Here is a 144,179-nt window from a genome sequence, read left to right on the forward strand (position 1 = left end):
CTCCCCGGACATGAGCCGAATGAGAGAGCGGGAGAGATCCGTGTCGCTGGAGAGAGAACAGCGCTCCAGCTCCGAGGAGAGAGAGTCCGGGGAGATCTAGAGGAATTGATTCAGATACTTTACATACTGTAGCTACCGATCCCTGCTCCGCCTCGTAGCCGGCAGTCGCCCACACTGATCTGTCAATAACCGGATGCGCGTTTCATCCGGTTACTCATACATCAGTAGAAAGCTCCGCGGCTACAGAGAGGAAGCCAGTCACAGATTGTGTGCGCATGTGTGTGTGAGAGTGTGTGTTTGTGTGAGAGAGACCAGCATCATTATTTTGAGATACAGATGACGCCTCCGACAGCAAGCGTTACACTCTTTGATCTAGTTGATCCAAACTAGTCAGCAAACCAAAAGAACATTTGACAGAAGTGTTGTAGAGGGGAAAGAGCGCGTTTAGAAGTAGTTTATTTTTTATGTTGCAAAAAAGAGGTGGTTGAAGGAAAGCCTGCAGGAATTTAAAAACGCCACCGAAGACTTTTCCATCCTTTTAAACTGGTTCTTGTTTTCCTTTTTTAACAATTAAAGCTCCTTAAATGATTTTGATGTGGATATTATTTTCTCCTGTTTTTTCCTCTGATTTCATTTGATATGAATATAAATGCAGAGCTGAACTGAGCAGTAAACCTGGATTATAATGTGATTTATTTTTTTTTATTTACTTCACAAAAACCAAACCAGTTTTTTCCACACGTAACTGCAGACGTTCGTAGCTCAGCTTACATGATTTCTCATGGTACCACGATGTGTGCGAGTTTCTCTTTTCCCCCTTTTTCTCACTCTTTCGTTTTGCTGTGTTAAGAGGTTGTCTTGAAACTTCATCTTGCCTTGTCATTATGCTAAGAAAAAAATAAATCTCTTGCTTTCATTGTTTAAAGTGTTTCAGGCCTTTTGTGTCACTGAAAGCTCATTTGAACTGATTTTCCGCTTCTGTTTAAATGTGAGGAATGCTTAGTTTGCATTTCTGCAGTGTTTACAATGAAACAAAAGTAGTAGAGCATCATAAATATAAAATATTTGCTCTTAAAAATTTTAATTTCATTGCTTTATTGACATCCAATATGTAATTTGACATTACTGACTCTAAATACATGAGGTTACACAAAACCTAAAGGGATAGTTCACGCAAAAATTACAATTCTGTAATTAGTTACTCACCATCAAACCTGGAAGACCTTCATTCATCTTCGTTCATCTTTCTGGCCATCCACAGACAGCAACTACCACGTTCAAGGCCCAGAAAGGTAGTAAAGACATTGTTAAAATAGTCCATGTGACATTAGTGGTTCAACCATAATTGTGACCCTGGACCACAAAATCAGTCTTACATTGCACGGGTATATTTGTAGCAATAGCCAAAAATACATTGGATGGGTCAAATTTATCAATTTTTCTTTCATGCCAAATATCATTAGGATATTAAGTAAAGATCATGTTCCATGAAGATATTTGGTAAATTTCCCACCGTAAATATGTCAAAACTTAATTTTTGATTAGTAATATGCATTGCTAAGAACTTCATTTGGACAACTTTAAAAGCAATTTTCTCAGTATTTTGATTTTTTTGCACCATCAGATTCCAGGTTTGCAAATAGTTGTATCTCTACCAAATATTGTCCTTTTCTAACAAACCATACATCAATGGAAAGTTTATTTAATCAGCATTCAGATGTATAAATCTCAATTTTTAGAAATTTACACTTATGACTGGTTTTGTGGTCCAGGGTCACAATTTTATAAAGCTATGAAAATACTTTTTGTGCTCACAAAACAACGCCTTTATTCAACAATTCTTATTAATTTGTCTTCCGAAGATGAACGATAGTCTTACTGGTTTGGAATAACATGAGGGTGAGTAATAATTGACAGAATTTTCATCTTTTGGTTGAACTAAGGGTTAGATCTGATAGAAATCGCTTTTTAATTGCAGGTTACCTTATTTACAGTATCTGATATGGCTGCTAACTTCTATCAAAGAAAGCTAACTTTGAGGCTAATGTCATATTATTAATATATAAACAAGTGATACGGACCTAGCGGGAAAAAAATAAATAAATATTGATGTAAATATTTTTTCACTTTAATAAAACCCGTGTTTTTGTCGACCTTTTAGGATAAATGTTGCAAGGAAAAAAATCAAACAAAAAAAAAAAAGACTGAATATGATTGTGAGGCGGTTTCTGTACGCGGGAGGGCAGCAGTGCGCTCACTATGGCGGGGTCGCGCTGTGTGACGTAACGTGCGTCATCTTTGAAAATAAGCGGGAGGAGGAAGCTTTGAGGGAATAACGAGTTTTCGCTGCTTTTCTCGATAAAACATACAAACAAATAATTAAAACGCAACTCATTTCTGATATATCTCTTCATGGCGCTCCTGACACCGTACAGTAAGGTCCCGGAGCTCAACACTGCTACTGTACTCGTGAGTAAAGCGCGTCAGCTCATATCAGCCTAACAAAACAATACAAAAGTAGTTTAATGTTTTTATGTTTATCTTAATAGTTGGTCGAAAATGAGGAGGAGCTGCAGTCCAAACTAGCCAACGCCATAGTCCAATATGAAAAAGATTTCAACGTCAACGTGTGAGTGTCAAAATATGTTTATTACATATACACTACCTGTCAAAAGTTTTTGAACAGTAATTTTTTTGAACACATTTTTTTAAGAAGCCTCTTCTGCTCACCAAGCCTGCATTTATTTGATCCAAAGTACAGCAAAACAGTAAAACTGCGAAATATTTTGTACTAAGTACTAACTCTTTTCTATCTGAATATATTTTACAACGTAATTTATACCTGTGAGGCTGAATTTTTTGTATCATCACTCCAGTCACGTGATCCTTCAGAATTATTCTAGTTGCTGCTCAAAAACGTTTGTTATTATGTTAAAAACAGCTGAGTAGAATTTTTTTCAGGTTTCTTTGATGAATAGAAAGTTCAGAACAGCGTTTATCTGAAATAGAAGTTGTTTGTAACATCACAAATGTCTTTATCATCACTTTTGATCAATTTAAAGCATCCTTGCTAAAAAAGTATTCATTTGTTTAATTTCTTCCCCCCAAGTTTTTGAATGGTATATTGTATAAGGTTACAAAAGCTTTTTATTTCAGATAAATACTGATCTTTGGATCTTTCTATTCATCAAAGAATCCTAAAAAAATGGCCTCAGCTGTTTTAAATATTGATGATGATAATAATAAATGTTTCTTGAACTAAATCAGCATATCGGAATGATTTCTGAAGGATCATGTGACACTGAAGACTGGAGTAATGATGCTAAAAATTCAGCTTTGATCACAGAAATAAATTACAATTTAAAATATCTTCAAATAGAAAGCAGTTATTTTAAACTGTAAAAATTATTTCATAATGTTGTTTTTGCTGTATTTTGGATCAAATAAATGCAGGCTTGGTGAGCAGAAACTTCTTTTTTAAAAAAAAGACTATTGACTGGTAGTGTATGGTTTGTCTGTTTGTTGTTTATTATTATAAATAATAATAACAACAGTTATTAATCAGAACTATTTTTTATGTTTAAATCAGGTTGTATAGGACTATAATTATTATATGAAAGATATGATTATGAAACAACTGTATTTCGTGTATAAGTGTGTATAAACGTTCCTGATGTCTTTCAGACGACTGGCCAGAAAACTCCCTCTGCCCGTTGAGAACAAGGAAACCCGTCCTCGTATTGATTTAATAGTGTTTATAGTGAATCTGCTGTCAGAGCGCAGGTAAACTGATATCTTTGATCTCATTGGCTATGAGTGCACAGACTCCCATTCATTCTTTCTCTCTCTCTCTCTCAGTCTGCAGTCAGTGGAAAGCTCTCTCGCTCATCTGCACTCAGACTGCTTCTTGGGGAAAGTGTGTTTCCTGGTCACCGATGGTGAGCGAGAGCTTTACTCAACAATTATAAATGTGCAAACACTTATTTTTGTCTAATTAGTTTTTCACCAAAAAAAAAAAAAAAAGAATAGTACTTGTGGGAAATGCGTTTAAAGTCGCATACGCTTGCAAAAGTTGAAACGGGTTGCCTTTCAATTACTTTTTTTTTTTATTTGCTAATGATAAAACACAATTCAATGTTTTAATTAGTTTTCACATGAGTCTGATTTTGGCAAGAATTTTTATAAAATAAATAAGAAATAAAATGATTTGTATTACATTTGGTTTGACCTTGAGATGGACATTTTGGACATGGACAGCTCTGCTCAACAGAGCTGCATTTGTTTGATCAAAAATACACAAAAAATTTTGATATAGTTTTATAATTTAGAAGAACTGTTTTCTTTCACTTCATATATTTGTTAAAATCATGATACAGTTTTATTTTCAGGATTTATTGATGAATAGACAGTTCAAAAGAACCTTGTTTATTTAAAATAGAAACTTTCATAACGTTATAAATGTCTTTATAGTCGCTTTTGAGCAATTTAACACATCCTTGCTGAATAAAAGCAGTAAGATTCGTGGAAAATAAACCTTACTGACCCCAGACATTTTACCTGCTTTCTGAATGATCGTTCTGTCAATGATTGTCAGAAGTATTTGTGGGGTCAGTGTGTTTTACGTGTGTGTCTGCAGCTCGCTGCGGCTCTCACACTCAGGAGCGTTTGGTCAGCGTAAGAAAACTCGCTGCCTCACATCAGTGTCCCGTCATCTGCGCTGAGCACAGGGTAAACGCACGCACACTCACTGTGAGTTCACACACGGTCACATCAGGCAGACGTGTGTTACGGCACATTACTCTCTGTCTTTCAGACGGCAGATGGCGTGAACGCAGCAGCCGTGCGCCTCCTCAACATTCTGAAGGTGACCGCGGGAATGTCGCCCATAGCAACCACCGCCCTCTACCTGTCCTCTCTGACCCGCTGCTCGGTGACCTCTGACCTTGAAGAGGACTAACCTCCAATAAGATCAGTTAGGGACTCCATTAAGACTCGCTTCATTACTTTGAATTTCCACACAGGAAACACAAGTTGCAGATAGTCACACTGGACCGCAGATTAGTTCAGGTGGGTCCGACTGTTATTTTAACGGGAGTGTCTGTGAATTTTACCTTCCCATGGAACTTTATTAGCTGCTTTGTGTTTTTACGGCTGTCTGTCACATATGTTCAACTCTTGTACTGAATTAGTAAAACATCCAAACAGCAGGGGGAGCCGTTGGGCAGCGAATGAATTGCTCATAACATATTCCCCAAATAATGATCCCTCTACAGTATTTATAAATAAAAGAATTGAATTTTTAACCAGATGACTAATTTTATCTGCTATTGATGAATGAATGCTGTTTTGACATATACCTACTGACATATTTTTTGCACACGCACACATTTTATTATTATTTTGTCTTACTGTTTTTATTTTTCCCATGTTGTTATTTCATAGTTTTAATCACTGTATTATTATTCTAAAATAATACAACGTACTGAGTAAATAATTAAAATTATTTATAGTTTTTAAAATATATTTAATTATAATTATACAATTATTTAATATATATTTAAATAGGATTTTGACTTATTTACAATAGTTAACCTGTAAATCAATATTGTTCTTGCCCTGTAATCCAATAATTATTTTAGCAAAATGCTTCTATGGATAGGGATGTCTTGCAGAATTATTCCTGATGTTTTTACAGCTAAAAAAAGTTAAACAATACGTCTATTTGTTATACTATTTTATAGTTTTAGAAATAGTTTTAATTATAATTGTAAAATAATACTAAAGAATGAGTAAATATGATTACATACATTTAATAATTCAAAATAATTAAGGTATTAATTATAATTATAAAATTATTTAATATATATTTAAATAATGTTTTGACTTATTTATAATAATTATGTTAACAAAAATACTTCTATGGATAGGGATGTATTACAGCATTATTCCTGATCCTGATGTTTTTACAGCTAAAAAAGTTAAACAATACAGTTATATATGTGTGTGTTAGTGTGTGTACTTTATATATTTATTGATTTATATTGTTTACATATATTTGCTACAATACTAGTAAAAAATTTGGATGACCTTGGTGTTTTTTTTTTTGTTTTTTTTTTCTTTTTTTTTTTACTATTATTTTGTTTTATTTTTATTTATTTTTTCATGTTGTGTTATTTCATAGTTTTAATGACTTCATTTTTCTAAAATAATACTAAAGAATGAGTAAATTTGTGGAAAGTTGTGAAATTTGGCACACTGATAGAGGACAGTCCCATCATTGACCACAGCAAATTCGGAGTCTCTAACTCAAACTCTTTAGCGCCACCACCTGTCCAAATTTTCAATAATTTTATGCTAATAACTTTTGAACCATAAGCCTCTGAATCCTTGGCTCATGCCGAGTCGAATGAAGTCCAAAATTCAAAAATTGTAAGGTTTCGTTTTTTTTCTAGAAATTTTTGTTCTTAAAACCTACTTTTTCGAACTCGTCCTAGACGGTTTGTCTGATTTTCACCAAAATTGGCTCAGATCATCTTCAGACCATGCTGGCAAAAAGTTATGGAATTCAAGTTGATTAGTCAAACCGTTTTCAAATAACGCGCTATTGATTTCTACGAAAAGCACGCAAAAATGGTTGTAAGGCTATATCTCTGAAACGGTTTGGCATATTGAGGCCAAACTCGGTGTGTGTCATAACTAGTATGACTTGAGGCTACCTGCAGTGTTTCGGCACAGTGCCACCTAGTGGTCAGGAGATATGAAAAATGGGTATTTTTGCTTATAACTTCTGAATAGTTAAGCCAAAAATCATGAAACCGGTCTCTTTAGATTTGGTGCATCATGCCGAGTCAAACCACATCCAATTTTCCCATGTCAGCCAATTTGGCTGTCGGCCATATTGAATTTTGTCCAAAAATGCTATATTTTACAAACGCATTGACGTATTGTTACGAAACTCGGCATGTGTCTTCGGCACCATGCCCTGACAGTACTCAAAAAGTTTGGGGGCAGCGCCACCTTGTGGTCAAAAGTTATAAAGAAATTTACAAAAATGCTAATAACATCTGCTTACATTAGCCTATTATAATGAAACTGATCTCAATAGATTCGCTGGGTCAAGCCGAGAACATGATACCCATTATGCCAATATTGGCCGAACATCCTGTCCGCCATTTTGATTAATGTTGAAAACCTACTTTTTCGAACTCCTCCTAGACCGTTTGTCCGATTTCCATCAAATTTGACTCATCTTCATCATCTTCAGACCATGCTGACAAAAAGTTATGGATTTCGTGTCGATATATGAAACCGTTTTCGTTTAGCGCATCAACAAATTTGCTGGAAAGATGCCAAACTACATCTGAGGCTGTATCTCTGCAAAGCTTTGACATATTGACACCAAATTTTATATGTGCCATTGTCACATCACACTGACCACGCCACATCAATTTGGTAACAGCGCCACCTATTGGTCAGAAGTAATACACCATTCATTAAACATTAATAATGAAATTTTCAAAAATGCTAATAACTTCTGATTGCATTAGCCTATTGTAATAAAACTGGTGTCAAAATATTCCTTGGGTCATGCCGACAACATGCATACCAAATATACCACACTTCGCTGAACTTTCTTTTCCGCCCTTTTGATTAATGTACAAAACCTACTTTTTCGAACTCCTTCTAGACCGCTTGTCCAATTTTCACTAAATTTGGCTCAAATCATCTTCAGAAGGTGCTGACTCAAAGTTATGGATTTCGTGTCGATAGACAAAACCGTTTTCGTACAGCGTCACTACACATTTGAGGCATAATGGCAAAATGACTCTAAGGCTGTATCTCCGGAAATATTTGACATAATGACACCAAACTTTGTGTGTGTCATTTTCATTTCACACAGAACACATCACATCAATTTGAAAACAGCACCACCTATTGGTCAAAAGTGATAAGCCATTAAATTGTATTACTACTATCATCCTAAAATGACTTTAGTTACTCATTGTTACAGTCGGTCTGTTGCTCCTTGCCATGCTTAGCTCCTCATTCTGCCTCTGTTGTGCTTGGCCCTGCAATTGCTACTTGCAGCTATATTTCCTGATGTTTTTACAGCTAAAAAAGTTAAACAATACAGATATACATGTGTGTTAGTGTGTGTACTTTGTTTTTATTGATTTATATTGTTTACATATATTTGCTACAATACTAGTAAAAAGTTTGGATGACTTTTTCTTTTTTGTTATTATTATTATTTTTTTTGTTTTGTTTTTTCCATGTTGTGTTATTTCGTAGTTTTAATGACTTAATTATTCTAAAATAATACTAAAGAATGAGTAAATATTTAATATATTTAATTATAATTATAAAATTATTTAATATATGTTTAAATAAAATTTTGACTTATTTACAATAGTGAACCTTTGCCTTTACCTTGTTCTTTTTACGGCAAAAACGTTAAACAGTAACTAAATGTGCATCTGTTCCAGTGTTATTTTAGATACTATTGTAGTTTTTATTAATAGTTGCACATATGAGAAACTATTCGGACCACAAGACTTTATTTAGATTTTTTTTTTTTTTTTTTTTTTTGCACCCTCGGATTCCAGATTTTCATATAGCTGTATCTCGGCCTTAACAAATATCATATATCAATGAAAGCTTATTTATTCAGCTTTCAGATTAAGTATAAATCTCAATTTCAGAATATTGACCCTTCTGACTGGTTTTGTGGTCCATGGTTACATATATCTCTCTTCTGTTTTCATCTTAATTTAGTCTGAAGCTTTAGTAATTTTGTTGTGTTTAAGTCATTTTTATTTGTTTGTCTTTTTGTGTATCTCGTTTTTTATTTATTTTTTTTAGTTATTTTAAAATGTTAAGTTAAAATAAGTTTGTACCATTTTTTTTATATTTAAAAAAATATTATATTTCAGTTCATGTTTATTTAATTTCAAGTAACAAAAATGGTTTTAGTTACCTGTAATAACCTTGTTCTCATATGAATAAGGGCGTTTGGTGCACTACAGTAACCTCATCCCAGAATTCTCTGTATTCCCCCAGACTCTTTTGCGTTTCTATGACAACCTCACCTGTTGCAAACCAATCCTATCGGTAACTCGAGTCCTGAATAATGGACGTTCTTTGCGAAGAAATGACAAAAAGGCTTTCTGGCGTCTTACCTGTGCTACAGTCTCTCTCTATCTCTCTCTCTCATTCACCCAACCTTTCCGTTGGCTCCCTCGTGACTGACCTCATTCAACAATCTCCTCGCTGACCACTTCACACACGGGGTCACAGTCCAGATATCCTCTCACCCCACTGACACACAGAGTGCTTCGACTGTCACGAAGAGGCCATCGCAGTCTAATTTTAGCGTCTTTCTATTGTTCTTGTAATAGACACTTTTAATGCCGTCCATGCATTGGACTATGGTATTTACAACCTTTAGGAAAAATATTCCATATTTGCCTTTGACTTTAAGTCAGTAAAGTACCAAATTATAGCTCTGCTAAACTCATGAGGTTACACACAGAACGAGCAGACTGAGACACTGCTTTAGTTCATTCTCAGTGGCTTTGTGTGATATTGTTCCATGATCTGCTCTGCTGGCGTCTATTAGAGTCCTTCACAAACACATCTACAGTTCAGCCGTCCCTCCAGAGACCTGCCTTTGTCCCACTCAACATTCTGTTACTGAATAATGCAGTGAGTGTGTGTGTGTGTGTTCACATGCTGAGAGACTGGCAGAGCAGACTGCGTTTCTCCTAGCACGTACTACTTTCACGTACATTCCTGCCCTTATTTATGGGCAGGTAAAGTGCATCTTGCTAAATCAAGCATCACTGCTGGTATTGCTCACTGATCTGAACAAGTCCCTAACTGTAAGTGTTAAACACTTACAAGTAAAATCTTGTGTCTTGATGAGGAAAGATGTGCTATTATTTTGATCAAAACAACAGATATTGTGATAAGCGTTGGGTCAACTGAGTTCGAGGTGTTTGTTAATGTCAATAAGGTTTATCAGTTAACATGAACTAAGAATGAGCAATACTTCTGCAGCATTTATTAATCTTAATGTTAATTTCAGCATTTACTAATGCATTTTTAAAATCACAAGTTGTGTTTGTTAACATTAGTTAATGCACACTGAGCTAACATGAACTAACGATGAATGACTGTATTTTTAACTAAGATTAACAAAGATGAATAAATAGTATAATAAATGTATTGTTCATTTATGTTAGTTCATACATTAACTAATGTTACCAAATGACACCTTATTGTAAAGTGGTACCATGTGTTTTTATCCTATGTTGTTACTTTTTCTTTATCCTTTAAGTTGCACATGACGTGGATTAGCCTGTACTCTGAATAATTCCTGCATCCAAAATGTCAGAGTCTAAATTCACTTGATACTCTGAGCACCTGGTAACTGCAAAGCAGCACCCAAAAACCCATGCAGAAAATGCATAGTAATGTGTTAAAAACCACACCAAAAATTTAAGCAGTAACATAGCAGCATGTTAAATGCCACTCAGAACACCTAGAAACCATGTAGAAACATTAAAGAATCATATCACAAGTTGATATGATTCTTTAGGGTCTTAATGAAAAGTCTCTAATATACTTTGGTTAAAAATTCTCAATGGTTGTGCAAAAAAAAAAAACCTTTTACCTTGCCAAAATCAGCTCTGCAAAAATGATCTCATTCTGGTTGAGGCTGCTTTAAATGCAAATGAGCTCTGCTCGCCCCGCCCCTCTCTTCTCTCTGTGGAGTGACGAGCTGCTCGGAGAGATTGTTTACTTTAGCCGCATTTAATGCATTTAGCCGCTAAACTTGCTAACTAGCACATTATTAGGAAAGGCGATCGCAAAGATTCATAAAAAAAAAAAAACTTATACTCACTTCTGCTGTAAGTAAAGCTGGATCATGAATGATTCGCATAAACATAGACGGATATATGTAGATCGGGAGGCGCATTCCCTTCACAAACAAACGTAATTACTGCATCTTCAGCGGCTCAGATGTCGGGAGTAAATGACGACCACTATGTTCATTATTACATCCAGCAACACAACACCTCAATCGCTCAGTCAGAGATATACTTGTCTAACTTACATCCCTGCTCCGGCATGAAACAAAGAGGGTGGACTGTTACAGCTGATCTGAGGTAAAATGCTCATGTCAATCAACTATCATGGGAGCGGCCTCTGTGAGTGTGACGCCATAACGACAGGCATCAGAAAATGGCTTAATTTGAAATAGGGGATATTATTTTTACAGATTAATTAAAACCACTGCATGGATTTTTATCATTATAGGGTAGATTTGTACATGCACATTAATGTTTAAACAACATGTAGAAGTGAACTTAGCATCCGATGACCCCTTTAAAACCCACACAGAACACTTTAGGAACAGTATAGCAAACTCTAGCATCCATATACCAACATGTTTAAAAATCGCTTAGAACACCTGACAAATGCATACAAATGCCAACTCTAGCAACCATGTAGAAACCACTAGGAACACCTGGCAACTCCATAGCAATGCCCTACCAACCAGAAAATTCTCAGAACACTTTAGGAACAGTATAGCAACACCCTAGCAACCAAAAAACTCGAACAACCATGTTGGAATGTTAAAAACCACTTGAAACACCTGGCAACTGCATAGAAATGCCCTAGCAACCAGCAATCTCTAGCAACCATGTAGAAACATTTAAAAAAAAAAAACAAAAAAAAAAACGCCACAAACACTTTAGGAACAGTATAGCAAAGCTCTAGCAACCATATACCAACATGTTAAAAAGCACTTGGAACACCTAGCAACTGCATATAAATGCCCTAGCAACAAGCAAGCTCTAACCATGTAGAAACATGTTAAAAACAATTTGGAACACATGGGAGCTGCATAGAAACGCCTTAGCAACCAACAAACTTTAGCAACCATATAGAACCGTGTTAAAAACCACTCAGAACACAGGGCAACTAAAAACAAGCAAATGTTAATAACCATGTGGAAACGTGTTAAAAACAAGGTTCCCACGGGTCCTTGAAATCCTTGAAAGTTTGTGAATCTGAAAAAAAAATTTCAAGTCCCTGGAAAGTTTTTGAAAATACAGGTCCTTGAAAGTGCTTGAATTCATTTTGTGCAGGACATTTTCTGGAAAAAATTCCATGTTATTCCCTCCAGTCTGCTAATGTGTTATTTGGACACTTCGTGGCCTACATACTAGCTTGCTTGACTGTTTTCTTGATCCCACTCCTGCTGAATTTCGAGCCATTACCACCTGTTCACGCAGTCATTCTAATATTGAATATAATTTCATATCACTATCGTATGCGGAGTATGAGCGGCTATTTGAGATCACTCTGTATAAAGGGTGCACATCTTACTAGATCAGATGTGAGCACATCATCTGCTGAGCAGCAAGTGCTGCAGCATGATTTATCAGTCATCTCCCCTTACTCTTGTCTTGATCCATGATCATTTAAATCTGATTCCTGCAGCTTGTGTTGAATGCAGGGTTGCCAAATCTGCTTTTTTCTCATGGAAACTGTTGTGAAGGGTTGACTTTTTTTTTTTTTTTTCTTTTTTTTTTTCCCTCTCATGGGTTAAATGTTTGAAATATTGCATACATTACATTTGACTGAAATGCTTGTATTAAAACATTTTGCATTCTACCTGTAATAAAACTGCAAGATGTTACATTTTATGATGGCCACTGGTAGGAAGCCTTTTAGCTGTGTTTATGATCAATCTGCACAAGGGTGACCGTAAAATAGGGGTATGACGAGACACTTATTCCATGAGACGAGATGAGACACAAGACTGGGTTCACGAGAACGAGACGAGATTTTTAAACTTTTTTTACTCAAACTTTATGAACTTAAACTTCCATTTTAATGAATTGTATGTAGTAATAAACAACATTTAAACAAGAGCTTCACGATTGTGGATAAATTGAGAGTCCCAGTTGTTTTTAATAAATTGGAGACCATGATTCTCTCACAATTCAGGAGAAAAAAGATTAGAAAACTAAACAAAATAATGCAATTTACTAGTGGTTCTGACAAACTGTTCATTCTTTAAGTCTTTTAAAAACACGTATTAATTTAAACAAAATAAAAAAACAAAAACATTCAATGAAGGAGTCAGTGTCTCACTTCTTTAAAGGGGTCATCGGATGCTAAGCTCACTTTTTCATGTTTGAACATTAATGTGTGTTGGCAGTGTATGTACAAATCTACCCTATAATGATGACAAACCATGCAGTGGTTTTTAATTAATCTGTAAAAATAATATCCCCTTTTTCAAATCAAGCCGTTCTCAGATGCCTGTCATTGTAGCGTCACACTCACAGAGGCCGCTCCCAAAATAGTTGATTGACATGAGCGTTTTACCTCAGATCAGCTGTAACAGTCCACCCTCTATGTTTCGATGCTGGAGCAGGGATATAAGTTTGACAAGAATATCTCCGATTGAGCGTGTTTGTGAAGGCCTCCCGATCTACATACATCGGTCTATGTTCACGCAAATCATTCGTGATCCAGCTTCACTTACAGCAGAAGTGAGTATAAGGGTTTTTTTTATGAATCTTTGCGATCGCCTTTCCTAATAATGTGCTAGTTAGCAAGTTTATCGGCTAAACACGGCTCTCCACAGAGAGAAGAGAGGGGCGGGGCGAGCAGAGCTCATTAACATTTAAAGCAGCCTCGACCAGAATGAGCTCACTTTGGCAGGGTAAAAAGGGTGTTGTTTTACACAACCATTGAGAATTTTTAACCAAAATATATTACAGACTTTTCCTTAAGACACTAAAGAATCATATCAACTTGTGGAAAATGGGCATCCGATGACCCCTTTAAGACTTGTTTAACCATTGAAATCTCCTGAATGAATGATTCAATGACATGCTTTTTTTAAACGGGCAGTTGTTGCCACCTCCTGGCGGAAGAGGATAAAAGTTACAATACATACAAGTGTTAAGATACTTTAGTTTTGATCGCTACTGTAGACAATAAGTGTTTATACCCAAACTTTAAACTTTTAAACTTTCTGTAACACAGAAATAATGATTATAATGTGGTTAAAAAGACTGTTTGTGTTGCTCTTTCTGCGTTCACATTTACCCCGACCCTCTGATTCATTAACATGGGCAGTGACAAAACGTGTTTCTCACGCTCCACTGACACTCGCGATGTGAAACAGTCCTGATAGGCATAGCTAAATCATTGTCATTCAGGAATAAGATTGCGTGGGTGTTTGAATTGAGATCTCGATATTTTAAGGATTAATCATGCAGCTCTGGTGTAAACACGGCACAATGTTTTGGGAGGATATGATCACGAGATCTCGCGAGATACATCCCTCCTGTAAAATATACATTTTAGGTATGGAAATTAAATATTTTGAGTTTTGATTTGGGATGTGGTCATTGCACTGCTTTGGTGGCCAGGTGCAGAGCCAAATATTCTTCAGTTTTATGCAAAACAGAGACACGACAAGTAGAATATCAGATCTCTCTCATATGGCCAAAAATGCAAATGCATTTTTTTTGCATAGCTGTGTTTGACACATGAAAACTGTAACAATGTATCTTACAAGGTAACACAAGGTAACACGATGTAACCTTGTTCTCACTTAAAATGTGTCCCCACATTAAGTCCCTGAATTTGAGGTTATTGGACCTGGAAAGTCCTTGAAAGGTCCCTGAATTTGAAGTTAACCAAGGTGTGGGAAACCTGTAAAAAAACACCTGGAACACATGGTAGCTGCATAGAAACGCCTTAGCAACCAGCAAACTCTAGCAACGTTGTAGAAACGTGTTAAAAACCACTTGGAACAACTGGCAACTGCATAGAAACGCCCTGGCAACCAGAAAACACTAGCTACCATATAGCAGCATGTTAAAAACCACTTGGAACACCTAACTGCATAGAAACGTTGTAGCAACCACACTGTAAAAAATTGCACTGTAAAATAACAGTAATTTACTGGCAGCTGTGGTTGCCAGCATTATACTGTTATTTCACAGCTCTCTACCGTTAATTTACAGCTCTTCATTTTTACAGTATGTTACCGTTATTATACCATGTGGTAACTCATTTTATTTTGGAAACCGATTGCTTCAAACTATTTGAGTTTTAAAAAAACTATTGTTTATATGGTGTTAGTACAGTGAACTTATTTAATTTGAGTTCACTAAGAAGAAATATTTCTTAATATAAACCCACAAACACTTAGTGTAATAAAGAAGCAATCGACTTTTACTCAAATCTTTATAGATTGTCATTAACTAACAATAGCACAGATTTGTGTAATAAAGTGCTTAGTAAAGAGATTATCACTATATCAGCAATTCCACAATTACTGTCTTTAAATAAAGCAGCAAAACATCAGTGTTTGTGGCTCATCATTGCCTGAAGCACAAGCTCTACTCTCCAGCACAATGGTGACCCACAAAACTAAATTAAACTGACAGATCTCTCTTGTACAAAAACACATCAGTTAGGCACAATCAAATATTTACTCTCCCTACCAGTTAATGACTTTGCATAATTGTTTTTCTATGAACACTCACTAATATTTTAGTGAAAATAACTTGATTTGCTTGGTAAATCTGACTGTTATGTTTTACAGTATATTACTGTTTTTTCTTGAATTAACAGTAATCTACTGGCAGCTCGGTTGCCAGCATGTTACTGTTTTTCTACAGTGTGTTGCCGTAAATTAATTACAGTTTATTACTGTTAAATTACATTTCATGCTGTTTTTTTTTTCATCGTACATCTTTAACCCTTTAAAACCCACAGCAAAATCCTCAGTTTTAAATGAACACTTATAATGTGTCAACACTACAGAGTGTTTGAGTAATACTGAATTAGTGCTGAAGTTAATGAGATAATTATATGATTGATCACGTTCTGATTGAGCATTAGTGATGAACACCAGCTGTTAACAAACAAAATCACTGAATGAAAGAATAACACAAGAACAACTGACTTCAGCCACAGCCTTAGATGACATCAACTGAAATAAAAGAAGACATTAAATCTCTCAAGATCTGATTAAACTCCTAAAACAGCATTACCAGCTTCAGTTATTACCACACTGACTTTATTTCTGTCAGACGTCTACAGAAGAGAGTTGCAGAGGTTTAGATTTTTTCTTTTTTTTTTTCTTTTACTACCACGGTGGAGATCAGTGTTTACTTTAGTTGGGCTGTTGAACCTTAACATTTTAAGGTTAATTTTAGTTTAGTTGTTGTATTTGTGTATGTTTACAACATGCTTGTTATGAGAAAAAAAATGAATGTCTACAAAGAAATCTAGAATTGTTTATGGTTTAATAATAACACAGGTTGTATCCAGTGTCTTTTCTTTTATTAAATATTGATATGAAATTAAAAACAAAAAAAGAACTGAGTATGCAGATGTAAAAAAGACCTTTTTTTTTTTTTTTTTTTTTTGAAAAAACCAAAAGCATAATTTAGATACACACATCAAGAATCATCGTATGAATCTCAACAATGGTGAGAACAAGTCATAGGTGAGGTTTTGTAGTGTGCTGATACCCAGCATGCATTGCAGCATGAAGCTTTCGATTGCCACCATTGTTGAGATTCATATGCTGATTCTTCATGTCTCTATTTGAGTATAAATGCTACAGTAGTTTTAAATTTTAACTATTAAATCCTTCTTTTCTGGTTGCTACATTATCAAAAGATCTCATGCTGTAACACACCTGGTGGAAAAAAAAACAACAACAAATAAACACATACTCAAAAACAGACTCTTAATGAGTCTCACAAGACTCAAAACCAGCTCAGTTGATGACATTCATGCCCAACTAGACATAGCTGACATCAGCTGACCAGCATTGCTGTAACTAATGCATTATAAAAACCCAGTTACAGCAAATATATGTATGTTTTAATGTCAAGAGTCAGGAGCCCAATTAAAGCAAACACTGATCTCCACAATGGTATCGTCAAACAAAACAATAAAACATCACCATCTAAACATCTCTTCATTCTCAATAAGATCTTCTATAGACATCTGACAGAAATAAAATCAGTCTGGTTAGAAATGCATGAAGTTGGTAAAGCTGTGTGTTGAGTTGTTTAAATGTTCAGTTGATTTCATCTAAGGCTGTGGCTGAAGTCAGTTCTATAGTTCTTGTGTTTGTCTTGTTTCTCTTTCAATCAGTGATTCTGCTCATTAACAGCAGCTGTTCGGCAGTGTCTGAAGTCACTCATTAGTTTTCATTATCTCTGTAAGGTGGACTATATTAGTAAACTCATGTAGGGAATAGTGAATGAGGGTGTAGAGTTTGATTTTAAACAGTCTCTGAGTGTCGATTTTGAACGCTGTTAATTCACCATACATAGCAGCAGGCTACTTTTTCGAAAATGACAAATAATACCCAGAATGCACAGTTTTAATGGAAAACATCATGTTACTGTCAAAATTTGGCCGTTTTTTTACAGCAATTTTTAACAGTGCATGTAGAAGCATGTTAAAAAAACACTCAGAACAGTTTAGGAACAGCAACTCCCTAGCAACCATGTAGAACCACCCAGAACACTTTAGGAACAGCATAGCAATGCCCTAGCAACCAGCAAACTCTAGCAACCATGTAGAAACATGTTAAAAAAAAAACACCCAGAACGCTTTAGGAACAGCACAGCAACACACTAGCAACCAGAAACCTCTGGTAACCATGTACCATCTTGGATGACAAGGGGTGAGTACATTATATGTGAATCTTTGTTTTGGAAGTGGACTTCTCCTTTAAAGCAACACTCTAGAACCATTCAAAAGACATAGCAACCAAAGAGCCATGTCTTAAAAACCACTAAGAAAACTGGCAACTTCTTATCAATGCCATAGCAACAACTCATAAAATAAATACACAACAATGTGCTAAAAAAAAGCAGCCAGAACACCTTCAAACTGCATAGCAATTCTCTGGAAACCAGAATCAATGTCGTGTTCTGACAGTGAGATTTGCATGATCAACCACCACTCTATAAAAAAGTTTTGCAGCTCACATTACATGTATATACATTTCAGGGTTTCTGTGTACGTGATCATCTTCACGTGTGATGTGATAATCATCAGTTGCTTGCGTTACAATGACACAAGCCTCCTTCTGACCTGATTGTGAGTTTGAATGGTATGTATGTGTGTGTGTTTGTGTGTTTCAGACACTCTCTCTGGAGAGCTCCAGATATCTCAGCCTTCCTGCCCGGCCTCTTCCTCTCACAGTAGATAATACAGGATGACACTGAGCTTCCTTAGAAACAAACACTCAAACACACACACTTTGAATCAGTCAGGAGATGGTAAGAAAGTGCTCAGAAACCAGATGCTCGCTTTCAGCAGAGCTGCAGAACAATGCTGGTATTGAGGAGGAGAACGGCATCAAACCACCGCTTACAAACGCGCTGATTCTAGAGCTCAGAGGGAAACTCTCAATGCTCATAAGTTGCTCTTTTGTTGCTTAGGAGACTTTCATTTGACTATCAACTTTCTCAGATTTTGTCAATAGAATTTCTATTGAAAGAAAAAAAAAATGAGTACAAAAACGTTTTTTATTTTATTTGCCACAGAACTGCAAATATGATCATGCTCATGCAAGAGACCCTCTTACAATTTTAAAAGCTGCTATACACTGCCAGTCAAAAGTTTTTGAACAGTAGGTTTTTTAATGTTTTTTAAAGAAGTCACTTCTGCTCACCAGGCCTGCAAGTACAGCTAAAACAGTAAAATTGTGAAATATGTTTATTATTTAAAATAACTGTTTTCTATTTTAATATTTTTAAAAATGTCATTTATTCCTGTGATTTCAAAGCTGAATTTTAAGCAGCATTATTCCAGTCACATAAGCCTTCAGAAATCATTGTAATAATCTGATTTGCCGTTCCAAAAATTGTTGAAAACAGCTGAGTAGAATTGTTTCAGGTTTCTTTGATGAATAGAAAGTTCAGAAGAACAGCATTTATCTGAAATAGAAATCTTTTGTAACATTGTAAATGTCTTTATCATCACTTTTGATCTATTTAAAGCATCCTTGCTAAATAAAAGTATTAATTTCTCAAAAAAAAAAAAACCATAAATAGTAAAAATATTTCAAATACTGTTTTTGCTGTACTTTGGAGCAAATAAATGCAGGCTTGGTGAGCAGAAGAGACTTTAAAAACATAAAAAATTCAAATCGACTAGGTTTGAATTTCTTGCAAATTGCTGTGGCAATTTATGTCAGTTTAAGCCAAGATTTAAGCAAAGATTTTTTAAAAAGGGGGATTAAAACTATTATTAGTTAATGTTAACTACTGTCTGGCATAGTGTTTATGTATATGCTAACATTTTTGTCTCACCAGGGGAGACAAAAATGAATTGAATTGACTAAGAAATCAAATACACTGCAATAATTAATCAATAATTTGTAATCTATACTTTTTTTTTTTTTTTTTTTTTTTTTGCATATCATTTTCTAATGACAATTTTATAATTGGGTTATATACTGCCAAACTTTTTCCATTTTCATACAGTATGGAATAAGGAAACTATATGTCAATTAGCACTGCATCATTCATACGCTTTATTAATGTATTGTGTTTATTGTCTTATTGTTTTATCAGTTCATTGTGCTTTTTTGTCCAGCTTTGATACAGCGATGAATGCCTTTGTCCATATTAGGGGTTTTCAGGCATGTCATAAGTTCTGTGCGGGAGGTTACTTCTCTTTCAGTGCGAGAACTTCTTTATCTTATGTTCATAAAATAAAATGCTGCAGTGACAAACTTCCTATCCATCGACGAACGTGCCCGAGAGAGTCATTGAAAAACTACAAAAAAGTAAAACTTCTTTACTGTAGCATTACTTTCCACGAGTAGTAAGGAGTGATCACACACTGGCTGCTCATTAATGTGTAAAAGCTAGACGGAGCGCGACCGCAATCCTGTGAAAGGCGGTTCAAGGTTTCCATGAATTTGTGCTTGTAGTATTTAATGTGCATATATGAAGAGTTCCAGTGCAAAAGCCTCTAAAAGTCATCTTGGATAAAATGAGATAACAATACTGAGTGAATGCTCTTCACACATAGTATATTTTCAAGTACTTTCACTTCAAATGGGCTAAGGTTAAATACCAGCCTAAACCCACTCAAAAGTACTGCTATGTACATAGAAACCTATACATCTTAGCCAGAAAGAAATGCTAATTTTAAAGAAAAACGTCAGACGTACTTATGGCTTTTGCATCTGAATTCTTCATATTTTGAAAGCATTGAATCGCTATAGAAATCGCGATTCATTCGATTCTTAGCGTTTTAAATCAATTACTGTCCGAAATCAAAGATTCACGTTTTAAAAATCCATGTTTTATGATCGATGCATATGCACAGTCAGGGTTTGTAATGAATGCATGGAGAAAACGAGTGAATCACTACACCCCTATTAAAAATCTTACTGTTCAAAAACTTTTGACTGTATATTTTCCCGAATAAAAACCCAATGTATGCAAGAAAAAAAAAATATAATATGAATACGTATAAAGTATTATTTGGCATAAATTATTAAATGTATTAATTTCTCATTATTTGTTTAATTTCTAATCTTATTCTTATTATTTATTCTTATTATTGCTGCTTTCTAGGAGAAACTAGAATTCAAACAGATGCACTTAATGTGTCAGTTATCTCGTGCGTGTGTGTGATATCATGTGGAGCTTTCGGATATGAGGTCAGGTCTCCAAACACTCGACTACGTGACAACTAAAGAGAGGCAGAGAGAGATAGAGTCAGACAGGGGAGAGAGAGAGAAGCTGGCACAGACTCCAAAGCGCATGAAAGTGACAGTTGTCACGTCTGTTGTGACAAGGAGACAAACTTGTCCGGAGAACTTTACACATGCACATGACATGTCTCCGTTAACGCAACTGTAAAGTAAAAGCAAATGGCCGTTGCTGTGCAGGAAGCCTCTGTGGCTTCAGTCACGTCCACAAACGTCCTGGAATGAGATTTGCGAGGGACGGAATAGCGCGAGTGACCGTGACCGCGGGCGCGTGCGTGTGCGTTTGCGCACAGCTGCAGATCAACCCGCAGTTTTCTGAGGATAAAGATTTCTGAGAAATACCGGTCAACAGAAGAACATAAACAAGAGGTCGAGGTTTAGCAAAGAGTAAGGGTCACAATGTCATAAATAAAGCTCATTCCAGACCCAGATCAGGCCAAATGACTTTAGCATGTGATTACAGAGCAGCTTAGAATAAGCAGCTGTCAAACGGACCGTATAAACACATGCAGGCGTTACCCTTGAGATTATTATAAACCACAAAATAGCCCAACCGCACTCTCAGACTGCAGCTATAATCCAGCTAATAATTCGGCACTTGACCTTTTTGTGATTAAAAAATCCCCAGTTAAGATTTGTTGCTTTTTGTTTTTTTATACTTCCCTGTTTTTTCAAAAACAGAGATTTACCCCTGGTTTCACAGACAAGGCTTAAGCCTAGTCTTAGACTAAAATGTAAGTCTGAACTGTTTCAGCTAAAACGAACTTGGACTGATCTTAAACTATATCAGTGCCTTTGTGTTGTCTCAAGATGCACAGCAGAATTGTTTTCTTTTCTAAGCACGTTTATAAAACGTTTATAAATGTTCTGATAGAATTAGGATCTAATCCTGGCTTAGTCTTTGATTTAAATATTTAAATCAAATTCTATTTTCATTTTAATTCTAGTCCTATTATTTTTATAGAAATAATGTGAAACATTCACTTATGAGGTGATTTTGTAACTTATGTGACTCAAAAACATTTAACAACTCACATTTTATATGTATTGTCTGTTTTTTTTTTATATAATATTCATTAGTGAACGACAAAGGAGAACTTTTTTTAATGTATGAATGACAAAGACACACGATTCAGTTTTTCAGCAGGTAAAAGTGATGTTTATTAATAAAAGTTGCTTTTCAGCAGCCAAGCAAATGATTCATAATGCAGGTTAATAATAGAAAGACAAAGCAAGTGTAGAACAAATATCTATGGCCTTTCAAAATAAACGAGGCGTCATTGGAATTAAACCAATTTTAATTTCAATCTTCATTTTCTCCCAAATTAATCAGGATTTCATTCATGTGCAATCACTCAAGCGCAATTGAGATGAAGTTTAGTCCTAATCTGTGGCTCCTCCTGAGACCCTAACGCGCCTACGATCACTGTTTTGACATCACCAGATCAGCTGACAATATAACCTGACGTGATTGGCTCTGCTGAAGGCACATTTACCTTAATCGGGTTAGACGCTATTTTGAATCTAACGCGGCTAAAAACGAGGCTGTGAAGGCCTAAAGCTCCTAGATCACGTGATTCCCACGACTCACAACTTTCAACAACTGTTTATGGAGTTTAAATGTTTTGTTACAATCAGTATGCTGTCAAACAACAGTACAATCCATCGACCGCGCTTGTACGTCCAGCCTCGTTTTCACTCCTGTCAAAATCAAACCTGACCCTGCCCTGACTAAGACCTACAAACACAGTTGTATAGGTATTTGGGGTTTAGACGTGATTTGTTCTTTGTGGATAGTTTTAATCGTATTAGCTGCACAGTAACTTCTATTCACTAATGGCATTAACAAGACAAGCGCTTTTTCTATGATCCCGCTGAGTTCGTGACGTTCAGCGTGTCGTTTAACCGGCGAATCCAAACTCCTTGTAGTAACGGTCGATGTCGCCAATGACGATGTCCATGATTTTCCTCAGTGCGGCCTGACCGGCCGCGTCCAGACCAGCTTTCTCCGCCATCACCTTCACCAGCACCTCAGTGATCAGCTGTAGGCAGACACAGACACCACACACTGTTTACTGGGAAAGTCCGAGCGTTTCTAAGAATACGTGAAGTCTGACAGCGTGCAAATGGAAGGAAGAAGGCGATTTCAACACTCAGTTTCAAAGCCTAATGAGTTTCCTCCACTGGCAAATGTTTAGGGCAGCATGGATTTTATCCAAAACTGATGTGTGCTGTGTATTTTTAGTGTCATGTTGCTAGCTTGGAAACTTGCTAATCTCAGCAGTGAAAACTGATATTTTAATTGCAGTACTATATATATATATATATATATATATATATAAAACGATTTAACACTTTTTTCATTTTTTATGTTGTATTTTATGTATTTCCCTTCCCAAAGTATTAATTTAAAATGTTTTGCTTCTTCTATATATATATTATATATATATATATATATATATATATATATATATATATATATATTAATTTTTCTGAAAGTTCAATTTTGTCTTTTTTTTTTTTTTGCAAACACATTCTCAAAATATTCTCCTGCAAAATTTTATTTTGTCAAAATTGTTAGCAACAAACATTTTTACTTTTAAGTTAAATTTTCATTTTTTACTCTTAATTTTTTTTTTATTATGTATATATGTTTTATCATATATTCTATTTATATTAAAAAAATATTCAAAAACAGTCACTTATGAGATAAGTTATAGTAAAACAATTTAAATTTTTAGTTTTTTGGTTAAATTTTTTTCTCTTTTTTTGCAACAAAATATGCACTTTGTATGTATGCATAGGTTTTAATGATTTAATACTTTTTATTATTTTATGTGTTTCCCTTTCTCAAAATATTCTGCAAAATATAATTTTATTATGTCAAAATTGTTTGCAACAAATACAGCTTTTACTTTTAAGTTAAATTTAATTCAAATTTTCTACTCTTCATCCATTTTATATATAGAGTGAGAGAGAGATATGCTGTATCATATATTTATTTAAAAAAATATTAAAATAAAAGATACACAGTCACTTATGGGATGAGTTATAATATAGTAAAAAAACAATATTATTATTTTATTTTTTTTAGTTTAATTTGTATCTTTTATTTTGCACTTAAAAGTGCAAAATAAAAGATACAAATCTTTTATTTTATATATATATATATATATATAATTTGGGGGGGTCTCTTTTTTGTAACGAAATATACCCTTAAAAATGTCTGGTATTATATATATATATATATATATATATATATATCGTTTTAAATTTTCTTAATGTAATTTATTACTTATATATTCTAATCTAATTATACATGTTTTGTTATTTATTTATAAATAATTTGCACGGCGTTCAAAGTCAGTCACTTGAGTCAGTTCACTAGATTTTGAAAGAAAAGCCAGAAATGAAGGTCAGAAAGTTACCCTGAAGTTGTTGAGGGCGATCTTGTGCGTGTTGGCGTGTGTGTTGGCCAGCGGTTTGAGGATGGTAGCGTGATCTCCTCTGGCCTTCAGCAGCTCACCCAGCTTCTTCAGCACGGTGGCGCCATGGGCCGCCACTGCTGCGTTTCCAGCCAGATCAGACTGAGCGATGCCTGCGAACTTGGGGAAGAGCTTCTGAGTGTCCGGATACTCCTTAAACAAACTGAAGAGAGAGAAAACATCAGTCGGACCTCAGCAGACCGCATGCACGTTAATCACGATCGAGGCGGGAACTGACCGGGTCAGAACTTCCCCTCCATTACCCGTGTAGTCGGCCTCGATGGCTCCCCAGTATTTCAAAACCTGGTCATGCTCGGCCATCGTCTGCATGAGAAGACAGACCAGAAAAAAACACACCTGTCATAAGCAACAAGCCAAAATACTCCAGTGAGCATTTCAGGCGTTTGGAATTGCATTTGCATCATTAAACAAGGCGTTTATGAGCGTCAGTAGGTGCTGGTCAGATTAGCATCACATGGGGTTCACTTCACTCATGACTGGTATTAAGACACTTGCAGCTTTAAAGCTACTTTAAAACTATATGCATTAAACAGATGCTACTCATATGACCAACTTATGTCAGACATGAGAGCTTTTTGACTTATATATGTTTTTATATGAATGAGTGACCTCTACATTTGACCTCTACAGAACTCATATCTGTTATACATTAACCAGATTGTCTCTTCGTCTCGTCCAGATTATTTTTAGTCAGCATTCATGTTTGTTTGCATTTTGCTTGAATGGTTGTTTGCATTAGGTGTAATCAAAACAACATAGCATCTATTGTAATTATAAATATGCTTTCAACTGAAAGCCTGCAGTGATATTCACTAAAGTGCAGCGTGTTGCATGAGGCAACTCGAGTATTTTCAGTTGCAAGCTCCAGTGAACTGGAACACTTGAGTGACCTTGAGGACTTCCAGTTTCACTTAACGCTCCGTAGGTCCTGTTGAGCGCTGTGTTACAGCCACGCAATCCACTGCTGATATACAGGCTAATAAATGAGCCTTTCAGCTCAAGTTTATTTTACCTTGAACTTTTTTTTTCCCCTCTTTTCCCCCTTTTTTTTTTTTTTTTTTTTTACTAGTTTTCACTTTCTTTCAACAAATTCTGTCATGAACTATAATTTTATTTTTTAGCATTTTAACTTTTTTATTTAAACTAATCATGATTTCACATTTAAGTTTCATTTGAACTTTTTAAATTTACTAGTTTAACCTCCTCAAAATAATTTTGCACGATTTTGACTTTTTGTGCGTTTTTATTTCATTGCACTTTTTTCTTTTGTTAAGAAATAAATACTTTTCACTTTCTCAACAAATTCTGCCATTAACTTGAATTTATTTTTTTATCATTTTAACTCTTTTTTTGTAACTAATTACGTGCTAATTTTAACTAATTTGTGCATTTTTTTTCTTTCATTGCGTTTTTTCTTTGTTAAAAAAAATAACTAAATATGTTATTACTTTTGAGTTTAATTGTAAAGTTTTATTTATTATTTTACCTTGTCTTAATGAATTTTAAAAAAAAAAAAAAACTAGATGTAACTTTAATTTATTTACATTTTAACTTTTTAATTTAAAGTTTTAATTTAATATTTCACACGGTCTCAATGATTTTGTATGAATTTTGAATTCTTTTTAAATTTCACTCAAATTTCAAGTTTAACTTTAACATTACAAATGTACTAGTTTATCCTTCTCAAACTAATTCTACTACAAAAGATTTTGTTTTGTTTTAATGAAATCATATATGCATCATTTTTGTTGCTACTTCAAACATTTAAAGTATTAAAATAATCTCTAAGAATGACAGGTGAAGTCTGCCAGCAATAATTTGCATCTTAACTTTTGCACGAAGCATTAGAAAGTCCCGTCGAGCTCCTTACCGATATCGGTGTCCTTTCTGAAGAGTGTGTGACTGGCTTGGAAAACTCCCCAAATGAGATCAGATCATCACTTTTTCCCAACTTTCGCCTTTTATACAGCGTCCATGTGATGTCACTGCCCCTCATCTGTCAATCAAACTGTCCCTCTCCTTGTCTTGAAATGTTAACCCCACCCCTCCATTTGCCCCTCCACCACACACACACACACACACACACACACACACACACACACACACAGAGCGGCTCTGCGACAGAAGCCAGATTCCATCGCTGTATTATTCCACAACAGTTGCATTGCTGCACAGCACACATATGTTCACCTGTGCAACTATTTTCACTTCAAAAGTCATTTTGGAAACATGCCAGACGTTGGTTTTCCCAATACCATTCACACCCACTGTGAGTTCATGTAGTGGAAAAACAGATGATAAGTGTCTGAGTGTGATTTGGGGTGAATGGATGATCGTTCAAGACTTTATAGGAGTATTTGGCTCCGGGAAACAAAACAATGACCAACACGTGCGCAAACAAACACAGGAAAACAGCGATTAACCTCAGGCCACATGCTTTTTACATATGAAATATGAACAATAAAGCAGTAAAAGCAACACAGCCCTGTCATTGACCATATCTGTCCGTGCACTCATTGTCTGTCTGCTGCAGTCACCAGACAGGTGTATTAATAGCATTTGTGGGGTTGTGTGCATGTGTGTATTTGGATAAGGGAAAGCCATTCCCTTCCATTCGCATTGGTTCAAAGACAGGTCAAGATCAGGGTCCACTGCCAGACTACCAAAACCTGGCAGAAACGAGAAGCTAAACACATTGGTGCTAATTTTAGACACTTTTATGAGACAAAGGTTGTTAGCTCTTTTAAACAGTTGTGGTTAAATCACCAAGAGAAGGAAAAAGGAAGAATACGTGCTCTGCCGTGAGACAGTCTTTGTCAACTCTCTGACCTTTTACAGTTAATGTTAAAGTTAATGATGACAGACAGACAGTCAGTTAGACAGATGCGCTCAGTGATCCTGGACAGAGTGTTGTTTTTTGACTTGATTATAGCGCCATCTAGAGGAACAAAACTGCTAACATGCTTAAGTTTGCACATTCTGTGTTGCCCCTACAAGAATAAAACCAGTCATAAGTAGCACAGGTATATTTGTAGCAAGAGCCAAAATTGTATGGGTCAAAATTATCTATTTTTCTTTTATGCCAAAATCATGTAAAGATCATGTTCCATAAAGATACTTTGTAAATTTACTACTGTAAATATATCAAAACTTAATTTTTGATTAGTAATATGCATTGCTAAGAACTACATTTAGATAAGTAAAAAAAATATATATATATATTCTGTTGCGTTAGAAAGCTTAGTAGGCATGTAGATCCAGTGTTGATCAACTAAAAGAACTAAAAGAGTCAGCTAAAACAGTAACATATTGTTTGTTAAACACCTTTTACTCTTCAGTTTTACTTTCAGTTTATTATAAGCGTCCAAGCACAAAATAAAACAAGGTCAACATATATATTGTGGACATTTTATACATTTGTAACAGTTTGATCTCCAGTGCAAACCTAAAATTAGAATTCTTATCAGACTCACCAGGAATCATAAGCAAGAAACCAGAGAGAAAAGACAAAACATTCTGAAAAACATTAAGCAAATGAATAAAATGACACACATATGTAAGTCTGAACTGTAGGGTTTCAGGCAAACACATATTGATCATTTGCATAATTTAGTAACATCAGCATATCAATCAAACTTGATTTGACACATCTTTACAATGTTTCCTATCCGTTGTCAAATCTGATGTCCATCTGAGTGTTGTCCCCCTTAAAATTATCATTACAAGCTACTCTGTCTATTGTAAATAATATAATGGACATAATCTTAAAACTACTGTTTAAGTAGTAAAACAGTATAAATGCAAAAAAGGCGTTTTAAGTTCAGAAATGTTCTGAGTCCCCCCTCCTTTGCCTTACAGTTGTTTGGTCCACTGCCTGCTTTCCCCAATAGACCGATACACACAGGAGTCCGGTGGGAGAGAGGAAAGTTCTAAGGCTGTTTTATTCACTTTAAACAATAGATTAAGTGATCCTATCTCTTTAATACAGATGATGCTGGATCATTAATAAATTAGGAGACGTCCTCAGTCCCAGACGAAACCTAAAATACTATGTGGTGGACGCAAAATAATTTAATAATTATAATATGACCGCGTATAATATGACCTATGAACAGAACTCTATTTAAATACTACATTTAAACACGGTCTGCATGCTACGTACACATGCTGTGTACACATATTTTACAAGTACAGTTTTGACTATCTGTGTCCCCTTCAGAAAATTTTTGTTTATTGTCCCCCCCCTAATGTTAGATGAAATTTACGCCCTTAAATCATGAATTCACTGAGCTTCACTGTCGTCTGTTTTCACAGGATCTCTTCATATTCTAGTAAAGAAGTGAACATACTCATCACTAATAAGATCTGATGTTAAAGTGCTCCTATTATGCCTTTTCAAATATGACCTTTCATGCAGCGTCATGTAGCTGTGTGTGAACATAAACTATCTGCAAAGTTGTGAAGCCGACAAAGTTATTGTCTATAAAAAAAAGAGTCGGCTCACAATCGCCTGAACGAGTCGTCAGGAATTCGAATCTTTTTTCTTTACGTCACAAAGTAACACATTTGCATAATGTCCGCCCACGTTCTGTGTCGTGAACAACTTGCCCGCAAACAGTAAAATTTCCATGTGGTTTAAGTCATGTCGAGAAGACGCTGTATCCTATGCTGTAAGAGTAAATTTGTTTTATATTCACTTCCAAAAGATGAATCTAGAAAGATTGTATTTCCTAGCGATCGTTCAAAATACGTAGTTGTGTATGTTATGTTGTGTAACAACCCTGCACATGTCTTGCTAACTTGCTAACTCATGCCTCTGTAGTTCTGTTGTTCAGCTGTTCGCTTACATAAGCAAATTTCGAGCACTTTCCACGGTAGACCGTGCTAACTTGTCGATCAGCCACTTCAGCCGTTTCATCGTCAGACTCCGGCTCGAATTGGTATGGTAAAATCAATGCCATCTTTTCCATGTATTGACAAATATCCAGGGCTGTCAATCAGTAATGTCAATTGGCGTGTCATTTTCTGTACACGGTAAACCAATCATAAAGGACTGCACCAACTGACCAATCACAGCAGTGAGGGCTCACGGAAAGGAGGGGTTTAGAGAGACCGATTCGAGCTTTGCATGAATCGTTTACGAATCATTTAGAAATGAGCAGTTTAGGGAAGGTTACTTTGGAAATGTAATAGGTTACAGATTACAAGTTACTTGATTTAAAATGTAATAAGTAGTGTAACTTTTCAATTACTTTATTAAAGTAATGTAACTTAATATTTTTAATTACTTTTTGATTACTTTTCTAAATTTATAATATTTTCAACTGTTAATCATTTTGAAACATTTAAACCAGGCAGAGTTAAACTTACAGTAGCACTCAACACTGATTACTGTCAGACTTTCAAAATCCTTTATCACTTGAATTAGGATTGTAATAAGTAAGGGATAATATACATCTTTTGTAATAACGACTGGCTGAATGTACATTATCTCACCTATTACACAGCTGCTTGATAGATTATTTAGATGTTTCATGTCAAAATTATTAGACACGAAACACTGATCTGAGTTGAAATATTTGAACACAAAGCTTTTATGAAGAAATCAGTTGCTTGCAAACGGCAAGTTCAAACTAGACATTTTAGGGACACAGTGCAGTCATACCAGTTTTCTTACACAACATTTCACCACATAAATAATTAAGTAGTAGTACTAGTTTGTTAGTTATTTTAAAATCCATTACAGTGTACAAAAAAAAAAAAATTATGCCTTTTATTGTGATAGGACAGTAGAGAGACGACAGGAAAGAGCTGGGAGGAGAGAGGGGAGAGGATTGGCAAAGGACGTCGAGACGGGAATCGAACTCGGGTCACCGTGAGTGCAGTTGCGCTATATGTCATAACATAAATAACATCATAAGAAATAGTTTAATAGCTATGATACTGGGTTTGAAATCAAATGTTTGCATAGTTATGACAGAAAACACTAGCATCTAACAATGCCTTGGAAAAAGCCCAAATGCATAAACCCAAATAGGAAATAAAACAGTTATCGAATAAGTATGTGTCCTATTCTGTGTCCTAAACTCCTGAAACATTGGTGTCTCATTTTAAAGCTGTCAATGCAATTTATGAAAGAAGTCAATTAAATCTGTAAGTGGGGGTGGGTGTGTGAAAAAAATCAGATGTAATCCCCCTTGTAATCACTGCCATTTTTCAAAAGTAACTGTAATTTAATTACATATTTTTTCTCAGTAACTGTAACTAATTACAATTACATTTATTTTGTAATTAAATTACATCATTCCGTTACATGTAACTAGTTACTCCCCAACACTGGAAATGAGGTAAAATTAAATCTATTTTTTGAAGAAAACTAAAGTGTTTTTTGACCTTGCATACAATAAAGGAGACTCATAAAACAATATTAGCAACCTTTAAAATGGCATAATGGAGCACTTTAAACATCCACATGATAAACAGCAAAAGAAGAGGAACAGCTCAGAATCTCCCTCCACTATTTTTTACATTTTTTTTTTACATTCGTGAGGGCAATTAACATAATAAGCTTATTATAATAATAACCATGCTGTGTTGTCTATAATGTGAAATGCTTCAATTTACCCAAATACTTTAATCAATATTTTAAACTATTGTCAATAACAATAGACTGGTTAAAATTGTATCTAAATTATACAAAAAAAAAATACAGGAGTTCACCGGGGTGCAATATTATGACAAAAACCATTATTGTAGATTATTGCTCTTTATATTGTAATAATGATTTTTAATATCATTATAGAAAACAATATAACTTAAAACGTTTTTGTTTAATTTCGTTTTGGGCACATCACATTCTGGCTTCACGTCAAACAAGTCAAACGTGAAAAACATGTTACGATAAGGGAATTCGCGAGCGTACGCCCTTAATAAAAGCTCCTGTGTTTTTAGCGCTGACTAATCTAAGCGCCCCTGATTGGCCAATGCATTCCTAAGCTCAACAGAAACAAATTTGATTGGTTTAAGGCTCAAAGCTGCTGGAATCTAAATTTAATTCCACAAATCAGGGGTGGACTGGGATGAAATTTCAGGCTGGGAAATCTCACACTCATCCAGGCCATCCCACACACCCACAATAAATTTTTAAAACACGGACAACAGTATTTTTTGTATTGCCATCATCATCCAAAAAAGTTTAAACTCCTAGGCAGGGGCCGCGCAACATAATTAAAGGTTATCTCTTGAACTTCCAATTTCCTTTTAGTCTCTTCATTTTCACATCTCTCTGTCTCCCATGTGTGTGTTTGCTTTTTTCACTAATTTTTTTGTACCTGTCAGTTTTTCATCAACACATCTCCACCTTGTTGCAAAACAACCACCTCATTGTAAAGTATTAAATTAGGACCATGTGTTATTGTTTTAACTTGCCTAAATGTTCAATTTAATAGAATAATAGATACATCTTGAATACATCTTTATAGAAAGACAACACATAATTACGGTATTAATAGTCTTATGGTAAAAGTATAGTAACCATGTTTTTTTGGCAGATTGATTACCATTTGAGTTTTACTACAAATACCATGGTGAAACTACATAGTGTAGCAAAACCATTGTTCATTTTTATTTATAGTGAAACCACGGTTAATTTTCGTAGGAGTCGTGTTGTTGTTTGTCTTAGCTCCCTCTAAACCTGTTTTAAAATGATGAAAAATGTACTACTGAATACGTTGTTCTGCTAATTTATGCTGTCTAAACAATGAAAAAAAGTGTGGAAGCTGCTAAATCATATAGAAGGACTTAGTAAGCAGGAAAGGGTGCAATATTTTGACAAACTAAAATAAACAGGTGGTAAAGATACATAGGAGCAGTATTAATTGAGATATCAGCCTAATATTTCATCAAATGTGCTGCCAGTAAAGCAAAGTTGGTATCTGCTTATGGGAAAACAGTCTTCTGTAAAAACTGGTGTTCATTACGTTAGGCTACCACATGACAGATATGTTACCTTTTCCCATCAAAGAGATCCAGATTTTGGAAGCAGGATTGAGGATTGAAGGATTGAAGCAGTAGAGATGGACACATCTGGAAGACTTGAGATTTCTCACGCAAAACCTCCATAAAACATCTGATCTATACACTGTAAAAAAAAATGATTCTGAATTTTAGTCAGGTGGACAAGTGTCAGCTTGCAGTGTCTCACTACACAATAGGACAAGTTGTAACAACCCCAAATTAAATAGAAATTGAAAACTTACAATAACATGTTCATACAAAACACAGATTCTATCAACTTTCTGTGTAATGCACATGTGCCAAATACTCTACGTCATCTGTTTTTGACAGATGCAGATAATTAATGATTAATAGGTTAATGATTGATCACAATTTTTAAGCAACCATTACGTTTTTAACTTTAGATTTTCTTTGGTTACCGTGACCTTGAAACAGCCGGACAAGTCAAGTGCATAAATCGTCAGTGATGATTATGTTTTAGCATAATTGTTATTTGATCTTGTTTAGAGTTTGATCTTTGAGTTGTATTTTCTTTATTGCAAATATAATTCAGGGGTGCCGAACGAGGCTTTTGAAGCAGTGAGGCTTTTACAGCAAACTGCGTTGATGCTTCGAAGCTTTTGATACAGTTCTCTACCCCACCATCTGGTGGTCAATAAACATTCTTACACAAAATGTGTCATTTAGATGTTTTCTTCATTGGGGTGTCATTGTAAAGATTATTTGTGAATTTTATAAGCATATATGTCATTAGCAAGGTGGCGTGTGTGTGCAGCGATAGAGTTTCCAAAATGTCTTGTATTTTGCACAATTTGCTATTTTAATTCTTGTCCAATTCTTTTTTATATAGAAACAATGCAAAGCATTCACTTCTAAGGTGATTTTGTCACTTATTTTGTAATAGTTCAGTTAATTTCCCAACCCTTTCTCAAAAATTTTTTATCATTTTTACTTTTTTTGTAATTAAACAAATCTGCAATTAAAGATTTATTGTTGCTTTTAAGTTTTATTCTAATTATTAACATTGTTAGATTTTTTGGTAACACTTTCCCTCTTTTGGCAAGACTTCCATCTTTTTTAATAACATATTTTAAAATAGATTTAAAATAGAAAATATTTTAAGTTCTATTTTAATTCTAGTCCTAACTTCTTTATAAAAAACTGATGCAGAACATTCACTTATGAGGTGATTTTGTCACTTATGTGGTAATAGTTCAGTTAGTTTTCCAACCCTTTCTCAAAAACACTGTTTAAATTGTGTAATTTAGTCTTTTTTATATAATGTTCAGTAGTGAATGACAAAGACACACAGTTTAGTTTTTCAGCAGGTAAAAGCGACATTTATTAATCAGAGCTGCTTTACAGAAGCGAAGCAAATGATTCATAATGCAGGTTAATAATAGTAAGACAAATAAAGTGTTGAGAAACAAATATCTGTGGCCTTTTATAATAAGAGAATTGGAATTAAACCAATTTAAATTTTTCATTTTCTCCCAAATTAATCTGGATTTGATTCATGTGCAATCACTCAAGTGCAACTGAGATGAAGTTTAGTCCTAATCTGAGGCTCCTCCTGAGACCCTAAGGGTCTACGGTCACTGTTATGACATCACCAGATCAGCTGACATTCTAAACCTGACGTGATTGGCTCTGCTCATTCCAAGGCACAATTTTTGAATCTAACACAGCTAAAACGAGGCTGTGAAGGACTGTAAACATCCTAGAATTTTCAGAGGTGTTTATGGAGTTTTATCTACTTGAAATTTTGTTGTGATGTCAAACAACAGTACAATCCATCAAACAGCCTCATTTTCATTCCTGTCAAAATCAGATCTACAAACACAGTTGTATAGGTATTTGGGTTTTAGACATGATTTGTTCTTTGTGGATAGTTTCAATCGTATTAGTTGCACAGTAACTTCTATTCACTAATGGCCTTAACAAGACAAGCGCTTTTCTATGATTCACTGAGCTTGTGACGTTCGGCGTGCACTGTAAAAAAAATAAACATAAAAAAAAAACAGTGAAATGCATGGCAGCACAGGGTGCCAAACACTTACCATTAATGGAAATAATGGTTAAAGAGCAAAAAAAAAAAAAAAAAAAAAAAAAAAAAAAAAAAGGCCACTGACTGGCAGAAGCAGCTATTGAACAAACACTGTAAAATTAAGGTCAAATATCCTAAATTTTCAAAAATGTTTTTTTTTTCTTTCTTTCTTTCTTTTTACTTTGCAGGTATTTTCTGGATTATCATGAAATATTCTCTATGAAATTTAACAAAAAAAAAAAGGCAGTTAATCACTAGCTAGCAACAGCACACATGCAAAAACTAACAATCACTGCATCAACAACTCCACAGTTACAGCCTCTAAATAAAATGACATGCAGCATAACATCAACATTTTTTTTTTTTTTCTCCTGGACTAAAGCACACGCTCTACTCTTCAGCACAATGGTGACCCACAAAACTCAGACAACAGAAACCCTTTAAATCCCAAAAGAACATGAAACACTAACAGCTCTCTCTAGATCACAGCATCTTCACTTAATACAAACCAGTCTGACATACAAAATGTCTTATTAATGAATTAACTGAGATTTAGATGTTGGTGTTTAATTGAAATTAATAAAGTTTGTAATCACCATTGTGGAAATAAACATTTGCTTTAGTTGAGCTTTTCACCCTTGAGATTTTAATATTTTTGTTTTTTCTATTTCTAGTTGTTGTAATTGTGGGTTTTAGACAAAAGTATGTAGAGTCACAGACATCAAGAGTCTGCATATGAATCTCAACAATGGTGACAATCAACTAAATATTCATATTAGCCCTGAACATCAAAAAACAAGCTTTTTGTTGATTGTCACCATTGTTGAGATTCATGTGCTCCATTTGAGATGCATAAAAACACATTAATAAAAAAAAAAAAAATAGTAATAATCTTTGACTATCACAACATTGCTGTAAAAATACAATACTAAAAGCTAACATATCCAACAGTAATGCAAGTGGCCGATAATGAGTCAGGCCACTATATGATGATTTAATAATCATCAATTAACAACCAGATTCATCTGACCAGGTTTTCTCAGCTTTTACTTTTTTCCAGTGTGACGTTTAGCCAGTGAATCCGAGCCTCTTGTATTAATCGTCGATGTTGGCGATGATATCCACCATGACTCTCTCGAACGCTCTGAGCTTATATCGTGGATGCCCTTTCTCTGTCATCACCTCCACCAGCACGGCAATGAACAGCTGTAGAAAGACACAGACACCACAGACAGTTTACTTGGAAACTCAGACTGTTTCTAAGAATATGTGAAGTCTGTCAGAGTGCAAATGGAAGGAAGAGGGCGATTTCAACAATCTGCTTCAAAGCCTCATGAGTTTCCTCCACTGGCAAAAGTTTAAGGCAGCATGGATTTTATCCAAACTGATGTGTGCTGTGTATTTTTAGTGTGGGTTTCTAGCTTGTTAAAATGTTAATGGCTAATGTCAAAGGTGAAAACTGATATTTTAGTTACTACTATTATTTTATTATATATAACTTTGACATACATTTTTTATATAACTTTTAGAATCAAATAGTCCTCCATATATATATAAACATTTTTTTTTAATGATTTCATAATTTTTGTCATGTATTTTATTAGATTATTTGTCATATTTCCCTGATATATGCTAAAACATTTAATAAAATATAAAAATAAAAATATATATATATATATATATATATATATTTTAGTTTGAAGTTACATTCTTTTACTCCATTTTTATATTATATATTTTTTATCATACATATTTATATTTAATAAAAATTATTATTTTATTATTTAAATATATAATATACAGCAGTCACAATTAATCACGTATGATATAATGTAATAAAACAATTTTATTTTTATATTTTTTGAAAGTTTAATTTAGTCTGTTTTTGCAACAAAGTATACACTTAAAAATTAAGATATTATATAAATAGTTAATATGGTTAATATGGTCTTGAATTTTCTAGCACATTACACTTCATTTTGGTATATATATTATATATATACACATATACATTATATATATATATATATATATATATATATATATATATATATAGTTTTCACTCTTTGTTATATTGCAGCCATTTGCTTAAACCATTCATTTAAAGTTCATTTAAAAAAAAATATTTTTTTTTTTTCTCATTAATGTACACACAACACCCTATATTGACAGAAAAACACAGAATTGTTGACATTTTTGCAGATTTATTAAAAAAGAAAAACTGAAATATCATGAGTATATGAGTCTTTTTGGGAAAGATGCAACAAGTTTTTCACACCTGGATTTGGGGATCCTCTGCCATTCCTCCTTGCAGATCTGTGCCTTGCCACAATTCTGTCTCTGAGCTCTTCAGGCAGATCTTTTGACCTCATGATTCTCATTTGCTCTGACATGCACTGTGAGCTGTAAGGTCTTATATAGACAGGTGTTTGGCTTTCCTAATTAAGTCCAATCAGTATAATCAAACACAGCTGGACTCAAATGAAGGTGTAGAGCCATCTCAAGGATGATCAGAAGAAATGGACAGCACCTGAGCTAAATATATGAGTGTCACAGCAAAGGGTCTGAATACTTAGGACCATGTGATATTTCAGTTTTTCTTTTTTAACAAATCTGCAAAACTGTAAACAATTCTGTGTTTTTCTGTCAATATGGGGTGCTGTGTGTACATTAATGAGGAAAAAAATGAACTTAAATGATTTTAGCAAATGGCTGCAATATAACAAAGAGTAAAAAATTTAAGGGGGTCTGAATACTTTCCGTACCCACTGTGTATGTGTATATATATATATATATATATATATATATAGTACAATCTAATGATAAACTGTAAATATTCTTATTATTCAGGTATAAATAATGTGCAACGTTCAAAATCAGTCACTTGAGGCACTAGTTAGGATGCTGTCTAGACAGTCTATGTAGTCGATTTACAGGTTTGAAGGCAAAACTGAAGGTCAGATTCTGACTGAAAGTCTCCCGCGTTACCTTGAGGATCTTGACGGCGCAGGGGTGCCTGCCGAGCAGTTCGATGAGGGCTGTGGCATTTTTAGCGCCTCTCAGCAGCCGGCCCAGCTCCTTCAGCACGGCAGCGCCGTGAGCCGACACCTTCCCGTTTCCTTCCAGATCATACTCAGGGATGCCCACTAAATTTGGGAAGTGCATCTGAGTATTCTGATGTTTCTTAAACAAACTAAAGAGAGAGAAAACATGAGGAAGACCTCAGGAGATCACATTCACCTTAATCACAATGTCGGGAACTGACCGGGCCAGGACTTTCCCTCCGTAACCTGCGTAGTCGAGCTCAACGGCTTCCCAGCATTCCAGAGCTATATAACAATCAGACATCATCTGCGTGAGAAGACAAACCAGACAAAAACACACCTGTCATAAATAACAAGGCAAAAATTGTGTGAACATTTCAGACGTTTGGAATTGCATCTGCAACACTAAACAAGGTGTTTATGTGCATGTTTCAGTCAGATTAGAGTCACACTATATGCATTGAACAAACGCTACTCATATGATTAACTTATGTCAGCCTAATTATGTGCATTATTTATTGTGCTCTTGTGTGCATCCACTAAACAAAAAGTAGCATTGGGATTTGACCTCTACAGAACTCGTGTGTTATACATTAACAAGATGAGTACAGTTGCTCCCATAATGTCTCTTAAAGGGGTCATCGGATGCCCATTTTCCACAAGTTGATATGATTCTTTAGGGTCTTAATGAAAAGTCTCTAATATACTTTGATTAAAAATTCTCAGTGGTTTTGTAAAACAACACCCTTTTTACCTTGCCAAAATCAGCTCTGCAAAAATCATCTCATTCTAAGGGGTTGTTCCTTTAAATGCAAATGAGCTCTGCTCACCCCGCCCCTCTCTACTTTCTGTGGAAAGACGGTCTTGTTTACATTAGCCGCATTTAGCCACGTTTAGCCGCTAAACTTCCTAACTACCACGTTATAAGGAAAGGCGATCACAAAGATTCATAAAAAAAAACGCTTATACTCACTTCTGCTGTAAGTAAAGCTGGATCATGAATGATTCGCACGAACACAGACGGATATATGTAGATCAGGAGGCGCATTCCATTCACAAACAAATGTAATCTACTGCATCTTCAGCGGCTCAGATGTCGGAGGAAATGACGACCACTATGTTCATTATTACATCCAGCAACACAACACCTCAATCGCTCAAGCAGAGATATTTTTGTCTAATTTACATCCCTGTTCTGGCATCAAAACATGGAAAGTTACTGAACTGTGACAGCTGGTCTGAGGCAGAGCCGTATAGAGAGAGAGCTGCGACAACTCCATTGACTCCAATGGACCAGTTTTTTACAGCAATGGCGGATCGTGGAGGCGCGCAATAGTTCCCGGAAGTTAGCGCTAATACTATCAGCGCCATAGAGATGCAGCAGAAGAGACCGCTGTGATCCACTTTTACAAGGTAAGACATTTATAGGACAAAACTGTATATTATCAGAGCAGCTAATTAATTTACCTTATGTATTAAAACAGATTATTATTAGATTATTCCTCACTAAATTAGTAGATTTATGGGGTATTATTCATTCTCTTAATGCAGTTTCAGTCATCGTTGTGTAATTGAGGCTTTTAAACGTGATTTTTGCTGGTGGAAAGTTAAATATTAGAATTAAATTTGTTGCAAAGGATGCTGATGGACCTAAGTGAGAATGAAAAAGAGGCAGGCAATTTTCATTTGAGAATCATACTAGGCTAAATTACCAGAAATATATTAAATACCACTACTGTATACAGTTGAAGTCAAAAGCTTACATACACCTTGCAGATACTGCAAAATGTTAATTAAAATAATTATCAAAATAAATATGTTTAAACATTGTTTATTTAGTACTGACCTGAATAAGATATTTCACATAAAAGATGTTGTTTACATATAGTCCATAAGAGAAAATAATAGTATTAAACTTCACATACACTTGATTCTTAATACTGTGTTAATACTGGTAAATTAATAAAAATTTTGCAGATTCTGGAAGCTGTATGTAAACTTTTGACTTCAACTGTAATAAACGTAATCACAGTAAACCTGTACTTTATTACTGTGTTTTATATTTATTGTACTTTTGTACTTCTTATCTACTGTAGAAGCACTGTGTGTGGAGGAGCAGTGATGCCACAGGACTGATATGTGATAGAGCATCACTTTACCATTTCTCCTGTTTTTCTCCTTCTCTATTTTGCTCTCAGAACAAGAACCACCTGAAGACTCCCTGTAATGAGAACACCTCTGAAGAGATGACACCAAGCCTTGAGAGGACTTCAGATGACGCCAGCTCCAAATAAACACACAAAACTACCAAATTTTCCTTGTATTATAATCAACATGATCAAATCATGTGATCATTGCTTTAATGTATGAATTGTTTCTGCTGAATACATGATGTTAACTAACTGCATGATTTGTATAGCCTAATTATAGAACATTTCTGCCATATGAACATTACTTTGACAGTTACACCTGTTAACAGAACTCTTATTTGTAACGTAGAAACATTAATTTTCTGCTTTTTTGAAACACTGTGTATAATAAAAAGTGCTATACAAATAAATGTGAATAAAATAAAACTGGATGCATCTTTTTTCTCCTCTCCATGTCAGTAGGAAAACCATACATTCATTCTGCTTTCTGTGAGTGACTGGATCATTCCCATGTAGCACAGGAAACTACAAGGACAACATGCTTTTCTGTTTATTATAAATGAATAAATCAGTTGCTGTAAATATGTGTACTTAATATATGATTAAATGTGTAAAAACAATGTTTTAAGTTGTATGTAGATATTAATAATTATGGGGTGAACAAAAATCAAAAACATTAAACAAGATGAATTTCCCTTAATTTAATTTTATAATTCACTTGTTTGGTATTAAGACAACATACCAACAAGACAATACCATTGCAAATGCAGTCTTTAACCAAAGTTACTTCAGCCTAAAATATGTTAACAAGGGACAGTTGACCACATTAATCCTCAAATATTAGCGTATTTTATATTTTAAATACAACACTGATATAACTACATATACATACTACATATACATGTTGATGTATTTTATAAATGATGTAAATACATTCTTTTATTTTCTACTAATTAACCAAAATCGCAGTTCTGCCTCTCCAACTCCATGTATTCCAATTGCCCATTATGAACTTCCTGGAACTATTTGAAGTCTACACGAATCACGTGACGATCGAGCGTTTTGAACTTCCGTTGTCGCAAATCTCTCTCTATACGGCTCTGGTCTGAGGTAAGACGCTCATGTCAATCAACTATTGTGGGAGCGGCCTCTGTGGGTGTGACGGCACAACGACAGGCATCTGAGAACAGCTCGATTTGAAAAGGGATATTATTTTTACAGATTAATTAAAAACCACTGCATGGATTTTTATCATTATAGGGTAGATTTGTACATACACTGCCAACACACATTAATGTTCAAACAACATGAAAAAGGGAACTTAGCATCCGATGAACCCTTTAAAATAGATTACTTTCAGTCAACAGTCACGTTTGTTTGCATTTTGCTTGGCTGATTGATTGCATTAAATAAAATAATGTAGCATCTATCTTAATTACTAATACACTGCACCCTCGAGTATTTTCAGTCACAAGCTCCAGTGATCTGGAACGCTTGAGTGACCTTGAGGACTTCCAGTTTCACTTAAAGGGGGAAGTCCACTTCCAGAACAACAATTTACAAATAATTTACTCACCCCCTTGTCATCCAAGATGTTCATGTATTTCTGTCTTCAGTCGTAAAGAAATTATGGTTTTTGAGGAAAGCATTTCAGGATTTTTCTCAATATAATGGACTTCACTGGTGCCCCAATTTTGAACTTCCAAAATCCAGTTTAAATGCGGCTTCAAAGGACTCTAAACAATCCCAGCCGAGGAAGAAGGGTCTTATCTAGCGAAACAATTGGTCATTTATTTTGAAAAATTAAAATTTGCATACTTTTTAAGCACAAAAGCTTGTGTAGCACAGGCTCTGGGATGCGCGTTCTTGAACGATTTGTTCAAAATGAACGAATCATTCAAAATGAATGAATAGTTCAAAATGAACAAATCTTTAATGTGACTCTGAAGAACGAGTCGTCTCGGGGGAGTGATTCGTTCAGTCGCGCATGCGCAACATCCTATTAGGTTCTGTACTGGAATTAATTCACCTGTTTTGGGTTTTTCGAGTCGTTCGTTCATCTTATGGGGCTGTCACGTAATGAACGAACGACTCAAACCCGAAAACTTGTCAGATAAGAGGTGAGGTGAGCGAATCATAGACTGAAGACCCAGGTAAACAATGAATTAAATCTTTTCTGTCTCTTATAGCATTATAGTTTTGTCTTGTTTGTAGTGTGATCAACGTTTGTGTAAGCAGTAGATGTGTTAGGGAAGTAACACATAACATTTTAATTATATTTTGCTAAAATGAACGAAATGACTCGAAAAAAGATTTGTTAATTTTCCTGAACGAGACTCAAAGGTCAGAGCTCGTAAAATGATCCGAACTTCCCATCACTACTATGAATCACATCTAAGTTCATCGTCTGTGTACTCCGGCTCAAAAAGGTAGAGAATGTCGAAAAAAAATCCATCTTATTTTCTCCTACAACTTCAAAATCGTCCGACATCGTTGTACCTTTTTGTTTGTAAACAGCGTTTGACTTGCACTTTCTTAGTCTTTGCGCGTTCGCTTTGTAAACACTGGGTCTGTAGTTTCGACTACGTTCTGTGTGACATTTCGACGTGATTCAATAGTACATAGCGCATTGTGAACGCGCATCCCAGAGCCTGTGCTACACGAGCTTTTGTGCTTAAAAAGTATACAAATTTTTATTTTCCGAAAAAAAATGACAGATCGTTTCGCTACATAAGACCCTTCTTCCTCGGCTGGGATTGTTTAGAGCCTTTGAAGCCGCATTTAAACTACATTTTGGAAGTTCAAAATCGGGGGCACAATTGAAGTCCATTATATGGAGAAAAATCCTGAAATGTTTTCCTCAAAAACCATAATTTCTTTATGACTGAAGACAGAAATACATGAACATCTCGGATGACAAGGGGGTGAGTAAATTATCTGTGAATTGTTGTTCTGGAAGTGGCGTTCTCCTTTAACGCTCCATAGGTCCCGTCAAGCGCAACACAGTCTACTGTTGATTTACACGCTAATAAATAAGCCTTTCAGCCCAAGTTTATTTTACCTTGAAATTTTTCTTCAAAATAAAGCTTTTTGGCATATGTTTTCCCTTTCATTTAGGTATTTTCTCTGTGGAAAAAAAAAAACTGAATTAAAATTTTACCACACACACACACATACATATTGTGTAATCTATCTTCTATAATCTGAGTAAATTGCATCTCTGAGTATAGCATCTTATAAGAGAAGAAAATAACAGAGGAGCAGAGGGACACACATTTTAAGTGCAATCTACTACTATTGTCCTTAACATCCATAAAGAAAATTAAGTAAATTTGACATAATCATATATCATTTTACTTACAGAATTAAGTAAAATCTGCTTACCTAAGCTAAGTAAATTTAACAAAGAAAACAAGTAACTTGGTCAGTAAATAATTTTTATTTAGTCAAAGCTGTCAAGTGACAGTACTTTTATTTTACTTGACACAGCAGCTAAATAAATCTTGCTTCTGCAGTGCATGACTTCGAAACATCTAAGTAAATTTCATAATAGATATAATGTAGACACCATATCTACATAGTCATTGAGGCAGTGCTCACTCGAACACAGAGACTTCAAAACTTGGCACAAAATACACAGTGAAGGTAGTGTCATGGTACTCGACAAATGCACATCCACAAGTGACGCAGTAGTCGAAAATGTGGAATATAAAGTAGTTTATTTTGTTTTCTTTGAGCAAAAAAGTATTCTCGTAGCTTCCTAAAATTACAGTTGAACCACTGATGTCACATGGATTACTTTGACAAATTAATGACAGAACTTTCATTTTTGGGTGAACTGTCCCTTTATTGATTCAAAGAAGGAGAGAAATGTTTTTTAATGAAGCTATGGACCTGTAAATATCTGAAAAAAAATTAGACTGAGGGATCTCAAAGTCTGTTCTTAGCTGTTGGAATGAAATAAATGTACCATCTTTGAAAAGGTCCTTAACACAGTTAATTCCGTTTCTGGACCACAACTGAAATGCTGAATCTATAAAAGAAGCAATGCTTGTTTACTACTGAAGTGAAGTCTTAACTGTAAGGGCTTTTGGTATAGAGGAATCTGGATTAGACAGGAAGAGGAGGAGATTGTCTGCATAAAGCAGTAACTTATGCTCATGTCCCTCCCTGAGTATTCTGGGCAAGCCATCTGTATTCCTCAGCAAAATTGTAAGAGGCTCGATGGCAATATCAAAAAGCAGGGGGGACAGAGGGCAACCCTGCTTTGTCCCCCTTGAGAGTGGAAAACACCTAGAAGTTATGTTATTTGTTTGAATGAAGGCTTGGGGCCTAGTACATAGAATTTTGATCCAAGAACAGAACACGGGGCCAAAAGTGTTGAGAGTAGATAAACATATTCAGTTCTATCAAATGCTTTGTGGGCATCTAAAGATATTAAAATCTCTGGATTAATATTATTTTTTGGTGAGTAAATAACATTAAATAAGCGATGAAGATTGTAAGACAACTGCCTCCCAGCAATAAAACCGGTTTGATCCGGATGAATTACCTTTCTCATGACTGGCTCAATTCTGACTGCCAGCACAGAAACTCAGCACACACATCAGTATTAATGATAGTTAGACACTGGCAAAAGCTCATAAATGGGCGTGGAGGAGGCGCTCTATAGCGCCACCTTTTGTCAAAAGTTGGGGGGTTAATCTTAGCTACAGACACCAAACTTGGTATGTATATTGTTCTCATCAAGCCGGACAACTTTCTAATTTACATATCCATAATCTTTAAAAGGCAGCATCCAAACACTTCAAAACTTTTTACATACATACAACTAGTCATTCTGAAAAATAAATGCTTAATTCCATCGATATAAAATAGTCTACAAAAAATAGAATATTAAAAAACTGATCTGATCTCACTCTAACTCTCTCAGTCTAGCTCTGTGGGGGGATGGGCTTTTGCTCTTAAGTGTGTGTGTTGACTTTGTGCCTGGGTGGTTATGTGTGTGTGTGTGTGAGAGAGAGAGACAGAGAGACAGAGTGCATTATCCTAACTCTTAACGTTTTACATATGAAAAACAAGTCATTCTTAGGAAATATGTTTATCATGTTTTCAGAGACTACAAAAACATTTAAAATATCACACATGTAAACTAGCAGATGAAGACTATTATACAAAGGATGAACACAAGATGACCTCATAGGATAAGGAATCTTTTTCCGCTCATTCTCAGTCTGTCAGAATGATTTAAAGGGGTCATCGGATGCTAAGTTCACTTTTACATGTTGTTTGAACATTAATGTGTGTTGGCAGTGTATGTACAAATCTACCATATAATGATAAAAATCCATGCAGTGGTTTTTAATTAATCTGTAAAAATAATATCCCCTTTTTCAAATCGAGCCGTTCTCAGATGCCTGTCGGTGTGACGTCACACCCACAGAGGCCGCTCCCACAATAGTTGATTGACATGAGCGTCTTACCTCAGACCAGCTGTCACAGTCCAGTAACTTTCCATGTTTTGATGCCAGAGCAGGGATGTAAGTTAGACAAGAATATCTCCGATTGAGCGATTGAGGTGTTGTGTTGCTGGACGTAATAATGAACATAGTGGTCGTCATTTACTCCAGACATCTGAGCCACTGAAGATGCAGTAGATTACATTTGTTTGTGAATGGAATGGCCTCCTGATCTACATATATCCGTCTGTGTTCGTGCAAATCATACATGATCCAGCTTCACTTACAGCAGAAGTGAGTATAAGCGTTTTTTATGAATCTTTGCGATCGCCTTTCCTTATAACGTGGTAGTTAGGAAGTTTATTGGCTAAACGCGGCTAATGTAAACAAGACCGTCTTTCCACAGAGAGAAGAGAGGGGCGGGGTGAGCAGAGCTCATTTGCATTTAAAGGAACAACCCCTTAAATTTTTGATAACCCCATGTTTGATAAGAGTCCTGACCTGAACACATTTACATGCCAATATTCAGTTATAGTCATAGCGCCACCTACTGTCAACGGGAAGTGAATGGTTAACACTATGATTATGATTAAATCCATGAAACAGGAAGTTGTTGTAATTCATGCAAACAATGTCCAATCTGCATCAATCTTCACATGTTTGATAAGAGTCCTGGCCTGAAGATATCTACATGCCCATATTCGGTTATAGTCATAGCGCCACCTGCTGGCAACTGAAAGTGACATCTTTAACACTGTGATGGACTATTAAAAGCACAACAAAATATGCCATTTTGTTCTAAGCATGCTAGAAACACTTACTAAGTGCTAACGCATGCTATTAATACCATAAAAGAGGAATTAGTTGTAACTCATGCATACAGTGTCCAATCTGCTCCAAACTTCACTTGTTCGATAAGAGTCCTGACCTGAACACATGTAAAGGCCAATATTCTGTTACAGTCATAGCGCCACCTACTGGCAACAGTAAATTACTTGTTTTACACTAACCCAAACATGCATTGTCTGATCTGCCCCAAACTTCACATATATGGTAAGAGTCCTGACCTGAAGACACCTAAAGGCCAATATTCAGATATAATCATAGCGCCACTTGTTGGCAGCAGGATATGTCATGTCTTACACTAACTCAGGCATTCCACGTTTAATCTGCACCAAACTTCATATGTTTGATTAAAGTGCTGACCTGTACACATCTACATGCCAATATTCAGTTATAGGCATAGCGCCACCAGCTGGCAGCTGGAAGTTTGGCACATATAAATGACTTTGACATATTCCTCCTATATTTACTATATTGAAAGCATATGACCCACCGTTTGCTGTTTTCCTAAAGCAACCGGTCGGCGGTGAGCCCGGGTGTGAGGGCCCTTTCATCGCTGCTTGCAGCTTTAATTTTATTTATAATTTCTGTAATCTGCTTTGATTTCTTTTTATTTGCACTTGCTTGATAATAAATAATTTGTCCCCTCACATACGCTTTCAGGGTATCAGAGTTCATTTGATTGAGCAACGGCCTTTTCTTCAATTTTTGAAATCAAGTCCTCTTTCAGCGAATTGAAGAACCATGCTGTTGTCACTCCCGGAAACCGTTTCTTTCTTTGAAGCCGCATGCAGTTCGGAGCTAGTGTTAGCATGATGGCTAATAGCAGATTCTACCTCTCTGCGGTTGCTCAGGCTCTTGTTTATCTGGCTTCAAAGCTAAACTTTGTTAGACAACAGGACACCGACTGTTAAGCACTTAATATCCAATAAAGGCAGCTTTATTGCAATAATGCATATAAATAAGAACTAAATTTTAAGTTCCTTGTGAGGAGCTCAGAAACTCTTCGTCTTTACTTGGCGCCACTCCAACCGGAAGTCTGATATACTAATATTAAAACTTCAATGGATTTTACATATTTAGAGAGCTCTTGTCCTACCTTGCTTCACTGTAACCTGCAGGATTCACGTATTAAAATGAGAGCTGATCAGGCTGGTCGGTGGGAAACAACTTGTCTCAAAGATGTTGACTCTTCCTGTCACTCTGTATTTGTCTCTGTGAGTGGATGATGCTCCTCCTCCAGTCACACAACACTAATGTAGATTCTACATAAACACACACCATATAGACTTCTTGATGAACACACAAGCACCTCATTTTTAAGACACAGTGTTGAGATAAAATAAAAAAAACTGACAGATGAATTCAAACACCAGTGTTGGGAAGGTTACTTTGGAAATGTACTCTATTTAAAATGAAATAAGTAGTGTAACTTTTCAATTACACAACATTTCACTACATAAAAAAATATAAATACTTACAGTACTAGTTTGTTAGTTATCTTTTAATCCATTACAGTGTACAAAACAAAATGGCAACAGCTGCGTTTGTTTGAAACAATAAAGTGAGTTCACAATACCAGGATGACAGAATTACAAAATTGTACACATATCACTGAATTGAGTTTTAATACTTTATTATCTAACCAAACGCAAAGCTTCCACCAAGAAAAACTATCAAGCTAATAGTGCCAACTTAAGTTGGCCAGATGTGTCTGTGTTATTAGCTTTTACCAGTTGTTATCGGGGAATAACATACCTTGGAATGTCACGACTGACCAGTCAGAATCAAGCACTCCACAGAGCCGTGTAGTTATTTAATTTAAAGCACAGCCACCACAAATTCAGACTTAACACCTCTTATTTACTTTGAGATCATTCTGAGGTTAAATACAGATTTGAAATCACAACAAGAAATAGTTTAATGCAAACATTTGATTTCAAACCCAGTATCATAGCTATTAAACTATTTCTTGTTATGATGTTATTTATGTTATGATCTTGTTATGACATATAGCACAACTGAGCTCACGGTGACCCAAGTTCGATTCCCGTCTTGAGGTCCTTTGCCGATCCCGCTCCCCTCTCTCCTCCCAGCTCTTTCCTGTCATCTCTCTACTGTCCTATCACAATAAAAGGCATAAAAAGGCCAAAAATATAAGTAAAAAGAAATTAAAGTCTGAATTTGTGATGGCTGTGCTTTAAATTAAATTATTACACAGCTCAGACTCTTTCGGGGCAACTTAAGTCAGTGCTATATGCTTGATAATTTGTCTTGGAGGAAGCTTTGTGTTTGGTTAGCTAATAAAATATTAAAGCTTAATTCAATATTATGTGTACAATTTCTTAATTCTGTTATCCTGGTATCATGGGCTTGCTCTATTGTTTCATACAAACGCAGCTGCTGCCATTTTTTTTTTTTTTTTTTTGTACATTGTAATGGATTATAAAATAACTAACAAACTAGTACTAATACCTAATTATTTATGTGGTGAAATGTTGTGTAAGAAAAGTGGTATGAGTGCACTGTATCCCTAAAATGTCTAATTTTAAGTGATTTCTTCATGTTGCGTTCAAATATTTTAACTCAGATCAGTGTTTCGTGTCTAATAATTTTGAGACGAAACATCTAAATAATCTATCAAGCAGCTGTGTAATAAGTGAGATAATGTACATTCAGCCAGTTGTTATCACAAAATAAAGATGTATGCTATCGCTTACTTATTATAATCTAATTCAAGTGATGAAGGATTGTGAAAGTCTGACAGTAATCAGTGTTGAGTGCTACGGTACGGTTAACTCTGCCTGGATTAAATGTTTCAAAATGATTAACAGTTGAAAATATTACAAATTTAGAAAAGTAATCAAAAAGTAATTAAAAGTAATAAATTACATTACTTTTATAAAGTAATTGAAAAGTTACACTACTTATTATATTTTAAATCAAGTAACTTGTAATCTGTAACCTACTCTGTAAAAAACAATGTAATTTTACGGAAAATAACTGATTTTTTCAGGTTGTTTTAAAATAAAAAATTTGGTTGTTATTTTAAGTATTATGGCATTAATGACAAATTACAGTAATTCACATTTTTTATACAAAAAAACTTGTATTTTTATACAGTATGTTTTCTGTTTTCTTAAATTACAAACAAATAATGTAAAATTACAAAAAAAATCTGTAATTAATACAATAACAAATCCGTTAGATGATGAAACGGTCAAATGACTGGCAGTAAAGTAAAATCTCCTTTTTTAAATAAGCTGACAAACACTGTTATTTTACAGCTATTTCCTGAATTTAATGATCAAGCACCCTGACTGTAAAACAAAAGGGAAAAAAACGGTCAAATGACTGGCAGCACAGGGTGCCAAACAAAAACCTTCAAATTAAAGTCAAATGTCTTTATATAAATAAGTTAACAACACTGTTAATTTACAGCCATTTCCTAAATTATTACAAACAAACACCTTCACTGTGAAATTAACTCATTAACTAATTAATTAATTACTTAAACTTCACATAACTGACAGCAACAGAACATGAAACACTAACAGATCCCTCTAGATCTCAGCATCTAGTCTGACTTTATTTTTTCATACAAAACTTCTTATTGAGAATTAACAGATATTTATATGTTAATGTTTTTATTGAAAATAAAGTTTGTAATCACCATTGTGGAGATAAACATTTGCTTTAGTTGGGCTCTTGACCCTTAACTTTATAAATTCTGGTTTTCTCTGGTTGCTATAACTATGTGTCTTTAAGGCACGTTTGTTGGAGCAAAAACGGATCGAGTAGAACTGGTCAAGTAAAGCTGGTTGTTCATGATTATCATCTTATTGATCATAGTAATCTAACTCACTGAGCACATTGAGAATGCTCTTGTTGAATATGGTGGCTGTAAGTCTTGTGATTTTGAAAGCGGTTTTATGATATGACAAACTTTTTAGTTTTTATACATTTTTAAGTGTTATAAATGGGGGCTTTTTGACACACAAACATCAAGAATTAACACATGCATCTCAACAATGGTGACAATCAACAAAAAGCTTGTTTTGTGATGATCAGGGCTAATATGAATATTTTGTCAATTGTCACCATTGTTGAGATTCATATCCAGATTTTTGATGTCTGTGACTCTACATATTCTTGTCTAAATGATTTTCTCAAAAACACTTTCAAAGTAGTAGCACAAGATTGTATAATTACAACAAGAAGCTAGTTAACATGCTCAGATATTTGTTTTCTGCTGAGGTCAGTGAATCAAGCCTATATGTGATGACAAGCTCATGCATAGTACATTACCAACTTTGTCTCATCAAGTACTATCTTGCTGGTTTTTCTGTAACAAATGTGCTTTAGAAATGCACAGTTACAGCAACCAGGAAAAAAAAAGAAAAGGTATTTAAGAAAATCAAGAGCACAACTAAACCGAATGTTTATCTACACAACGGTGACTTCAAACTTTATTAATTTCAATTAAACACCAACATCTAAACCTCAGTTAATTCTCAATAAGAAGTTTTGTATGAAAGAAACAAAGTCTGATTTTAGTGGGTTACCATTGTGCTGAAGAGTAGAGCGGGAGCTTTAGTCCAGGAGAGGACAACAAAGTATTGATGTTGTGCTGTGTGTCATTTTATTTAAAGGCTGTGACTGTGTAGTTGTTAATTGTAGTGATTAACTGGAAAAAAAACTTAGTTTCACAGAGAATGTTTCATGATGATAATCCAGACAGTATCTATAAAATAATTTTAAAAAAGTTTAAGAAAATTTAGGATATTTGACCTTAATTTTATTGTTTTTTTTTTTGGAAGCTGCTTCTGCCAGTCATTGACAGTTTTTTTAAAAAACGGTCTTTAACCATTATTTCCATTAATGGTAAATGTTTGGCACCCTGTGCTGCCATGCATTTCACTGTTTTTTTAAGTTTAAATTTTTTAGTGTATTACATTTCCAAAGTAACCTTCCCAACACTGTCTGTACATGTCTATTCGTAAATTCCTGTTTATAGAAAATAGCAACCTGTACATTATGTTCATATCTATCTGCAAATTCCTGATTACAGTTAATATCAACTTGTATATATTGTTAATCTATTTGTAAATCTCTGATTATAGTTACTAGCAACCTGTATATTAAGCTCACAGTATATCCATCTGTAAATATTACCCATAGTTTCTCCCTAAACATATCCACAAAAAAAATTGTGTGGAAGCTGCTAAATCAGAAGGACTTAGTAAGCAGCAAAGGGTGCAATATTTTGACAAACTAAAATAAACAGGTGGTAAAGGTACATAGGAGCAGTATTAATTGAGATATTAGCCTAATATTTCACCAAATGTGCTGCCAAAACTGCTGTTCATTACCTTATGCTACCACATGACAGATATGTTACCTTTTCCCATCAAAGAGATCCAGATTTTGGAAGCAGGATTGAGGATTGAAGCAGTAGAGATGGACACATCTGGAAGACTTGAGATTTCTCATGCAAAACCTCCATAAAACATCTGAGTTTGATCTTTGAGTTGTATTTTTTTTATTGCAAATATAATTCAGAGATGCCGAACGAGGCTTTTGAAGCAGTGAGGCCTTTACAGCAAACTGCGTTGATGCTTTGAAGCTTTTGATACAGTTCTCTACCCCACCATCTGGTGGTCAATAAACATTCTTACACAAAATGTGTCATTTAGATGTTTTGTTCATTGGGGTGTCATTGTAAAGATTATTTGTGAATTTTATAAGCATATATGTCATTAGCAAGGTGTGCAGCGATAGAGTTTCCAAAATGTCTTGTATTTTGCACAATTTGCTATTTTAATTCTTGTCCAATTCTTTTTTATATAGAAATAATGAAAAGCATTCACTTCTAAGGTTATTTTGTCACTTATTTTGTAATAGTTCAGTTAATTCCCCAACCCTTTCTCAAAAAACATTTGGTCATTTTTACTTTTTTTGTAATTAAACAAATCTGCAATTAAAGATTTATTGTTGCTTTTAAGTTTTGTTCTAATTATTAACATTGTTAGATTTTTTGGTAACACTTTCCCTCTTTTGGCAAGACTTCCATCTTTTTTAATAACGTATTTTAAAATAGATTTGAATCAAATATTTTAAATTCTATTTTAATTCTAGTCCTAACTTTTTGATATAAAACTGATGCAGAACATTCACTTATGAGGTGATTTTGTCACTTATGTGGTAATAGTTCAGTTAGTTTTCCAACCATTTCTCAAAAACACTTGTTACATTTTTTAATTTAGTCTTTTTATATAATGTTCAGTAGTGAATGACAAAGGTCAACATTTTTTTAATGTATGAATGACAAAGACACACAGTTTAGTTTTTCAGCAGGTACAAGCGACATTTATTAATCAGAGCTGCTTTACAGAAGCGAAGCAAATGATTCATAATGCAGGTTAATAACAGTAAGACAAATAAAGTCTTAAGAAACAAATATATGGCCTTTCATAATAAAAGAGGTGTCATTGGAATTAAACCAATTTTAATTTCAATTTTCATGTTCTCGCAAATTAATCAGGATTTTATTCATGTGCAATCACTCAAGTGCAATTCAGATGAAGTTTAGTTAGTTTAGTTCCAAGAACTTTCAGAGGTGTTTATGGAGTTTTATCTAATTTAAGTTTGGTTGTGCTGTCAAACAACAGTACAATCCATCAAACAGCCTCGTTTTCATTCCCGTCAAAATCAAACCTGACCCTGCCCTGACTAAGACCTACAAACACAGTTGTATAGGTATTTGGGTTTTACACATGATTTGTTCTTTGTGGATAGTTTTTAATTGTATTAGTTGCACAGTAACTTCTATTCACTAATGGCATTAAAAAGACAAGTGCTTTTCTATGATTCATTGAGTTTGTGATGTTCAGCGTGTACTGTAAAAAAAAAATAAACTTAAAAAAACAGTGAAATGCATGGCAGCACAGGGTGCCAAATACTTACCATTAATGGAAATAAAGGTTAAAGAGCATTTTTTTTAATAAATGGTCAATGACTGGCAGAAGCAGCTATGGAACAAACTGTAAAATTAAGGTCAAATATCCTAAATTTTCTTAAATGTTTTTTTTTTCTTTCTTTTTAAAAATAGTTACTTTATAAGTATTTTCTGGATTATCATGAAACATTCTCTATGAAATTTATTATTTTTTGCAGTTAACTATGGGGTTCCATTTGTGCCAAAAAAAGAGGCGACTGCTTTGTGCTTTGTACTACACGTGTCTTTGTCTACAGTTATTGCCTAATTATTCAGGTAAATCAGTATATATTGACGTGCATGTTGTCTGTTGACGTTGTCTTAATCTGTCGTCCTGTCGTCTTTTTCTCTGTTTTTTTTACTGTTGTCCTAACTGTCATTGTGTTCTGTTGACCTGTTCTGTCGTCCTTACTGTCGTCTTGTTCTGTCGTCCTAACTGATGTCTTGTTCTGTCGTCCTGTTCTGTCATCCTAACTGTCGTCTTGTTCTGTCGTCCTAACTGATGTCTTGTTCTGTTGTCTTGTTCTGTCATCCTAACTGTCGTCTTGCTCTGTCGTCCTGTTCTGTCGTCCTAACTGATGTCTTGTTCTGTCGTCTTGTTCTGTCGTCCTAACTGATGTCTTGTTCTGTCATCTTGTTCTGTCATCCTAACTGTCGTCTTGTTCTGTCGTCCTAACTGATGTCTTGTTCTGTCATCTTGTTCTGTCATCCTAACTGTCGTCTTGTTCTGTCGTCCTAACTGATGTCTTGTTCTGTCATCTTGTTCTGTCATCCTAACTGTCGTCTTGTTCTGTCGTCCTAACTGATGTCTTGTTCTGTTGTCTTGTTCTGTCATCCTAACTGTCGTCTTGCTCTGTCGTCCTGTTCTGTCGTCCTTACTGATGTCTTGTTCTGTCGTCCTAACTGATGTCTTGTTCTGTCGTCTTGTTCTGTCGTCCTAACTGATGTCTTGTTCTGTCATCTTGTTCTGTCATCCTAACTGTCATCTTGTTCTGTCATCTTGTTCTGTCATCCTAACTGTCGTCCTGTTTTGTCGTCCTAACTGTTGTCCTGTTCTGTCGTCCTGTTCTGTCATCCTTACTGTCGTCTTGTTCTGTCGTCCTAACTGATGTCTTGTTCTGTCGTCTTGTTCTGTCATCCTAACTGATGTCTTGTTCTGTTGTCTTGTTCTGTCATCCTGTCGTCTTGCTCTGTCGTCCTGTTCTGTCGTCCTAACTGATGTCTTGTTCTGTCGTCTTGTTCTGTCGTCCTAACTGATGTCTTGTTCTGTCATCTTGTTCTGTCATCCTAACTGTCGTCTTGTTCTGTCGTCCTAACTGATGTCTTGTTCTGTCATCTTGTTCTGTCATCCTAACTGTCGTCTTGTTCTGTCGTCCTAACTGATGTCTTGTTCTGTTGTCTTGTTCTGTCATCCTAACTGTCGTCTTGCTCTGTCGTCCTGTTCTGTCGTCCTAACTGATGTCTTGTTCTGTCGTCCTAACTGATGTCTTGTTCTGTCGTCTTGTTCTGTCGTCCTAACTGATGTCTTGTTCTGTCATCTTGTTCTGTCATCCTAACTGTTGTCCTGTTCTGTCGTCCTGTTCTGTCGTCCTAACTGTCGTCCTGTTCTGTCGTCCTAACTGATGTCTTGTTCTGTCGTCCTGTTCTGTCATCCTAACTGTCGTCTTGTTCTGTCGTCCTAACTGATGTCTTGTTCTGTCATCTTGTTCTGTCATCCTAACTGTCATCCTGTTTTGTCGTCCTAACTGTTGTCCTGTTCTGTCGTCCTGTTCTGTCGTTCTAACTGTCGTCCTGTTCTGTCGTCCTAACTGATGTCTTGTTCTGTCGTCCTGTTCTGTCATCCTAACTGTCGTCTTGTTCTGTCGTCCTAACTGATGTCTTGTTCTGTCATCTTGTTCTGTCATCCTAACTGTCGTCCTGTTTTGTCGTCCTAACTGTTGTCCTGTTCTGTCGTCCTGTTCTGTCGTCCTAACTGTCGTCTTGTTCTGTTGTCCTTACTGTCGTCTTGTTCTGTCGTCCTGTTCTGTCATGCTTACTGTCGTCCTGTTCTGTCATCCTTACTGTCGTCCTTACTGTCGTCTTGTTCTGTCGTCTTATTCTGTCATGCTTACTGCCGTCCTGTTCTGTCATCCTAACTGTCGTCCTGTTCACCGCGGAACACCAGCCACCATCTGGATTTGCTGCACATCTATTAGTGGAATTAAGGTACGGAGACAAGAAGCGGCCAAAAAGCTGACGAACATCTATATTTCAGCGGTTAAAAGTTAAATGTGCTAGAAAACAGGGGAAAAGTATTTACAAAACATATATATGTTTTTTTCATTATAGAAGATACAATTATATTACTTTCGAATACATTATACTGTAAAGTTTTCTGAAAAAATAAAGTTTGTAAAAATTCTAACACTGAATGTTTGCTCCTTTTTTTCTACAAGCATTATTAAAATTTCTTATTAATAGTTACCATGAACATTTCAATAAATTCTTTTTCTGAGCAACCATGTCTCTAGCTGTGTTCACGATGAAATGTGCAGCAAATAGATGTGCAGCAGATGGCGGCTGGTGTCCCGCGGTGAACAGGACGACAGTTAGGACAACAGTAAAATACAGAGAAAAAGACGACAGGACGACAGATTGAGATGACGTCAACATATACTGATTTACCTGATTAATTAGGCAATATCTGTAGACAAAGACAAATGTGTAGTACAAAGCACTCGCCTCATTTTTGGCACAAACGAAACCCCATAGTTAACCACTAGCTACCAACAGCACACGTGCAAAAACTAATTATTTTAACGATCACTGCACCAACAACTCTACAATTACAGTTAAATAAAAAGACATGCAGCATAACATTAGCATTTAATTTTCTTTCTTTTTTTTTTTTTTTCTCCTGGACTAACGCACACGCTCTACTCTTCAGCACAATGGTAACCCACAAAACAGACAACACAAATCCTTTAAATCCCAAAAGAACATAAAAAAACTCACAGATCTGTCTAGATCTCAGCATCTTCACTTAATACAAACCGGTCTAACTTTGTTTCTTTCATACAAAACATCTTATTGAGAATTAACTGAGGTTTAGATGTTGATATTTAATTGAAATTAATAAAGTTTGAAGTCACCATTGTGGAGATAAGCATTTGCTTTAGTTGGGCTCTTGACCCTTGAGGTTTAAAAATTTCCCCAGTTGTTGTAACTGTCTGTTTTAGACAAGAGTATGCATATGAAACTCAACAATGATGATAAACAACTAAATATTCATATTGGTTCTGATTATCACAAAACAAGCATTTTGTTGATTGTCACCATTGTTGAGATTCATGTGCTCCATTCAAGATGCATAAAACATATGTTTAAATAAAAACAATAGTAATAATCTTTGACTATCACAACACTGCTGTAAAAATACAACACTAAAAGCTAACATATCCAGCACTAATACTCATTATATTTTCAGTGAGTCAAGCTACTGTATGATGATTAAATAATCATCAATTAATAATCAGATTCAGAATTCTCAATAAGACGTTTTGTATAAAAGAAATAAAGTCAGACTGGATGCTGAGATCTAGAGAGATCTGTTAGATCTGTGTTTCATGTTCTGTTGCTGTCAGTCACGTGATGTTTAATTAATTAGTTAATGAGTTAATTTTACAGTGAAGGTAATTTAGGAAATGCCTGTAAATTATGTCTCGTTATCTTATATATATAAAGAGATTTGACTTTAATTTTAAGGTTTTTGTTTGGCACCCTGTGCTGCCAGTCATTTGACCGCTGACCGTTTTTTTTTTTCCCTTTTGTTTTACAGTCAGGGTGCTTGATCATTAATTTCAGGAAATACCTGTAAAATAACAGTGTTTGTCATCTTATTTAAATAAGGAGATTTTACTTTAGTGCCAGTCATTTGACCGTTTTATCATCTAACAGATTTATTATTGTATTAATTACATGGGTTTTTTTTTTTGTAATTTTACATACATTTGTTTGTAATTTAAGAAAACAAAAAACATACTGTATAAACATACAGCAGTTCTTCTGTATAAAATATGTGAATTACTGTAATTTGTCATTAATGTCATAATACTTAAAATAACAACCAAGTAGTTAATTTAAAGATAAATTTACTGAGTTTTGACTGCAATTTAAAATAAAAGAAAACAACCTGAAAAAAAAAATAATAATAATAAAATCACAGTTATTTATCATACTTTTTTTTTTACAGTGTGACGTTTAGCCGGTGAATTCAAGCTTCTTGTATTATTTGTTGATGTCGGCGATGATATCCTCCATGACTCTCTCGAACGCTCTGAGCACAGGCTCCTGAATTTGTTTCTCCATCACCTTCAACATCATGTCAACGATCAGCTGTAGACAGACACAGACAACACAGACAGTTTACTTGGAAACTCAGACTGTTTCTAAGAATATGTGAAGTCTGACAGCATGCAAATGGAAGGAAGAGGGCGATTTCAACAATCTGCTTCAAAGCCTAATGAGTTTTCTCCACTGGCAACAGTTTAGGGCAGCATGGATTTTATCCAAAACTGATGTGTGCTGTGTATTTTTAGTGTGTGTTGCTAGCCTGTTAAAATGTTAATGGCTAATGTCAAAGATGAAAACTCATATTTTATATCTTATATTTTATACACACACACACACACACACTTTTTTGAACGATTTCATGAAATATATAATTTTTGTCATGTATTTTATTTTATTATTTGTCCTATTTCCCTGATATATGCTAAAACATTTAATAAAATATAAAAATAAAGGAATTTAAAAAAGATTATATATAATATATATGTATATCTGTTTTAGTTTGAAGTTACATTTTCTTTTTTTACTCTTTTACTCCATTTTTATATTATATATTTTTTATCATACATATTTACATTTAATAAAAATATTAGTTTATTACTTAAATATATAATATACAGCATTCGAAATCAGTCACTTATGAGGTGAGTAATAGTAAAAGTATTTTGTCTTTTTTGCAACAAAAAATATGGTTATATATATATATATTTATATATATAGTTGCGAATTAGCTCAAAGGGGAAATGTATATATAAATAATTACAATTAATTATGATTATTTATATCAGCTACCAGTAGTAACTGTAGCAGGAATAAATTTCTATCAACTAATATGATCGTCCAGCGAACATTCAGTATAATTTCATATCAACAAGAAATTATATTTTCTTGGCCACAGCAAATAAATTTCTCAAAGTACTATTGCATTAGAGCATGTAACTTGAATCGGATTTGTAAAGGGACATTAATTTTGCAAGGCAGAATCCGAAGAGTGATGAACTCCAAAGATGTTCTGACTCGATGGTGACTGGGAGTTTCTTCCCAAAAAGTGAAGAAGAACCAAGAGCTGAGAGAGAGAGAGACCCTGCTGAAGTCCTGTGGTCTTTGGGGAATGAAAAGACAAGGCTGCAAGGCCTGGCGCAAGCTTATAAGGAAGTCCCAAAGAGTTCTAGCTCATCTTCTTAGGTTCTAAAAGAACCACTGACTGACTGAGACAAGTCACTCATGTGGGACGAGTGAAGAAACTAAAAAGAAAACACACAGAAGAAGCGAGGAATGTCTGTTTGGGGACATTTCCATGAGGATGAATTCCAGGGTTGAGTGAAAATGTCTGGCTCTTTGTGGTCGAGAGCCAGAGCTCTATATGTTGGGGCCCATTGGCCCCACCGGGCACGCCCTGTGCCGGCTCAGGCTCCCCGTGGGTTCCTCCACACGGGCAGCAATCTGAAGATTTTGCAGAAGAGAGTGAAAAAAGTGGGGGAAGAAGAGAAGGATGCATTTAAGGTTTTTGGAAGCTACACCTCCAGGAGGTCTGAGAACCAGTGGTAACTTTCACCTTTGGAGGGAAAGTTTACGACTCTTTGTCTGTGAGCATGGTATTTTGCAAATCTGGTCTTTTTTTTACTAGTCTTGAATTTTCTATCACATTACACTACATTTATTGTATTTGTATATAGTATAATCTATTTATAAACTGTAAATATTTGTATTTTTTATGTATAAATAATCAGAGGTGTATAGTCCAGGGGTCAGAAAGTAAAAGTCCTGCCATATATTTGTTCCACCCATGAACTGATGAAATGATTTCACCAGAGGTGGAACCAAGTCCTTCAGTTCAAGTCACAAGCAAGTCTCAAGTCAAATACCAAGTCCTCAAAGAGTTAAAGGTAATGAGATAATTAAGTGACTAATTAAATGATGATTGTGCATTAGTGATGAACACCTGCTGTTATTGAGAATTGCAGAGGATCAGATGTTGACGTTTTATTGGTTAAAATGATGCTACCATTATGGAGATCAGTGTTTGCTTTAGTTGGGCCCCTGACCCTTTTTATAATTTGAAGTAATTTGCTTCTAAGCAATTGCACTACTGTTTCACAGCAAGTGTTTGCACATTGCTGAATCAGAAGCTTTTGGTAGTAGATTAGTTATCGTGTTTTGCTTTTAAATCAAATGAGTGATCATCATGTAAGGTTGTTACAGTTTGAATAATTAGTCCTGGGAAGCTCAGCATTGAAGTAGTTAAAAATGAATACAAATTCTGCTGTATGTAAGGCACAAAGTATTTTACCTGCTGTTATATTTAGACACATGCAGACATCAAGAACCAGCATATGAATCACAATAATGGTGACTATCAACAAAATCTGTAATGCATGCTAGGTAACACCATAGTAAAAATGGCCATCATGCACTGCAGTACGAAGAATTATTGTCACCACTGTTGAGGATCATATGATAAGTGTTCATGTCTAAGAGCTTGAGCTGCTGCAAGTTTTCTCCCCAATATTTCAGCCTTATAGTGGCATTTGTTAAAAATCATTCTTCTTCAGTCCTCTAAAAGTTCAATGTTGGTCTATAAACCAAAAAGTAACTATTACATGCAAAAACATGCTACCTAAAAATGCTACCATAAAACAATATTGCAATTGTTTAAAAGTGAATTACTTTAAATCATAAAAAAGGGTCAGGAGCCCAACTAAAGCAAACACTGATCTCCATGATGGTAGCATCATCTTAACCAATAAAACATCAACATCTGATCCTCTGTAATTCTCAATAACAGCAGGTGTTCATCACTAATGCACAATCATCATTTAATTAGTCACTTAATTATCTCATTACCTTTAACTCTTTGAGGACTTGGTATTTGACTTGAGACTTGCTTGTGACTTGAACTGAAGGACTTGGTTCCACCTCTGGTGAAATCATTTCATCAGTTCATGGGTGGAACAAATATATGGCAGGACTATTACTTTCTGACCCCTGGACTTATACACCTCTGTAAATAATGTACAATGTTCAAAATCAGTCACTTGAGGCACTAGTTTAGTTAGGATGCTATGTCGCTTCACTAGGTTTTGAAACGGAAGCCAAAACTGACAGATTGTGAATGAAAGTCTCCCACATACCCTGAGGTTGTTGCCAGCGTTCTTGGGCGTTTCTCCCAGCAGTTTGATGAGGGCTTCTCGACCTTTTTTGCTCTCGACCAACTTTCCCAGCTCTTTTAGTACTTTCTTGCTGTAGGCCGTCACCCGCACACATTGCGGCACCACCTCATGAGGGATGTCAGCGGATTCCGGGAACTGATTACGAGTGTCTGGATTATTCTGAAACAAACTAAAGAGAGAGAAAACATCAAGCAGACCTCAGGAGATCAAATTTGCATTAATCACAATGAAGTCGGGAACTGACCAGGTCAGAACTACTCCTCCATCACACGCATTCTCGATTTCTCTCCAGCATTTCACAACCAAGTCACGATCAGCCGTCATCATCACTAAAGCACAATCATCATTTAATTAGTCACTTAATTATCTCATTAACTTTAACTCTTTAAGGACTTGGGATTTGACTCAAGACTTGCTTCCGACTTGAAAGGAATAACTTGGTCCCATCTCTGACCTCCTGGCTGAAAAACTTTGCTAATTAGCAAATGCAGGTGATTGGAACAAAATACTGGGAAGGACTTTTACTTTCTAAATGTGGACTTTCCACCTCTGTCACAAATAACGAGCCAAAATACTTGTGTGAGCATTTCAGGTGTTTGGAACTGCATCTGCAACATTAAACAAGGCATTCATTGAACAAATGCAGCTCATATGATTAACTTATGTCAGCCTACACTGTAAAAAATTTAATGTAAAATTTACAGTAACTTACTGGCAATTTTGGTTGCCAGTAAGACTGTAAATTTACAAGACTACTGTAAATCAATAATTACATCTGTGCTGTAAAAATTACAGCAACAATTTTAATTTAAATTTACAGCATAATTCTGTATTTCCTGATTACAGCAAATAACTGTATTTTTTACATTGCTGTGTTTTTTTTTTTTTTTTTTTACAGTAAACTACTTTATTTTTGTGTATTCTATATATGCAGTATATATTTTCCAGATTGCTGAATATTATTGACTGGCAATTTAAACAATTCATTAACTGCATAAGCTTTAAACAATATTTAACTGCATAAAGTGTTGTATAGTGTGAAACTTAGTGCACCTAATATTTAAAAAAAAATAATAATTTGACACATCTTAATTTTGAAAAACATATCAAATTTTATTTAACATATGACTCTCAAATTTGCATCAAAGAAATGTCATAGAGCAGTGCGTTTAGTATTATTTTGAATTCTAAAATAAATAGTTACTTGAAACGTATATTACCCTTAACTTTAAGTTTAAGTTTTACCAACATTGAGCCAAAGTTTTACTAACATCAAGTTAACCAACATGGTCATAATTAAATTGTTCCAAATACCACAATGACAGTGATGAATTTTCACAACATGGCAAAACAACAAGGTCCCAAGTGAGTCCAACAAAACCTATGATCAAAAAAGGAGAACAGTTTGGCTCCAGACACTGTCCCATCCCAGGATGCAAAGAGTGGCTAAAAAAATTGAAAAAGAACAAAGAGGAAAGTACATTAGATATTTTTACAAAACAATGATACGGTCAGATACAGGCAGAGTGATGACAGATACAGTCAAAGACAGAGAGAGTGATGATTGTTACAATTAGATACAGATAAACTGCCATTCAAATGTTTGGGAGATCAGTATGATTTTTGATGTTCTTTAAAAAATATACACATATATATATATATATATATATATATATATATATATGCTCATCAAGCCTGCATTTATCTAAACCAAATACAAGAAAAAAATGTAATATTTTCAAATATTATTACAATTTAAAATAAGTTTTCCTTTTTACTATACTTTAAAAAATAATTTATTTCTGTGACGCAAAACTGAATTTTCAGCATCATTACACCAGTTACATGATCTGTCAGAGATCATTCTCATTTATTTTCAATTGTCAGTGTTGTCAATGTCATTGTCAATGCTGTCAGTGTATGTTTTGGGGTCTGTGATACTTTTCAGGATTCTTTGATCCTGTTTAAAAGAACATCAGTTATTTAAAACAGAAATCTTATCTAACAATGTAAGTCTTTACTATCACTTTCAATGTAACACATACTTGTTGGATAAAATATATATATATATATATATATATATATATATATTTTTTTTAATCCATGAAAGAATCCTGAAAAAGTATCACAGGTTCTGAAAAAAAAAAATTAAGCAGTACAACTGTGTTAAGCAGTTTCTAAAATTGATGATAAATCAGCATATTACAATGATTTCTGAAGGATCATGTTACACTGGAGAAATGAGAAAACTAGAGTAATTAAAATTCTGAAAATTCAGAAATAAATTACATTTTAAAGTATATTAAAATAGAAATAATTATTTTAAATTGTAATAATATTCCACAACATTAAGTTTTTCTGTATTTTTGATCAATTAAATGCAGCCTTGATGAGCAGAAGAAACTTATTTCATAAGAAACATAAAAAAATCTTACTAATCCCAAACTTTTGAATGGCAGTGTAGATAATAAAATAATAGAATAAAAGGAAAAAGGGGATGTTGGTGTGTATGAACTTCTTACCTTTCAGAAATTCTGCTGAAAATCCTTCACTTTGCAAAAAAGAGTGGCAACTTGGGTTCACTTCAGCTGGTTTCTTCTGTGCCATTTGCCCAGTGGTTTTAGATGGAACTTTTCCTTTCGACGTCTTTGTTCCTTGTAAATAGCTACAAAACAGTCAGGAAACAGACAATATGTAATTCACATTAGTTTAAGCTTTTGAGATATCTGAATCATTCTCCCTTAAAAAATCATCCCATTCTGGAGTTGAGAAACATCTTCTAACATATCTACATGTAAAATGCAGTATTCAAATTCTTAAAATGCAACCATTACCTTTGAATGAACTCTAAATCACCGTCTGTCTCCTCCTGGTAAGGTTACTCCAGAGTGAATATATGCTGCGAAAAGGCCAGACAAAAAGATGGACTTAATTGACTCATTCTTTAAACCAAGGTTACCAAAAAGCATTACAATCAAACAATAAGAGAATTAGCAAGTTATTAAAAGTACTCGCACGTCTCGCTGCTTACGTTAACCGCTTTAACAGCACCGTTCAGAGTTTACGTGATATACACTGATCCTCCGTGAGCGGGATGACCGCGAGTTGTGAGCCTATAGTAACGTCACGCGTTTCGGCGCCCGTGTTAACAGATGACTGCCTGTGCAAATTTGATTTACATTATAAAATACTAACGAGAAAGTGTGCTGAACAACACGACGTTCCCGTGAATCACAACTGTTGTCAGTGAAGCATGTAATTCTTAACGTAGGAACCCAGAGACTTTCCTATAGCCTATAGGAACCTGTGAAATCCTCCCGCGACGGCGCTGCTTAAACCCGGTAGAAATCTCCCTCATGCCCCGCGGACGGAGGATTCGTTAATCTCCGGTTACCGCGAATGTAGACACCTTAATATACTACTGCAGTTACCAAACATGAAAAATAAAAACTGAAATGCGTCACTTACCACAGTTATGAATCGTTCTTCTTGCTGCTCCCGAATGTCGACCGTTGAAGAAAAGCCCGCCTCTGTCGATTTGAAATTTACAGCATTATGCTGTACTTTTAAGGCAAACCACCACGTGACCCCAGAGTTCTTTGCGGTTTACAGCAATATGCTTTATTATAAGAAATACAGCCCACTGCTGTAAAAATATTGCTGTAATTTTTACAGCAATCCGTTACAGTGTACACTGTAAAAAATTTAAACGTAAAAAAACAGTGAAATGCATGGCAGTACAGGGTGCCAAACATTTACCATTAATGGAAATAATGGTTAAAGACCATTTTTTAAAAAACTGTCAATGACTGGCAGAAGCAGCTTCCAAAGAAAAACAGTAAAATCAAGGTCAAATACCCTAAATTTTCTTAAACTTTTTTTTCTTTTTTAAAATTATTTTTAAATTGTATGATTATCTCTAGATATTGTCTACAATTATCATCAAAATGAAACATTCTCTGTCCTCTCCTGAAACTAAGTTTTTTGGTAACCCAGTTAACCACACAGTTAACTGGTGTTTAATTGAAATTAATAAAGTTTGAAGTCACCGTTGTGTAGATAAACATTCGGTTTAGTTGTGCTCTTGATTTTCTTAAATACCTTTTTTTTTTTTCCCTGGTTGCTGTAACTGTGCATTTCTAAAGCACATTTGTTACAGAACAGCCAGCAAGATAGTACTTGAGACAAAGTTGGTAATGTACTATGCATGAGCTTGTCATCACATATAGGCTTGATTCACTGACCTCAGCAGAAAGCAAATATCTGAGCATGTTAACTAGCTTCTTGTTGTAATTATACAATCTTGTGCTACTACTTTGAAAGTGTTTTTGAGAAAATCATTTAGACAAGAATATGTAGAGTCACAGACATCAAAAATCTGGATATGAATCTCAACAATGGTGACAATTGACAAAATATTCATATTAGCCCTGATCATCACAAAACAAGCTTTTTGTTGATTGTCACCATTGTTGAGATGCATGTGTTAATTCTTGATGTTTGTGTGTCAAAAAGCCCCCAATTATAACTCTTAAAAATGTATAAAAACTAAGAAGTTTCTCATATCATAAAACCGCTTTCAAAATCACAAGACTTACAGCCACCATATTCAACAAGAGCATTCTCAATGTGCTCAGTGAGTTACATTACTATGATCAATAAGATGATAATCATGAACAACCAGCTTTACTTGACCAGTTCTACTCGATCCATTTTTGCTCCAACAAACGTGCCTTAGAGACACATAGTTATAGCAACCAGAGAAAACCAAAATTTATAAAGTTAAGGGTCAAGAGCCCAACTAAAGCAAATGTTTATCTCCACAATGGTGATTACAAACTTTATTTTCAATAAAAACATTAACATATAAATATCTGTTAATTCTCAATAAGAAGTTTTGTATGAAAAAATAAAGTCAGACTAGATGCTGAGATCTAGAGGGATCTGTTAGTGTTTCATGTTCTGTTGCTGTCAGTTATGTGAAGTTTAAGTAATTAATTAATTAGTTAATGAGTTAATTTCACAGTGAAGGTGTTTGTTTGTAATAATTTAGGAAATGGCTGTAAGTTAACAGTGTTGTTAACTTATTTATATAAAGACATTTGACTTTAATTTGAAGGTTTTTGTTTGGCACCCTGTGCTGCCAGTCATTTGACCGTTTTTTAGTCTTTTGTTTTACAGTCAGGGTGCTTGATCATTAAATTCAGGAAATAGCTGTAAAATAACAGTGTTTGTCAGCTTATTTAAAAAAGGAGATTTTACTTTACTGCCAGTCATTTAACCGTTTCATCATCTAACGGATTTGTTATTGTATTAATTACAGATTTTTTTTGTAATTTTACATTATTTGTTTGTAATTTAAGAAAACAGAAAACATACTGTATAAAAATACAGCAGTTTTTTTGGTTAAAAAAATGTGAATTACTGTAATTTGTCATTAATGCCATAATACTTAAAATAACAGCCAAATTTTTAATTTAGAGATAGTTTTACAGAGTTTTGACTGTAATTCAAAATAAAAGAAAACCTGAAAAAATCACAGTTATTTTCCGTAAAATTACATTTTTTTTTACAGTGTATTTAAATGCATTATTTATTGTGCTCGGAAAAAATAGCACTAGGATTTGACCTCTACAGAACTCATGTGTGTTATACATTAACCAGATGAGTACAGTTGCTTCCATAACGTCTCTTAAAATAGATTACTTTCAGTCAACAGTAACGTTTGTTTGCATTTTGCTTGGCTGATTGATTGCATTAAATAAAATAATACAGCATCTATTGTAGTTACTAATATACTACAGACATGAGGGCCTGCAGTGATATTCACTAAAGTGCAGTTTGTTGCATGAGACGACTCGAGTATTTTCAGTCACAAGGTCCAGTGATCTGGAACACTTGAATGACCTTGAGGAATTCCAGTTTCACTTAACATTCTGTAGGTGTCATCAAGCACAACACAGCCCACTGTTCATTTACAAGCTAATAAATGAGCCTTTCAGCTCAAGTTTATTTTACCTTTTAAAAAAAAATCTTTAAAATGAAGCATCTAAACACAAAATAAATTCAATTTGAACTTTTTTCATGCATCGTGGTACCCAATGAACATGTATCCACAAGTGACGCAGTAGAGTTGAACATTTATTTTTGTTTTCTTTGAGCAAAAAATATTTTTATAGCTTTGTAAAATTACAGCTGAACCACAGACGTCACATGGATTACTTTGTTAATCTTTTTGGTACATTTCTGGGACTTAAATGTGATAGGACCCTTGCTGTATACGGTCATTCATCAAAAATATCTTAAATTGTGTTCCGAAGATGAAAGAAGGTCTTACAGGGTTGCAACAACACGAGGGTGAGGAATTAATGACAGAACTTTCATTTTTGGGTGAACTATCCCTTTAAAGGGTAAAATATAAAAAATAATTCAACAGACTTTTTTAAAATTTTGATATACTAATATTAAAACTTCAATGCATTTTACATATTTAGAGAGCTCTTGTCCTACCTTGCTTCACTGTAAACTGCAGGATTCACGTATTAAAATGAGAGCTGATCAGGCTGGACGGTGGGGAACAACTTTGTCTCAAAGATGTTGACTCTTTCTGTTTCTCTGTATTTGTCTCTGTGAGGGAATGATGCTCCTCCTCCAGTCACACAACACTAATGTAGATTCTACATAAACACACACCATATAGACTTCTTGATGAACACACGAACACCTCGTTTTTAGGACACACAGATTAATTCAAACATCAGTGATTATAATATGTAAGGAATAATAAACATCTTTATTTTATGATCAAGCTAATAGTGCCAACTTAAGTTGGCCGGATTAGCCTGAGTTATTAGCTTTTACCAGTTGTTATCAGGGAATGACACACTCAAAAAAATATTTCAGCCTAAACTTAAACTTTATGTAATTCAATTACATTGAAATTTCCATGCATTTAGATTACATAGTTTTAATTTAACCAAATCATTTAAACTTAATGTGATTCAAATGCATCAGTCTTACGTAAATGAATCAGGTAAAGTTGATGTAATATTTCCCAGTGTTAAACAAACCCTGCTCAGTGTTCATGTGTTTCCACACTACAGAGTATTCAAGTAGCATTGACACAGTGTTGGAGTTAAGGAGATCATTATGTCATGATTGACCAATAATGATCAACACCTGCTGTTTACAAGCAGAATCACCGAAGGAAAGAGAAACACAAGAATCAGCCACAGCCAAACATAAAATGAACTTAAATAAATTAACACATTAAATCTCTTATTAAACAACTCCACAAACAACATTACAGTTTGACTTGATTTCTGTCGTATATCCACAAATATTATTTCAGAACATCTAAACAGAGGTTTAAATGGTTTTATTTGTTTGTTTGTTTCAACTGACCTCACCATCATGGCGATCAGGGTTTACTTTAGCTGGACTCTTGACTTTTCAATTTTTTTTTTTTGGCTGCTGTAATTGTGTGTATGAAGCACATCTATTACAGCTAAATAAAAAAAGCCCCCCCCCAAAAAAAGAAGTCTGATTAGGTGTTTTTGGGTTTTTTTTGTTGTTTATTAAAATTTATCATCCAGTGTCATGATTCACTGATCTCATGCAGTAGTTAGTCTATTATTTTCATAATGTTTATAACATATGAACTATTATGGATGTTTATCTTATACACTAAACCTTGAAATCTCCAGTGGTCTTTTGACACACACAGACATCAAGAATCAGCATTTGAATCTCAACAATGGTGACATTCAACAGCTGCATGCTGGGTAGCAGCAGAGTACTACACTCAGCCATGACTCCCAGCATGCAGCTGTTGAATGTCACCATTGTTGAGATTCAAATGCTGGATTCTTGATGTCTGTGTGTGTCTAAGAAACACTGGAGGTCTTAAAGTAGTAATAATAATAGTTTGTACAACTACTGTAAACATCATGAAACTAACAACTAACCCACTGAATGATATCAGCAAATCAGGGTACTGGATGGTGATTATAGAACTGTGTAATAATTTAATTTAAAGCATAACCACCACAAATTCAGACTTGACACCTCTTATTTACTTTGAGATCTTTCTGAGGTTAAATACAGATTTGAAATCACAACACGAAATAGTTTAATAGCTATGATACTGGTTTTGAAATCAAATGTTTGCATAGTTATGACAGAAAACACTCGCATCCAACAATGCCTTGGAAAAAAACAATTGATCTTAAAAAATAAAGTATATGCATAAACCCAAATAGGAAATAAAACAGTTATCGAATAAGCATGTGTCCTATTCTGTGTCCTAAACTCCTGAAACATTGGCGTCTCATTTTAGAGCAGTCAATGCAATTTAAAAGAAGTCAATTAAATCTGTATGAAGGTGTGAAAAAAATTCAGATGTAACCCCCTTTGTGATCATTAACATTTTCAAAAGTAACTGTAATTTAATTACACATTTTTAAATTTCACATTTGTTTTGTAACAATGGTGTAATTCTGTTACATGTAACTAGTTACTCCCCAACACTGTTAAACACACACAAAGAGAACACATTTTCTAATAATTTTCTAATTTTCTAAAATACAACTAAAACTGAAAATGTGACAACTGCCGATGAACCCTTCACTTCTTTGTTTCATTATGCTGCTTCCTCTTTTACTTTACATTTTAGTGCTGCATTTGCAGAAGTTGTATGCAGTTCCTACTCACGGATCCTTATAATCCTTAAAAGTTTGTGAATCTGAAAAAAAAAACAAAAAAACATTTCAAGGCCCTGGAACATTTTTGAAAATAAACATACATAGATACAGGTCCATGAAAGTGCTTGAATGTATTTTGTGAAGAAGTTGTTTTCTGAAAAAATAAAAAAATGCATCTCATTCCTTCCGGTTGCGCTAATGTGTTATTTCACCAACACTTTGTGGCCTGTACATACAGATTGCTTGATTTATGTTAGTTATGCGCAAAGTATGCACATAAGGTACACTGTAAAAAACTGCACTGTAAAATAACATAATTTACTGGAAGCTGTGGTTGCCAGCATTATACTGTTATTTTATAGCTCTCTACCGTTAATTTACAGCTCTTCATTTTTACAGTATGTTACTGTTATTATACCATGTGGTAACTCATTTTATTTTGGAAACCGATTGCTTCAAACCATTTGAGTTTTAAAAAAAAACTATTGTTTATATGGTGTTAGTACAATGAATTTATTTAACTTGAGTCCACTAAAAAAAATATTTCTTAATATAAACCCACAAACACTTAAAGTGTAATAACGAAGCAATCAACTTTTATTCAAACCTTGGAGTAACTCATTCATTCTCTTTTTTTTCTCACTACAAGCATGTCGTAAACATACACAAATACAACAACAAAAACTAACCTTAAAATGTCAAGGTTCAACAGCCCAACTAAAGTAAACACTGATCTCCACCGTGGTAGTAAAAAAAAAAAAAAAAATCTAAACCTCTGCAACTCTCTTCTGTAGACGTCTGACAGAAATAAAGACAGTGTGGTAATAATTGAAGCTGGTAATGCTGTTTTAGGTCTTGAGAGATTTAATGTCTTCTTTTATTTCAGTTGATGTCATCTAAGGCTGTGGCTGAAGTCAGTTGTTCTTGTGTTATTCTAACAGCTGGTGTTCATCACTAATGCTCAATCAGAACGTGATCAATCATATAATTATCTCATTAACTTCAGCACTAATTCAGTATTACTCAAACACTCTGTAGTGTTGACACATTATAAGTGTTCATTTAAAACTGAGGATTTTGCTGTGGGTTTTAAAGGGTTAAAGATGTACGATGGAAAAAAAACCAGCATGAAATGTAATTTAACAGTAATAAACTGTAATTAATTTACGGCAACACACTGTAGAAAAACAGTAACATGCTGGCAACCGAGCTGCCAGTAGATTACTGTTAATTCAAGAAAAAACAGTAATATACTGTAAAACATAACAGACAGATTTACCAAGCAAATCAATTTATTTTCACTAAAATATTAGTGAATGTTCATAGAAAAACAATTATGCAAAGTCATTAACTGGTAGGGAGAGTAAATATTTGATTGTGCCTAACTGATGTGTTTTTGTACAAAAGAGATCTGTTAGTTTAATTTAGTTTTGTGGGTCACCATTGTGCTGGAGAGTAGAGCTTGTGCTTCAGGCAATGATGAGCCACAAACACTGATGTTTTGCTGCTTTGTTTAAAGACAGTAATTGTGGAATTGCTGATATAGTGACAATCTCTTTACTAAGCACTTTATTACACAAATTTGTGCTATTGTTAGTTAATGACAATCTATAAAGATTTGAGTAAAAGTCGATTGTTTCTTTATTACACTTTAAGTGTTTGTGGGTTTATATTAAGAAATATTTCTTCTTAGTGGACTCAAATTAAATAAGTTCTCTGTACTAACAACATATAAACAATACACTGTTAAAAATTGCTGTAAAAAAACGGCCAAATTTTGACAGTAACATGCTGTTTTCCATTAAAACTGTGCATTCTGGGTATTATTTGTCATTTTCGAAAAAGTGGCCTGCTGCTATGTATCGTGAATTAACAGCGTTCAAAATCGACACTCAGAGACTGTGTTTAAAATCAAACTCTACACCCTCATTCACTATTCCCTACATGAGTTTACTAATATAGTCCACCTTACAGAGATAATGAAAACTAATGAGTGACTTCAGATACTAATGAACAGCTGCTGTTAATGAGCAGAATCACTGATTGAAAGAGAAACAAGACAAACACAAGAACTATAGAACTGACTTCAGCCACAGCCTTAGATGAAATCAACTGAAAATTTAAACAACTCAACACACAGCTTTACCAACTTCATGCATTTCTAACCAGACTGATTTTATTTCTGTCAGATGTCTATAGAAGATCTTATTGAGAATGAACAGATGTTTAGATGATGATGTTTTATTGTTTTGTTTGACGATACCATTGTGGAGATCAGTGTTTGCTTTAATTGGGCTCCTGACTCTTGACATTCAAACATACAATATTTGTTGTAACTGGGTTTTTATGATGCATTAGTTACAGCAATGCTGGTCAGTTGATGTCAGCTATGTCAAGTTGGGCATGAATGTCATCTACTGAGCAGGTTCTGAGTCTTGTGAGACTCATTAAGAGTTTATTTTTGGGTGTGTGTTTATTTGTTGTTGCTTTTTTTTTTTTTTTTTTTCCACAAAGTGTGTTGCAGCATGAGATCTTTCAATAATGTGGGAACCAGAAAAGAAGGATTTAATAGTTAAAATTTAGAACTACCGTAGCATTTATACTCAAATAGAGACATGAAGAATCAGCATATGAATCTCAACAATGGTGACAATCGAAAGCTTCATGCAATGCATGCTGGGTATCAGCACACTACAAAACCTCACCCATGACTTGTTCTCACCATTGTTGAGATTCATACCATGATTCTTGATGTATCTAAAATTTACAGAACTTTTTTTTTTTTTTTTTAAATTAGTGGTGTTTTTATATCTGCATACCCAGTTTTTTTTTTTTTTTTTTTTCACATCAATATTCAATAAAAGAAAACACACTGGATAAAACCTGTGTTATTAACAAACCATAAACAACTCCAGATTTCGTTGCAGTCTTTAATATATATATATATATATATATATATACACATTTCTTTGTTATAACAAGCATGTTGTAAACATACATAATTACAACAACTAAACTAAAAAATTAACCTTAAAATGTCGAGGTTCAACAGCCCAACTAAAGTAAACACTGATCTCCACCGTGGTAGTGAAAAAAAAAAAAAAAACCTAACTCTCTTCTGTAGACGTCTGACAGAAATAAAGTCAGTGTGGTAATAATTGAAGCTGGTAATGCTGTTTTAGGAGTTTAATCAGATCTTGAGAGATTTAATGTCTTCTTTTATTTCAGTTGATGTCATCTAAGGCTGTGGCTGAAGTCAGTTGTTCTTGTGTTATTCTTTCATTCAGTGATTTTGTTTGTTAACAGCTGGTGTTCATCACTAATGCTCAATCAGAACGTGATCAATCATATAATTATCTCATTAACTTCAGCACTAATTCAGTATTACTCAAACACTCTGTAGTGTTGACACATTATAAGTGTTCATTTAAAACTGAGGATTTTGCTGTGGGTTTTAAAGGGTTAAATATGTATGATGGAAAAAAAAAAAACAGCATGAAATGTAATTTAACAGTAATAAACTGTAATTAATTTACGGCAACACACTGTAGAAAAACAGTAACTTGCTGGCAACCGAGCTGCCAGTAGATTACTGTTAATTCAAGAAAAAAAACAGTAATATACTGTAAAACACAACAGTCAGATTTACCGAGCAAATCGAGTTATTTTCACTAAAATATTAGTGAATGTTCATAGAAAAACAATTATGGAAAGTCATTAACTGGTAAGGAGAGTAAATATTTGATTGTGTCTAACTGATGTGTTTTTGTACAAGAGAGATCTGTCAGTTTAATTTAGTTTTGTGGGTCACCATTGTGCTGGAGAGTAGAGCTTGTGCTTCAGGCAATGATGAGCCACAAACACTGATGTTTTGCTGCTTTGTTTAAAGACAGTAATTGTGGAATTGCTGATATAGTGACAATCTCTTTACTAAGCACTTTATTACACAAATTTGTGCTTTTGTTAGTTAATGACAATCTATAAAGATTTGAGTAAAAGTCAATTGCTTCTTTATTACACTTTAAGTGTTTGTGAGTTTATATTAAGAAATATTGTTCTTAGTGGACTCAAATTAAATAAGTTCACTGTACTAACAACATATAAACAATAGTTTTTTTAAAACTCAAATGGTTTGAAGCAATCGGTTTCCAAAATAAAATGAGTTACCACATGGTATAATAACGGTAACATACTGTAAAAATGAAGAGCTGTAAATTAACGGTAGAGAGCTTTAAAATAACAGTATAATGCTGGCAACCACAGCTGCCAGTAAATTACTGTTATTTTACAGTGCAATTTTTTACAGTGTAGTTTTTTTAAAACTCAAATGGTTTGAAGCAATCGGTTTCCAAAATAAAATGAGTTACCACATGGTATAATAACGGTAACATACTGTAAAAATGAAGAGCTGTAAATTAACGGTAGAGAGCTATAAAATAACAGTATAATGCTGGCAACCACAGCTGCCAGTAGATTACTGTTATTTTACAGTGCAATTTTTTACAGTGTAGACACCGCACAGCAACACCTTAGCAATCACCCCAAGTACTCTAGCAACCATATAGCAACACCACAGCAACCAACCCAGACAGCAACATAGTGTTGGCCCAGATCCGGCCCAAACTTGGCCCGTGTGAAAACTATGATGTGGGCCAGATCTGGGCTGATACTGCTTGCAGTCTGAGAGGTAGCCAGGCAACTAACATTAAAACTACTTTAAACTAGTTAAAACTGGAAAAACTTCAAACTTCAGGCTTTTAAAACTACTTTAAGTTTGTCTATGTACCTTACTATCTAGTTTGCTTATTATTGCTGCAGAAAATGGTCAGTTACTGTCATGTTTTGAGCTGTACTAATCGGTCAGTCCTGGAAAAACATCTGGAGTACTATAGACCGCCAAAAGTTATAACAATTCAAGGAGAAGTGTGCAAAAATCCACTTCCCAAGTCTCACCCACAAAAAAAAGTCATGCCACTGCAAACAGCAAATATAAAAAACAGAAGTAAGGACAAAGACCGTGGTGAGACAAGATGTCTTAAGACCAAAACTATGCCCTCTTCCGCAATGAAACTATTGGTGAGAACTGCATCTCAACTCTGAAGAAAGAAAACTACTGACCACACTCTCTTGTGGTGTGATACAAAGCTGTCACTGGGGTAGAACATTTTCAACAGAACGAATTTGTACCATATTTAAAAGCACCCCAGTGACACCTTTTCTTTTTTTTTTTTAGAGTATATGTCACAATGTCATATTTTTAGGCCCTGGAACAGAATTCAAGACACAATTATTAAAGATAATTTAGACACACTCTGCCTGTTTATATGACTAACCTTAAACTTGAGTAATTGATGATGTTATTTGGTCCCACAGACTGTTGTTATTAAGTGTTCTTGGTTAATTATTATTGATGTTGTAATAGTCATCCAGTGGCCTGACATGCTGATATCATTCAATGGTTTACCTGTAAGTTTCATGATATTTACAGTAGTTCTATGAACTGTTACTATTATTACTTTAAGATCTCTAGTATTACTTAGACACACACAGACATCAAGAATAAGCATATGAATCTCAACAATGGTGACATTCAACAGCTGCATGCTGGGAGTCATGGGTGAGTTTTATAATCTGCTGTTACCCAGCATGAAGCTGTTGAATGTCACCATTGTTGAGATTCAAATGCTGATTCTTGATGTCTGTATGTGTCAAACTGATGCTGTAGATTTCAAGGTTTAGTGTATAAGATAAACATCCATAATAGCTCATACACCTGTTGTAGACATTATGAATATAATAGACTAACCACTGCATGAGATCAGTGCATCATGACACTGGATGATAATGATTTAACAAGCAATAAAAACTAACCAAGAATCAGACTTCTTTTTGGCTTTTTTATTTTGCTGTAATAAATGTGCTTCATACACATAACTACAGCAGCCAAAAAAAAAAAAAAAAAAAAAAAAAAAAGACCAAAAGTCAAGAGTCCAACTAAAGTAAACCCTGATCGCCATGATGGTGAGGTCAATTGAAACTTTAAAAAAAAAAAATAAAAAAAAAAAATATCTAAACCTCTGTTTAGATGTTCTGAAATAATATTTGTGGATATATGACAGAAATCAAGTCAAACGTCAAGTCAAATTTAATGTCTTAATTTATTTAAGTTCATTTTCTCTTTGGCTGTGGCTGATTCTTGTGTTTCTCTTTCCTTCGGTGATTCTGCTTGTAAACAACAGGTGTTCATCATTATTGGTCAATCATGACATAATGATCTCCTTAACTCCAACACTGTGTCAATGCTACTTGAATACTCTGTAGTGTGGAAACACATGAACACTGAGCAGGGTTTGTTTAACACTGGGAAATATTACATCAACTTTACCTGTTTCATTTACGTAAGACTGATGCATTTGAATCACATTAAGTTTAACTGATTTGTTTAAGTTAAAACTATGTAATCCAAATGCATGGAAATTTTGTACGTAATTGAATTAAGTTAAGGGCTGAAATATTTTTTTGAGTGTGTTACCTGAATAATCCACAGTTGTCTTTTGTTTAGTGATAGTTGATCATGAGTCCCTTGTTTGTTCTGAACAGTTAAACTGCCTGCTGTTCTTCAGAAAAATACTTCAGGTCCCACAAATTCTTTGTTTTTTCAGCATTTTTGTGTATTTGAACCCTTTTCAACAATGACTGTATGATTTTGAGATTCATCTTTTGACACTGAGTACAACTGTGAGACTCATATGCAACTATTACAGAAGGTTCAAACACTCACTGATGCTTAAGAAGGAAAAATGATGCAATAAGAGCCAGGGGGTGAAAAATTTTGAACAGAATGAAGATGTGTACTTTTTTTTTTTTTTTTTTTTTGCTTAAATATCATCTTTTTTCATTTAGTACTGCCCTTCAGAAGCTACAGAAGATACTTACATGTTTCCCAGTAGAAAAAATAAGGTGAATTTACCCTGATCTTCAAATTTAAAAAGTTTTCACCCCCATCGTTTTTTCCTTCTGGAGCATCAGTGAGTGTTTGAATCTTCTGTAATAGTTGAATATGAGTCCCTCAATTGTCCTCAGTGTGAAAAGATGAATCTCAAAATCATACAGTCATTGTTGGAAAGGGTTCAAATACACAACAATGCTGAAAAAAAAAAAAAAAAAAATAGATTCAGTGCTGATCAACTAAAAGTTATTTAAGCGTTTTTAAAAAGGTTTAAATAAACTTTTACGATTTCTGGCAAAACTAAAGTCGTATGGAAAAAAAAACAGTCTTCCAAATGAGCTCTGTAATATGCTATACACTACCAGTCAAACATTTTTAAACCGTGAGATTTAAACAGTAAGTCTCTTCTGCTCACAAAGCCTGAATTTATTTGATCTAAAGTACAGCAATATTGTGAAATATTTTTACTATTTAAAATAACTGCTTTCTATTTAAATATATTTTAAAATATAATTTATTCCTGTGATCAAAGCTGAATTTTCAGCATCATCCAGTCTTCAGTGTCACATGATCCTCCAGAAATCATTTTAATATGCCTTTCAAGAAACACTTATTATTCGTAGTAGTATTATCAATATTTAAAACAGCTGAATAAAATTTTTCAGGATATTTTGATGAATAGAAAGATCCAAAGATCAGCATTTATCTGAAATAAAAAGCTTTTGTAACATTATACACTATACCATTCAAAATCTTAAAATTATAGAAATGAATACTTTTATTTTGCATAGATGCTTCAAATTAATCAAAAGTGATGATAAAGACATTTATAATGTTACAAAAAAATTATATTTCAGATAAATGCCGTTTTTATGAACTTCCTATTCATCAAAGAAACCCAAACACTGTTTTCAATATAATAATAAATCAGAATGTTATAATGATTCCTGAAGGATCACACAAATTAAATATTTTAAAATATATTCGAGTAGAAAGCAGTTATTTTAAATAAGCAAAAAAAAATGTTTTTTTTTTCTGGTAGTGTACATAACCAAGCATTTTTAGAAAACGTATGTTTAGAAATAATCATGATGTTCCTTCACATTTATAATTGTTCTGTCAGAACTTTTATTTTGGCGAGTGGTGCAGCGAAAGTGACCGAGCATCGCCTCTCTTATGATTCAAGCTTCACTCTCGACTCGAGTGGCCATTTTTACGTGTGTCCGGATCCCGGTTCCGCTCATTTCTCTCATAAAACCGCTTTTAACACCGATTAATAACGGCCATCGCCATCACACGAGTCTCTAACTTTAATCGTCTTCATCGCGGAGAAGAAAACAACAGATAAACCGGAAGTTTTCGTGCGCTGTCCATCATGAATCCTGAATAGTAAGTTTGTGTAGAAAAGCGCTGATGACACATCAAACACATGAAGGCGCACTTCATTGTTTTTCAGTCAAATCATCATTGTGTCAGCTGAATAACACACTAAAGTACACCAAATGTATACTATATGTACTAGGAATAATTTATTAATAACTAGCGCAGCTGTGTTGCGCATGTTTTAACCAGGTGAACCAACCGGTAGTCGTTTCGATTTAATTCAAAAGTAATTATTTGCATAAATAAGGAGTTTTGTATACACATGTGTAGTGATGTTTCAAATAATATTATTTATTATAGCTGTCAGGCTGTTTGTGGAGCTCTCTGACACACTCAAGTGCCACGTCGTAATGAAACTGATAAGTTAAGAATGAAACTGAACAAAGTGTCTGTTTAATTAAACATCTTGTCGTCTTTACAATGAGTTAAAATCATCCTCAGGCTGATTAAAAACTCCTGTCAGAGAGTTTATCAAATGCTGTCAGTCCTGTGGTGATGAAATGTGATCTTAGGCCTGAGTTTATGACATGCTGAGTTTTGTTTCAAGGGCTGTTGGGTAATTAAATCACCTGTTACCACATCACCCTTTCAAAATCTGCATTTTTACCAGGGTAGCACCGTAGTATTGAATGGCTGCTGTGTTTATATACCATGTGAATCTGGAAGCCTGACAAGAAAATGCATAGAGCCTAATTCACATCAAAAGTAGATGAAAAGAAAAGTCTTTGTGCAAAACTTATTTGCTGTTGTTGTTTTCTCTTTGATTCTGAGGTGAAATATGACCCCGAGATGTAATATTCCTCCATTTACACTACCTGTCAAAAGTTTTTGAACTGTAATATATATATATTTTTTAAGAAGGCTCTTCTGATCACCAAGCCTGCACAAAAAAACAAAAACAGTAAAATTTTGAAATATTTTTACTGCGTAAAATAACTTTCTATTTGATTATATTTTAAAAAAATGCTATTTATTCCTGTGATTTCAAAGCTGAATTTTTAGCATCATTACTCCAGTCACACAATCCTTTAGAAATCATTCTAATATTCTGATTTGCTTCGCAAAAAAGGTTTATTATTGTTGATGAGTACATTTTTTTTTTTTCAGGTTTCTTTGATGAATAGAAAGTTTAGAAGAACAGCATTTATCTGAAATTGAAATCTTTTGTAACATTGTAAATGTCTTTATCATCACTTTTGATCAATTTAAAGCATCCTTGATAAATAAAAGTATTCATTTCTATAATTTCTTTAAAAAAAAAATGACTGCAAGCTTTTGAATGGTATAGTGTATAAGGTTACAAAAGCTTTTTATTTCAGATAAATGCTGATCTTTGGATCTTTCTATTCATCAAAGTATCCTGAAAAATGTACTCAACTGTTTTAAATATTGGTAATTATAATATATGTTTTTACACAGCAAATCAGCATATTAGAATGATTTCTGAAGGATCGTGTGACTGGAGTAATGATGCTGAAAATTCCGCTTTGAAATCACTGGAATAAATTACATTTTAAAATATATTTAAATAGAAAACAGTTATTTTAAATAGTAAAAATATTTCAAAAATGCACAGCTTTTGCCGTACTTAAGATCAAATAAATGCAGGCTTTGTGAGCAGAAGAGACTCCTTCAAAAACTTTTGACTGGTACTGTATGTTTATAATTTCACTGTTTCATGAATCACTGCGCTCACATGCTCATTATTAACGCCTGCCACTGAGATATAATGACACGTGTTGCATAACGTAATTCCCACTTCCATGTCACACATAACACAACTGACTGGGAGTGATCACCAGCTGCTGATGGATGTGATTAATTGTCTGGTGCTTTCCCTTTTAGTGATTACCTGTTCAAGCTCCTGCTGATCGGTGACTCCGGTGTTGGGAAGTCCTGCCTTCTGCTGCGTTTCGCTGTAAGTTATTAGCCTAACATTAAGATCCTGTTTACACACACACAGATAATGGCTCTTATTGCACAGGTGATTTGACTGTCAAAGAGCTGTATGCTAAAGGTGAAGGGTGTCGTTTCTGCGGAAAACCAAATGCAGCTAAAATTTGGCTGAAAGCTGTTATTTTCGCAAGTTCTTTTTAGTGTATCTTCCATTGGTAAATATGTTATTTGTTATTACGTGTGTACTTTTCCTCAGGACGACACGTATACAGAGAGCTACATCAGCACGATTGGAGTGGACTTTAAAATCAGGACGATAGAGCTCGACGGAAAGACCATCAAACTACAGATTGTAAGTGCACTGAGCTTTAACACCTGATTTCATGTATTGTTGCACTTCAGCATCCAAAAACACATTAATTACATTACTTTCGGTGAGTTTTAAGTGTTTTTCAAACTCTCTTCTGCTCAACAAGGCTGCATTTATTTGATCAATAATGCTGTAAAAATTCTAAAATATTATTGCTAATTAAAATGACTGTTCTCTGTCTGAATACATTGTAAAATATAATTTATTTCTGTGATCAAAGCTGAATTTTTAGCATCATTACTCCAGTCTTCAGTGTCACATGATTCTTCAGAAATCATTCTAATATGCTGATTTGATGTTCAGGAATAGAATTTTTGTGAAAACTGATACATTTTTCAGGATTCTTTGATGCATAATAAGTTCAAAAGAACGGAATTTATTTGAAATGGAAATCTTTGGTAACATTCTAAATGTCTGTACTTTTACTTTTAATCAATATAATGCATCCTTTGCTGAATAACAGTATTAATTTATTTTAAAAGAGTATTTTATACATAATTCCACACTGAACGTGTGTGTTTTCTGTATTGTCAGTGGGACACAGCCGGTCAGGAGCGATTTCGCACCATCACGTCCAGCTACTACAGAGGCGCTCATGGGATCATCGTTGTTTACGATGTCACGGATCAGGTGACCAAACATTCCTTTAGTATGGCAACGCTCGCGTGACCTTTCACACGCCGTGTTGAGCGTGAAGCGTTTCTGTGTGTTCAGCCGGTCGTGTATCAGTGCTGTTTTCATGTGAGTTTTGTTCTGGATGTGTTTCTTCAGGAGTCCTTCAACAACGTCAAACAGTGGCTTCAGGAGATCGATCGCTACGCTAGTGAAAACGTCAACAAGCTCCTGGTGGGAAACAAGTGTGATCTGACCACTAAGAAAGTTGTGGATTACACAACAGCGAAGGTACATGATCTGTCCCATTAACAGAGCACTACATTCACCAATATTATAACACTAAACAGCTGTTTTAGCACAGTTTACTGAATTATCTCTCCCACAGCCTGTTTTTCCTGGTCGCAACCTGAAAGACTGATTAATATTTTAAATCATTAACAGTCAATGAAATTATTATTTATTGTTAATTGTTAAATAATAAATCATTATAGTTGATTATATAGTTTGATTATATAGTTGAGTATAGTTGATGTTTATTTAGTATTTTTAAATAATAAAGAGTGGTTGATTCAATGGTTAAAAGATTATGTATTATTAATTAATACTTATTAAATAAATGTTCTTTTAAAACTTTCCTTGTTGAGACTCCAGAGACTGGCTGATTGATCATTTAAATAGTTGCTAATTATTGAAAACTGAGAGAGTAGCTCATTAATTATTTAAATGTATTTCATTTTTACTTACTACTTTCTGAATAATAAAGGTCTGCTGATTAACTGTTTAAATGATTATTTATTAATAAATAACTTATAAATAATTGTTTTTTATATATATATATACCTTTCCTGATTAACACTCCAAAGACTGGCTGATTAATCATTTAAATAGTTAATAATTATTTAAACAATTATTTAGTATTAATGATTAAATAACAAAATAATTATAATGAAAAATGTATTAATCATGTATTTAACTGAGAGAGTAGCTCATTAATTATTTAAATGTATTTCAATTTTATTTATAATATTTAATAATAAAGACGGGCTGATTAAATGTTTAAATAATTATTTATTATTAAATAATAATTAATCATTTATAAATAATTGCTTTTTGACATTTCCTGGTTAAAACTCCAAAAACTGGCTAATTAATAATTGAGATAGTTACTAATTATATAAATAATTATTTACTATAAATGATTAAATAATAAAATAATTATTGTGAATAATGTATTAATCTTGTATTTAAAAAAAAAAAAAAACCTTTTCTTATTGCAAACTGAGAGAGTAGCTCAATTATTTAAATGTATTTTTTTTTTACTGATCAAATTAATTGGCTGATTAAATGTTTTAACGATTGATTATTAATTCATAAATAATTACATTTTTATAAGTGATTGTTTTTTTAACATATCCTGTTTAAGTTACTAATTATTTAATCACTATTTGCCATTAATGATTAAATATAGTAACATAATAATAAATAATTTATTAATCATGTATTTTAAAAAATCCTAATTGCAAACTGAGAAAATAGCCGATTATTAATTCAAATTAATATATTTATTTTTAAATAATAAATAATTATTATTAATAATGCAAAAATAATCTATTTAAAAAAAACAATTTCCTGGTTTGCAACCCAAAAAACTGGCTGATTAATAATTTAATTAACAATTATTTAAATTGTTTATATTTAAATAATAAATAAATACGTAATTTCTAATTTGTAAATAATTAATTTAAAAACCTTTTCTTGGTTTCAAACCATAAGTTTTATTATATCGTTATTAGTTGTGAAATAATGAATAGATATATGAATAAATAGATATATTTTAAATAATAATTGAGTTTTTCTTTATTATTTAAAATGTAAAAAATGTAATGCTTTAAATGTAAAAATAATAATAATAAAAAAAACTTTTTGTTCTACATTAATTTCAATTTGTAAATATATTTATGTATATATGTAGTATATGTGTATGTGTGTGTGTATATGTGTGTATATATATATATATATATATACAGTATATATACATTCATTCATTCATTCATTTATTTATTTATTTAATTTTTATTTATTTTTTTTTTTTTTTTACACACATATCAACAGTTTTATTAAAATAAAATCCATTATTAAACACACACCCGCCCAGTCTGAGATCAGTCTGTTATTGTCTGTCTTTCAGGAGTTTGCTGACTCTCTTGGCATCCCGTTCCTGGAGACGAGCGCGAAGAGCTCCACTAATGTGGAACAGGCCTTCATGACCATGGCGGCGGAAATCAAGAAGAGAATGGGCCCCGGGGCCACCGCGGGAGGCCCCGAGAAATCCAACGTCAAGATTCAGAGCACGCCGGTCAAGACGTCCTCCGGAGGATGCTGCTGAGACCAACGACAGTAACGTTACCAACCATAAGCCACAGCTGAGTTAGGAGGAAGTGAGTGTGTGTTTGCTTGTGTGCGTGTGTGTGTGAGAGAGAGTGAGTGAGTGTGAGTGTGTGTGAGTGCAATAAAGACTGAGAATATAAAAGATAAGGAGAGTAAGAGAGGATCAAATTAAACATTGCCTGATATTGAATCATGCATGCACATCGATGCATGACCAGACAAACACGCGTCCAACCGTCTGCCGGATTAAACGGCTCAAATTCCGTACGCTCATTTAGACAAGCATCCAAAAGCACTTTCGGACGACGACGTCCGGCGTTTTTAGAGGAGCGCGACTAGCTTTGAACTTCCTCTTTGGAACTTTGAAGGAAGCGGTGGACTGCGATGTCATAACTGACCTCTGAACAGCGGGTTCCGTTACTATGGCTCCCAGTGGGGTTGCTACGGCGACCTCTCCTTCAGCCGCTGCCTTCTCTCTCTCTCGTCTGGTGGACCGTTCGCCTGTTCGGGCGTTTCTTCTGTTGTTTTGTTTTTGATTTGTGCTCTACAGCATTTCAGTGGTCCTCTGAGCGTGACCAACACAACACTCACAGTGAGCTCGTCGTTTTTCGGACATGTGCTAGTCGTTTGCCACGTTTCTAACAGCATTATGATCCAGTGCAATTTTTATGTGGTATAAAGTGGAAAACGAAAACCAAATCCTGGGAAGCTCGTACTTTAAAGACATATCTCACCCATAAATGAACATTTGGTCATCATTTACCTTAATGCTGTTCCAAACTTGTATGAGTTTCTTTCTTCTGTTGAACACAAAAGACGTTTTGAAAAAGCAGTTGCCAGTACCCATTTACTTCCATATTATGGAAAAGAAGTATAATGGAATTCAATGGCTGCCGGCAACAATTTGGTTCCCGACAGTCTTCAAAAAATCTTCTTTTGAGTTAAACAGCAGAAAAAAACAACATGAAGGTGAGTAAATGATGACAAAATGTTCATTTTTGCCAGAGCTATGCTTTAAATGTCAATATTATGAATTAGTTATTATTTCTCTTAATTAGTTTTGATGCTTATACATTGTTTATTATATGGAAGCTTGTTTTTGTATCAGTGGGAGAAAAAAATAAAATGGTCCGGTGACATTTTACCTCAAAATTTTGACTTATCAATTTTGAAAACATCAGAATTGCAAGATACAAACTCACTATTCTGATTCTTGCAAGATTAAAAGTCATAATTAACATTTTTTTTTACATTTTTATTTTTAATTCCGTGGCGGCAAAAAAATAGAATTCTGAGGAAAAAGTCAAAGTTCTTTTTTTTAGTCACAATTCTAAAAGAAAGTCTGAATTGTGAGATAAAAGTCACAAATATCTTTTATTTTTCTATTCCATGGTGGAAAAAAGCTTCTGTGATATCCTGTATATTGGACTCAGCGTTTGTTTACTGACAGTACATGAGCAGCGTCACTGTAACAGGAGCTGTAGCAGATCTGTGTATAAATGTATCTATATCAATCCCACTGATAAACAGGAAATGACATCACAATAGTTAAAGAAGCATTGCTTATGTAACTACTTTTGTTTTCTGGGAGAAAATTGTCTTTTTCTCCCGTACTTTAGTTTTCTTTTACGTCACACAATGTTTAAATAAACTATGAAGGAAAAGTTTAATAAAAATGATTTTAACTGGAGCGTTTGGTAACATGTTTCATGTGTTCCATCTGTGTCGATGAAAGCCGCAGCGGGTTACATAAACCAGCCAATAAGAGATTTTGCTCATTGTTTCCAGTGGGTGGCGTCATTAGCCTGAAGCTGATGTGTTCAGACTGGCTGGAGATTCTGAGTCATCACTGTTATGTTTGCATTATCTTATGAGAGTCACATCTACTAGTTACACACAGTAATGTTCAAAAGATTGTTTTTTTGTTTTTGTTTTGTTTTTGAATGAAGTTAATACTTTTGCTCAGTAAGGAGCATTAAATAGATCAGCAATCACAGTGATGACAAGTGTTTGGGAAGTTACTTTTAAAGATATTGCATTGCATGTGTTACTCTATGAAAAAGTTATTAGAAAATTGTGTTACTTGGCTACGTTTTATGGCAAGTAACGCATTACTTAATTACTTTTCTTCACCTGGCCTATGATTGCTTATTTATTTTTAACAACAAAAACCCCAAAAGTTATATTTTTGGTAACTATAAAGGTTTTTCTACACCAAAAGTAAAATTATTAAGCCTCAGGCTGAAGGAAGTGCTGGGCTCTTGGAAGGAAGGGCTCTTGTTCCTATTTCCATCAACACAGAAGAAACTGAATAAATGGGAAAACAATGTAACTTGCATTACTTATTTGAGAAAGTATCTCAGATATATATATATATATATATATATATATACACACACACACACATTTTTTATATAAAAGTAGTCTGTTACTTTACTAGCTGTTTGAGAAAAGTAATCTGATTATGTAACTTATTTGTAAACTTAACTTTTTAAACTTAATTTTTTTTCTAAAAGTTTTACTAGTTAATTGAGAAAAGTAATTGATAGAGTAACGTTACTTATTTGAAAAAGTAACTGATGTTTTCTTGTAAATGTAAAAGTAATTGTTACTTGTTATTTGGGGAAAAGTAATCAGATTACATGTTACTTTTTTGAAAAGATAATTCATATTTTCTTGTAAAAGTAATTGTTACTTTACTAGTTATTTGAGAAAAATAGTCTGATTATGTAACTTATGCTACTTATTTGAAAAATTAATATTTTCATCTAAATGTGATCTTAATCTACTAGTTATTTGAGAAAATTAATCTGATTATGTAACTTGTGTTACTTTTTTAAAAAAGTAACAGATATTTTCTTGTAAAAAAGTAATCTGTTACTTGACTAGTTATTTGAGAAAAGAAAGTAATCGGATTATGTAACTTGCATTACTTTTGTTTTTTAAAAAGTAACAGATATTTTATTGTACATGTAAAAGTAATATTATCCTTACTAGTAATCTGATTATGTAACATGTTACTTGTAGTATGTTGCCCCCAACACTGGTAAAGACATTTACAATGTTGTAAAAGTGAATACTGTACTTTTTAACTTTGTATTCATCAAAGAATCACAAAAATATAGTGCAGCCCAACTCTTTTTAACACTGTTGATAGTCAGAAATGTTTCTTGAACAGAAAATCAGCATATTAAAATGATTTCTGAAGGATCACGTGACACTGAAGATTGGAGTAATGCTGCTGAAAAATTCAGTTTTACATCACAGGAATAAATTACATTTTAAAATATATTCAGATAGAAAACAGTCAATTTAAATAGTAATAATATTTCAAAATTTTTACTGTATTATGGATCAAATAAATGCATTCAAAATGTATTTTTTTTAATCTTTAATTTTAAAAACTTTTGCATCCAAATATTTTCATGGTCCTTTCCTGCAACAAATGACTTCTTGCATAAAATAATTCAGAAACTTGTAGGACAGTTGCACAATGAAAGCAACGCTGCACGCGCACATGCCTGAACCGAAGTCTGACATCTGCACGCTTACGTGCTCCTGCAGAAAGAGACAGCTGTCCTGCAGAAGTCAGAGGTCAGGGTCAAGGACAATGCGGGAGCACGTGTGACTCCTCGCCTTTATTTTGTTGGAGGGTTGCTGGGAGACGAAGGGTCGGGGGTCTGATGGGAGGAGCCAAGCGCGACGGCAGCTGTTTGGAGGAGCGGCGGAGGGGGAGGAAGACGGATGGGTTTGGAATGAACAGAACACAATGTGAGCACGACAGACTGTTTACATGCAAACACACATAATTTTATCAAAATAACATTAATTCCACAGAGTTCCAGAGAGTAATTGGTGTAATCATCTCTTAATTGTGCAGAACTTTCTAGTGTGGTTTCTTGCTGGTCCAAGTCTCTGATCTTCTGAACTCTTCAATGTAAATATGGGAGTTTTTCTGCCTTTTAATGCTGACAAGCGTTCCAGAATAGTCTGATATGTTCATCTGTCAGGGCGAAAGGTTGAATGCGCTTCTTTGTCTTTGTTTGATGTGGTTTTGAAGCAGACGTGTGTGTGATGATTCAGCTGCTCTGATTGACTGCTGCTTTATCTCGTTCCTCTTGTTCAGGCCATCTGGATAGTATGAGCTGAAGTGAAGGAGATGATGACCTAGAGCGCAGATGTCACCATGTGTGGAAATATGTCTGAACATTTTGACACACACAAAGATGCTGATTTGCACAGACGTAAACTGAACGTCTACCTGGTTATTAAACTGCTAATATAAATTTGTCTGGGTTTTAAACAAGCAGTCGTGGAGCAGAATGTTTTATTGCTCAGATTTTGTTCTTTAAATATGAATTTTGTCTCAGATCTAAAATAGGGGTCTTTAAACTGGTGTACATAGAAATGCTTAGAAAACAACAAAATTATAATAAAAATAAGATTACAATAAAAAAGTACATAGTGAAAACTTAAAATTAATAAATAAAATAATTACAATTAATTAATTTAAATAAATGCTAAAAAAGTAAATATATATATAAATCAATTAAAAAAAATTAAATTAGATTATATAAATCAATGTATAATAAAATAGATTAAAATAAATAAAAAATATTTAAAATACAAAATGCTTAGAAAAAACTGTAAAAATTATTATTAAAACAAAATGATAATAAAAAGTAAATAATAAAATAAATCACTTAAATTTAATATATTAAAATAAAAGTAATGAGATTTAAATAAATAATAAAAATTAAATATTAATAAATACATTTTAAAAATAAAATTTGATTATCAAATACATTTATAATAAAAATAGATTAAAATAAATAAAATGTATTAAAATAAATAATGTAAAAATAATTATTAATAAAACAACTACATTATAAGAAAAATATGATTAAAATAAAAAGTAAATAATAAAAAAACATTTAGAATTAATACATAAATTAAAATAAATAAAATTAATCAGATTTAAATAAATAATAAAAAATAAAATATCAGTAAATTAATTTTAAAAATAAAATTTGATAAAAATACATTAAAATAAAATACTTAGGGACAAACATGTAAAAATATTTTTTTACAATAATTTTTGTTGTTTATTAAGTAAACAACAAAAATATAATAAAAATAAGATTACCATAAAAAGTAAATAATAAAATGTCACTTAAAATTAATAATAAATTAATTAAATGAATGAGATTTAAATAAATAATAAGAATATTATTATAATAATAAAATTAGATTATAAAATACATTAAAATAAATAAAAAAAGTTAAAATGTCTAGAAAAACTAAAAATAATTAGTAATAAAAGAACAAAATTATAATAAAAAGATTACAATAAAAAAGTAACTTAAAATTAATTAATTTAAATAATTCAAATGAATCTATAATAAAATAGATTAAAATAAAAAACATGTATTTAAATAAATAATTTTAAAAAAGCAAATAAATAATACATAGTACATTACTAAAGTTAGTACAAAAAAAAATGAGGTCTCCATCTGAGTTTTGAGGAGAAATGTGCACATAAACTTCAGCTGGACTAGAATGAGGGCAATGCGAAATCTATTTAGCATTATTTTGCTATTTATCGTTCTTCGCTGAAGAACTTAAGGAGTTCAACTGAGCGCAAGAGGAAGCTGTGGAGAGTTCGTGCCGTGAATGCTTCACATATTTGCGGCTTTTCCACGGGAGCGAGTAGAGCGAGATCACGTTCATTGACATATGCAGACTGGAATGAGAGAGAGAGAGAGAGAAAGAGAGAGAGAGAGAGTGGAGGGGGGACGACATCTGTAGCATTGTGAAGTCCGATTCATTTGTGTAAATCGATTCGCTCGAGCGATTCATTTTAGTGAACCATTCAACAACGATATTTTTTTGGTAAAAAAATGTAATAATAATCGTTAACAAAAAACAGTGTGGAGAAATCGCTAGTGTTGGACACTTCGCGTCAAGTAGTGACGTTTATTAACAACCGTAATATAGCATTGCGAATGAGTTTGCGTCAATTTTAATTTTAAGTGACATTTTATTATTTACGTTTTATGGTAATCTTATTTTTATTATAATTTTGTTGTTTAATTATTAATTATTTTTGCATTTTTGTCCCTAAGTGTTTTATTTTAATGCATTTTTATCAAATTTTATTTTTAAAATTAACTTACTGATATTTTATTTTTTATTATTTATTTAAATCGGATTAATTTTATTAATTATTTTAATTTATGTATTAATTTTAAACGTTTTTTCATTATTTACTTTTTATTTTAATCGTATTTTTATTATAATTTTGTTGTTTAATTAATAATTATTTTTACATTTTTGTCCCTAAGTATTTTATTTCAATGTATTTTTATCAAATTTTATTTTTAAAATTAACGTACTGATATTTTATTTTAATATTTATTTAAATCGGATTAATTTTATTTAATTATTTTAATTTCTGTATTAATTTTAAACGTGTTTTCATTATTTACTTTTTATTTTAATCGTATTTTTATTATAATTTTGTTGTTTAATTAATAATTATTTTTACATTTTTGTCCCTAAGTATTTTATTTTAATGTATTTTTATCAAATTTTATTGTTAAAATTAACTTACTGATATTTTATTTTTTATTTATTTATTTAAATCGGATTAATTTTATTTAATTATTTTAATTTATGTATTAATTTTAAACGTTTTTTCATTATTTACTTTTTTATTTTAATCGTATTTTTATTATAATTTAGTTGTTTTATTAAGAATTATTTTTGCATTTTTTATCTAAGCATTTTATTTATTTTAATACATTTTTATTTATTGCAATCTATTTTTATTATAATTGTAATTTTATAATCAAATTTATATTTAAAATGTATTGTAATATAAAATGTATTTATTTATATTTTATAATCGTATTTTTATTATACATTTTGTTGTTTAATTAATAATTATTTTTACATTTTTGTCCCTAAGTGTTTTATTTTAATGTATTTTTATCAAATTTTATTTTTACAATTAATGTACTGATATTTTATTTTTTATTATTTATTTAAATCGGATTAATTTTATTTAATGATTTTAGTTTATGTATTTTAAATGTTTTTTTTTATTATTTACTTTTTATTTTAATCATATTTTTATTATAATTTAGTTATTTTATTAAGAATTATTTTTACATTTTTTATCTAAGCATTTTATTTATTTTAATACATTTTTATTTATTTTAATCTATTTTTATTATAATTGTATTTTTATAATCAAATTTTATATTTAAAATGTATTTATATTTTATAAATGTATTTATTTATATTTTATTTAATGATTTTAGTTTATGTATCTTAAATGTTTTTTTTATTATTTACCTTTTTTATTTTAATCATATTTTTATTATAATTTAGTTGTTTTATTAAGAATTATTTTTACATTTTTGTCCCTAAGTATTTTATTTCAATGTATTTTTATCAAATTTTATTATATTTATTAACTTACTGATATTTTTTTTTTTATTATTTATTTAAATCGGATTCATTTTATTAATTATTTTCATTTATGTATTAATTCTAAATGTTTTTTTTTATTATTTACTTTATTTTAATCGTATATATTTTATATATACAGTTGTTTATCCCAATTTTTACCACATTTAACTGTTGACGAGCACGACAAAAGCGTTTCGCGAATCGGATGGAACGAATCATTCAAACGAATCGATTCAAACGAGGGATTCGTTCACAATATCACTCGACATCTGCGAGCCTTACGTCACTCCAGAAGACTCCGCTTGCGGGATTATTGAAGGCGGACTACATTCGTCCGTCCGATGACTGGAACGAGTGACTTCACGAGCGCTACGTGAGCGCGCGCTGCAAACGCGTCAAACACGGTACAGTCGAACGGGAGCGGATCGGCGAACGAGATACGAGTCCGATGAGCAGCTCGAAGTCCCCGTTTGACCTGCATGCGGTGAGTTCACGACGTGCTTTTTACGTTTAACAACAAGTAGAGTCGTTAGGAAGCCGTTTTATAGAAAAAAACAAGACTGGAAAGTTAAAAACTTGTGTTTTACGTTTGACTGTGTGGTAAATAACGTGTGTTCGCGTGCTGTTAGAAGTGTAATGATAATACTGAGTGTGTTAAATGTCTTAAATGTGCTGAGGTAAAACATTTAAAAGCTAACGTTACCAACTACGCTAGGTTAAACAGCACAGACGATGAAACTCGATCCGATTTACCGCAGTAGTTTCTGCAGATGGTCATGTGCGGGTTAATACTATCAATCACCGCTCAGATATTATTTTGTTTTGTCACTTGAGTTTTGAAAGCTTTCATTTTACCGTAAATCAGCTGAAGTTTCACTTTTAGCTGATATGATGTGGGCGTGCAGCGCTAACGTTAAATGTCACGGCTTCACTTCAGACTTAGCAAACAGTTTGCGTTGAATCGAATTAAAACGTTATGATATAATGTACGTGTGTACATATTAACAGATAAAGTGATACGAAAGTAATATTAACACCTTCTGAATTCACCTTTAGTTAATTTCTTCAGTTTCCTCAGTGTGGTCAGTTGCAAGCTTCATATACACGTGCACTTTATGACATGGGTTAATAATTATATCGCACTCACAAGGCATAAAACTCTGTGTTTATAGTATGTTTATTTTTAATCTTCTGTAATCCAGTGAGTTATTGTGCAGTGGAGTTTTAGTGTGACTCAGGGATTATTAGTTCAGCTCTGGCACATGATTGTTGGTCATTTAGTTTGGTCAGTGGTACAAACTCTTAACCACAACTACTAACCAGTCAAGTTCATAGGAGGAAGTGAGGCAACAGAGCAAGTGCTCTGATTTACAGTAATCACAGCGTCCGAAGAGAAAAGAGTCATATGTGTAGTCATGAGGTGTCACTGGTGAATGATTGTCTTAGATGGAAATTGACTAAGTGGAAAGTACAGTGTATTTGGCGATTCTACAAAGACCAAGCTTATTTTGTATCATCCTTTGTCTTTTTATCTGAAAAAGAGAAACTAGACAAAATTAACGAATTGAATTGTATTTAATATTAATATTAAAATGCAAAATAAGTAAATTAATTAAATTAAAAAAAGAAAATTTACAATAAAAATAAGTCAAATATATGTTGAAAGTAAAGTATATTGGCATTTAATTATATTCAGTTTTATTAATTAAAATGTAAATAATATAAAATAATATAATAAAATATAATTTTATTACATTTGTTGTTGTTTTTTAACATTTAAAATGTTATAAACATTTAAAATAAAATACACATTTGAAAGTTTTTTTTCCAAGACTGTTTGACTAGTTTGTCATTTTATTAGTGAGTTTTACTCATTCAAATTAGTTTTAAGATAATATTAAAATTTATATTTAACAATATTTCAGTTATTTACATGTATACTACCAGTCAAAAGTTTTGGAACAGTACGATTTTTTTAAGTCTCTTCTGCTCACTTAAGCATGCATTTATTTGATCCAAATACAGCAAAAATTGTAAAAATTAGATTTTCTATTTGAATATATTTTAAAATGTAATTTATTTGTGATTTCAAAGCTGAATTTTTAGCATAAAATTTTTAGCATTTACTCCACTCACATGATCCTTCAGAAAAAGAAAAAAAATTATGATGTTGAAACAACCAAGTAGATTTTTTTTTATCAGGTTTCTTTGATGACTAGAAATTTCAGAACACCATTTATCCGAGATTCAATTTAAAGCATCCTTGCTAAATAAAAGTATTCATTTCTATAATAAAAATAATTATACTGACTCCAAGCTTTTGAATGGTATAGTAAAAAAAATTACTGAACTGTTTCAAATATTGATTAAAAAAAAAAAAAAAAAAAAAAAATGTTTGTAGAGCAAATCAGGATATTAAAATGATTTCTGAAGGATCATGTGACACTGAAGACTGTATAGTAATGATGCTGAAAATTCAGCTTTGATCGCAGGAATAAATTAAATATGAAAATATATTCAATTAGAAAGCAGTTATTTCAAATAATAAAAATATTTCACAATATTAGTGATCTAGCTGTATTTTCGATTAAATAAATGCAGGCTTGGTGAGCAGAAGAGACTTAAAAAACCTAAAAAAAAAAAAAAATCTTAAAAAAACTTATGACGAGTAGTGTATTTTTGTTACTTTTTAAAAATATATATTATATATATTTTAAAAATATTTATATATATTTAACATTACTGCAAATTTGAAATAAAAAATATACTTATTAAAAATATTTTAAAATATAATCTTAAATCGGCGCCAATAGCCTCGCGGTTAGTGCACCGACATACAGCGCAACAGCGCTCACAGTGACCCGAGTTCGAATCCCGGTCCGTGGTCCTTTGCCGATCCCACTCCCCTCTCTCTTCACCCAGTGCTTTCCTGTCTGCTCTACACTGTCCTCTCCAAATAAAGGCATAAAATAAATATATATATATAATCTTAAATTACAAATGAAATTACAAAAATGCAATAAAAAAAATACACTTTGCTTCATTACTGTGCGTTTCTCTCTCAGATATCTGCTACATGTTGGGTAAAGGCCTGAAACGGAAGCTGGAGCAGGAGGACGAGAATGACGTGATGAAGATGAGCTCCCATCAGGAGGCGTCACCCACCTGCTACTGGCTCCAGCGGCAGACCGTGCTCAACCTCTCGCTCCTGAAGCTGCACAGCCGTCCGGTACACTCAGACCCGGGCCTGGCCCGCAGGGTGCTCATCACCAACACGCTCAGACACATCCAGGACGAGCTGAGAGGTGAGGGTATCCCTGTACCCCAGTCCTTCCCCTGCGGCGGGACTCCACTGGGTGTTGTTGACGGCTATCGGGAACGTTCAGCGGGTTGTGGGGTGGAGTCGCATAGTGAGGGCAGTTTGACGCCTGTGTCGCGGTTGGAAGAGGACAAACATCTGCTTCTCTGTCTATCTCCGTCTGTTACCAGACAACAACCTCCATCATCTATCATAAAGGACAGCTTTACCTCAGCGCTAGCTGAAATTGAAGATCTGTGCCCGACTGTAGGAATAACCACTTTGTTTTCTACCGAGACAGGACGCTCACTCACATCAGACCCCAACTTCGATGAATCGCGATACACAGACTCAGATCTTTCTGAAATGAACAGCAGTTTGGACTCGGTGTCGTTGGTCTCTGACCCAGCCCCGTCCGCATTTGGCCACACCCCCTCGCTCCTTGCTGATTTTTCATTGGACGATTTCCTGTTCACGGAACTAGACAGCTTGCTGTTCGACAGCACCCCCTGCAGTTCACCCCTGAGCACAAGCTCAGGCGCGTCAAAAGTCGTTTCAATGGTAACAGACGACTTTGTTAAGACGCTCGCTGGTTACGGTAACGGTGGGACGAGCCAATCGACGCTTCAGTCTAATCAGACATTTAAACTGGACCTGAACGAACTGGATCACATCATGGAGGTTTTGGTTGGGTCGTAATTTGAAAAACATTTAATATGTACCTAATATTAAGGTAAATTTTGGCCATTTTTTTAATATATTATGGTATGTAGACCAAAAAGGTTACTATGGTGAAGAACGTATACGTGTATGCTCGTATATTTATTTTGATACAGTAACAGGGCACTCAATGTGATGTAATATATTGCAACCATTTTATAATGTTATAGAATGCGACTGATATTTTTCTTGTGGAAATTTCATATGAATTATGTTATTTTAGTATTTAATTTTTAAAAAATAAAAAAAACTCCAAAATGAAAGTGCTTTCAGTTTGTCCTTTTAAAACAGACCAACATGAGTTCACACCAAAACAGCATGTTCTCTTAAATTATTTTAATTTCTTGTGTACACTTAAAGAAAATTTACACACTTGTTTGTTTTGTTTTTTCAAAGAACCCGGGCATGCGCGATTGACCTCGGTACAGGCTCTTTAGAGATATCATTCATCTGTATGAGTTTTCCATAGGAATTTTCCCATAACAATTTTTACATGTTCCATAGTTTGACTGTACACAGTCCGAAGCCACAGTTAACTATGTAAGCAGTTCTTCTGTATATCTTTACAATGTGCAAAATCCTCCAGGAGACAGAATAAACAGTGACACAACTGAAACAAAAAGAACTGGGAGAAATCAAAGCAGAAAGATGAGAAAACTCATTTCTGGCGAACATTTCCCATCATGCACTCCTGGCGTACAGGATCACGGTGATGGCAGACGTCCTCCAAAGAGTCGTTTAGAGTCGTCAGATTAAATAAAACACAGATACAGCATGACCAAAAACACAGGAAATGAGCAAAACGATACAGCAGATATTGGTCCCTTATTCTCGATACATCTATATATGTATATGTATATATATATATATATATATATTCAAGTTAATCATTCATTCAACGATTCCTTCACTACATTATAGTCCAAAGCCAGTGGTTTCAACTTACATTAAAAAACAATAATAAACAACAAAGAACCAAAAAATATATGAGCAGCTAACACAAAAATGTGGTTTCTATAGATGTTGATGGAGTCGTCTACGGTCTGTCAGTGTGGAAAGCGATTAATTAATTGTTAAACTATTTGCACAACAAAAGATAAAGTGTTCGCTAATGCCTGTGCGAAATCAAATCAACCTAAAACCTACAAGTAATAACAATATTGATTGTAATGTAGTAGCGATTAAAAACTAAGGCCTTTGTTACGCAAAATCGAAAGAAAATTTTGCAGGCGGTTTGGTTTCAAGTCGATATAACTACGCATTTATATATCTAAATACAAACTGAATCATTCACATCATCATTTGTGCCTTTGAAGGACTTTTAAGCCAGTGTTTCGATAAAAACAAACAAACAAAAGTAACAAAGTGCCTCTTTCTCTCTCTCAAACACACTAACTTAACAATGAAGAATACTCAAAAAGAAATCATCCCTGATTATATACAGATTGGCTCTAATATAAACACAAACTCTTTTCCTACTGCCATTCTAACAATTAAAATCCTCTAGTCATTTCTCTTCTAAAGCGATCGATCATTAGCCGATTATCTCATCTGCTCTCTCTTACGTAGGACGATGTACTTGAACTTAAAAAACGCTCTGGGAAATGATGAACGGGAGCTAGAAAACCAATAGGATGAAATTAAAATCATATTTGTCAGTATCGTGACACTGGAGAGCGATACACAGAGAAAGAGAGGTGAGACGGCGCGGAGGAGAAGAACGCGTCAGTCGGGCGTGGGGGAGGGCGAGGAGGAGGGGAGGAGAGGAGTCAGCGTGGAGGGGAACATGAGGACTTTCGCCTGCATGAACGACAGATCCGGCAGACCTGCGATCACTCGCCGAGCCTCTTCGCTCAGATTCTCCTCCTTCTGCACAGGCTTTCTGCTGAGAGAGATCAGACTGGTCAGAAAGAGAGATCAGATATCAGAGAGATCAATATTTAAAACAGAGATCAGACCAATTAGAAAGAGACTGATTAGAACAAGAAATCAGAACAAGAAAGAGATCAGACAGAATAGATGTAGATCAGATAGATCACATAGATCACAGAAACAGATCAAACAGAGAAAGTTAAGAACAAGAGATCAGACAGATCAGAGAAAGACATCAGACTGATCACAGAAAGAGATCAGACAGAATAGAAGACACAGCAGATCAGAACAGGAGATCCAACAGAACAGGCAAATCAAAGAAAGAGATCAGACAGAACAGCCAGCAAGAGATCAGAACAAGAGATCAGATAGATCACAGAAAGATCAGACGGAATAGACAGATCAAATGTTGATCAGACAGATCACAGAAAGAGATCAGACAGATCAAATGTAGATCAAACAGATCACAGAAAGAGATCAGACAGATCAAATGCTGATCAGACAGATCACAGAAACAGATCTGACAGATCAAACAAAGATCAAAGAGATCAGACAAAGCAAACAAAGATCAAACAGATCACAGAAAGAGATCAGACAGATCAAACGAAAATCAGACAGATCAACAAAGATCAGACAGATCACAGAAAGAAATCGGACAGATCAAACAAAGATCAGACAGAATAGACAGAGATCAGAACAAGAGATCAGACAGATCACAAAAAGAGATCAGACAGATCAAATGCTGATCAGACAGATCACAGAAACAGATCTGACAGATCAAACAAAGATCAAAGAGATCAGACAAAGCAAACAAAGATCAAACAGATCACAGAAAGAGATCAGACAGATCAAACAAAAATCAGACAGATCAACAAAGATCAGACAGATCACAGAAAGAGATCGGACAGATCAAATGTTGATCAGACAGATCACAGAAAGAGATCAGACAGATCAAACGAAGATCAGACAGAATAGACAGATCAGAACAAGAGATCAGACAGATCAAATGTAGATCAAACAGATCACAGAAAGAGATCAGACAGATCAAATGTTGATCAGACAGATCACAGAAAGAGATCAGACAGATCAAATGTTGATCAGACAGATCACAGAAACAGATCTGACAGATCAAATGTTGATCAAAGAGATCAGACAAATCAAACAAAGATCAAACAGATCACAGAAAGAGATCAGACAGATCAAGCGAAGACCAAACAGATCAACAAAGATCAGACAGATCACAGAAAGAGATCAGACAGATCGAACGAAGATCAAATAGATTAACAAAGATCAGACAGACCATAGAAAGAGATCAGACAGATCAAAAGTAGATCAAACAATACAGAAAGAGATCAGACAGATCAAACGAAGATCAGACAGAATAGACCGAGATCAGACAGATCAAATGTTGATCAGACAGATCACAGAAAGAGATCAGACAGAATAGACAGAGAGATCAGAACAAGCAATCAGACAGATTAAAAGAAGATCAGACAGACTGCATCAGACAGAACAGACAGAGAAATCAAACGTAGATCACACAGATTACATAAAGAAATTAGGACAAGAGATCAGACAGATCTGAAAAAAGGTCAAACTAAGAGACAAACCAGTTCAGACAAATCAGATAGATCAGACAGATTAGAGAAAGAGACATCAAATCAGGCAGATCATAGACAGCTCAGATTGGATATCAAACAGATCAGAGAAAGAGAGAACAGACAGATCCCAGATATCAGACAGATCTGAACAAGAGATCAGAGAGATCAGACAAAAATCAGACCAGAGAAAGAGACTAGACAGATTTAAAAGAGAGATCAGACACATCAGAGTGAAACCAAACAGACGACAAAGAAAAGATCAGATTAAAGAAAGATAACAGAGCGATCATTTAGATAAGACTGATTAGAAAAACATCAGAACAGCATTTCTACATAATGATTTTATTATTGTTTTTTTACATTACTTTAGTGATTGAACATCCTAAATCAGTAGCTACCACAATTTATAACATCCCATTCCTGACTTTAAAAAGTTTTTTGATCAGACTTGGATAAGTTGGAACTAGAAGACAATCATTAAATTAACTAATAAACAGTATGTGTGTCACTACAGACATAGATATGTACTGTAGTAAGCTGCAGTGATCACACGACCTACATCGAGTTATAACCTTGGATAAAAAATGGTTATTTTGCATTTTTAACTCTGTGTAAAAACATTAACTTTTTTCTGAACTCATCATGAACTGTGGTGTGGCTCCCCCTGGTGGCCAAACAGCAGTACTGTGAATGAGTGAGGCTCACTGACCTGGTGGAGGTGCTGGTCTTCTCGACGGTCGACATGAGGCGAGCAAACGCATCCACGACTCTACTGCTGCCCCCGCTAACGTCCAGCTTCGCTTGGGTCAACTCGTACAGCTCCGGGTCCACACCTGCACACCATCACATGCATATCAGCACCCTTTTGTGACACGCCAGCATATGTATGCGTGCAACAGCAAACGTTTGAATGGACGGTTAAAGATACACATGCAAATAGAGCAGAAATCAAGAACACAGATGGCTTCAGTGTTAAACTGGAAATGCTTCAGCAAACCTGGTATGGAGGTGGCCGTGCCGGAGGGCGACTCGTCCACAGGGCCGAAAAAATCGAGGTTGAGCAGAGACGAGCCTCCACTCGCTTCAGAACGAGGGATGGTGAAAGAGGAGAGAAAGGTCACGGAGAAAGACAAAGAGAAAATAGGAAAGCAAAAGTTGACATATGCTCAGATCTGGATTAGTGATGAAAACTATGTGACTGGATTAGTGCAGGTTTCTGTTAGCGAAAAGCATGAAGAATATGTGAACATCCAACATAAAACATTGAGACGGTTACTGCAATTGTTAATCAAGCATTTAGTTGAGACACGAGGCATGTGTCCATATATTTAAGAATGAGAAAAGCTTGTTTCTCCATTCTGTTCTGCGATGTTCCTCCCTCAGGTGAGAGAAACAATCGATCGGTCTTACCGTCTAGAGGGTTTGTAAGGCCACTGCTGCTCCAGTCAAACTGAACAGGAGGAAGAGACTCCTGATGACAGAAAGAGAGACCAGATATCATCAGATATCAGATGTCTTTGCGATAATTACTGTTTTTTTTAAATGTGCAGGACAAGGTTTAAGTCTCAAATAAGTTGTCATGTTAAATGACCATCAGAGTCTACTATATATCCAACTTAATGTATAGATGTGTGTAATATGTGTACTATTTTACCAGGTGAAGGTTATTGAAGACGCTCACCTGGGCGGTGTCAGGTGGACAGGTGTTCAACTCAGAGGCGACTGAAGGAGATTGTGCTATTGAGGCGATCATTTCAGCGGCGGAGACGGGCTTCACCGGCTCCTTTGTGGGTTCCAGCATCCCCTGCACACCAAAAGTTGTCAAAGATGATTGATTAAACACACATGAGCTCTAGAGGACATCTAAAATAAACCAGCGTCCATCATTCTCTCACACACACACAGAGCGCCTGCAGCTGGGCTTCACTCACCAGACTGGCAGCGTACATTGGCACAATTACAGGCTGCTTTTTATGGCCCGTGAACAGCTGAGGAGAAAGACAAAAACAGAAGAGGAGAAGGGTAAACGTTCACACAATCAGTTTCTTATATACATGACTTGACCAAACTTTACCAAACTCACTATGTTTCTGGTGTCGATACCAAGGGAGCAAAGCAGCGCTTTATTGGTATAAGAGCCGCCCCACTGGTACCGGAGGCCGTAGGCATTATGAACATCCTGCAGCTGCTGCCACACGTCCCGCAGTGCCCTACAAAACCCGCAGGAGGAGACAAAGAGCATTTCATTGACCAAAGGACAAGAAAAAAGCCTTAATTGAGGTATTCGGCCCCAAACGGCACTAAGCAAATAAACCTGTAGCTCCTCACCCATTGGTTGGCCCTCTGTCAGCATCTTCCTGTTCTGATGTGTCGGGAGGTTTGAGGAAGGTGTTGAGCGTGGTCACCTCTTCCTCTAACTGAGGAGCGAGAACCAGCTCGAAACTGGCCTGGAAAATCTTCTCCAAACGGCTGACCAGCACAGACTTAGTAAAACAGAGAAATATTAGAAATATCAGCATATTCAGGATCATGTGACACTGAAGACTGGAGTAATGATGCTGAAAATTCAGCTTCGCATCACAGAAATAAATTAAATTTTACAATATATTCATATTGAAAACAATGATCTTAAATTGTAAATTCTGTTTTTACTGTATTTTTAAACAAATAAATGCAGCCTTGGTGAGCAGAAGAGACTTTTTTTTTAACTTTTGAAGGTGTAATTTTATTACATACAAGTATTGGTCAAAATAGCTCAGGTGTGGTGATGTTGTTTGCATTTGCTTTTTTTGACCTAATGACTTGTGTGTGACCCTGGACCATAAAACCAGTCATAAGTAGCACAGGTATATTTGTAGCAATAGCCAAAAATACACTGTATAGGTCAAAAATATCATTTTGTCTTTTATGCCAATAAACATCAGGATATTAAGTAAAGATCATGTTCCATGAAGATATTTTGTAAATTTCCTATTATAAATATATCAAAACTTAATTTTTGATTAGTAATATGCATTGCTAGGAACTTAATTTGGACAACTTTAAAAGCGATTTTTTTTCATCCTCAGATTCCACATTGTCAAATAGTTGTATCTCAGCCAAATATTGTCCTAACAAACCATACATCAATGGAAAGCTTATGTATTCAGCTTGTATAAGATGATGTATAAATCTCAATTTCAAAAAAATTGACCCTTATGACTGGTTTTGTGGTTCAGGGTCACATATAGCGAAATATGTGAAACAGAGACGTTTTAAACCCTCTGTTTGTGTTTATACAATCGCGTAGACAGAGTAAACCATCCAGTCCAGGTACATTCCTTAATCTGATTAAATTTCCTGTAATCGTCCGTGCCAGTTTCACCATTTAGGACAATAAAATGAAGAACAGAATGTGGCAAAGTAAATTAAAAAAAAAAAATTTACGGTATCAGACCTACCGTTGTAGAACTTTTGCGCTCCTCCGCAGCTGTAGAGGGCGCTGTAACTGGCTGGCTTTCGTGCCAGTCGTCTCCTGCCTTTTCACTACCTGCTGCATCCTGTTCCTGCCCGAACGTTGCCCACGATTCCCCTCCATGCTGGCTCTGATCGGGCTCAGAAAAGGCCTGCCATCCGTCGTTATCGCCGACGTCACCCACCTGCGCAGAGCTAAAATCCGCGAAACTGTCACTTCCAGGAAAGTCCGCAAATGTTGTTGCCTCCTCACCTGCTAAATCTGTTTTACTAGGTTCTTTTGATGTGTCAAAATCGCCAAATTCATCATCATCGACCTCCACCGGAGGGCTCGGGTCTGGTTCAGGCTGAGGGACCCCCTGCTGGTCAAAATCAGCAAATCCAGTCGCACTAAACGAGCTGGCGTCGCCAAAGTCACCGAAATCTCCAAAATCCTCATCGTCGTCCTCAGCCAGCTGGCTGTGGTCGGCCGGAGTGGCCGTCTCCTCCTGCAGTGGAGGCGAGGGTACGGATCCCGTCGTGCTAAAGTCGCCGAATTCTTCGAGCGCGTCTGTTGATAGCGGCCGACCGAAGGAAGTCTCCGTTTCAGTCTCCGTTTCTAAAGTCTCATTTTCGGAGCCTTTCTCATCTGATTGTTCACCACTAGATTTATCGCCATTAGAGTCAGGCGACTCCCTGTTGTCATCGGTTTCGCTCCAAGCGACACCGTTAAGGGCTAGCGGTTGCACTGTGCTAACGACTTCAGTAGTATGAGCTCCTAGCTCTCTTTGATCTAAATCCGACCCTTTGTGGAAACCCCAGTCCCCGTTGGTGAGACTTTCTGAGTTTCCCGAGGTTAATCCAAACCCTGTGATTCTTGAGTCCCTGTTATCACCTTCTAAACTAGCTCCTCGCTCTTCAACGCTGTCGCTAACGTCACTCTGTGGCCCTCTGTACCCTTGATTCGAATGCTCCCAGTCTGTATCTGAAGTCTGGTTGTGTTCAGCATTTGAAAAAGCAGAGAAATCTGCAAAATCATCTGGACTGACATCAAATTCGTTGTTTTTGTGTGGCGTAGGCGGGCTTCCGCTTTGGTCTAACGTCGCAAACCCGTTCGTGAGCACTTCAACGGCGCCATTGCAGTCAATGGCGTCGCTGTCAGTCCGAGACCCCGTTGCGAACTCCAGGGATGTGATGTGAGCTTGGTGCTCGGTGAACTTTTTGAGTTCCTCTACGCTAACCGTTCTGCCATTGGGCGTGCCGGTCTGGCCAACGCCAGGCATCACGCCGTTAGCTTTCGTGGACCCTGCAGGTTGAGCGGAGAGTCCCACGATCCTTCCATTGCTCAGTAGCTCTGGTGGCGAGGTGGCGTTTAAAGCCTGAGACTGGTTGAACGTGGTGGGTGTGTCGAACTCCGAGAAGCTGGCGCTGTTCGGGACGCCGGTGAAGTCGCTGAATTCATCATCCTCGTCCTCGGCGCCGTCCTCCATCGGGGGCGGAGAGGAGGAGTACATGCGTATCACGTCAGGCTCCATGGGGCCTTGAGAAGAAACACAGCCGAGAGCTCACACCTGCGGCAAAGCAATGTACTCTAGATTAGCATCATGAAAATGACTGTGACAAAACATTTAAGTACAAATAGGGGTAATTTATTCTCAGGGTCTTCAATCTAATTTTAAGCATCAATATTTTCCAATTAGAAACATGCAAGAGTTTTCCCAAAACTAGAAGTAGATTTGTGATTGTTTGAGAAAACGTGTTTTTTCCTGGTAAAAGAAATGCAATTCATGCACGGTTAACACAAATAAAAATGAAATTTAAACTTGGATTAGTGAGATAGGTTTAAGGTTTAATTAAGTAAATACATTCACTGAGTGTTTCAGAGTAAAGCGGGCGCTGTGTTCATTTACACATGCACAGATCAGGATCTGGTGTTTTCATGGTCTCGGAGCAGCTTGGTTCACAGTAAATGCTGCTCCACATTAACCAATTTACTCCAAGTTTGTGTCTCATAAGATACAATTGAAAATGCAACATGCAATACACATCTTCCCAAAGTTGTAATGAGAAGTGTCTATTAACCACATAGCCTGTGTTTTTCTGCCAAAATAGAAGCTTGATGGTTTAAGACTTATTGAAATTACACAGTTGTACTGTAAAATAAAATATCTATAATATTTTTCTTAAATGCTATTTTTATTTTAAAGTAAAATATTACAATAGTAATAGTGATAATAAATTAGTTATAATATTTTTATTTGGTATATAATTATAATTTTTGTTATTTTTTTATTCATATTCATGCACTACTAGTCAAATGTTTTTGAACTGTAAGAAAGTATTTTTCACTGAGCCTGCATTTATTTGATCAGCAAAAGCAGTACAATTCTGAAATATTTTTACTATTTAAAATAATTGTTTTCTATTTGAATATATTTTAAAATGTAATTTATTCCTGTGATTTCAAAGCTGAATTTTTAGCCTCATTACTCCAGTCACATGATCCTTCAGAAATCATTCTAATATTCAAATTTGCTGCTCAAAAAAACATGCATTATTGTTATGTTGAAAACAGCGGAATAGAACTTTTTCAGGTTTCTTTGATGAATAGAACAACCAGAAGAACAGCATTTATCTGAAATAGAAGTTTTTTTTTAACATTATAAATGTCTTTATCATCACTTTTGATCAATTTAAAGCATCCTTGCTAAATAAAAGTATTAATTTCTATCATTTCTTTACCAAAAAAAAATTGGAGAAAAATAATAATAAAAAAAAAACATTAAAAAACTTTTGACTAGTAGTGCATATAATCACAATTGTGTGCTTTTTTTAAAATCACATTTTAAAATGATCAAAAAACATGTAAACAAATAAAAATACAATTCAATTTTCCCCCCCATATCACGCAGCCCTTCAATGCATGTAACATGATAAGACTGTTGGACAGCTACTAATAATTAAAGTGTCAGGATGCCCTCAGGATTAGTCCAAAACCCTAATTAGATTTAATTTAAAATGCAAAGAGTCGTTCAGAAATTATTTCTGACACAGAAACAGGAAATCAGCTCTTCTGCAACGCTGCATGTTTTAATCGCAACAGTGAGAACAGCAGGGAGTCGCTGCATTATCACTCACGCTTCCTCTTTAACGAACTTAAGCCTCGTTTCTCTACATCTGCATCGTCCTACATCTAATTACTGGTGTTTGCAATGGCAAGCAACACTTTTCCTACTGCTCTACATAAGTGTCAATGCTTTTAACCCTGAATATTAAACATGAGTGAGTAAATCATCCCACACCTCAAATCAAGCAGCTTTTTGAGAAGACAACATCAATGAATCTTCTTAATCTTTATATGAATACGATTTATGTTCATTACATGTGTTCTAAGCACTGATAGCCATTGCAATACCACTAAACAATCGCCCTCTGTCGCGGGGGCTCATTACGATAGCGCTCAAGGGCCTATTTACACGAACAGGTTCTTGTTGTCTAACTCAAATCAAATCAACAAGAATGAAAACAAGACAGACTGTCTTCAGAGCGGACACTAATTAAGTGCTAATGGGAGAAGTGGTGACTTAAGTGGAGCGGGGGAATCCAGACCAATCTGGAAAGTCCACGCCGTGAATAAACCACAAGAATTCAGTCACTGAGGGCAATCATTTACAAAGGAAAACAAAAGCACAGACCAAATAAAACAGGGCTTGTAATTGGTCTATTGTATCCCGTTAGGAGCGTCATAAGTGCTGTTTGCTCAAAGGTAAATCAACAATGTCAAAGCGACGCTTGCAAGAAGATCTTTGCCAAACCACAATTTACCTTCACACTACTAAAATGACCTGCGTCTTATTGACGCACACATATAAAACTCTTTCGCTATCAGAAAGCATAAACGAACTTCCAAAATTAATTATTTACTTCTCTGATTATATTATTGTGATTGTATATTCATTTATGAAACCGATACTTTCAGAAACAGGAAGATTTACCACCCACATCTTATGAAGCAGGTTTCCATAATCTAGCACAAATATAAAACAATTTTATTATCAGAAATGTAATTATTTTACTTCACTAGTTTAGATCATTGTGAATTAAAAAAACAATATTCCACATGCATTTTAACAATTTGACAGTCATACTCTTATTTTCCTATCCTATTCATCTTTTTTTTTTTAACTTGTAAGTAAGCCTATGTGCGAGACTTCCGGTTCATTAGCGCTATAGGGAAGTAACGTGAAGATTAACAACGTGCAGTAAACGTTTAAACTGTTATTTATTGTTAAATTAACATAACACATTAAAATAATATGGAAACACACACCAGTTTGTAATATCAAGCAGCTAAAGCTGTTTTGTACGACTAAAAATAGCTGGACGCGATGAGACCGGAAGCCCAATAATATTTACAAATGGCTGCGACCACTCAAAAGGTGATAAGAACAAAAAGGTGGATAAGGTGACACTACATACATAAACTATAATCGATTATATATTAATATTACTCATATCATCACTATAATGTAACGTCAGTAATATAAGCACTAAAGAAACGTACGTTTTGTTACTATACCTAATGAGAGTTGTCACGTGAAAACGAAGTAAAGTTATTAAATCTGTAATATACTATGATTTAATATCAATTAGCTGATCTTAATATCACAGCTGTCAAAAACACCAGGCCTTCAGCACATAAACTGACCAAACTACTCATTATAACTATATAAACCTGATGAAGAGATTAGTTTAGGCTAAACTACGCTTATCCCAGATTAAATCTGGATTAAACTGAATTACTGACAAGTAGACTTTTGGATAAAATCAAATCGGTTTGAGGATGTTTACATTACGGCTAGCAGTTAGCCGTTAGCCTGATCAGAGCAGTGCAATTACACCTGACAGCATAAAAAACGATGTTTTAAACTGTCAAAAACGAGCGGTTTCTTTCTAAACACTGACATTCAGTTGCCATACGACTTGTGTTGTTGTTCCACTACTGATTTAGTAGAACAAACTCAGTTTGTTAGCATACAAGCTCAGTGTAGCATCAGAACCCATTGGTTAACACGGGCGATGCTAGCCAGGCTAGCGTTAGCAGTAGCCTCGAAGCTAACGGCTAGCTGTCGCGCAGCTGTCAGTCATCATCTTACCTCACGAGACCGGAGTGATGTGTCCCATCCTCACGAGCACATCCCGCGCACCGGCGGCGATCATCTGGAGCAACACACGGGCACGGGAGATCCGCGAACACAACGACACGGCGCCGGTGAGATCCCTCTCTGTCAGTCTGTGTATGTGTATGAGAGAGTGTGTGTGTGGAGATCCTGTTCTTTTTCCGAGTATTACCCAGAATGCATCATGCGCTGGTGTGGCACTTCAGGACTCTCATGTTGATTGGGTGAGGCTGGTTTGGGAGAAATCAAGCAACGCCAAGCTCATGGACCCTCAAATATGATCATCCTCATGTGAACATAAAGGCTGCTAGATGTTTTTATTCATAAAGACACCGTTTCACTGTGAAAAAATAATATTATAAATATGTGTAAAATATTATTTGGATTTTTTTACTCAGGATAGTACTGTAGTGTTCTGTGTATTATTTATTTGTGTATTTAATGTCATTTTTAAATCTATTTCAATCCCATTTTTATTATTTATTTAGTTTAGTAAGTTATTTTAATATTAATTAATTATTTGCTTTTTATCTATTTGCTTAAATACCCAATTTATACAATGAAAACATAACATTATAAATATGTGTAAAATATAATTAGAAAAATATCAAGTTTGTATTAAATTACATGAAGTTACTTTACTATTTTTATTTTTTTATTTGTTTGTTATTTTATAAGTATTTTTTACATCTTTATTTTAATTTTATTATAGTAAGGTAGGTAGGTAGTTATTTAATTTATTTGTTTTATTAAATTCTACTTCAATCTATATTTTTAATTTATTTTAATCTAATTGTATTTATTTTAGTCTACTATCTATTATTTACTCTATTTATTTATTTAATCTACTTTCAATATTTTTATTTTTTTGTATTATTTTAAACAACTTATTTGACACTACTTTGCCTAAAGACTTAATGTCATTTTTAAATGTATTTCAATCCCATTTTTATTATTTATTTAGTTTAGTAAGTTATTTTAATATTAATTAAATCACTTATTATTTACTTTTTATCTATTTGCTTAAATACCCAATTTATACAATGAAAACATAACATTATAAATATGTGTAAAATATAATTAGAAAAATATCGAGTTTGTATTAAATTACATGAAGTTACTTTACTATTTTTATTTTTTTATTTGTTTGTTATTTTATAAGTATTTTTTACATCTATTTATTTTAATTTTATTATAGTTAGGTAGGTAGGTAGGTAGTTATTTAATTTATTTGTTTTATTAAATTCTACTTCAATCTATATTTTTAATTTATTTTAATCTAATTGTATTTATTTTAGTCTACTATTTATTATTTACTCTATTTATTTATTTAATCTACTTTCAATATTTTTATTTTTTGTATTATTTTAAACAACTTATTTGACACTACTTTGCCTAAAGACTTAATGTCATTTTTAAATGTATTTCAATCCCATTTTTATTATTTATTTAGTTTAGTAAGTTATTTTAATATTAATTAAATCACTTATTTACTTAATCTTACTTTTTATTTATTTTTGATGTTTTTACACTACTTTGCTTAAAGATCCAGTTTATATAATGAAAAGATAACATTATAAATATGTGTAAAATGTAATTAGAAAAAAAATTATTATAATTTTAATATTTAATATTTTTTTATTTGTTTGTTGTTTTATAAGTATTTTTTACATCTATTTATTTTAATTTAATTTTAGTCAGGTAGGTAGGTAGTTGTTTAATTTATTTGTTTTATTAAATTCTACTTCAATCTATATTTTTAATTTATTTTAATCTAATTGTATTTATCTTATTCTACTATTTATTATTTACTCTATTTATTTATTTAATCTACTTTCAATGTTTTATTATTATTATTTTTTAATCAACTTATTTTAAAATACTTTTATTTTAAAGACTCAATTTATACTGTGAAAAATAATAGAAATAGGAGCAAAATATTACTTGGGTTATTTTTTTCTACTCAGTATAGTACTGTACTCTTCTATGTATTATTTATTTGTTTATTTAATGTCATTTTAAAATGTATTTCAATCCAATTTTCATTATTTATTTAGTTCAGTAAAGTTATTTTAATATTAATTATTTATTTGAATCTTACTTTATTTATTTTTGATGTTTTATTATAAAAAATAATATTATAAATATGTGTAAAATACGTTTCTACTAAGTTACTTTTTACTTTTTCTGTTCTATGTTATTTATTTGTTTATTTTAATGTCATTTTTATATCTATTTTAATCTATTTTTTATTTAGTTAGGTAGTTATTTGTTTTATTCAATTCTGCTTCAATCTATATTTTTTAATTCATTTAAATCATTTTTTTATTTTATTCTGCTGTTTATTAAATTAATTATTTTAATCTTTTAAAAATGTAGAAATAAAAAAATATTTTTATATATACATTTATTTTACACTGATTTGCCTAAGATTATAAATATGTAAAATATAAATATATATATATAATATTTTTTTTACTTGCTATAGAACTATATTATGTATTTTATTTTTATCTGTTATCTATCTATTGTTTAGCATCTCTATCTGTTTAAATGTCTTTTTCTATCCATTTTTATTTGTATTTTTTCTAAGAAGTGTTTTCTTTGCAAGTACCACAGCATTACCATCAAATACTGTCACTGTAACATACTGTAGTACAATTAGAAACAGCTCCACTATAATAGACGTAATCATCAGGAAGCAGACCAGAGATAAGACAGCCAACAGGAAGAGTTTAACAGCACAATATGCAGGAAGTCGACAAGACTTTCAATTCCATGAGCACTAAAATTAAACTATCCAGAATGGATGAGAAAGTTTGAAGTAACAGGAATGCACGTTTGAAATGTCTTTCTGTATACGCCAAACATCAGGATAACTAAACTTTAGAATATGTTTTTCTGCAACCACAAAGTGTGTCCAGCTCTGCAACAATCAGCCACTGACAATACAATATCATTAATCAGAAGCCTTTTATTAATTAGGAACAATGCGTATACAATCAGAGACAATAAATACACAGAAAGCAAAGGAATGCAATGATTTTCTCCCTGATTTTATGCTGGAATGCTAAATGAAGTTCACATCATCGGCGGTTCATCACATTGTCTCATGAACGCAACTAAACATAAAATGCATTGCGTTTAAGAATGTATAAGTGCTTGTCAATGGAATTACAATGGAAAGATCACTATTGCAGTAAGACAGATGCATCTCTCAAATCACCTTGTTTATGTTATAAACACGTATTTAGGAAATAAATAAACCTCTTTAGGGTTTCCACCTGAGTACATTAGCTGGAGTGTTACACTGTTAAATTCAGGCAGTACGTTCATATATGAAGCTGCGCTCTTTTGTTAGTTCAGCATCTGTATCAGAACTCAGCACTACTGACGGCAACATTCATCTTACGTTTCTCTCATCTCCACTTTAACGCCGTAAAGTCAACATGAAATCCAAACTCACTTTTTTGCTTTCTGAATGCATGCTCTTGGTCTAATTGTGATCGACTTATTGGTATGTTTAATATTTTGTCTTTATAACTTGCTCTTCCTCTGTCTGATGTCAGCTAATAATGCACTGCAGGTATGACGTATTTTTGTAGACCAAAACGATTTGCATTTTTAGTCTTTTTGAATGGATTTTTAGTTAGAAACCCGAAATAAGCTTTGTGGTGAACACAAGCTCACAATATTTTCTTATTTTTCACATTGATTTAAATAAGATAATCTTGTACCATATTGTTATAAAAATGCAAAGAGTCAGTATGAAGTATATTAAACATTATATTATGTCAAGGTTTCAGTGACCTCTGTGTAAACCTCCACAAAACTGTAAAAGCGGTAGGCTATTTAAGAAAGGAAAATTTAAAAGATTACTGAGAATCAATAAATTATGAATAAATTATTGCTAATGTGTAAATAATATGCAATCATGTAATCCATAAAAACTAACTGTAGTCTGATTATGAGTATTTTAAAATGTAATTTATCTATTTTACAAGTACACTACCAGTCAAAAGTTTTTAAACAGTAAGATTTTTAATGTTTTTATAAGAAATCTCTTCTGCTCACCAAGCCTGCATTTATTTGATCCGAAGTACAGCAAAAAGAGTACAATTTTGAAATATTTTTACTATTTAAAATAACTGTTTTCTATTTGAATATATTTTAAAATCTCATTATTTTTATCACAATTAAAATTATAATTTTTATTATCAATATTTAATCATTACTTTTTTTCAGGATTCCTTGATGAATAGAAAGATCAGCATTTATCTGAAATAAAAAGCTTTTGCAACATTATATACTATAACATTCAAAAGCTTGGAGTCAGTATCTTTTTTTTTCTGTGAAAGAAATACTAGAAATGAATACTTTTATTTAACAAGGACGCTTTAAATTGATCAAAAGTGATGATAAAGACATTTTAATGGTACAAAAAAAATTCAATTTCATATAAATGCTGTTTTTCTGATCTGTCTATTCATCAAAGAAACCTGACAAAAAATATACTCATCTGTTTTCAACATAACAGTGATAAAATCATGTTTTTTGAGCAGCAAATCAGAATATTAGAATGATTTCTGAAGGATCATGTGACTGGGGTAATGACGCAAAGAATTCGGCTTTGTAATAAATAACATTTTAAAATATATTCAAATAGAAAACAGTAATTTTAAATAGTAAAAATATTTCAAAATGTTACTATTTTTGCTGTACTTTGGATCAAATAAATGCAAGCTTGGCGAGCAGAAGAGACTCCTTTAAAAAACATTAAAAAACTTACTGTTCAAGAACTTTTGACTACCCAGCTCTGATGGTGGTGATATTAATGTTTACACTGTAGTTTGTTTACATTTATAAATCATAAAAGGCTATTATAATGAACAAAACATGCAAGAATCATAAACTTGTGTTGGTCACAGAGCTTATTTTCTGCAATAATCCAAAAGCCAATGGAAAACTCCTACTGGGTTTTTGTCAAAATGACCAGGAAGATGTGAACTTGTAGGTTGGACTACAAAATGCATCATCACTGGCCACACAGGTACTGTTTTTAGCCAATGTTCTGGTCCTGAACGCCCACTTTTCCACTATCCTGTTCCACTCAGAAAATCAAAGTAAATGACTTACAAATGCCGTTTCATGTTGACTTTAGCTAAAATGCTACTGAGAATTGTGATGCTCATAAAAATAAATGCCTTCTTATAGCTCAAAATGCGGATTCAAGTTCAGTTCATCAGTTGTCGATGATTCTGGAGCGTCCTTCGGTATCGCAGACAGTCTTTAATGCTCAGAATGGATGGGCTGGTGGGGAGGCTGGTTTCATGTGACGCTGGTGGGGGAGCAGGCATCAGTTCAGCTTGGTGATGGTCAGACTGCCGCTGATCTGTATGGTGTCGATGGCTGCCACTGGCGTCACCCGATGGTAGAAGTCAAAGAGCTGGTGGCCGTCCACGAACACGCGGAAGCGTGGATGCTCGCAATGGATCTCAACCTGAACAAACAACACAGAGAGAGAACAAACGCAATTGTGACAAGAGACAGTAAATTAATGCAGTAAAAACGTCAAATTGCATAATATGTAGTTCTGCCTTTTTGTAAGGCCAATGAGAGTTTTGTGCCATAAATGGATATTCTGCCTATTTATTTGTTGAATATTCACCAGTTATTCCATAGATTTTTACATTTATGCATTTGGCAGACGCTTCTTGGCTATCCAAAGCAATGCACTGTGGCGTTGCACAATGGTGTATAGTTGGTGTAACCCTAAACCAGCCTAAATTAACCCTATAAAGCCTACTACGTCATATTTGATACACAAAGGACTCTAAATAACAATGATTTTTATCAAGTGAACATATGAATAACTTTAGTGAAATTTGATGAATACTTACAGGACTGAAGTCGTAAATATGATCATCAGGATTTTGAGAAATGATTGTTTGTCCATCTCTCAATCATTATTGTCATGCATTGCATTATATGTTTTGAAACTACAAAGCTTTGATCATAAAACTAAGCATTTAAATATCATCTTACATATTATTGGGAAATATAGATTAACAACTGATATTTATGGTTTTTTTTTTGTAAGTACTCTGTTATAGTGTTACAAATATCTCATTTATTTACATTACAAGCATCAGAATTTCATTTTATATTTTGGTCATACAAATATCAGCATCTGGATCAAATTTCATATTTTTGCTCAGTCTGGGCCTCTGAATAAAGGGTGTTTTTTCCTCCATATTCTCACTATATCAGACTATATGAGCCAAACTTTCTTCATGCTTATCAAAGCTGCATTTATTTGTTCAAAAATACAGAAAAATGTAATATATTATTTATTAAATGAAATATTATTTCAATGTAAAATAACATTTTTCTGTTTTAATATACAATAAAATCTAATTTATTCCTGTGAGCAAACCTGAATTTTCAATATTCAGTGTCACACGATCCTTCAGAAATCATTTTTATATGTTGATTTATTATCAGTGCTGGAAACAGTTGTGCTACTTAATATTTTTTTTGGAACCTTTGATATTTTTTTTCAGTATTCTTTCTTTCTTTCTAATTATTTTTAATATATGATTTTTTTTTTAATTGGGGTCAGTAATTATTTATTCTTTCTTTTTTTGAAAGAAATTAATACTTTTATTCAGCAAGCATGTGTTAAATTGATAAAAAGTGATAGCAAAGACCTATATTGTTAGACAAAATTTATGTTTTGAATAAATTCAGTTTTTTTTTTTTTTCATCAAAAAGTCCTGAAAAAGGTATCACAGGTTCCAAAAAAATATAATTCCCCACACTGATAATTCTAATAATAAATCAGCATATTATAATTATTTCTGAAGGATTATGTGACATTTAAGACTGGAGTAATGATGCTGATGAAAATTCAGCTATGCATCACAGGAATAAATTAGATTTTAAAGTATATTAAAATAGAAAACATTGTTTTATATTATAATAACATTTGGCAAAAATGACAGTTTTCTTCTGTATTTTTAATCAAATAAAAACAGCCTTGATGGACGTAAGAGACTTCTTTAAAAAACATTACAAACCTTACTGATTCCAAACTTTTGAATGGTATAGGGTTAACAAGCATTCATTGGCACCAACAACTCAACTATTTTAGTAAAGAACCAACCATTCAGTTTTGCAAATATGAATCCCTTCACATATGACTTTGTTTTGTTGAACTCAGATAATGACACTGACCCTGAAAGGCTGCTCTGCGATGAAGGGGAAATAGGGTATTGACCTCTCCTCCTTGCCCCAGCTATCAGAAACGCAGGCATTTCGTAAAATCTCCCGGTCTTCGAACCGTACGCACATATCCAGAGCGACGTCCCCACAGCCGCACGTCAGACTTATGTCAAAACTGCCCGGGAGAGAGCAAGAACATTCAACCTTGAGTTAAAATTAGCAACTGAATCAACCAAAACAACAGTATACAAGAGGTTACCGTCTAGACGCTGTGATTTTTATCTGAAGATTTTTTGTTTAACCTCATTCCTGGTTAACTAGCTAGAAGACTTTGATAAGATGAAGCACATGACAGCTGTGTCTCTCAGGGCGTGTCACACACGTATGCGAGCTCTTACAGGTGTGAGTAAGTGAGTGTGTCAGCTACCTGTCCGGATCTGCATTCACAACGCCCATGATGGTGATTTTCTTTCCCGGTCGCAGTCCGCCCCGAATGCCGCCGCAGAACGGCACGGCCTGTCACACACAGAACAGCACAGCAACATGAAGCAAAACAACACGCTGTACAAACATAACCATGTCTGTCAGGTCATTACCAGTTTCTGTTGCTCATCTTTTTGTGGTGACTGAGGCTCCCCAAAAGAACTGCTCAGATTTCTGGTTCTCTGCGGCGGATGAAACACAACCAGGAAGTCAAGAGGCAGCCGTTTGTGCAAAAAACATGCAAATTACAATGATACTCAGCAATGAACAGGTGGAAGATCTGATTCACATACAAATATCTAAGTGGTAATGATACAGAGCACATACAAATGCACAATATCCAAGCTGCTTTCTTTTACACAATGAAAGTGAATGGGGACTGGAGCTGTCAAGTCCCCACAGGACAAAAAGCACCACAAAAATATTCTTAAAGTACCTCATATTAACCACATTTCAAGTCTTTTGAATCCACATCCACAGGCAACAAGACATCAACTTATACAACCTTGTTCCTCACACAAAACTACTGGTGCTTCATAAGACGATATAGCGAATCAGTCGTACGCACTACTATTTTGTCATGTTTGGAGCTTGACAGCTCCAGTCCCCATTCACTTCCATTGTAAGAAAAGCGTCAACATTCTGCTTAACATCTCTTTTTGTGTTTCACAGAAATAAGTAAGTTTATGCAGCTTTGGAAAGACGTATAATAAAAGTGAATGGAGACTGGAGCTGTCAAGCCCACAGAGGACAAAAAGCACCATAACAATATCCTAAAAGTACCCCATATTAACTACATTCCATGTTTTCTGAATCTAAATCATTGTTCATTATAAATTTGTCAATGCTGGACAATTTGTCCTGTTGGCAGGAAACTATCAAGACATCTAACGTCCAATGACAATTGACATAACTTAAAACTAACTTGTGTTTATGCAACAAATTGGATTCTAACACAAAACTATTGTGTGGCTTTATAGGATAATATAGTACATCTGTCTCTCTTTCACTTCAACTGTAAGAGAAGCATCAACATTCTGCTAAACATCTCTTTTTGTGTTCCGCAGAAAAAATTAAGTTTACACATGTTTGAAAGGGCATGTAATGAGAATTAATGGAGAATGGAGCTGTCAAACCCCTAGAGGACAAAAAGCACCATAAAATATCCTAAAAGTACCCCAACTATATTCGAAGTCTTTTGAAACTAAATCATTGTTCATTGAAAATCTGCGCTTTCAAATCTCAGTAAGCTTATGTATATTTAAAGTTGATAGGTAAATATCAAACAGTCCAAGAGCCAGAGACATCAGACATAACCGTAAACAAACTTGTGTTTATGCACCAAATCTGATCCTCACACAAATCTTCTCTGTCGCTTTGTAAGACAATATAGCACATAAATCGTACACACTACTTTTTTTTTGTCATGTTTGGAGCTTGACAGCTCCAGTCCCCATTTACTTCTACTGTAAAAGATGTGTCAACATCCTGCTGAACATCACCTTTTGTTTTACAGAGTAAGTAGGTTTATACACGTTTGGAAGTACACAGCGCTAGGTAAATGATGGCTATTATTATTTTATTTGGTGTCCTATTCCTTTAAAACGTTTATAAAGGCGAATTCTCTAGTCTGGCTCACAACGCTGACAAACTTGTTTCCGTGTGTGAAGCAGGACACACGGCTTCCAGTCACCAGAAAAAACCCACGTCACTCTTCATTATAAAAATACTCACAAGTTCTTGTCGGATCGCGCTCAACTCCGCCATCTTCCACGCAGATCCACCATGGGAAGCCCGAGCGCTCGGGTTCGGTTCGGTGCGGAATCCGGGACACAGATCCGCTCGGTTCGCGTGTATTTCCAGCAGCCAGCGGAGGAACGCAGAGAGACGCGTCCGTCCAATCAGCGAGCGCCCAGCAGATTTTGCATAGTGACGTGGGCAGGGTGTTAATCCTAGCGCTTGTCTTAAAACTTAATCAGCTCTAATGACTTTAGTCTGTGTTTATCCCCCTGTGACTGAGAAGAAAAATGTTTTTGGAATTTATTTTTCACGTCATTATAGTGTTTTGATCACATGACTTTTAAAACATCAAATATAATATTTGATTAGAACGTTCTTGCAAACTCAGCACCTCTTCAAAAAATTCCTAAAATGTAGTTTACAAGACATAATTTGAAAATCAAAGCGTGCAGTGTGTGAAATAAGGATTGACAACCATCAGGCACTAAATTAAAGTCAGCGTAAAGCTATATTAAATGTGTTCTGAGTTTGTAAGATGTGTTATTACCCACTCAGCAAAATTTGAATGATAAAAAAACAAGTAAATAAAGTAACTTTATAAAAATCTTGAAAAAGCCAGTGTTCTTTGCTCTCAAATGTTAGGGGCGTGTCCGCTGGCGGCTCCGAAACCACGCCCACGCGCGGGAAAGTTGCCGCCTCTCTCAACCGTCAAACACTGCTACAACCTGAATGGATGACGGAGCTGTTTTGTAAATTATCGCAACCAGGTAATATGGATTTTTGTGAGGAAATCATAGTTAGCTATAGCAAACTAGGCTGTAGTAACTAATGGTAATGACACTAACTGGCGATTGAGCTGGAAAACCACTGATGCTAATGCACTCTATTTATTATAGTGTTAAGGGAGGGGCTTTGGCTTGGGTGCGTCATTGAGACATAATTTCAGCCCCACCCAAAAAATCCTGAACACAAAAATGGTACTTAACAGTCTAACTCCACAAGTCAGTAATAGTTCACAGTAACGTGTTTTCAGCTATAGAGTGTTTTCACGACGCATCATCAATCAGCCATATTGGTGGCACTGAACATAAACAATGCCGCTGAACCGTACGAAGCTAACATATTTTGCTTATTAATGCTGCTGAAAATGGTCAGTTATTGTCATGTTTTTGCTGTACTAATCGGTTGGACTGGAAAAAAAAAATTGGAGTACTATAGACTGCCAAAAGTTATAGCAAACTCTCAAGGAGAAGAGTGCAAAAAAACTGTCTGAGGAACAAATGGCATTTGTGTTTGGCCAAAACAACTAGAACTTCCAGGGCAAAAATCACATTCATGTTGTTCTTATAATTTCTGGTCAAGCAGGTGAAATATTAGGCTAATATCTTTATTAATACTGCTCATATGTATCTTTACCAACTATTAACTTTAGTTTGTAAAAATATTGTGCACTTTCCTGCTTACTAAGCCCTTCTCTATATGATTAGCAGCTTCCACACATTTTTTTCCCCCGGTGGTTTAGCATAAATTAGCAGAAAAACGTATTCAGTAGTACATTAACCGTGCAATCCATGCTGTTGTTTACATCCGAGTATCACCAATTTGGCCACGCGTCCGGGTAACTGACCAAACCGTGACGGAAGTGCAAACCCTATACATTTCTAACGTTTATTTAGAAACAATTCTTTGAATAGCCTATACACAGACTTTAACGAACAGCTGCAACATTTTTTTGGACCTAATAGCATAGTAAAACTATTTTTGGGGGCTTTGCACCATCGTACGCAACTAATAAAATATGCTTTAAAAATGTGTTGCACTTATGTTATGAAGACATTATTTATGGACGCCTTTTTTTTTTTTTTTTTTGGTTTTACGATTAAGGGAACATTCCTTTTGATAATTTTTTAGCCATTGGAACGTTACTTTTGATTGTCTTCCGAATGTTATGAAACAGGAAGTAACACATTTAGCTTAAATGCTTAGGAAAAATGTGTTCTATGCTCTATATATAATGTTTTTGTGCTACATGTTTAACAGTGTTTTGAAAACCTAATTTAAAACCGAATAACATTAAACAAGCATTCTATTAAATTTAGTGGAAGAATTTTCATTCATAATTTCGAGAGAAATTTCCCAGAACATTGGCCAAAGTTCTGAGAACCTTCCTGTGGAACACTATTAACTACGATGTGGCAAGCGAAAGCATTGAAAAGAAAAATCAGAAATAAAAATCTCTTTATATCTTATGACACATCTTGTTTTGTATGCAATTAAAAGTCATAAATCTGAATGTGATGTAAAAAATTATACTCGTAAGATTCTTCCACGACCAAAATTACACAAGCTTTTCTGTTCAAATCATTCATTTTAGCCAAGTCTCACTTGGAAGTTTATGAAAAACATTCCTTGAAGCTGTGAAAGAGCAGCTTCTGAGCAGTCACCGTTTTATGTGTTTCGTTCTAGACGTGTAGTCATAAACATTTAATATCTCATGATACATGAATAGAGCAGACAGATTCCACATGGCCATTTAATATTAGTGAGATGATGAGATATAAATAATGTGAATTTAAACCATGTGCAGACTGGTAATTCCAGCCTACAGTTGCGTAAGAGTGAAATTTGTTAACATAAACTCATTTAGAGTAAAGCCCGAGGAAATGGAAGGAAAGGGTTTGCAGACAGACGTTTGTTCCACTGAGCTGTAAAACATTCCGCTCTGTAACTCATTTATGCCGATGGAGAACTTTGGACGAACGAAGTGGCATTTCAAATTTCACATAGTTTGGCTGTTGTCATGTTCACAAGACTGATAAGCTGCCTGTCTGAATAAAGGTAAAGTCAGCACAACAACAGACACCCTTCACGTGCATTGTGTTGTGAGTGTATATACAGCAGGTGGCAGTATCGAGCAATTCTTTGGTTTCTGTCTTTACTTGAACACTTACTAATCTATCTATCTATCTGTCTGTCTTTTTTTAACTGTCTCTCCATCTGTCCGTCCATCTATCATTTAAATACAACAAAGCAATACACAAAAAAATGTATAACGTAAACAAATGTTTCAACCAGATTTTAGAAGAATTATAAAGAACAATAGGTGACACTGTACAAATAAGTTCATATTGCTTTAGTTAATTCACAAAAAAAATACAACTTATTTTTTAGTTCATGTTAGCTTGGTTCTATTTAATAATACAGTTACAACTTTTCATTATAATAACATGTTATTGAATGTTGAATGTTGCAGCAGGCACAATGATATTACACAGCTGTCAACTCTGCCAGCTACAACTCTGCATCTACACAAACTTAGTGCCGGTCACTTTCAGGCGCTGCGTAATATCATTGCACCTGCTGCACCCGTGGTACGACAGCAAAGTTCCTTGATTATTACGCCGGAATGAGAGTATAGTCCCTAGTCATATCAGCCTAGAAAATCACAACTTTTCATTTTCCATCAGTCTTAGTACACAATGTTACTACAGAAGAGTTAAGTTTTAAATAGAAAAAATAAAATCCATGTTTTTTTAACCATTTGGCCTTCCATAGAGAAGTGCATGGCGGAACAAGTAAAGGAAGCTCTAAATAAAAGTGCAGATTCAGTCTCTGACAGCAGATGGCGCTGATCGAACAGCAGAAATGCAGCCGTTACCCTGGTAGCCCTGTAAACAAAGCAGCTGCGCTACTTCCGGTTTCTGAACTGGATTTAAATTATTTAAACAGCCATTCAGATTTTTCGTACTCACAGTGGTGAATTGCACACCATGTCTACACTGGATGTGACAGTTGTCTGTCTACAATGGATGTGACAAAGCGATCATTAAAAATCATTTGAACTTTGTGTCAGAACATCACAAATAGAACACAGCATCAGTTTACTGTCAAAGATTTGTAGTGTTACCATGCGCCACGCCACATACAGTGTAGACAGCATCACTGATTATAATGGGCTGTATTGTAATTTGTCGCAAATTCGCGTCCAGTGTAGACACAGTGTCATCCATGTTGGGCTTGTTTACGTCGGAGTGTAAATAATCGTTCACAGTATTTTGCCAACGATGCAATATCGTTCTTGTTCATTATCGTGATATAGCTTATTACCGAGTACCGGCAGGTGTCTATCTAACTGAAAATGCTAAAAATAGTAAATAAAACATATTATTATAACCAGCAAGTACAGGATGTTCTCTTGGCATGACCTACAGTGTAACCTCAACCAAAAGACTCTCAGAGCAAACTGATCTCCAAACATCTCCTCATTGCATTTGTTACCAACAACCTGTTGACTTGTTCAAGTTAAAAACGTGGCAGTTTTTAGTTGAATCATTTGTATGGAGTTGTAAACTAAATCAAAAAGCTCTGCTGTGTCATTGTTCACTGTCCTGTACCTTTGGTGCACAACCGGTTTAAAATCCATAGATTCAATAAGACTGCACGTTAACAACGAGCTAATGTGTTACACAGACAAAGACTTCTAACGCAATATCTCTCTTTTCTATCTCCTACGCCCAGCTATAACACACACACATACACACTCAGACATCAGGACTCCGGCCAAGCAGTCCTTTTGTTTCCCTCCCTAGTCCAAGTTCAGGGTATTTAAAACACAGTGTAAACACACTCGTACTCATGGCAACTGTCGCCATGACAGCATGACAACAAGCCCTTGGCAGCTGGGGTAACTTAATATTTGCCTTGCGTTAGCATAACATTTTCATTATGTAAGGCCGTGGCAGAGAGGCGGCGCGCACCCATTGAAGTTCAGAGCAGTCGGCGCGGGACGGTTGCTATGTTGCTGTGTGTTGAGTTGCAACTGTGGCAACAAACCCATGCTGAAGTACTTCCTTTAGAGGAACATCTGGTGAAAAAAAATGTCCCCAGGGCGTAATGTGCTCTGTGAGCGAGAGAGAGAGAGAGAGAGAGAGAGAGAGGGAGAGAGGGAGAGAGTGAGGGGTGGGCTGGGCAGACAGACACACGGTCAGACAGACAGATATGAAATAGAACAGATGCAGATTATTGCCTCTGCCAGGCTCCTGGCTTTTCCTACGGAGGACGGATGAGGGAAGTGTTTGAATGCTGTTGCTGTGTGTCGGAATCTGACTCACTTTAAAGGGTAATTTGGGGATTGTTGGTCTGAAGAGAGACTAAAGGTTAAACTGTGTGAGTAAACGCATGGCTTTCCCTGTTTATGTTTGTGTGGACTACACCCATGGCTACACCTGTGTCGATTCAACACGCCACAATGACACCCTATCAATGCATGGCAAACACTCGCTTAGTCAAACACACATTTATGGGTTGTCGGCGGACTGAGTAACAATGATGTCACCCTGTGATTTTAGTCCCACATTTTAAGATGTGTTCTGTTCCATTATTTTCTATTATGTTTTGCTAAATGTTTTATTATAGTCTGTTACATTCTATTCTCTTGTTATATTATGCCATATTATGCTACAACAAATTATATTTTGTGCTATTATATGCCACATTCTATTCTGTTCTATTCTACTCAGTTGTCTGCTTCTTCTAATCAAGTTTAATTTACATTCTATTATGGCATATGATGCTATTATTAATATTTTATACGGTTCTATTCTATTCTATTCTATTCTATTCTATTTTATACACATTCTATTCTATTCTGTCCTATACACATTCTATTCTGTTCCATTCTACTCTGTTGTCTGTTTCTTCTAATCAAATTTAATTTACATTCTATTCTATTCTATTCTATCATGGCATATGATGCTATTATTAAAATTTTATACGGTTATATGCCACATTCTATTCTATTCTATTCTATCATGGCATATGATGCTATTATTACAATTTTATACGGTTATATTCTACATTCTGTTCTATTCTATTCTATCCTATAGACATTCTGTTCTGTTCTATTCTACTCTGTTGTCTGCTTCTTCTAATCAAGTTTAATTTACATTCTGTTCTATTCTATTCTATCATGGCATATAATGCTATTATTAATATTTTATACGGTTATATGCCACATTCTATTCTATTCTATTTTATACACAATCTATTCTGCTCTACTCTGTTGTCTTTTTCTTCTAATGAAGTTTAATTTGCATTCTGTTCTATTCTATCATGACATATGATGCTATTATTAATAATATTTCTATTCTATTCTATTCTATTCTATTCTATTCTATTCTATTACTTTACTATGTGTTCTAAGATAATCTGTTTTTCTGATCCAGTCTAATTTACATTATACTTTCTTATATTATGCCATTTTATGCTACAGTCTATCATATTCTATTCTATTCTATTCTATTCTATTCTATTCTATTCATTGTCTTCTTCTTCTAACCAAATTTAATTTACATTTTGTTCTATTCTATCGTGGCATATGATGCTATTAATAATTTTTTATACTGTTATATGCCACATTCTATTCTACTCTATTCATTTTTGAATAGATATGTGTTCTAAACTAGTCTGTTTCTTCTAAAGTAGTCTAATTAACATTCTCTTCTATTCTATTGTCTGTTTCTTCTAATCAAGTTTAATTTACATTCTATTCTCTTCTATTCTATTCTATTCTATTCTAATCTGTTATGGCATAGTATGCTATTAATAATATTTTATACTGCTATATGCCACATTCTATTCTATTCTATTCTATTCTTGCTATGTGTTCTAAACTAGTCTCTTTTAATCTAGTCTAATTTTTCTTTCAATCTAGCATTATGCTACAGTCTATTATATTTTATACTATTCTACTCTACTCTATTCTATTATTTTGCTGCAGTATATGTTCTAAACTAGTCTGTTTCTTGTAATCAAGTCTAATTTACATTATATTTTCTTATATTATATCATATTATACCATATTCTATTCTTCTGTTCCATTCTATTATTTTGCTATATGATCAAAACTAGTGTTTCTTCTGAAATAGTCTACTTAACACTCTATTCTATTCTATTCTATTCTATTCTATTCTATTCTATTCATATCTATTCTATTTTAATATCATTTATCTAATACAGTCAGTTTATTTCAGTCTGCTACATTTTATTCTATTCTGTTATGCTACAATTTTTTATATATATAATGCTATTAAATGCCACATAACCTTCTATTCTATTCTATTCTATTCTATTTTAGTACATTCTAGGTTTGTTCTTTTGCACTGTTATTCTATATTCCATTCTATTCTGTACTGTTAATTAAAATGAATAAATTGAAGTTGTAAAATTTCTTGCGTAGTATCTAGTTATGCAATGCTATTACAATGCCTTTAGTTATACAATACACCTTATTCTTCAACGCGGAAATAAGCCTGTGGGTGAGACTTCATTAGCCACTATAGAGAAATAACAAGAAGAATAACAATGTGTATAATAATAAAACTGTTTGCACTACAAACCAGTGTGCTCATAATTAAGATTAAAATAAATATGGCAGACCATATTTATTATAAGACAGACCAATTTTCAATATCAAGCTGCAAAATGAGCTGTTTTTTACTGCTAAAAAATATCTGAATGCACATGAGACTGGAAGACAGACCCATAAAATTTACAAATGTTATGTTAAATAAGGTGAATACTTCTTATTATTCATGTAGGTCGCTAGCAACTACTACAAAAACAAAAGTAAAGGGGTGATAATTAGAGACTAATGGGCTGGACTACATTACCCATAAACCCCCGCGATGCACTCGGTGACGTCAGCTCTCACACTCTGTAGACAGAAGCGCAGTGATTCTGGAGAGCTGTCAGTGCACGGAGACTGCTGGGGACATCCTGCCTCACTCCTCACATGATTTTGCCATTTTATCCGACAAACAGAACGACTGTTGTCATTTAGTTCCGACAACTCCTGAGTCAGTCCACCTGGAGTTTCTTTAGTTTGGCGCATATCTGAGAAGGCAGACTAAAAAGTCTTATTAGAGGTAAGCTGTTACCTTTAGTGAATGGAAATTAAAGCACTGTTAGGCAGCCTACAATTAACATAAAAGGCACAATTAATTTTGGTTTATATATGTATTATGCAAACGTTTGCAAGACGTTTGCAAAATGCATTGAACTCTGCAGAAATTATTTTAACCAAACTAATTTAACAAAACTACAGCTTCTGTTAGTATACGAAATAAATAATTCTCTGCATATGCTGAATGTGATCAACTTATGATTTAGAGAGTTCAGCATATATGCTCATTTTTACATTTTACATAATGTCTGCTTTATTTGTTTCTGCATCTGGTTTCTTTGTTGTGAGAAGGTATGCTTTAAATCGTCACTGATTGTTTAGCTGCGCTGATTGATTGACAGCTGTCCGCGTATTTGTAATACTGTTCTGTGATTCTGTGACTGACAGCTGTAATATCCGTTCAGGATGTTCTCAGCTTAAAATACTGCTAAAGTTTATATAAATAAGCGCATCATGTTTCTGAGTGTCTGTCTGAAGCGCCTCCGGATCGAATCGCTTCCACAGGCTCGATCGCGCTCGATGTGTATTAGTCTGTCATTTCTGAGCTTACAAAATCAGTTTCTAACGATGAGAAAATGAGCATTGCAAACGTTTTTGTCAACAAAAACTGTGATATCTTGGTATTAGCCACCAGTGGCATCAATAAGTAAATCAAAAATCAAACTTCTTTAAAGTAGAAAAGAAGCTTATTATGATAGGCTACAGTAGAATTTTTTTTTAATATTGAATATAGTTTACATTATTTACTTTAATACATTTAGCAAATGCTTGTCCATTTGCCCATTTGTTCTCTTAAAATGAAAGAAAAAAATAATTATAAGAAAAAAGCAGCCTATCAAGTTACCTTAAAAGTTTTTTTTTAGAAAAGCTGTCTTTTTAACTACCCTGTTTGTTCATGTCGCTTTCTACGTGAATAATGAAAACAGTTTGCACAGTGTTCATTTTGATTTGAATAATGACATTTTTCATGCTTTGTTAAAAGTAAAAACACTGAAGTAATGTTTTTGTCAGCAGTTCTGTTATTCTGTGCAAATGCTGAAATGGATAACAAATATTTTAATTTAGTTTTAAATAATAAAGAAAACAACAAGTAAACCGAAAGACTAAAAAAAGAAAACACTTTTGTTTTAAATAATTGCTCAACTGGTCTTAGAAAAATATCACCAATGAAATTCAATTTCATAAATGTTTATGTTTGTGTTCTACTTTGATCTCATGTCTGTCTTCTCTTTTTCACACTTATCTTTGTCTTCAGCTGATCTCTGGATCCATTCGGCTCTCTGACTCTCTCCTTTTGAATTTTATGATGCATTTTCTGCGAATCATTCAATAATCATCAAACTCCCTTGTATGTTTAATTCAGTGCAATTTAAACACTACTGAGAGTAAAGCGGCTCTCCAGACAAAATATTGTGCACTAAACTGACAAACAAGCATGCATTTGGGTCAGATGCTTGAACTCATTAATGCAGAGCAATGATTATGTAAAAAGAGGAGGGCAAATGTAAAAATTTCTGTGGTTGCTGTTCTGTTAAACACTTCTGTTGCCATATTCTGTCTATCCTGAAAACCTTTTTCATGCAAAACTTAACACTGATGAAAATGTTCTGTGCAAGCTGATTGGGCAATAACTTATTTCCACATTTGTTTATGATTTCAGAACATATGAATAAATAAAAAATCATTTAAACAGAATCTGTGATGGAATTTCCTCAATAATTGGTTATTTTCAATAGATCCTTAAAGAATCAGAAACACAACAACAACACGAACTTTGTATTTGCATTCATAAATCTTTGCAGCTTAATCAAAACAAAGCTCTTCTCTCTTTTGCACTGCTGAAATGCTGTGGTTATACAAACAAACCGTCTGGTCTAACCGTCTCGCTTACACACACAATAGATGAACTGAACCCAGCTCCAGCTCTGTCTGAGTCTCAATCTCAGCATCAGCGTGGAGGTTGTGTGAGTGTGTGTGGATAGCGTGTCATGAAAGATCCTTTGTTGTTGGACAGTGAAGTCACTCTTTGACTCGTGGGTTGCTCGGGTGGGTCTATCCAGAGCTCGGAGCCCAGCGAGGGGCTTTCAGAGTCAGACGTGTGCTGAATGAAGCTCTGTGTCGACCCACCTTCCCTCTGGAGCAGGAGGAAACGACTCACACGGCCAACTTTGTCAGATCTCACCATCAGAGCTTCAGCTGCAATTAGTGGTGTATTTGCTAAGGCAAGAGTCACTACTGCTCATACTTTGGGTTTTTGTCCCTCTCAATTTTAAGATATTACTTCATTGACTTCTTAAATGCAGCAATTATTTCTCAGAAAGTGCCCTGAGAGATGATAGTTGCACTGAAGAAGTTTATTTTGTTTAACTGTGCACAGTGCGAGAAAAATAAGTGGCCGTTCGTGCTAAACTAACTCTTTAAAATTAAAATCAAACAGAAGCCATTGCCAGCCTTTGATTCAGAAATGGGCGGAGCCAACGCGCAAGCGCTAATCCTATTGGATAGCTTTCACCATTTCACTGCCCGAGTTTTGATTTCAGCCAGTCACTTTGGCCGATCAAAGACAACCAGATTTATATTCATGAGTCAGTTAGCAGGCTGAAATAGCTTGATAGACGTTAAAATCAGTGTAGCCAAGTCTACGGTTTTCCCACGAAATTTGGGCTACTTTAACACTTACCTCAAGTTGTTTTTAATGTCCACTGGTTGAAGCGACCCCAATAACGTCAGATTTAGCCCCTGAAATACGAATTTACTAGGGGAACCTCGACAAAAGGTGTATTTTATCCCCCCGAATGCGAATTTTAACGGGGACCCCACCCGGAACGTGATTGGGCTAGTTTTGAGTGGCAATTGGGCGGGTTTTGTTGTGAAAACCTGGCAACCCTGGCTAAAACGGCTAACGAAAATGCGACGTAGGGTTACCAGAGGGAAGTCAATGTTGTTAAATACTCAAAACATTTGACATTTTAGTAACTTTTAGCACATTCTTAAAATCGGACTTAATTAATGATAATCTTTTTTTTTTTCACAGAAAACACTGAATGATCAATATAGTTACTTTAGTGTTTGCACAGTGTTTATTAACGTTTTAAATTACATTTTTGTAAGTTTAAACTAGATTAATGTACAGGACTAATTGCTTAATGATATATACTATATTATAATTGCACATATACTATATTATTGCATTTAAATGCTTTGTATACATCTATCTGTTTATCGATCTAAACTTTTAAGTTCTGTTTAATATTAATTTTATTTATATGACATTTTCATACAGACATGGTTACAACAACATTTTAGTATTAACATTAAGGTTTTATAAGAACGATCGTTCTTAAGCGTTCTTAGGCATTTATTTGCTTTCAAATTAAATCCCATATAAATGTATCTCTATCATTATTTGCAATTACTTTTATAAGTGGTCAGACTTCGGATTATCAGCTGGTTGGCTGGTTTTAGCTGGTCACCCAGCCTGGTTTTAGCTGGTCAGCAGGCTGGTTTTAGAGGGGTTTTGTTCACTTCCTTAGCTGGTCAGGCTGGGAGACCAGCTAAAACTTGCTACTTCCAGCTTAAACCAGCTAAGACCAGCATAGGCTGCTTTTAGCAGTTTTTTTCAGCAGGTAAAAAAACCCTAGCAACCACCATAAACCCCCCGGCAACTATGTTTATCTTTAACTGTTACGCCTCACCACCCCAGAAATCCGAGCTAAACATGCATGTTTAAATGTTCACGTGTGTGTTTGGATCCTGAGAAAGTGGTCATAAATCACAGTTCTTCATTAACAAGCGTCCGCTTGCATACTTCAAAGAGCATAAACTCATAGAGGTGTGTGCCCTGCATCACCCAGTGTATACTGTGTTGCTGTGGAAACGCTGCGCTGTGTTGTAGCCGGCTGGCAAAAGTGCAAATGTCTTCTGCATTCTGAGCGAATGTCTGGCATGGATACAGGGACGAGGCCGGGGTGTGACACACACACGCACACACAATCACACACTGCCCTTAGGGCTGACAGTATCTGTCTTTAAGAAACATATCTGGCTTTGTGTGGTTTGGTTAGTGTGTGTGTGTGTGACAGGGAGGAATGAGGTGAGGAGTTTATTCACACTATATCAGAGTTGTTCTGTCAGACAGATGATTAAGTGCCTTAAGCCCGGATCAGATATCCGTCCTGTTTAAGAGTGCTCTCTCTGGGTCATTCATACAGACCTACAGGAAAGAGAGCAGTCGGGTGAAGGCAGAAGTTTTGCACGTTTCCATGCAGGTGTGTTGTTGTTAGCCATGCATGCAACTGCTAAAAAAAAAATAATTATGCACGGATGCATTACACTTCTGCAGTATCAGTATGCAAAGTTGTTTAATCTGTTGTTTTTTTACACTCGTGTTGATGTTTGTTTGTTGTTTAGTTCTTGTGTTTATGTTAGATTGTTTTGTTCGTTGATTTGTCCTTGTTTTTGTAACATTAACATTTTAACATTAATGTTTGCTAATTAACATTTGTTGGTTTGTGATTGTTTATGTTTGGTATTTTGTTGTTGTGTTTATGCTAGTTTGTCCGTTTGTTAGTGCTTTATAGTTTTATTTGTTTGTTTCTAGTTTTGTTTGTTGCTTTGCACTTTCTTGAGTTGTGTTTGTCAATTTGGAATTGTGTTTGTTGGTTAATTTGCCCACGTATATATTGCACTTGTATTTGTTTGTAGATTTGTTCTTGTGTTTATTTTGTTTAGTTTGTTTTTGTTTTATTACTTTGCACTTGTATTTGTAGATTTGTTCCTGCGTTTATCTTGTTTCATTTGGTTTTGTGTTGCTTTGCACCTTTGTTTGTAGATTTGTTCTTGCATTATTATTTTGTTTTGTTTGTTTGTTACCTTGCACTTCTCGTTTTTATAATTTCGTTTGGTTTTGTTTGTTGCTTTGTACCTGTATTTGTTTGTAGTTTTGTTCTTCCGATTATCTTGTTTTGTTTGGTTTTGTTTGTTGCTTTGCACTTTTCGTGTTTATCTTGTTTCTTTGGTTTTGTTTGTTACTTTGCACTTCTTGCGTTTATCTTACTTCATTTGGTTTTGTCTGTTGCTTTGCACATTTGTTTGTGGATTTGTTGTTGCGTTTATCTTATTTTGTTTGGTTTTGTTTGTTTCTTTGCACTTCTTGGGTTTATCTTGCTTCATTTGGTTTTGTTTGTTGCTTTGCACTTTTGTTTGTGGATTTGTTGTTGCGTTTATCTTGTTTTGTTTGGTTTTGTTTGTTTCTTTGCACTTCTTGGGTTTATCTTGCTTCATTTGGTTTTGTTTGTTGCTTTGCACTTTTGTTTGTAGATTTGTTCTTGTGTTTATCTTGTTTCTTTGGTTTTGTTTGTTGCTTTGCACTTTTGTTTGCTTGTAGATTTGTTCTTGCATTATCTTGTTTCGTTTGGTTTTGTTTGTTTGTTACTTTGCACTTCTCGTTTTTATATTATTTCATTTGGTTTTGTTAGTTACTTTGCACTTTGTTTATCTCGAGTTTATCGTGTCTAATTCGGTTTTGTTTGTTTCACCTGTATTTGTTTTTAGATTTGTTCTTGCTTTTGTCTTATTTTGTTTGGTTTTGTTTTATTGCTTTGCACTTGTATTTGTTAATTTTCAGCTGTTTGTTGGTTAATTTGCATATGCATTTTGTTTGCCATGTTACATTTTTATTTACGTTTGTTTGTTGTGTTGATTTGTTTATGCTTATTTATGTTTGTTTGTAATTGTTTGTTGTTTTGTTTGATATTTTAAGTTGTGTAAGTGCATGTTGCTTTACATTTTTATTCATGTTTGTTTCTTGTTTCGTTTGCTGATTTGCATTTTGTTTAGTTGTGCTTGTGTTTTGTTTTCTTTGTTTGTTCCATTCCACTTGTGTTTGCGTTTATTTATGTTTGTTTGTTGCATGGAACTTGTGTTAATTTGTCAAATTGTCCTTGTGTGTGTTGTACATTTATTTATGGTTGCTTTCTAGTTATGTTCACCATGATGTTTGTAAATTTATTTGTTATTAACTGATTTACATCTATGTTTATATGTGTTTCGTTTTGCACTTGTGTATCTACGTTAATGCACAGGAGAGATTAAAGCTGTCATTTGTGGCTGTGAGAGTTGTTGATGTTTTCTGTGTCGGAAATAGGTTTGTCTGTCGCCTGCTATTTTTGTGTTTGTGGTTTTATCGCGTGCCAGCGCCGACTTTTCATGACCGCTTGACCCTGACGGAGCAAAACAGTACTGATGCCAACCCACACTGAGGAAGTGAAACCATCTCAGTGATATTTGTAGAAGATCCTCTTCTTCTTGCTTTGCAGACATCATTACTTACTTGTGTTACTGAATATCTTTCAGTCATTTTATTTACTTGTTTGTTTGTTTGTTTGTTTATTAATGCACTACAGTCTCAGCGGCGCTGCTCTAAAGGTGGGAATAAGACTAATATTCAAGGCTTTAGATTTTGTACTGCTTTCAGAGGGGTATGGTAGTAGGAGAACAAGCTAAACGCTGAATCACAGACGGGATCAGAGGCATCTGTCGCTTAGTCATTCGTTTAATGCCACAGATTAGTGTAACCTGCTTTTGTTGTGTTTTCAGTTGCAGATGTCTTATGGTGAGACCGTGATGGTGGAGCACTGAGGAAGCAAAGATCAAGAAGGGAAGACAGAGAAATATTTCAGAGGAAGTCTTTGAGCTGAAGATCAAAGCAATGTTGGCCCCCGAACAGGAGTTGCTGAGCTCTTCTAAACCCATCAAATACGGAGAGCTGATCATCCTCGGGTACAACGACTTGACTTTCTCAATCAGGCTTGCATTTATGAAAGCATGCAGCATTGTGTACTAACGTTTTGTCTCCACAGCTACAACGGCTCCCTACCAAACGGAGACCGGGGGAGAAGGAAGAGTCGTTTTGCTCTGTTTAAGAGACCCAAAGCCAATGGAGTCAAACCCAGCACCGTCCACAGCACATGCAATCCACAGACCGCCAAGGTACGTGCCCATTTTCCCGATAATAATTTTTATACATCTTTAAAAGCCTTTATTGCTCATTTATGTGTCACGTTGAATTTTTAAGGGCTTCTGCACAAGCCGAGTGTTTAAATGTGAGCTGTTTTTCTTATCATTCTTCACTGCCGGTGAATGTGCATCTGGAGCATGTTGCGTTCATGTTGCATGCAACACATTTATTCAGAGTGACTTCACCATCACATGCCGTCTGTTACTCCTGCATGTCTGAATTTGATAAATGAACTGTAAGCTGACTTGATGGATGTAAATATTATGAACTGGCACACTCTTGACGAGGGCTCTGGTGTGCATGTGGTGTTTCTGCAGGCCATTAGCAACAAAAACCAGCACAGTGTGTCGTATACGCTGTCCAGGGCGCAGACGGTAGTCGTGGAGTATGCGCACGATAGCACCACCGACATGTTTCAGGTATGTTTACATACAGATTTTGAGAGTGCATGTTTTTATATCAGCTTTTTAATTTTATAATTATGTTTGCACTCCCAATTCACTGCAGTTTTCCTCTCATCACTGTCCAAGCCCTATAAAACCGTCTTTCTTTTGCAGATCGGCCGGTCCACTGAAAGCCCCATTGATTTCGTGGTGATGGACACAATACCTGGATGTCACGGCAAGAGTGACACGCTGTCGTCTCAGAGCACTATATCACGATTTGCATGTCGGATCGTGTGTCAGAGAGCGCCGCCCTACACTGCGCGCATCTACGCCGCCGGCTTCGATTCGTCGAAAAGCATCTTCCTGGGGGTGGGTCAAACACACTCCTTCGACACAATCTCTCTCCTCTCTAACAGTCTTTCATACTCATCCATCCATCCATCCGTTCCACGATGCTTTCATGTGTTCATCTGTCCACTATCACTCATCCTGGAGAGGCTGAAAATGAACAAGTGAGTGAGTGAATGAACTAATTCATGACGTGAGTGAAGTACACTACCGTTCGAAAGTTTGGTGGTGTCAGTAAAATGTTTTTAGAGAAGTCTCTTCTACTCACTAAGGCTGCATTTATTTGATTAAAAATATAGTAAAAACTGTAATACAGTGAAATATTATTACAATTTAAAATACTTGTTTTCGATGTGAATATATTGTGATCAAAGCTAAATTTTTAGCATCATTACTCCAGGCTTCAATGATCCTTCAGAAATCATTCTAATATGCTGATTTGCTGCTCAAGAAACATTTCTTAGGATCATCAGTGTAGAAAGCAGAGTATTTTTGAGAAAGCTAATAATTTTTTTAGGGTTTTTTATTAATAGAAGTTTAAAAGAACAGCATTTATTTGAAACGGAAATCTTTTATATGATTATAAACTTGTTTATTGCTGTTTTAGATCAATTTAATGCATCCTTAATTAATTAAAAACAATAATTTATATATTTAAAAAAAATCGTACTGGCCCCAAACTTTTGAACGGTAGTCTGTGTGATCGAATGAGTGAGTGAGTGAGTGAGTGAATGACCGAATGAATGAATGAATGAAGTGAACAAATTAATCTGTGAATGAGGTGTGCAAACGAATTAATTGATGAATGAAGTGAGCGAAAGAATGAATTGGTAAACAAAGTAAGTGAATGAATGAACGGATTAACAACGTGAGTGAACGTATGAATCAGTGAACAAAGTGAGCGAACACATGAATTGGTGAACGAAGTGAGAGAAAGAATGAATCAGTGAACAAAGTGAGTGATAGAATGATTCAATAAACAGTGAGCAAACAAATGAATTGTTGAAGGAAGTGAGTGAACGAATGAATTGGTAAACAAAGTAAGCGAACAGATGAACTGGTGAAAGAAGTGAGCAAACGAATGAATCTGTGAACATAGTGAGTGATAGAGTGAATCGTAAACAAAGTGAGCAAACGAATGAATTGCTGAAGAAGTGAGTGAACGAATGAATTGGTGAACAAAGTGAGCGAACAGATGAATTGGTGAAAGAAGTGAGCAAACGAATGAATCTGTGAACAAAGTGAGTGATAGAGTGAATCGTAAACAAAGTGAGCAAATGAATGAATTGCTGAAGAAGTGAGTGAACGAATGAATTGGTGAACAAAGTAGCGAACAGATGAATTGGTGAAAGAAGTGAGCAAACTAATGAATCTGTGAAAAAAAGTGAACGAACAGATGAATTGGTGAACAAAGTGAGTGAATGAATGATTCAGTGAACAAAGTGAGCAAGAATGAATCAGTGAAAAAAATGAGCAAACAAATGAATTGGTGAAAGAAATGAGTGAAAGAATGAATCAGTGAACAAAGTGAGTAATAGAGTGAATCATAAACAAAGTGAGCAAACGAATGAATTACTGAAGAAGTGAGTGAACGAATGAATTGGTGAACAAAGTAGCGAACAGATGAATTGGTGAAAGAAGTGAGCAAACGAATGAATCTGGGAACAAAGTGAGTGATAGAGTGAATCGTAAACAAAGTGAGCAAACAAATGAATTGCTGAAGAAGTGAGTGAACGAATGAATTGGTGAACAAAGTGAGCGAACAGATGAATTGGTGAAAGAAGTGAGCAAACGAATGAATCTGTGAACAAAGTGAGTGATAGAGTGAATCGTAAACAAAGTGAGCAAACGAATGAATTGCTGAAGAAGTGAGTGAACGAATGAATTGGTGAACAAAGTGAGCGAACAGATGAATTGGTGAAAGAAGTGAGCAAACGAATGAATCTGTGAACAAAGTGAGTGATAGAGTGAATCGTAAACAAAGTGAGCAAACGAATGAATTGCTGAAGAAGTGAGTGAACGAATGAATTGGTGAACAAAGTGAGCGAACAGATGAATTGGTGAAAGAAGTGAGCAAACTAATGAATCGGTGAAAAAAAGTGAACGAACAGATGAATTGGTGAACAAAGTGAGTGAATGAATGATTCAGTGAACAAAGTGAGCAAGAATGAATTGGTGAAAAAAGTGAGTAAACATGAATAAGTGAACTAAGTGTATGAACAAATGAATCGGTGAACAAAATGTGCAAAAAGATGAATTGGTGAACAAAGTGAGTGATATAATGATTCCGTGTACAGAGTGAGTGAATAGATAAATGAAGTGAGTGAATGAATGAATTGGTGAATCAATTGAGGGAACAAACAATCCAGTGAATGAAGTGAGCAAATAAATAAATCAGTGAATTGGGTGAACGAATTAATCGGTGAATGAATTGAGGGTATGAATGACTCGATAAATGACTTGAGTGAACGAATGAATTGGTGAATGAATGAGCCAATGAATAAATCAGAGAATCGGTGAACCAACAAATGAATGAACTTGTTTTCCCTCTGTCCTCAGGAGAAAGCGGCGAAATGGTGGTGCGCCGACAGCCAGATGGACGGCCTGACCACCAACGGCATATTAGTGATGCGGCCGCGACACGGCTTCACCTGCGAGTCCAAACCGGGCGCCTGGAGAGAGATCTCAGTCTGCGGGAACGTCTTCACGCTCCGAGAAACCCGCTCCGCTCAGAAACCCGGCAAGCTGGTAAGAACCGGCATTAAGGGGCCGACTTTAATAGGCATGTCATTAAACAACCAAATTTAGATGAAAGAATCACAGAGGATTGGTGAAATCCTCCAAAACGAGGTCAAATCTTTGCCATAGCGACATCTCTGTAATACTCAGATAAACATAAGGGTGACATTTCCTTGTTTCCCAGCTTCGCCATGACAACTGTGATCATGTGTTGGTAAATATTCATTTTAGTGCTTGAAAATTCCCACCATCCTTATCTGGAATCACACAAACACACACACAGTTTGTAGTTTAAAGAAGAATTTGTATATCTGTGTATCTTTTTAACTGGCGGTGGCCCAGCGAGACTAAATCAGCACATAGCTGGTGTGTTTGTGTGTGTTGTGCGTGATATGACTCCCGCCCAACTGCTCAGTTTGTTGTGTTGTTAAACTCTGGTCTCCATGGTGTCAGAAGTCCTGTCCGTAACCTCACCATGCAGCCTTTTTTTTTACTGGATGCACAGTGTGTGAGAATGAGAGGTTATGAAATGAATGTCACTGGTAAACAACTGCAATTCTGAAAATCTCTAAGCCAGTTCCTGTCAGATAAGTGTTTCTCAATATCTGTTCAGCAGAGTTTTATATCTCATAAAAGGTTGAATCATTATTACATTGAAAGAAATTAGTTAACAAAAATAGACTATTTCCTTTGTTATTTTATTGTCTTTGATATACTATTGTAGTTTTTGTTTATTTTATATATATTTTATTAATTTTATTATTTTTACAATTTTATTAATTTTTCTTTATTAGTTTTAGTTGTTTTGGTTGTTCAAGTTAAAATAAAATAGAAATGTAGCCTTGACGTAGCAGAAATAAAATCTGTAAAAAAAAATTTATTTATTCGTATATAAAATGTTAAAATGTATTTTTTTATATATATATATATATTTTTTTTTTTCATTGTTATTTTAATATCATTGATGTAATTGTGTAGTTTTTTACATAGCTTTTACTCCTTTTTTTATTCGTTTTTTTATGTTTCTTAAAATAAAGAAAATAAGAAATGTTGCCTTAACATGTAGCCGAAATAAAATCTGTTTTTTTTTTTTAAACACACACACACGCTCACACTCAGTCCAGCGGCCCCTGAAAGATTAGTCTGACGCATTTCCCGTCGCGTGCGAGCGGCCGCATGCAGAACGGGCAGGCGGGGAAGAACCCGTGAGCGCCGTGCGGCTTTTTTTTATTTATTAATTTTTAAAAAAAAATTTATTTATTAATTTATTAATTTTTTTATTTATATATCTTATTTTATTCAGATACACAATGTTAAAATGTTTAAAATGTATATATATATATATATATATATATATAGATTGTTTTCATTGTAATTTTAGCTTTTACTTTTTTTATTAGTTTTTTTAATGATTCTGTAGTTTTTATTACTCTTTATTAGTTTTAGTTGTTTTAGTACTTGAAGTTAAAATAAAGAAAATGAGAAATTTTGCCTTGAATGTAGCTGTAAGTTTTTTAATTTATATAGATTTTTAATTTATATATTTTATTTTATTTGTGTGTGTGTATTATAGTTTTTGATAATATTTTAAATACATTTTTATTTTTATATTAATTAATTTATTTTTATTTTTGAATATGTCTATAGATTATTTGTTTTCTTTATTAGTTTTATTTTTATATTTATTTATTTATTTTTTTAATATAGTTCAGTTAATGTTTTTTTTAAGTAACAACTTTTCTATGCTTTTAGTTTTAGATAACTAATAATCCTGTCTATTTTAGGATTTTTTTGTACATTGTGGCATTATTCCTATATATAATATCCACAACTATTTTCGTGAGATTCACCTTTTAATAAATCTGTCATGTTAACTCCACTTTTGTGCTGTGAATTGTGTAAATGCAGTATTTCTGACGGCACACCTGTGTAAACTGGTGTGTATATTCGCGGTAGCCGTGTTTGGTGTGTCTGTCGGCCTGTGATTAGGTGATGTGGCTGGATTTGTGTGTCCTGGCTGAAACAGCAGAGCTGAGGTGCATATTCTGTGCTCTCTAAATAGTGGATGTGGTTTGGACTTTGTTCCATTCTGACTCTGTATGGACTCACTGTACATTTACTGACGCTGACGTTTGAGACGCAGGTCGTGAGGATGAGAGTGGCATCTGCTGGACGCTTACACTCAGTGCAGATTGAACTTTTGATAACTTCAGTGAAAGAAACCACTAATAGATGGTGATATTAACCAGACACAGTAATTGCTTGATATCTGACCTTTTTATGATTATCTTTTTTTTTGATGAGTAACAGAAGTGTCTGTTATCCACTGTGTTACGTTTAACCTAGCCTTCTGGGTAGTTTTATTTAACTCAACTATTGCTTATAAATGAATATATTTCTAAAAATGAACCCAAAATAGGTTGGAAATTAACAGTTATTAATATGTCCAGTAAATGAACATTTATTAAGTTGAATAAACAATAATTTATTTATTTTGAGTTTGTTCAAATCAGTATGTTTAAGATATAGTAGTTTTCTATTTTTAAATAAATTTCTTAAATATATTATATATTAAAAATGTATATAACGAAATATATTATTATTTTTAATTTTTGTCTGCAATTTGTTCAGATCAATATGCTTAAGGTATAGTAGTTTTTATTTTTTTAAATATTGTTTTAGAAATATATAATATCTAAAAATGTATATAGTAAAAAAATATTTTAATTTAAATTTTTAATTTGTTCAAATCAATATGTTTAAGGTATAGTAGTTTTCTATTTTTAAATATATAATCTATTAAAAATGTATATAGTGAAAAATATTTTTACTTTTTAATTTGTTCAAGTTTTTTATTTATAGTAAATTAAAAATGTATATAATAAAAAAAAAATTAAATTTTTTATTTTTAATTTGTTCAAATCAGTATGTTTAGGTCTAACAGTTTTCTATTTTTATTTTTTTTAAATATATAGTACATTTAATTTGCTTAATGTATATAATGAAAAATATTTATTTTTAATAAAAGATTTTTAATAACATTTTTTATAAAAGATTTACACACACAAACAAAAAAATAAATATAAATATAAACAAAAAAAAAAAATGTATAAAATTAAAATTTTACATTTCATTTTAATTTGAATGATTTTGATCATTTTGTCTTTTTTGCTGTTGTTGCAATAAATATTATTTCAACTAACACAAACTTCTGTTCCATCAATATTCAATAACCTGAAATAATATTGTTTTGATTGTCATATATTTTGGGCACCAGAAAAAAAAAATCATTTTTTAATCAATATATAAAAGCAATAGTAAAGTGATCAATGACACTAATTCCAGAACACATTGTTCTGTTTCTTTCTCTCTCTGTAGGTTGAGAACGAGTCTCACGAGCTGGTGGACGGCACTTTAATCGACCTGTGCGGAGCGACCCTGCTGTGGCGTTCGGCGGAAGGTCTGTCCCGCACACCGACCCCCAAACACCTGGAGGTGCTGCGGCGGGAGCTGAACGCGGCGCGGCCCCAGTGTCCCGTGGGCCTCCACACCCTGGCCTTCCCCAGCCTGGACCGCTCCTTCGGCGGCTCGACCCACGACCACCAGCCCTGGGCCTACCTGCACTGCGGCCACGTGCACGGATACCACATCTGGAGGGGCCGCCGCGGCCTCACCAAAGAGGGCTCCACCGAGGAAGACGAGGACGAGAGCAAAGAGGAGCTGGAGCAGGAGCCGCTGCGGGAGGGCGAGCGCGAGTGTCCGCTGTGCCGAACGCGGGGCCTGTACGTGCCGCTGAAGCTGGGCCGCGAGTCGGGCTTCTATCTGGACGGCGCGCCTCCGACGCACGCTTTCAACCCCTGCGGACACGTGTGCTCGGAGCGGACGGCCGCGTTCTGGAGCAAACTGGTGCTGCCGCACGGCGCTCACGGGTTCTTCCCCGCCTGCCCGTTCTGCATGCGGCCGCTCGCACGCGACAGGAAATGCGTCAGACTAATCTTTCAGGGGCCGCTGGACTGAGTATGAGCGTGTGTGTGCGTTTAAAACTCGTATGTGCCAAACTGCCAACACACATATTCAGCTCTTTATTTTTCCCACAAGCCATCTGTTCTCTGCACTGCCGGCTGTGTCGGCCCTGTCTGACTGGATGCTGTTTGCTCTTCATTCGATAGTTTACTGTTTAAAAGCCACTGCTCTTGAGCTGTCCTGCTCGTGCCTTAAAAATAATAACATTCATGCTGTTAATGTTAGGAATCTGTACGAATACACTTCAGTGGGTGTGTGAACCTGTTTTCTGAATTGCTTTTCTTTTCATTTGTTCTTGTTTCAAACTGCCATAGATTATCACCTTAAATACCAATGATTTTCATCGACAGCGAGTTTGAAATGAGGTTATTATGTTATGTTATATTATATTATATTATATTATATTATGTATATAATATTAAAACTGTATTGTTGTTGCATTTTCCCAGAAATGTTTTTGTATCATTCTTAAAGAATAAAGTTATAGATCATATTTCAATAAAACACTGAGCACTTTGTTCACCTATTTTCAAAAATGAATGAGAGAAAACAGTGAATGAAAGAAATCAATAATAAATAAATGATAATTAATCAGATCAAATTTATTTATTTTTTAGCAACAAGGAAAAAAACATACATGCATAAAAACAATAAACAAAATGTAATGGATTAAAATGGATTATATTATATTATACTGTATTGTTGTTGTATGAAATATTTTTGTGTTATTCAAACAATTGTATAAATATAATACACAAAAGAAATAGAGAAAGAAAGCTAATTATACAAAATGAATAAAATAAAAAAAACAATAAAATAAAGAACAAAAATAAATTCTAAAAATTCTTTTAAAAATTCTAAAATTAAAAAATGTAAAAATATATATATATATATATATATATATAAATCTGCTGCTTTAATAATAATATTTATTATTGTTGTTATTAATTCATTCATTCATTTTTTGTCTGTTTTTTGTCTGAGAAAAATGTGCTCAAATATCTAAATAAATAAATAAATAACAAAAAATAAGTTAATAAATCAATAAATTAATCAGTTGAATCTTGCAAACATTTCCAGTTGACAAAAAAAATAAATAAATAATTTTTTTCCTAGAAATACTGCTGTTCAAGAAGAAATATTCTCAGTTATGGTTAAATAAATACTGAATCTAGCAAATAAATGTCCAGATGTATTTTTTAATAATAATATTTTTTATTATTATTATTAATTTAATTATATATGTTTTTGTCTAACACTGACATAAATGTGCTCAGTTATCATAAAAATACTGTCCAAAAGGCAATAAATAAATAAATAAATAAATTAATTAAATTCTTTCCAAGAAATACTGCTGTTCAAGAAAAAAATATATGCTCAGTTATGGTTAAATAAATACTGAATCGTGCAAACATGTCCAGAAGACATTTTCCCCATAATTATATATATTTTTGTAATAATATTTTTAATAATATTTATTAATAATATTATATATATATATATATATATATATATATATATATTATATATATTTTTTTTTTTTTTTTTTTTTGGTCTAACACTGACATAAATGTGCTCAGTTATCATAAAAATCCTGTCACAATGCAAAAAAATAAATAATAATAAATAAAAATAATAATAATAGAGAGAGTGAGAGAAAACATTAATCAGTTGTTTTCTTGCAAACATATCTAGCTGACATTTAACCCAAAAATTCAACAATAAAAAAGTATTCAGTGTATCTTGAAAATAAAAAATAAAATATTCTGTTATTTTAAAAGAATATACATTTATGATTGTAAATGTGATTTTATTGAAGCATCAGTAATAACAGAATAATTATAAACTCGATATTAAAAAACTCAATTGCCAAAGAGTGTCCAAAATCGCGCATTTTTGACTAATACAAGTCTGGCTAGTCGAATGACTTCATCACGGAGTGAGATTTGTCTTGTACGCGTTGACAAGCGTAAACCGGAAGTATCTGGGCGCGTAGTGCATTATGGGACGGTGGCCGGCGGACCGCTGAGTGAGTGATCTGAACCCGTCTGTGAGGATGTGAGTGGGATCAGACGATATTATGACCGCCAGGAGCTGCTTTATTTCATATAACAGGTACTTTAGAGACGCCGCGGTGTTTGTGAGTGTGTGTGAGGCGCTTTAATGGCGCGGAAGCGGATGTTTATTATGATTAGCGCTCAAGCTAACAGCAGCTCATTACGTGGAAGCATACAATAACAAACCCAACACACCAAACTACTAAATTTACTGTAAACACGATCAGAAATGACACGTATATGCTCTTAAAATGTGTAATTAGACACCCGCCTGTCGGTTAAAGCGAACGCGACGGCGTTATTAGCGGTGAGGTGATTTGTTTTGCTCTGAACAAGTGAGTTTATCATTAATTATTATGTACAAATAGTCAAACATCATGTTCTACATATGGTTTGTGTTTCCACATGACGAGAAAGCGATTAAAATAAGATAATCAATGGGGTTGAGCTGTCATTGATAGGTTTTTGGGTAGTGAAGCATCTGTAAAGACTTATAATAATATTCATAGTTAATGTTAGTCGAATATAGACTAGTTAGTCGTTTGAATGAAGTGAGAGGCTTCATTGTGAGTTAATGATTGATCTTTGTGACTTGATTTGATCAGCTCTCAGCTGACTGATGCTGCACTTCATCTGTCATGTGTCCTGTCTGATCCATTAAAAATCATTAATTATTCAGTATGTCTGTATTTAGTATTGGAGTGCATTTGGACACATTCAGTGCATGGGTGTTTAATTATTTGTAGATGTCTTGCTTTCATGCTAGATTCTCTGTTAAATTGAGCTGAAAGACATTGAAATATATATAATGTCAATGCAAAAAACAAAAACAACAAGTTTTGTTAGTTTTGTATGTATTAGTGGGGTGAAATTTGATCAACATTAATCAGTTGAATCTTGCAAACATTCAGTTGAAGTGTAACCTAAAATTCATGTTTTAATAATAATAATTTTATTATAATTTTTTTAAAATTATTATGAATTTAAATCTAATTATTTATTATTATTTTTCTGTCTTGGATTTTGGAGAAAAATGTGCACAGTTGTCCTAAAAAATACTGTTGCAATGCAAAAAATAAAATAAAATAAAATAATAATAATAATAATAATAATAATAATAGTAATTAGTTGCATCTTGCAAACATATCTATTTTTTTTAAATAATAGTGATGCTATTTTTATTTATTTATTTATTTATTTATTTATTTATTGTCTAACACTGAGAATTTGGAGAAAAATCCACTCAGGTATTACAAAAAAAATACTGTCACATACTGTCACAAATAAATAAATAAATAAATAAAATAAATTGTGGAATCTTGCAAACATATTCATTTGACATTTAACCCAACATTCATGAATAAATAAATTAAAGAAAATAAATGAATAAAAATTGTACAATTTAAATTACTTCCAAAAAATATCTGTTTAAGAAAAAATATGCTTGTTTATGAAAAACAAAAAAGTTAATCCTGCCAACATGTCCAGGAGACATCCCTAAATATATATATATATATATATATATATATATATATATATATATTAGAATAATAATAATTGTATTATTATTATGATGATGATGATGATGATTATTATTATTATTATCAAATTACATGATCATGCAAAAAAAAAACATTATTCAGTTGAAGGTTGCAAACATATCCAGTTGACATTTAACCCCCCCAAAAAATATATATAAAGTTTTTAATAATAGTAATTTTTATTATTAATTTAATTATAATATATATTTTTTCTAACACTGAGAATTTAGAGAAAATCTGTTTAGCTATCGTGCAAATCCTGTCACAATGCAAAAATAAATGAATACATACATTAATTAATTAATTAATTAGTTGAATCTCACAAACATATCCAGTTGACATTTAACCCAAAATTCAAAAATAAATTAAACATAAATTAAAAATGTAAAATATCAATTAAATACTTTCCAAGAAATTCTTCTGCTCAAGAAAAAATATGCGTAGTTAAGATAAAAAAAAATACTGAATCAGCAAACATGTCGAGAAGACATTTATCCCAAAATTATATATAAATATTTTTATAATTATTATTAATTTGATTATAATTATTAATTATTTTTTTTGTCTAACACTGAGAATCTGGAGAAAATGTTCTCAGTTATAAAAAATATTGTCACAATAAAAAAATAAACGAACACATTATTCAGTTCAATCTTACAAACACATCCTTTAGACATTTAACCCAAAATTCAACAATTAAAAATTAAAAGTATTATTCTTTACATACAGCATAGTTTTTTATTTCCTTTTAATCTTTGAGTGAAAAATAACTCAAATAAGATCTTGACAATCTTCTATGACATTCTTTCTTGTGCAAATAGTGCTGAATGAACAGCACTGGTGTAGGGTTTGTGGTGCAGCAGTCTTTGGAGCTTTATAGAGCAGGTCGGTTTGGTGTTTTTGACAGCTCTTCCTGCTCTTTTGATTTGGCAGCAGCTGAAGTCACACCGCAGCACGCTGGACTGAAACCTCAGCGCTTTCGTTTCTCATTCTAAATGATTAGAAAGCAGACGTGTGCCATGCTCTTCACTCACCGCTCATGAGCGCTTCTTTTCTTGCAGCAGATCTCACCTTCATGCTAGTTCAGAATCACAGTCCAAGTGCAGTTTTCTCACTATCTGCTCACTCAGCTGTGATATCGTCTCCGGATATCTGATCTAAACAGCTAAAAGTAATTCGCTGCACAGAGCTGCAGGATGTTAGAGGCGTGTCTGCGTCTCAATTCATCTTCCTCTTTACGTTTTCCACTCGTTCCACCCACTTGTTTTTGTACTTCTGTGGGCAGACCGGATATTTTGCTGATTACATTAATAACGCGACCGTGTGACATGTCAAGGGGAATTTTGAATGAACCTTATTTAGTATCGCACTAATGTGCAACAGTGTTTTTTTCTGTGAAGACAGGTACTTCCTGTGCTGGCAGGAAGTTGAAGTGTGTGTTTGTGCTCGTCTTCTAGTCAGCCTCATATGTGAGGGATCCGCAGTGATGTCCTCCAATCAGGGCTCGTCTCCGATCCCTCAGTCCAGCGGCAGAGGAGGCGGCACCAGCGATGGGCTCTTCAGGAAGCCCAGGGACCCTTCGATGGCCCCCAGACACTATCGGACGCAGCGCTCCTTACCGGACGTCTGCCCCAAAGAGCCCACTGGTGAGAGATCATTTCCTGTTCCTCTTATAAAGACCACTTTCTACATTTTTGAAGAAGTTAATTGTAATCAGATGTTTGTGGTTATTCTATTCTGTAATACAGCAATATTATTGTGGTATAACTGATATAGTATACTATAGTTTTTGTTAACATTTTGAGTTAGCTTTTATTTTTGTATTTTCTGTTTTTAATTTAAATCTCTTTTAATCCAAGTAATACTGTTTTTTCTTATTATTTATTTATTTATTTATTTTTACTTTTTTTGTTGAACTCAAAACACACCGATGCCTGTATTTTAAGTTAATTATATTTCATATGGCTTTTTTATTTTATTTTATTGTATTTTATTTTATTATTTGTACTGCAAGTTGAACTTATTTTATTTCAGAGACAGTTGTTTGCCATGGCATCATTTATCATTTTTACCAAAAACTATTTGACTCTTTTTAGTTGTAGTTGTCATTTTGAGTTAGCTTTTATTTTTCTATTTTCTGTTTTTAATTTAAATCTGTTTTAATCCAAGTAATACTTTTTTATTATTATTATTATTATTATTATTTTTTACTTTTTTGTTGAACTCAAAACACACCAATGCCTGTATTTTAAGTTAATTATATTTCATATGGCAATTTAATTTAATTTATTTTATTTTATTTTATTTTAATTAATTAATTTATTTTATTTTATTTTATGTTATTATTTGTACTGCAAGTTAAACTTATTTTTATTTCAGAGACAGTTGTTTGCCAAGGCAACATTTATCAT

The 144,179-nt window shown here is 34.2% G+C and overlaps 10 protein-coding genes across 25 annotated transcripts in view; 6 read left to right on the forward strand and 4 right to left on the reverse strand.

The window, feature by feature from the left end:
- The window catches only part of zgc:158803 (LUC7 domain-containing protein), an 8,616-nt gene extending 7,949 nt beyond the window's left edge, over positions 1-667 (forward strand). The window contains exon 10 of the mRNA XM_051109103.1: positions 1-667. This exon is cut by the window's left edge and continues 120 nt beyond it. Coding sequence (XP_050965060.1) covers positions 1-100 — 100 coding nt within the window. The 3' untranslated portion in view covers positions 101-667.
- A 1,597-nt stretch (positions 668-2,264) lies between these two features.
- pane1 (proliferation associated nuclear element) lies at positions 2,265-5,303 on the forward strand. The gene is made up of 6 exons (XM_051109161.1): positions 2,265-2,469; positions 2,550-2,629; positions 3,685-3,783; positions 3,859-3,938; positions 4,637-4,728; positions 4,814-5,303. The coding sequence occupies exons 1-6, from the start codon at positions 2,413-2,415 to the stop codon at positions 4,955-4,957; spliced, it is 552 nt and encodes a 183-aa protein (XP_050965118.1). The 5' UTR covers positions 2,265-2,412; the 3' UTR covers positions 4,958-5,303.
- A 16,631-nt stretch (positions 5,304-21,934) lies between these two features.
- Positions 21,935-26,334, reverse strand: mb (myoglobin). Its single transcript, XM_051109148.1, has 4 exons — positions 26,180-26,334; positions 24,527-24,612; positions 24,232-24,451; positions 21,935-22,845 (listed from the first exon to the last, which is right to left on the reverse strand). Exons 1-4 carry the CDS (start codon positions 26,303-26,305, stop codon positions 22,705-22,707), a joined length of 573 nt encoding a protein of 190 aa, XP_050965105.1. The 5' UTR covers positions 26,306-26,334; the 3' UTR covers positions 21,935-22,704.
- A 7,316-nt stretch (positions 26,335-33,650) lies between these two features.
- Positions 33,651-67,014, reverse strand: LOC127164974 (myoglobin-like). Of its 7 annotated transcripts, none has more exons than XM_051109214.1 (5): positions 66,875-67,013; positions 46,968-47,133; positions 37,638-37,723; positions 37,361-37,565; positions 33,651-35,578 (listed from the first exon to the last, which is right to left on the reverse strand). In XM_051109214.1, exons 3-5 carry the CDS (start codon positions 37,721-37,723, stop codon positions 35,468-35,470), a joined length of 402 nt encoding a protein of 133 aa, XP_050965171.1. In that variant the 5' UTR covers positions 46,968-47,133; positions 66,875-67,013; the 3' UTR covers positions 33,651-35,467. The 7 variants fall into 7 exon arrangements, 6 of the variants coding, with proteins under 6 accessions (XP_050965171.1, XP_050965154.1, XP_050965162.1 ...); XM_051109197.1 differs by lacking the exon at positions 66,875-67,013 and adding an exon at positions 51,270-51,475; XM_051109205.1 differs by lacking the exon at positions 46,968-47,133 and having other exon boundaries at positions 66,875-67,014.
- A 10,180-nt stretch (positions 67,015-77,194) lies between these two features.
- On the forward strand, positions 77,195-84,357 carry rab1aa (RAB1A, member RAS oncogene family a). Its single transcript, XM_051109143.1, has 6 exons — positions 77,195-77,404; positions 79,244-79,316; positions 79,551-79,646; positions 80,199-80,294; positions 80,436-80,567; positions 82,468-84,357. Exons 1-6 carry the CDS (start codon positions 77,391-77,393, stop codon positions 82,663-82,665), a joined length of 609 nt encoding a protein of 202 aa, XP_050965100.1. The 5' UTR covers positions 77,195-77,390; the 3' UTR covers positions 82,666-84,357.
- Positions 84,358-90,412: 6,055 nt separating this feature from the next.
- sertad2a (SERTA domain containing 2a) lies at positions 90,413-94,398 on the forward strand. The gene is made up of 2 exons (XM_051109130.1): positions 90,413-90,627; positions 93,209-94,398. Exon 2 carries the CDS (start codon positions 93,220-93,222, stop codon positions 94,138-94,140), a length of 921 nt encoding a protein of 306 aa, XP_050965087.1. The 5' UTR covers positions 90,413-90,627; positions 93,209-93,219; the 3' UTR covers positions 94,141-94,398.
- An 84-nt stretch (positions 94,399-94,482) lies between these two features.
- Positions 94,483-106,419, reverse strand: aftpha (aftiphilin a). Of its 4 annotated transcripts, none has more exons than XM_051109059.1 (10): positions 106,223-106,419; positions 101,075-102,637; positions 99,963-100,117; positions 99,718-99,844; positions 99,566-99,622; positions 99,316-99,438; positions 99,045-99,105; positions 98,632-98,715; positions 98,344-98,467; positions 94,483-96,043 (listed from the first exon to the last, which is right to left on the reverse strand). In XM_051109059.1, the coding sequence occupies exons 2-10, from the start codon at positions 102,599-102,601 to the stop codon at positions 95,887-95,889; spliced, it is 2,415 nt and encodes an 804-aa protein (XP_050965016.1). In that variant the 5' UTR covers positions 102,602-102,637; positions 106,223-106,419; the 3' UTR covers positions 94,483-95,886. The 4 variants fall into 4 exon arrangements, with proteins under 4 accessions (XP_050965016.1, XP_050965006.1, XP_050965035.1 ...); XM_051109049.1 differs by having other exon boundaries at positions 94,483-96,046; XM_051109078.1 differs by lacking the exon at positions 98,632-98,715.
- A 2,781-nt stretch (positions 106,420-109,200) lies between these two features.
- lgalsla (lectin, galactoside-binding-like a) lies at positions 109,201-115,855 on the reverse strand. Its single transcript, XM_051117407.1, has 5 exons — positions 115,688-115,855; positions 114,067-114,135; positions 113,898-113,986; positions 113,483-113,645; positions 109,201-111,746 (listed from the first exon to the last, which is right to left on the reverse strand). The coding sequence occupies exons 1-5, from the start codon at positions 115,718-115,720 to the stop codon at positions 111,603-111,605; spliced, it is 498 nt and encodes a 165-aa protein (XP_050973364.1). The 5' UTR covers positions 115,721-115,855; the 3' UTR covers positions 109,201-111,602.
- A 4,811-nt stretch (positions 115,856-120,666) lies between these two features.
- On the forward strand, positions 120,667-138,688 carry peli1a (pellino E3 ubiquitin protein ligase 1a). 4 transcript variants are annotated; one of them, XM_051115260.1, is made up of 7 exons: positions 120,667-120,857; positions 130,254-130,436; positions 130,517-130,646; positions 130,992-131,093; positions 131,232-131,429; positions 133,968-134,156; positions 137,526-138,688. In XM_051115260.1, exons 2-7 carry the CDS (start codon positions 130,366-130,368, stop codon positions 138,162-138,164), a joined length of 1,329 nt encoding a protein of 442 aa, XP_050971217.1. In that variant the 5' UTR covers positions 120,667-120,857; positions 130,254-130,365; the 3' UTR covers positions 138,165-138,688. The 4 variants fall into 4 exon arrangements, with proteins under 4 accessions (XP_050971217.1, XP_050971226.1, XP_050971209.1 ...); XM_051115269.1 differs by having other exon boundaries at positions 120,668-120,812; XM_051115252.1 differs by lacking the exon at positions 120,667-120,857 and adding an exon at positions 122,481-123,618.
- Positions 138,689-140,159: 1,471 nt separating this feature from the next.
- Positions 140,160-144,179, forward strand: part of vps54 (VPS54 subunit of GARP complex) — a 19,926-nt gene continuing 15,906 nt past the window's right edge. For all 4 annotated transcript variants that reach the window (XM_051101391.1, XM_051101456.1, XM_051101504.1 and 1 more), the window contains exons 1-2: positions 140,160-140,285; positions 143,226-143,414. In XM_051101391.1, coding sequence (XP_050957348.1) covers positions 143,255-143,414 — 160 coding nt within the window. In that variant the 5' untranslated portion in view covers positions 140,160-140,285; positions 143,226-143,254. The remainder of the gene's footprint in view (positions 140,286-143,225; positions 143,415-144,179) is intronic.

This window comes from Labeo rohita, chromosome 1 (assembly GCF_022985175.1).
Source record: "Labeo rohita strain BAU-BD-2019 chromosome 1, IGBB_LRoh.1.0, whole genome shotgun sequence".
Taxonomy (NCBI): domain Eukaryota; kingdom Metazoa; phylum Chordata; class Actinopteri; order Cypriniformes; family Cyprinidae; genus Labeo; species Labeo rohita.

What these genes read in the sequence shown, in the direction of transcription:
- pane1 (XM_051109161.1), top strand. Translation starts at nt 2,413, where the DNA reads ATGGCGCTCCTGACACCGTACAGTAAGGTCCCGGAGCTCAACACTGCT. An exon ending in AAAGATTTCAACGTCAACGT is followed by an intron (nt 2,630 to 3,684) that starts GTGAGTGTCAAA and finishes GATGTCTTTCAG; the next exon opens with ACGACTGGCCAGAAAACTCC. An exon ending in GTGTTTCCTGGTCACCGATG is followed by an intron (nt 3,939 to 4,636) that starts GTGAGCGAGAGC and finishes GTGTGTCTGCAG; the next exon opens with CTCGCTGCGGCTCTCACACT.
- mb (XM_051109148.1), bottom strand. Translation starts at nt 26,305, where the DNA reads ATGAGGGGCAGTGACATCACATGGACGCTGTATAAAAGGCGAAAGTTG. An exon ending in GGAGGGGAAGTTCTGACCCG is followed by an intron (nt 24,452 to 24,526) that starts GTCAGTTCCCGC and finishes CTCTCTCTTCAG; the next exon opens with TTTGTTTAAGGAGTATCCGG. An exon ending in TCGCCCTCAACAACTTCAGG is followed by an intron (nt 22,846 to 24,231) that starts GTAACTTTCTGA and finishes GTCTGCCTACAG; the next exon opens with CTGATCACTGAGGTGCTGGT.
- LOC127164974 (XM_051109188.1), bottom strand. Translation starts at nt 38,464, where the DNA reads ATGCGCCTCCTGATCTACATATATCCGTCTGTGTTCGTGCGAATCATT. An exon ending in CAGCTTTACTTACAGCAGAA is followed by an intron (nt 37,724 to 38,389) that starts GTGAGTATAAGC and finishes CTTCTCACGCAG; the next exon opens with ATGATGTCTGATTGTTATAT. An exon ending in GGAGGGAAAGTCCTGGCCCG is followed by an intron (nt 37,566 to 37,637) that starts GTCAGTTCCCGA and finishes CTCTCTCTTTAG; the next exon opens with TTTGTTTAAGAAACATCAGA.
- rab1aa (XM_051109143.1), top strand. An exon ending in GCCTTCTGCTGCGTTTCGCT is followed by an intron (nt 79,317 to 79,550) that starts GTAAGTTATTAG and finishes ACTTTTCCTCAG; the next exon opens with GACGACACGTATACAGAGAG. An exon ending in TGGATTACACAACAGCGAAG is followed by an intron (nt 80,568 to 82,467) that starts GTACATGATCTG and finishes TCTGTCTTTCAG; the next exon opens with GAGTTTGCTGACTCTCTTGG.
- sertad2a (XM_051109130.1), top strand. Translation starts at nt 93,220, where the DNA reads ATGTTGGGTAAAGGCCTGAAACGGAAGCTGGAGCAGGAGGACGAGAAT.
- aftpha (XM_051109049.1), bottom strand. Translation starts at nt 102,601, where the DNA reads ATGGAGCCTGACGTGATACGCATGTACTCCTCCTCTCCGCCCCCGATG. An exon ending in AGCGCAAAAGTTCTACAACG is followed by an intron (nt 100,118 to 101,074) that starts GTAGGTCTGATA and finishes TGTTTTACTAAG; the next exon opens with TCTGTGCTGGTCAGCCGTTT. An exon ending in AAGACCAGCACCTCCACCAG is followed by an intron (nt 96,047 to 98,343) that starts GTCAGTGAGCCT and finishes GATCTCTCTCAG; the next exon opens with CAGAAAGCCTGTGCAGAAGG.
- lgalsla (XM_051117407.1), bottom strand. Translation starts at nt 115,720, where the DNA reads ATGGCGGAGTTGAGCGCGATCCGACAAGAACTT. An exon ending in GCGCGATCCGACAAGAACTT is followed by an intron (nt 114,136 to 115,687) that starts GTGAGTATTTTT and finishes CATCCGCCGCAG; the next exon opens with AGAACCAGAAATCTGAGCAG. An exon ending in TCGCAGAGCAGCCTTTCAGG is followed by an intron (nt 111,747 to 113,482) that starts GTCAGTGTCATT and finishes TTGTTTGTTCAG; the next exon opens with GTTGAGATCCATTGCGAGCA.
- peli1a (XM_051115260.1), top strand. Translation starts at nt 130,366, where the DNA reads ATGTTGGCCCCCGAACAGGAGTTGCTGAGCTCTTCTAAACCCATCAAA. An exon ending in GCACCACCGACATGTTTCAG is followed by an intron (nt 131,094 to 131,231) that starts GTATGTTTACAT and finishes TTTCTTTTGCAG; the next exon opens with ATCGGCCGGTCCACTGAAAG. An exon ending in CTCAGAAACCCGGCAAGCTG is followed by an intron (nt 134,157 to 137,525) that starts GTAAGAACCGGC and finishes CTCTCTCTGTAG; the next exon opens with GTTGAGAACGAGTCTCACGA.